The 144,179-nt window shown below is 40.8% G+C and overlaps 1 protein-coding gene across 1 annotated transcript; it reads right to left on the bottom strand.

The window, feature by feature from the left end:
* Positions 1 to 24,353: 24,353 nt before the first annotated feature.
* Positions 24,354 to 98,438, bottom strand: LOC125458321 (organic cation/carnitine transporter 2-like). The gene is made up of 10 exons (XM_048543514.2): positions 98,049 to 98,438; positions 84,935 to 85,038; positions 71,839 to 71,993; positions 67,386 to 67,557; positions 55,497 to 55,623; positions 45,432 to 45,532; positions 39,290 to 39,504; positions 31,343 to 31,525; positions 28,308 to 28,443; positions 24,354 to 24,575 (listed from the first exon to the last, which is right to left on the bottom strand). The coding sequence occupies exons 1-10, from the start codon at positions 98,436 to 98,438 to the stop codon at positions 24,476 to 24,478; spliced, it is 1,683 nt and encodes a 560-aa protein (XP_048399471.2). The 3' UTR covers positions 24,354 to 24,475.
* Positions 98,439 to 144,179: the final 45,741 nt, after the last annotated feature.

The raw sequence follows: 144,179 nt of genomic DNA, 5'->3' as shown, positions 1-144,179 counted from the left end.
TTAAAAGTATGCCTCCCAGTTTTGAACTTCCCCACCTTAGGGAAATGACTTGATATTCCACTTATCTATACCTCTCATGATTTTATAAACCTCTATAAGGCCACACCTCAAGCCCCTATGCTTCAGTGAAGAACGTTCTTAGCCCACCCAGCCCATTTTTATAACTCAAGCCCTTCAGTCCCAGCAACATCCTTTTAAATCTTGTCTGAACCCTCTCCAATTTAATAATACCCTTCTTAAAGATAGCTGACCAGAACTGCACATAATTTTTCAGAACTGCTTCACCAACATCCTGTACAACCTCAACATGAGATCCCAACTCTTATACTCAAAGGTCAGAGGGTAAGCATACTAAATGCCTACTTAACCACACTGTCAACCTGCGAATCATGAACCTGAACCCCTAGGCCTCTAAACTAAACTACTAAACCACCCAGGGCCCTACTGTATAAGTCCTGCCTGTTTTAGTTTTTACCAAAATGTAATACCTTGCATTTTTCCAAATTAGACTCCATCTGCCACTCCCTAGCCAATTGATCAAGATCTGTTTGTGATCTTAAATAACCATTTTCATTGCCCTCTGTACTGCCAATTTTGATGTCATCTGTGAACTTGCTAATCATACCTCTAATATTATCATTCAAATCATTTATATAAATGACAAACAAAAGTGGACTAGTACCGATCCCTTTGGAACACTGGCTTCCAGTCCGAAAACGGCCCACCACCATTATTCTCTGTCTCATACCATCAAGCCAATTGGCAAGCTCACCCTGAATCTCATGTGATCTAATTTTAATAATTAGACTACCACATGGAATCTTGTCAAAGGCTTTACTAAAATCTGAGTAAATAATGTCTAGAGCTCTGCCCTCATCAATCTTTTTGGTTACTTCCTAAAAAATTCAATCAAGTTTGTAAGACTTGATTTCTCACTCTCTAGTCCCTGGAAGAAAAACCAGTTGATTGTCTCTTTAAACAAATTTCTGCACTGCAGGATAATGTTAACTAGCTGAGCTTGGAATTATGATGCGATTGGCCAACAATTCCAGCAACGGCAGTAGCACCAGTGGAATGCCAGGTGGGGGGGATATCACTTGAAAGAGGTATCTGGATGTGTACTGTCACCCCTGAAGGTGATATTCCACCCCATTCTCTTCTTTTTGATCATTTAAATAATTGGGTGTTAGATCAATTTACAGTTTTTGCAAACTGATCTAATGTGCATATTATGTCCTGAAATGAGATTTCAGCTCAGAGTTTCTGGCATCTGAAGTCAGGGAAATGAGGAAGGCCAAATGAACCAAATATCTTTCATCAAACTCTTGGGTAAGAATGATCATTATACAAGTTTTGGAACATTGATAGTGAACAGCAAGCAAAAATTTAAAAGAGAACTTCGACATTGGAAGCAGTCTAACATCAATGGGATAAATTAAAACTGTAACTGAACAACAAGGAGATGTTTCAAATATAGGAACTAATCATAGCATTTTGAAGGATGAAGGAAAAGTTACTTTCCTTGGCTGTAACAGCTCACTACATCTCCAGATTTCCAACAAGAGCTGCATCTCACCAGGGGAGGAGATGGTAAAGTGGTGTTGTTCCTGGACTAGTAATCCAGTGACTCTGCAGTCAACAAATTGTGGCATCAAGGAGCCCTGGCAAAACTGGAATCATGTGTATCAGGGGGCAAACGGTCAAGTGGTTGGAGTCCTCTGTGACATATAGGAAGATGGTCGTGGTTTAGATTAGATTAGATTCCCTACAGTGTGGAAACAGGCCCTTCAGCCCAACAAGCCCACACTGCCACTTCAGGCATCCCACTCAGACCCATCCCCCTATAACCCACATGCCCCTGAACACTACGGGCAATTTAGCATGGCCAATCCACCTAACCTGCACATCTTTGGGCTGTGGGAGGAAACCGGAGCACCCGGAGGAAACCCACGCAGACACGGGGAGAATGTACAAACTCCACACAGACAGTCACCCGAGGCTGGAATTGAATCCGGGTCACTGGTGCTGTGAGGCTGCAGTGCTAACCACTGAGCCACCATGGTTGTTGGATGTCAGTCATCTCAACTCCAGGACATCACTGCGGGAGTTCCTCAGGGTAGTGTCAGGGTAGAACAACTTCAGCTGCTTCATCAATGACTCTCCCTCTGACATACAGTCAGAAGGCTAGATGTTTGCTGATGATTGCTCAATGTTCAGCACCATTTGTGACTTCTCAGATACTGAAGCAGTCTATGTTCAAATGCAGCAAGATCTGGATAATATGCAGGCTTGGGCTGGCAATGTGGCAAGAAACATTTCCGCCACACAAACCCCAGGCTATGGCCATCAACAGTAAGAGACAATCTAACCACTACTCCTTGACATTCAATGGAGATTCCATCACTGAATCTCCCACTATCAGCATCCCGGAAGTTATCATTGACCAGAAACGCAACCGGACTCACCACATAAACACAGTGGCTACAAGATCAGGTCAGAGGCTAGGAATACTGCTGCAAGTATTTCATGTCCTGATCCCCAAAAGCTTGTCCACCATTTGCAAGGCACAAGCCAGGAGTGTGATTGAATACCCCCCATTTGCCTGGATGTGTGCAGCTCCAACAATGCTCAAGAAGCCTGAAATGGTCCAGAACGAAGCAGCTCGTTTGATTGACACTATATCCACAAGAATCCATTCCCTCCACCACTGATGCTTACTAAGAGCAGTGTGTACTATCTACAAGATGCAATGTAGAAATCACCAAAGATCCTCAGATAGTGCCTTCTAAATGCATGACCACTTCCATCTACAAGGGCAGCTGATACAAGGGAATACAACCACTTTCAAGTTCCTCTCCAAGCCACTCACCATCCCTGACTTGGAAATATATCATCATTCCTTCACTGTTGCTGGCTTAAAATCCTGGAACTCTCTTTCTAATGACATTGTGGGTCAACACACAGCAGGTAGAATGCAGAGGTTCAAGAAGGCGGCTCACCACCAACTTCTTGAGGGCAACTAGGGACAGACAATGAATGCTGGCCAGTCCACATTCCACAAATGAATTTTACAATCCCATCAATTCAATATTTCTAATATTTATCATTTTTTGACTGTTTATTTCTCAGAGGATAGTAGGAATCTCGAATGCACTGCCTGGGGAGGGTAGTTGAGGTGGAAATCTTACAACTTTTAAAAAGTAATAGGATGAGTACTTCAAATGTCTCAATGTTCAAAAACTATGGGTCAAATGCTGGAAAGTGGGGCAGGAGTAGATTTAGAGCATTTTTCCAATATTGCATGATATAAATGAAAATTGTATCAACCAATTTCAGTCCTAGCTCCAGTGCTGTTTTAAATCTCTTCTCACATGAGCCTTATTCAGATACATGAATAAGGAGCAAGAGTAGGCCAGTTGATCCTGCAAGTATGCAGCACCATCCAATAATTCATCATTCACCATGCTTGATCTGACTGTGGCCCCCACTCCACATTCCTGCCTCCTCACACTAACCTTTGATTCTTTGGCTCCTGATCTAATTTCCCATTTAGTACCAATAGTGGACGCTTGGATTCAAGTTGAATGATTGAAGTGGGAGTAACAGTTAATAGGCAGTTATTGCGTACAGTTCTGGTCGCCGCATTATAAGAAGGATGTGGAAGCTTTGGAAAGGGTGCAGAGGAGATTTACTAGGATGTTGCCTGGTATGGATGGAAGGTCTTACGAGGAAAGTCTGAGGGACTTGAGGCTGTTTTTGTTGGAGAGAAGAAGGTTGAGAGGTGACTTAATTGAAACATATAAAATAATCAGAGGGTTAGATAGGGTGGATAGGGAGAGCCTTTTTCCTAGGATGGTGACGGTGAGCACGAGGGGGCATAGATTTAAATTGAGGGGTGAAAGATATAGGACAGATGTCAAAGGTAGTTTCTTTACTCAGAGAGTAGTAAGGGAATGGAACTCTTTGCCTGCAACGGTAGTAGATTCGCCAACTTTAGGTACATTTAAGTCGTCATTGGATAAGCATATGGACGTACATGGAATAGTGTAGGTTAGATGGGCTTGAGATCAGTATGACAGGTTGGCACAACATCGAGGGCCAAAGGGCCTGTACTGTGCTGTAATATTCTATGTAATAGGCATAGCTAACAGCATCAACTGATTAAGGAAGGGACCAATTTTTTGTTTGTTTCATTGTCTTTGATAAAGTTGCTCCCTTTGGGAGAGAGGCCATAGGCTGGATGTGACTTAGTGGAACCAATTTTCACTTCTATTGATTGGAAAAGACAGGGTACTGACGGATACAAAATTGGATTGATAGCCTTATTGCCTATTCGCATTATTCTGCGAGAGTGTGAGGTTATGATAGATATACTTTGACAGAAAGAACAGAGTATATTTTCTAAATGGAGGAAGACTACAGAAATCTGAAGCACATAGGGACTTGAGTCTCCGCATTCAGGATGCAGGTTCAGTTGGCGGTTAGGAGGGTAAATGCAATTTCAGCCTTCATTTCAAGAGGGTTGGAATACAAGACCACAGATATACTGTTGAAGCTGTAGAAGGCTCTAGCCAGAGCACATTTAGAATGTTGTAAACAGTCTTGGGATCAGTATCAAAGGAAGGTCAAGATGCTGTTGGAGAGGGACCAGAGGAGGTTTAGAAGAATGATCCTGGGGATGAAGGGTTTGTCATGTGAGGAGCGGTTGAGGACTCTGCGTCTGTACCCAGTGGAGCTTAGAAGGATAAGGGATGATCCGATTTGAAACTCACAAATACTGAGATTCCTGGATAGAGTGGGTGTGGAGAAAATGTTAATAGGGGAGGCTAGACACAAGCTCAGAATGAAGAGATGGTCCTTTAGAATTGAGGTGATGAGGAATTTCTTCAGCCAGAGGCTGAATAATCTGTGGAACTCATTGCTGCAGAGGGCTGTGGAGGTCAAGTCATTGAGTGCATTTAAGGCAGAGACAGATAGGTTCTTGATTGGTAGGGAAATCAAGGGTTATGGGGAGAAGGTAGGAGAATAGGGGTGAGAAATGTATCAGCCATAATTGCATTGGTCAGCAGATCTTGATGGACCAAATGCCTGAAAGATACAGTGATAAGTAAAAAAGAGGAAATTTAAATAAGACTTGCCCCCAATCAGCAGCAATGGAGGAATGGATGAGCAATTGTTTCTTTTCAATTCACATCTTAGGCTAATATTTTATCCTATGGAAATATGCTAAGAAATGCAGTCAAGGTACTGAAGGACCAGTCAAATACTCAGATCAACAATTGCTCCATCATTTTATATTTCTTACATTTTCTAACTTTCTCTTACCTGCTCTTATATGTTATGGTCTTAATGAAAAGGTCAATAATATTTTGAAAGGAGAATATCATGGGTGTCATAGCCCCTTGTTTGTCTTTGGTGGTACATCCCTCTCACTTGCACAGTTAGAGTCTTAGGATCATGATTGCTATAATTTTCGATGAGGGCTGCAAAATGGGAAGTGACAAACTGCATCTACAATAAGTTCACCATCAGTTTATTGAGTTCAGCAGAGTAAGTTTCATAAAAATAATCTGAGGATTAATGGTCCTGCAACACCACACCTCCCCAATCTGTGTTTGTCTCACAACTTCCAGCACCTTGCAGGAGGCAGACACATGGGAACTTAACTTGTGAGAGAATTAGAACTGCCAACAATGAGGCAGCTGGATAAAGGCAGTGACTGAAAGTTTCAACTGCTCCTTTGTTATGGCTATGGATGACAAGCTGACCAGTATAGGCCTGTTGTCCCAATATTAAAATTGATATCAAAGTGCACTTTTAGTTCAACCTGAAACACATCACATGCAAATATACTGTTGGTTCCAAAAGAAAGTTAGCAAATGTAAGGAATATGAAATGATGGAGTCATTGTTGATCTGAGTATTTGACTGGCCCTTGAACACCTTGATTGCATTTCTTAGCATATTTCGAGAGGATAAAATGTTAACCTGAGATATGAATTGAAAAGAAACAAATTCTCGTCCATTCCTCCATTGCTGCTGATTGGTGGCAAGGCTTATTTAAATTTCCTCTTTTTTAACTTACCTCTGTATTATTTTTTCCAGTTGTGCCACTTCTGTAAATGGTTGCAATTTCTGTGAATCTTCTTGCATTTGAGCCTACAGTCAAATCAGAAATGCAACACTGGATTGAATGAGTTGAAACTTTCCTATCACATTTCATTTGATACATTTAGTTGCTTAATTGATATCCAGATGGATTTTAATTCAATTGCTTCAAAAGGTCAGGCGATATGCTGATGGAATTTATAATAAAATAATACATACTGTTTCACTGATAATAAATAACAAAACATGCTGGAATGTTAGGCAAAATGGTTATAAAAATCATATAACAACCTGACAAATCAGCAGTTTTAAATCAAGCTCAAGTTGACCATAAAAATCAATTGCAATTCACCTGGTACCAGACAGAAGCATCAGTTACCTACATCCCTCAAATATTCCCCAAATTGTTAAGATGACAAATGTGGTGAGTGACAACAAATATGATCAGGTTAATGTAAATGACTAAAGTGGCGCATGACAGCAAACACTGCCATGCCTATGTGAGTCATGCCTAATTGTGTGAGAGATATAATAAGTGAATACTCTGTAAAGAAAACATCTGTTTATCATAGTAGGGACAGATAACTATAAGAATGCTGTATAAACAAATTCTGCATGCAAGTATCTGTTGTATCTATTGCAATACTGTATAAAAAGCCATGTCTACTCACTGTAAGCAGCTTCAGCTCAAAGATGTACTAAGAAATACTTTCAATAAAGACAGCCTTTAAGACTTCTACCTGCTCTCTGTCTTGCTCCTATTTGCCGCTCTCAGAAACAACCCAACACCATACTGACTCTGATTTCTCTAAATGATCTGTTATTTATTCCTCACTTGTAGATTCTCGTACTTTCCATTGACTGATGTTAGCCCAACTGCCCTATAGTTTCCTGCTTCTGTTTCCCTCCTTCTTGACCAAGGCATCACATTAGCAGTTTTCCAATTTGCTGGAACTCCCCTGGAATCCAGTGAGGTTTGGAATATTTAGACCCCTGCCTTCACTATCTCTGTAGCCACTTCCTTAAAAATCTGTGGATGCCATTGATAATTTCCTAGTGACATATTTACTTTTAGTTCCTTTAGTTTGTCTAGTACTTTGTCCTTCATGATAGAGGCTGTTCCAAGATCATTCTGCCCTTTAGCACCTTGCTTATCTGTTGCCTTGGGATGTTTATAATGTGAAGACTGATGCAAATATTAGTTTCAATTTTCTGCCATTTCCCCACTGAACATTCTTAATTCTCCAATTGCATCTTCCAAGCATCCCACACTTAACAAACTCCTTTTTTTATCTAACATAGAAACTCTTGTCTGTTTTTATATTTCTTGTCAATTCACATTCATGATCATGTCTTTCCTCTTTATTAGCTTTTTTAGTCATTTGTGGCTGGTTATCAGAAAAACTTCCAATCCTCTGGTCTACCATGAGTTTTCATCACTCTGTGAGCTTTAAGTTTTGACCAGATACCCTCCTTGACTGCCTTGGTTAACCACAGGTGGTTCATCCCTCTCTTTGAGTCTTTTTGAATAAATTTTTGCTGAACGTCATAGATTATCCACTTAAATTCTGCAGCTGCTCACCCACAGATCCTTAGTCTATTTTCCTAGCTCATGTTAGTCAACTCTTTCTTTACACCTCTTAATTACCCACAATATTTTTTCCCTTTTATCAAAAACATTTTACTTGATGGGACTTCTCTGGCCCTGTAGCAATGTGGAAGTGTCTCACTCTTCCACTTTACTAGCAGTCAGCACCCCCTGCTGGATATTTATTGCATTTGTGGTGCAGACCTATAAGACTCCTTGAACATATGACATAATTTCTGAAGAAGGGTCCTGAATGGAAACATCAACTTTCCTGCTGCTCAGATGCTGCCTGGCCTGCTGTGTTCCTCCAGCTCCATACTATGTTGTCTCTGACTCCAGCATCAGCAGTTCTTGCTGTCTATGACGTTATAATATCATTTTTTTATGTTCTTTTGGAATTTGATAGACCTTCAACATCATCTTGTGATCAACACTTCTGAAAAAAATTCAAAGAGAGTTTTGTGGTGTCACTGATGACTATTTAGTTCTAGATATTTTTAAATGATATTATGATACAAGGTATGACACATTCCTGGGTTTAGTGGGACTCAAAACCCGATCTTCTTGCTGGTAGGTAGTGACATTATTACTGTACCATAAAAGGAAATTATTAACTCAGCAACAGGATAACTAATGATCATTTGATTCTAGGCCATGACCAGGGTTAAATTTTTATCTCAATATATTCTAAATTTTGAAACCTAATGTTTCCTTTTTAAGATCCTCACAAAATCACACTATATATATGGAAAAATGATCTTCAGCATATTTTTCAAACTCTCAAAAATATTTCATCACTGAGCAACTGCATTATTTGATATTGTAATCCTTCAATATTTATTATTTGGAAAGGTTTCATACAAACTAGTGTTAAAGTTTAGATTTCCAAATAGTAGCATGTGAGAGTTGGTTGTTTTTGTGAAGTATTTTAAAAATAGATAGGTCAGTCAGTTCTTCTGCAATACTGATCAAATTCAGTATGTGGCAGAGACCAGGTTTTTCCAGGGTCTGAAAGGAAGATTGTTAATACAATGCTGGGTTTACGACTAAGAATACAAACTTTAGGGCCATTAGCTTTTTTTTTGGTTCAGAAAAAAGAAAAGTTCTAGCCTAGGAGCCTCAGAGACCAGAAGGTTTTGGAGGAGACCTGATTAGGATCATAGCATGATATAATTTCTCCTAGAAAGGAATACAAGACAGTTCATGGAACAGATTACCTTAATCAAAAGTCAGTTTGTGAAACTTCCAGAGAAAGGGTGTTTGGTTAGAAATCTGCAGGCAAAAACTGAGAAATTTATGGTATCCTTTCACTGAGTGTTCATTTAAGAAGACGTTGTAGCTCACAAGAAAGAACAGGAAAGAGCCAGTTGAGTTGAACTTAAAGATTACAGATAGTAACTAAAGAACCACTTTTGCATTTGAGAGAGACAACTGATGGTGGCCTAACTTGAGGGTCACCCTGCCTCAGGCAAGGGAAGAGGTTGAGGAGGAGCATGTTTCTTGATAACCGTAGCAAATCTAGGAACTGAACCCACATTTTTGTCATCACAATCCAGCCAGCCAAATGAGCTAAACAGATTTGTTTTATTTAATTGGTTTTCCTTTTGTATAATAAACTGCTGTTTTGCTGTGAAAGAAAAATCTGTAACCTTGTGTACTCATGTTTCAGTGAATGACTATCATGTTAAATAAGATAAAAGATCTATCAAGCTAGATTTCAATCTACAATCTCAATTATCCAGTATTAAATCAGCTAGAATTGCAGCAAAACCACAATGGAAGTAGTTGCATCCCAAAAAGATCTTGGAGTATGTCTATTGCATGAAAGCTAACATATTGCATCCATTTTTATGGTCTTTTGGCAGCCCAGACAAACTACACCAGGAAAATAATTTGCTCTAGTTTTCAGAATACAGAGAGTTCATATATATTTATTTGGCAAGTGTCTCATTGTTCATATTGACCACAAATGGTTAGAAATGCTCCATTGAAAACCAGTCAAATGCACTTCCACAACTCCAACAGTTACTTGTGAAGATCCAGGAGTACGATATAGAAATTCAATACAAACCAGGGTCCCAAATGACCATTTCTGATGCTTTGTGCCTGCTTCCAAATCATTCTAAAAATGAAGATATTCCTTTAGAACTACAAGTGAATATTATTTCATCTGAGTTAGCAGTAGCATTAATGTCATCCCAAGCATCTCAAGTTGTGAAACTTGAAAGAGTTTGGAAAGGATTTACAAGGATGCTGCAAGGGTTGGAGGGTTTGAGCTATAGGGAGAAGATGAATAGGCTGGGGCTATTTTTCTTGGAGTATTGGAGGCTGAGAGGTGACCTTATACAGTTTTACAAAATCATGATGGGCATGGATAGGGTAAATTTTCCTCAGGTTGGGGGAATCCAAAAGTAGAGGACTTAGTTTTAAGGTGAGAGGGAAAAGATTTAAAAGGAATCTAAGGAGCAACTTTTTCACACAGAGAGCCGCATGTATGGAATGAGCTACCAGAGGTACAATTACAACATTTGAAAACTATTTGGATGGATATATGAATAGTAAGTGTTCAGAGGCACGTGGGCCAAATGTTGGAAAATGGGACTAGATTAATTTAGGATATCTGGTCGGCATGGATTAGTTGGATTGAAGGGTCTACTTCTGTGCTGTACAAATCTATGTCTCTATGACTCTATGGGCACAAGTCAAGCACAGCAGATTCAACAAGCTATGTCAGAAGATGACCAGCTTCAGCGGCTATTATCTGTGGCCGACCTGAACGCATTCAACACCTCTCTGAGCTGCAATATTCTGGTTATTAAGAGATGAAATTGGATTCTCCCTGAATTTAACTTTCAATGGCAAACAGTAGTTCTATAGGCTAGACATTCTAGGCTGTGCATATACATATGTATGGGGTAGTTAATAGATACAGATTGGCGTATGAATTGATTTATTGGTCCGGTATAAATAAAGATGTAAATCCATTAATCAAATCATGTGAAACATGTCCATTCCACCAATTTCAATAATTGAGAGAGCATCTCATTCTACGCAAGATTTTTTCTAATGTGCAAGACTGTGACTGATATTTTCCATCTCTAAGGACAAGACTGCATTTGGCCATTGACCACTTCACTAAATTTCCTGTTGTGTGACAAACCAAAGATACAAACACTGAAACAGTTGTTGACACAATGACAACAATACTCAGTATATTAAGTATACCAAAGCAACTTGCGTTCATAGCACACTAGGGTACCCTTCCAAGACAGTTGTACAAAACAGGGTCTTTTCCCCTGATTACGCTCAGTCTAGCAGTCTCACAGAATGCACTGTTTACAAAGTAACATTTATGACTGTCAAACATAAAACAACTTGCCAAGATTTTCAGGTAAAGTAGTCATGTAACTACTTTCCTCACTAGAGAGATAGACACAACTGGTAGCAGCTTAACCAAAGGGCCATCATGTCTCAGGCAAGGGGAAAGTTTGAGAAGAAGAGTCTTTTGTGATAAACTCAGCCAGTACAGACATTGAATCCAGACTGTTGACATTACAAATCAGTTGTCCAGCTAACTGAGCTAACAGCCAACATGTACAACATCACTGTCTCCAGTAAAATGATGCTGTAATGAGCAATGATCAAATCCTGAGAAGAAGATGACATATCGAATTACATATATTCACCCATTGCACAGGATGAAGACTTGGATATTGAAGATAACATCTCAGACAACTGTAAAATATCTACAAAACAAAACACGCACATTCATCTGTGATAACAAACAGCACACAGGAGAGTGAAGCTACACAGACAAGTCATGATAGCTGTAAAGGACTAGACTGTTATATTTCCACCAAGGTACTAGCTAAATGTGTAGAGATAATGTATCTCTTTTCTTCCTCGTACATGTTGTCACAACAGCATTACCATTCTTTAAAGGGGAAAGGAAGTATATTGTGTTATGTTGTAGGATATCAAGTAATGATGAGTCAGAATGCAGAAAGGAGATGGACTAACATAGTGCAATGATAACAACCTCAGTGTTAATGTAGGCAAAACTAAAAAACTGATCAATGCCTTCAGAAAAAGGGAGGAGAACACACCCCCACCTACATCAACAGAGCGAGAGTTGAGATGATTGAGAATGTTATGTTCCTTGGAGTGACGATAACTGACAAACTGTTTGTCATCTACCTGGATTTCCCAGGTAGATGTGATAGTGAAGAAGACACAACAATGCCCCTTCTTCCTCAGGCAGCTCAGGAATTTCAGCATGCCCACCCTATGATCTACAAGACCTTGCTTACTATGATCTGCCTGTACTGCTTGCAAACAAACCTTTTCACTGTACTTAGGTGCAATCCCAACTGCAGTCTCCAACTTTCAAACCCCTGTTTTTTAAGCTGCAGCAAATTTGAGCTTGTAATATGCATGGGTGTGTTAAACTAGTTGGGAGAAAGTTATTCAAAATTTACTTGATGTAAATTAGATACTTTTATTCACAAAGGGAACCAGTTAAGTGATTTAACTCAAGCTGATGTTTTCAAGAATTAGAGTCATAGGGTCATACAGCACAGACACAGACCCTTTGGTCCAACCTGTCCCTACCAACCACATATCCTAGACTCATCTAGTCCCATTTGCCAGTATTGGGCACATAGCCCTCTAAAACATTCCTTTTCATGTACCTATCTAAATGCTTTTTAAATGTTGTATTTGTTCGCCACTCCATCACTTCCTCTGGCAGCTGGTTCCATGCATTCACCACCCTCTGTGTCATAAAGTTGTCCCCCAGGTTCCTTTAAATTTCTAACCTCTCATCTTAAACTATGCCCTCTAATTTTCGACCCCACTACCCTGGGGAAAAGACTTTGGCTATTCACCCTATCCACGCCCTTCATGTCTTAATAAACTTCTACAAAGTTGCCCTCAGCCTCTGATGCACCAGGGAAAACACCTCAAGCCTATTCAGCGTCTCCCTATTGCTCAAACCCTCCAGCCCTGGCAACATCCTTGTGGTTTAAAATGCATTTGTTCATGTTTTTTGTTAATTCTTTTGATCAGTTATCTTCACAAACTATCCCTGACTAACTGCTCACAGTGAGCCTAATGAGTCCTTCAGCCGCTTACCTCGCTGATGATGGTGGAGATGTACTGACCCTTACTGTACACCCATCCATCCAAACAGGGCTCCTGTTCCACCTCAGAAATATTGGCGGAATCTGGGTCAGGAAATATCTCCGAAAGATTCCTGATCACATCCAACCGGTACCGTCTACATTTGCTGTACTGGAAGTTTCCCCTTGGCTTGTTCCAGAGGGATAGTCCAGTTCATCCACGCTTCACTGAGGTTGAGATTCCTGGGAATGAAGCAGCGATGTTCAGGAATATTAGATGAGATTACTTACAGTGTGGAAAAAGGCCCTTCGGCCCAAAAGGCCCACACAGCCCCTTGAAGCAAGCCACCCAGACCCATCCCCCTATAACCCACACACCTCTGAACACTCTGGGCAATTTAGCATGGCCAATCTGCCTAGCCTGCACATCTTTGGACGATGAGAGGAAACCCACACAGACAAGGGGAGAATGTGCAAGCTCCACATAAACAATCGCCTGAGGCTGGAATCGAACCCGGTTCCCCGTCGCTGTGAGGTTGCAGTGCTAACCACTGAGCCACCGTGCCGCCCTGACAAAAACTATAGACAGTCCACAGAAACCATTGGGAAAGATGCTGCGGCTCAAGAGGAAGAAGATAATTTTCTGGAAGGGTCCCCATTCTGCGAGAAAAGCGGTGATTTCATCGTAATCCCACATGTTGGTGACAGCGGGAGAAATGGCAGCGAATCTCTCCCGTAAAGCTGCAGCAATTTGGCTGTTGGAGGGCAGTCCGGAAGTATAGCCTTGAGTAGTTTCAAACTCTGCTCAATGACTTGCATTGAGAAGAGTGGAATACTTTTTGTCCAGAACGTCACACTCCTACCAAACCGAGCAGCATTTGGAGATATCGTGCTGTCCAAATACAATGAATCTCACATACTCATTGTGAACAACATCACAAATTACCATGATGACAGAATGTCAATGACTTCTGATGTTTGTACAGCGGTGCCTATGTCACATTCCATATTTCACATTATCTTCCAGTTTACCACCCTACATTGTTTCCAGCTTTCCTTTCTTTGAGGTATTCAAACTTTTTTTCACAAAATAATGTAGAAGAAAATACTGCAGATGCTAGAAATATGAAATAAAAACGTATTCTTCTCAAAATACCCAGCAGCTACAGTGATTCAGAGAAACATGGTTAATGTTTCCGTTCAATCGTCTTTCTTTAGAACGAAAACAAAATGGAAATGTCAGGGTTTTTAAGCCAGCCCAATGAGGGAGGAACAGGACGACTGAAGGGAAAGTCGGTTTTTAGGTGGAAGGCAAGAAGACTGCATTTGTGATGTTTGCGGTAGTGAAGATGATGAATATAGTACAGGCAGCTGAATGGCTGAAGTCTGCATCCATGATGACTATCGCAGAGAAAACTGTATTAGTGAAAATTGAGTGATGGCTGTACTAGTTGAAGATTAAATCTGCAAGAACTGTATCAGTGAAGGCTGTAACAATAATGACTATTGTAGAGAAAGCTGAATCGGAGAAATTTGTATAGGTGAAATCTCTATGTACGAAGACTTTAGTAGTGAAGATTGAATCAGTGAAGACTGTATCAGTGAGGATTGAATCAGTGAAGACTGAATCAGTGAGGACTGTATTAGTGAAGATCGAATCAGTGAGGATTGAATCAGTGAGGACTGTATCAGTGAGAATTGAATCAGTGAAGACTGAATCAGTGAAGACTGAATCAGTGAAGACTGAATCAGTGAGGACTGTATCAGTGAGGATTGAATCAGTGATGACTGAATCAGTGAGGACTGTGTCAATGAAGATTGAATCAGTGAAGCCTGAATCAGTGAGGACTGTGTCAATGGAGACTGAATCAGTGAGGATTGAATCAGTGAGGATTGAATCAATTAAGGTTGAATCAGTGAAGACTGAATCAGTGAGGACTGTATCAGTGAGAATTGAATCAGTGAAGACTGAATCAGTGAGGATTGAATCAGTGAAGACTGAATCAGTGAGGACTGTATCAGTGAGGATTGAATCAGTGATGACTGAATCTGTGAGGACTGTGTCAATGGAGACTGAATCAGTGAGGATTGAATCAATTAAGGTTGAATCAGTGAAGACTGAATCAGTGAGGACTGTGTCAGTGAAGACTCTGTCTATGATGATGGTAGTTGTGAATGTTGAACAAATGAAGAGAATATGAATGATGACTGTGGCTGATGATGCCTTAGGGTGCCACCTTCGACTCTCAGATTCTGATTTACATTTTGCCCTCATTCTCAATTACTTCAGCTCTGCTTCTTTCCACCCTTTTATTGGCTTTGCGGTCTTCACTGCCAGATATAGATTATCAATTAATATTCACTACAAGCTGGCAGAACTCCAAGGCTGCCTTTACTACACTTGGTCCCACCCTGTTTTCTCTAAGGATTCCAAACCATTCTCCCAGTTTCCCTGCCTTTGCTACATTTGTACTCTTGATGCGCCTTTCCATACCAGTTCTTCTGTGGGGTCTTCCCTTTTCCTCAACTGACCTATGAAGGGGAGGGCAATACACTTTCAAAGGATACAGACCCTCTAATGGAATGCATAGGCATGTGCAAGATTGAATCATAGAAGATAATTTACATTCAATAGTACTTAAGGAAATTGCTCTAGAAATAATGGATGCATTGGTCATTGTCTTTCATTTGTATATGGATTCTAGAACAGTTCCTCTGCATTGGGTGGTAGCTAATGTATCCCTTTTTTTTAAAGAGGTAGAGAGAACACTTAACTACTGATCAGTTAGGCTGACATCAGTTGGAGGAAAAATGTTAGATTCCATTCAAAATATTTTATTGTGGAACACGTGGAAAACCGTTGCAGGAATGGCCAGACTCCATGTTGATTTATGAAAAGAAACTCATGCTTGGCAAATTGACTGGAATTTTTTGATTATGTAACTAGTAGAGCTGATAAAGGGGAACCAGTAGATGAGGTTTACTTGGATGCTCAGAATGCTCTTGATAAAGTCCCACTTAAGACTAGCAGGTAACTTTAAAGTATGTAGAACTGGGGATGGTCTACTGATGTAGATGGAAAATTATTGAGGTTGGTTGTCCCACCGAGCTGGTTTGTTGTTCCCCAGATGTTTCGTTACGGTGTGTGGTAATATCCTCAGTGCAGCCTCTGTTGAAGCATCAGTGTCTTTTCCCGCCTGGTTTTTAAACTCTGGGGTCCGCTGTGATGGACTGCCTCACATCTGGGTTTCCTCCGTTGTGGAATGTGTACGGCATCGAGTTCAATGTATTTATTAATAGCATGCTTCATGGTGTATAGTGAGGTAATCCATCCCAACGGACCCCAGAGTTTAAAAACCAGGTGGGAAAACACACTGACGCTTCATCAGAGGCTACACTGAGGATCTTACCAAGCATGGTGATGAAACGTCTGCAGAACAACAAACCAGCTCGGTGAGCCAACCAACCTTAACACCCACAACCTGAACTACAGATCTACTCCAAAACCTTAGAGAAGGAAAACTGGTTGATATACAGAAAACAAAGAGTAGAAATAAATGGGGTATTTTCTGAGAAGCAGTCAGTGATTAATGGGGCACTGCTGGGATCGGGGTTTGGATCCCAGCTATTCACAGTAAATGTTATTGGATGGAGTTAAGGAACCAAATATCTCCAATTTGCAGATGACACAAAGCTGGCTGGAAGGGTGAGCTATGAGGAGGATGCAAAAATGCTTTATTCTGATTTGGACAGGGTGAATGAATGGGCAAAGACATGGCAGATGAAGTATAATGTGGATAAATATGAGTCTATCTCCTTTGGTAGCAAGAAATTGACAGATATTGGCTGAATGGCAATGGATTGGGAAAGGGGAAGGTGCATGAGAGCTTTGTACCCTAGCACACCAGTTGTTGAAAGAAAGAATGCAGGTGCAGCAGTTGGTGAAGCCAAATAAATTTTAGCTTTCATATAGCAAGAGGTTTTCAGTACAGGAGTAGAGATTCCTTGCTACAATTGTACAGGGCCTCGGTGAGACCAACCTGCAGTATTGTGCAGTAGACCCTCTAAATATTCTGGCTTCTATTCATAACCCGGTGTACTCTGAGCAGAGATAGTGGGAACTGCAGATGCTGGAGAATCCAAGATAACAAAGTGTGGAGCTGGATGAACACAGCAGGCCAAGCAGCATCTCAGAAGCACAAAAGCTTTTGTGCTCCTGAGATGCTGCTTGGCCTGCTGTGTTCATCCAGCTCCACACTTTGTACTCTGAGCAGAAGTCATTTGCAGTGTTTTATTTCATGGGTTTGTTTGTTAGCTACTAAAATTTAAAATTAACATTTGTATTATTTTATATTACAAACATTTTACCTGCATACAGCAATTTTTTCACATTGACTTTGCAATCATCCATATAAAATCATTGGGTATCATCTGGTTTTGGCACCATTACTATGAGTAAGCTCCATTCGCTGCAACTCATTCCAATTATATTGTCTTTGAGCATGTGTTTAACCTCTGGTGAACATAGGTCAACTTCAGAGGGTTCAGCCCGTAGGGGTTTTGCTTTATGGAACAGCATTTTCTATAACTATTTCATGCATAGTCAGATGAATACTTCCCAACTTATTCCCACATACCTCCCTTTATGATTGTAATGAATCTCTTTCATGTCATTTCAATTTTCATCTGGAAGGTGACTCAATAATTCATCCCAATTTTTCAGAACTTCCTCATTGCCCAGTTTAATTTGAGGAATGTTCAATTCAGAATCACCTGAACTTGTTCTTCACTCTGTGTTGTAACCAGTAACACATTCTCCTTTCGCTTTCTTTCCTTGTTAAAATACGTTTTGAACATATTCGCATGACACACTCTGTGAGATTTCTTTCTACCCTGCATTCTTACCAATTTGCCTCACTCAATTTCCTTTTGCTTTTATAAAGCCCACTAAACCTTGCCTTTAAAGGTTCACCTACCACTGGGAGTAACATGGATACTTTACCTCCGCTAATGAAATCACAGCTTTTTGATTTTGTCTATTTCCTGCGTCATGCTGTGCTGTGATAATTGTAAAGGCTGCCTAACCAACTCACCTGCTCTATTGGCCTGCTGTGTTCATCCAGCCTCACATTTTATCACCTGCTCTATTGACTCTTTCCCTAAAATTTGACACATAGTCCAAATATGTGGCCTCAGTACTCTGACTTACCAATCTTTTCTTAATTAATTTCGGTGGTCCTCTTGCTGCATGCACAAAAACTAATTCAAATGTACTGATTTTAACTGATTCAGTAGAAGCATCTCCAATTACAAAAAGTACAAATGGAATTCCTTTATCCCAATCCTCTAGATAGTCTTGACTCTAAGCCCTCAACATGGTCTTTAAAGATTGATGGCACCATTCTCCCTGCAATTCTGTATGGTATACAGTGGATTTGAATTGTTTTATTTCTAAGCTATCCATAACTTTTTTGAATAACTTTTATGTAAAATTTATGGCTTGATCTGATTAAATTTCTGTGCGTTGTCCATATCTAGAAAAAAATATTGAGTAACTCCTCTACAATTATTTTAGCTGTGATACTGCCAACAGAATAGCCTCTGGAAATCTAGTAGACACATCCATTATCGTCAACAAATACCTATTCCCATTTTTTTGTTTTAGGTAGAAATTCTATGCATTCAATTATGACTCTTGGGCAAGGATTCCTCAAATGTGGGAATGGGTGTTAAGGGTACTGGCTTTATCATTGCCTGAGGGTGGGGTCTGTCACTTGTTCATCAGCGCAATTACATTTGGACTGAGAGCAGAGATATATTACAGGAATAGTGCCAGATGACTGGAAGATAGCAAATGTGGTTCCCCTGTTCAAGAAGGGGAGTAGAAACAACCCTGGTAATTATAGACCAGTGAGCCTTACCTCGGTTGTTGGTAAAGTGTTGGAAAAGGTTATAAGAGATAGGATTTATAATCTTCTAGAAAAGAATAAATTGATTAGGGATAGTCAGCACGGTTTTGTGAAGGGAAGGTCATGCCTCACAAACCTTATTGAGTTCTTTGAGAAGGTGACCAAACAGGTAGATGAGAGTAAACCGGTTGATGTGGTGTATATGGATTTCAGCAAGGCGTTCGATAAGGTTCCCCACAATAGGCTATTGTACAAAATGCGGAGGAATGGAATTGTGGGAGATAAAGCAGTTTGGATCGGAAATTGGCTTGCTGAAAGAAGACAGAGGGTGGTAGTTGATGGGAAATGTTCATCCTGGAGAGCAGTTACTAGTGGTGTACCGCAAGGGTCGGTGTTGGGTCCACTGCTGTTTGTCATTTTTATAAATGACCTGGATGAGGGCGTAGAAGGATGGGTTAGTAAATTTGCAGACGACACTAAGGTCAGTGGAGTTGTGGATAGTGACGAAGGATGCTCTAGGTTACAGAGAGACATAGACAAGCTGCAGAGCTGGGCTGAGAGGTGGCAAATGGAGTTTAATGCAGACAAGTGTGAGGTGATGCACTTTGGTAGGAGTAACCGGAAGGCAAAGTACTGGGCTAATTCTTAGCAGTGTAGATGAGCAGAGAGATCTCGGTGTCCATGTACACAGATCCTTGAAAGTTGCCACCCAGGTTGACAGGGCTGTTAAGAAGGCATACAGTGTTTTAGCTTTTATTAATAGAGGGATCGAGTTCCGGAACCAAGAGTTTATGGTGAAGCTGTACAAAACTCTGGTGTGGCCGCACTTGGAGTATTGTGTACAATTCTGGTCACCGCATTATAAAAAGGATGTGGAAGCTTTGGAAAGGGTGCAGAGGAGATTTACTAGGATGTTGCCTGGTATGGAGGGAAGGTCTTATGAGGAAAGGCTGAGGGACTTGAGGCTGTTTTCATTAGAGAGAAGGTTGAGAGGTGACTTAATTGAAACATAAAAAATAATCAGAGGGCAAGATAGGGTGGATAGCGAGAGCCTTTTTCCTAGGATGGTGACGGTGAGCATGAGGGGGCATAGTTTTAAATTGAGGGGTGAAAGATATAGGACAGATGTCAGAGGTAGTTTCTTTACTCAGAGAGTAGTAAGGGAATGGAACGCTTTGCCTGCAACGGTAGTAGATTTGCCAACTTTAGGCACACTTAAGTCGTCATTGGATAAGCATATGGACGTACATGGAATAGTGTAGGTTAGATGGGCTTGAGATTGGTATGACAGGTCGGCACAACATCGAGGGCCGAAGGGCCTGTACTGTGCTGTAATGTTCTATGTTCTATGTTCTATATATTTAATGGCTTGACCCACAGCCAGTAATATGTTCTTTGCAAAGCTAAAGCAGTTAGTGGTTACTATTCTGTTTTTATTGTGTGTAAAATCACTAACAAGGAAAAATCTGATTCAAATCAAATTGTGAAAGATAAAACTGTTCTTTTTTATCAAAATAGTTATGTTTTTTCTTTTGTGATACACAAAATTTGTCACTTGACTATTTTGATTTGAAGAAAGAGACCAGCTCCCTGATTTGAATCAGAATGTCTTTTTAATATCTCAAAAGGTAGGTGACCAAACAAATTTGAATAGTCATCTGTTACATTTAAAGAAAACCAATAAAAGAAAACATTTTTGAACAAATCCAAGAGGACTTTCCCAGACACTAGGCAAAAAGACGAACAATTTTGCCACAAATTATACTTTGTGACCAAAGTTGTTTTTTTTAGCTTCTTAAGTGCCATGAAAACTAAAGGTCTGTTTCTCAATATGTGCCTTCTCCCAACCCCTCCCACTGCTACTGACACAATCTGATTCCACATGAATGGTGAAACTAAATAAAATAGACTAATAGCATTAGAACTCAAGGTCTGTAAAGCTTCAGTCAAAACATTTAGAGACAGCAGCAATGTGCAATTAAAAAAAACCTCAGAGACAACTCCACACTGATGCAATAACCATATAAATTCTTCTATGCGGTGTTTAACTGCATTTCAGTACGAAAGGATTTCACATAATAGTAAACTTTATTTCTTCACGTACAAATCATTTTCGGTTTCTATTCACACAGAAAGTCTAATAATTCATGAACAGATAACTTGAACAGAACTATTATTTTCATGCCAACCAGCCAATTTTGCTTCAAATTCTTAAAATTTGGAACACTGGGAGATATTTAGTTTCTTCTTGTCCACTCTAACTATTCAGTAAAAACACTTCTGATCTATGTCCTAGTTCCATTTGACCAACGTTGCTCCACATATTTTAATACTTTCACCAAACAGAAATCTCATTTTTTCCTTCTCAATTATCCAAGCCTCAAAAGCATTTTACTTTCTTATGGTATTGGGTGGTGTGGGAAAATGTTCAGATTTAAGCGACTTTTATGCAAAGACATCAACTCTAAATGGCCGTACTTTACTTTTAAGATTTTACTTCCTTGTTTTGAATCACCTACCAAAAGAACTAGTTTTTCTATACATATCACATAATTCTTCTATCAGTTTAAACAAATCAGTTAGATCACTGCTCCATTGTCTCTGTCTAAAGTAATACAGGCACAAGTATGTAATTTAACAGTAGTTCTATTATCATGAATTTCTTCTATTATCTGTCAAAATAGTCCTTATCCATGGGAAGGAAAGCAGTCTTATAGACTGCAGCTTTATCCAATCATTGACTCCTTGGTAATGTTAGGCATAGAATTAAAAATTTGCATTCCTTCTTCTTAGTTTTTGTACCTGTCCATGACGTTTTCTAATAAAAGTGATTTCTGTTCTTAAAGTCTTAAAACACTTTCTTTCTCCTGAATTCTTATTAATTTATTGTGATTTAAAATATACTTTACTGGTGGCTTGATCTGATTAAATTAATGGTCTCACAATGACTTGTCACCTTTTTCCTAATCATTTAATACCTCATTGAAACTTTCTTTTATGTTCAATTCATTCACAGGATGTGACCGCCACGGCCAGGTCAGCATTTATTGCCATTATCCCTAATGGCCCAGAGGGGAGTTAAGAATCAAGTCTGGAGACTGTGAGTCTGTGAGTCTGGAGTCACATGTGGGCCAGACCAGGTAAGGACATTAACTTCCTTCCTTAAAGGACATGAGCGAACCAGATGAGTTTTTCCTGATAATTGATAAAGATTTCACAATCATTATTAGATTCTCAATTCCAGTCTATTATTAGATACAAATTCTATTATCTGCCATGCAGGATTTAAACCAGGGTCCCAGAACTTTACTTTTAATCGTCTCGTGATAATATCTCTCGGCTTTTGCATTTACAATCTAACTATGTGTCAGGCATATTATTTTTGATCCCATGCATCCTGCTCCATGATGTAAACATGCTTTTGGACCAAGCTGTGAACTGTGTGATTGCATTAATTAAAATCCCTAAGGTTTTCCATAAAAATTACCTCAACTGTTATGAATATATTATTGCGATTGAGTTAGTAAAGGTAATTCAGAACCACATAAGAGTAAGGGTTTCAATGAATCCCGTAAACACTCATGTCAAGATTATGTAATTTAAATTAACCCAAGTCCTCACTTATTATTCACACAAATCAATCCATAATCATAACTTAAATAATCAAGCTTCCTAACAAGGAAAACAATTGTAATACTGGGATCAACAAGCAAAAAGAGAGCATTCCAATAGGCAAAATTGCAGTGTAACTGAATTAAACATCACCAATGTGTGGGATTTTATGCAGTCTGTTGTGGTGAACATTATGGGAACGGACCAGTTTGATCACACAAGTGCCGGAGGGTGGAAGGGCTGATCAGGATTCCTGGCTGCAGGTGGGTATTAATGAGCCAATTGTCCCCCATTATATATGCCTGAGCCCATTGCAATCTAGCGATAGCTCAGGTATTAAGTGGGGACTGCATAAGTCTCTCGTGTTCTCAGTGCACATCAGACAAAACTTGAGAGTTTTGTCAGTGGCCTCCTTGGGCTGCCATTGCATTCTTTCTGATCAAGCATTCAGTGCCCAATTGCAAGATGTGGCATTGGGAGAAGAAGGGCCTGCTACCCACCTTGTCCTTGCCTCTGACACCTCTGCCTTCTTTTTGCAATCATGACCATGTGACTCCAGTTCTGCCATCAGTCACCACTGGCCTGGTGTACCATGGTGATCCTGTATTGCCATCAATTGCCATGTCTTTCATAGGCATCAATGGTGATTTGCCATTCTCTGATTAGCTGGCATTCTCAACAGTGGTATCTCAGCTGCCACAGTTCTCAATCAGATGGAACGCCTGACGATGACAAATTTAAGTGCTTGAAGGCCACTGGATTCAATTGTGTCTTACCTCCCCAAAATTAGCAGAGATATCCACTAGATCTCTGACTGGTGGATGGCCCAGAATCCCAGACTATGACTGCATTCAAAATTCCCTATCAGGCTATGACTGCAGACTTTTGTACAGATCTTGTTCTGGAGTATGACTGATACACGTATTTGAAAATGCAACATAAATATGACTTTATAATTTGCTTTATGTGTAAAAATTGTGAAACCTACATTAAAAAGTGGCAAAATTACGATACATAGAGTCCCTTGGAGGCATAGGCTTGTACAGCACGAAAGCAGACCCTTAGGTCCTACATATCATCAACCACAAATACAATGATTCCTATTTTTTATTATTTCAAACAGAATTTATTCAATACAGTGCAATATAAAGGATACCGAGTTGCAGCATGTTTCCATGCTGCACAGCTCTATGGCTCTATAACTGACTCCTAATTTTTGTCATTGCTGTTGCTGCTGATTTTAACTTGTCTTCTGTCTTTATCTCACCTGATGTTCTATTGCCCATTTTACACAAGCAGATAGAGCTTGGGCTCACATTGAAGCAACAGGTGACAGCAAAAAGCTAACAGTACCAGTTGAAAGGAACGACTTGATTGATCCTTTTGTTGCTGGGTTCTTGATCTTTACAAAGTTGCTCCTCCTTACATATTAATACTCCATTTAATATGTAAATCAAAAGTAATTTCACATCAGAACTGGTCAGTGCATGTGCTTTGCAGGCACAATTATTACTCCGGCAAGATGGGAACTGCTGAATTCTGATCAAGTTAAGCTAGCATATTTTTTGGATATAAAGGAGCAGTAATATTTTTCCAGACTTTGAAAAAAAAATAACCTGAGTTGTTTTTGCCCTGAAATCCTGCACTGTGTGATTGTGAACCAATTCCAGCACCGTGTTGGTGGTCAGGGCAGCTCTATAGTAAGCAAGTTCAACCCTGAATCACAGCATCAAAATACCTCAGTGCAGCAACCAAATGTTAATGAAATCAGCACCTCAAAATGACAACCACTTCTTCATGGTGATTGTTGGTGGCTGGTATACTAGTGTGCTCCTTTGTCCCAAGTGACACTAGTGTGTCCAAATGTAAAATCAACTTCAAAATATATTTTCACCCACAACAGTGACATCATGCTTTATGATAGAGGAGAACACATTGCTGGTTTTAAATGAAAGTAAGAAAATGTCAGAAATGTAAATTGTGTAGCATTCTACTTGATTTGAGTATTTGACAGTGGTTCCTACGGTAGCTTGATTGCATTGCATTCACTAGGAGATATTGTTACTCTGTGAGAAAAACTTGGAATAAACAACTTATTATCCAATCTTCCATTGTTTCTGATTTCTGGCCAGAGATAGGTTAAATTTTCTCAATTTTGCTGGTTACTGTAACGTTTTCCCCAATTGTTCCATTTTCATGACGTTGATTGAGATTTCTGTCATGCCTTCTAAACTTGAATCTGCAATCAAAACAAAAACAGCACCACCATAAAAACTGTACATTAACAGGATCTTTCCCATCATATTTTATTCTGTAGGTACAGTCACTTAATGCGTACCAAGTTTGTTTTATATCTGTAAACCAAAGATCTTTAGTGTCAAATAATATGATAACATGTTTGCCAATGAATCAACACAGTACTGTGACACAGACTGCTAACCTGAAGACACAGACTGCTAACATCTTCAGTGAAGAAGGAAACGTCAATTTTGTCCTTGTGGGTCTGGTGCCTTTTCATCAAGCTCAGTGACCGGAAAAGTCAATCTCAATTTAGTGGGCAGATAACAAACTATCGACATTCAATAATACATGTAGTAGAGTGGAAAACGTGCGAGTTGCAAATGGTGTGACTGAGGAAGAACTGAGGAAGGGTCATTTGACTCAAAACATTAACCCTAATTTCTCTCCATAGGTGCTGCCAGACCTGCTGAACTTTTCCAGCAATTTCTGTTTTTGTCAACCTCTTGTCAATGATAAGGGAACATCTTTATTTTTTCTGAAAGTTACAGACACCAGCTTAGCATACAATAGAGGTGAGTATAGTGTCAGGATCATTTGGTGATTCTCAGGGCTCAACCACAGTATCTCCACAAATTCAGCCAATGTAGGCTAAGTCAAAAGGACAGCATGGTGGCTCAGTGGATAGCACTGCTGCCTCACACTGCCAGGGACCTAGGTCTGACTCCATCCTCAGGCAACTGTCTATGTGGAGTTTTCACATTCTCACCTGTCTGCGTGGGTTTCCTTCAATTGCTCTAGCTTCCTCCCACAGTCGAAAGAGTTAGGTGGATTGGCCATGCTAAATTGCCTATAGTGTCCAGGGATGTACAGGCTAGCTGGGTTAGCCATGGGAAATACAGAGATAGGGTGGCGGGTTGGGTCTTAATGGGGATGCTCTTTGGCGGGTCAATGTGGACTTGATGGGTAGAATGGCCTGCTTCCACACTGCAGTAATTCTATGATTCAGAAAAGTTCCTCACCTATAGTTGGCATTTATCTTTTAACTAATGCTACTGGGAACCCTCATGTTGCTGAATCCCTGCTCAACTGAGTCGGCTACTCAGGTATTCATTAGAAACATGAAATTCCTGAGACAAGTATCATGTCAGCCAGTTAATTTCCACTGGACGGACAACATCTAATTTTCTATTTGGGGACCTTGCAACCTTCAAGACTCAATACCAAGTTCAAAAATTTTAGGGTCTGAGCACCTTCTTAAATGTCCTTTATCTAGCTCCACATCCCTGGCCTTGTCATGACATGAGCTGCTTTCAGCACAACCAACCCATTTTCAACCAGTTATGGACCCTATTAACAGCTTTACTCCTTCTGTGGCTTACTGTTCTCCATCCCTTTCTCTAACCAGCTGCTGTTCTCGCTCCTTGGGCTCCATGTCTACCTATGCTCTCAGTCCTTTTCACCACACCCCCACTCTCATTTCCACCATATAAGGCACCTTTACCAACTACTTGTTCTGATGAAAGGTCACTGGATACAAAATATTGACTCCACTTTCTCTCTCCAGATGCTGCCAGATATTTTTTTAAACGTACAGCACAGGAACAGGCCCTTCGCCCCTCCAAGCCTGCACCCATCAAGATCCTCTGTCTAATCTGTCATCTATTTTCTAACGGTCTGTGTTAATTTGCTCCCTGCCCATCCATGTACCTGTCCAAATATATCTTAAAAGACGCCGTGTCTGCGCCTGCCACCTCCGCTGGCAACGCGTTCCAGGTGCCCACCACCCTCTGTGTAAAGAACATTCCACGCATATCTCCCTTAAACTTTCCTCCTCTCATTTTGAGCTCATGACCCCTAGTAATTGAGTCCCCTACTCTGGGAAAAAGCTTCTTGCTATCCACCCTGTCTATACCCCTCATGATTTTATAGACCTCAATCAGGTCCCCCCTCAATCTCCGTCTTTTTGCTGAGTTTCTTCATCACTTTCTGTTGTTGTATCAGATCAGCCAGAATGGCTTTTTATGTCATTACAGCTCCATTTCTTATGCTCTGATAAATACATAGCTCCTCTGTTTAGTGACTTGGGCATTGGTCACACAAAAAGAAGTAAAAGTGTGGAAGATGCTATTTTCCATTTTATTTTTAGGTGTTCCTCAAATGTGAGTGTCACTGGTAAGGTCAGCATTTATTGACCACAATTAATTGCTCTTAAGATGGTGGTGGTGAACTCTCTGCTTGAACTGCTACAGTTCATGCAGTGTAGGTATATCCACAATGCCTTTAAGTAGGGAATTTCGTAAATTCAACCCCAAACACAATCAACGAATGGCAATACAATTCCATGTCTGGATGGTGAGCAACATGGAGGAGATCTTGCAGGTGGTCGTAAAACCATTTGTAACCTGTCTTTGTCCTTCTTGTATAATGGCTCTGGGATTGGAAGGAAGTATCAATGAACAAAACAAAATCTTATTTGTTTTCTTTTCTTTGAACACGACTTTATTGATATCAAAAGACTTACATTTAAACTGTGTCTGCCATGACCTTGTAACATCCTAAAGCATTTTGCACTCTTTATATTCAAAGTCCAGTCACTTTTTTTAAATGCATGAAACACGGCAATCATTTGCACTAACCAACAGATGTAATGATGAATAAATGATCTTTCAAGCCCCTGAGATGACATTCGAACCCAATATCATTTTGGCTCAAAAATGGGAGTGCTACCATTGAGTCAGAGCTTTGATTTTTCTTTCCTTTATTCTTTCCTGAAATGTGGACTTCACTTAAAAGACCAATAATTCTTGCCCATGCCTAGTTGTCCATGAACTAAGTGGCCTGCTAGGCCATTTCAAAGGGCAGTTAACAGTCAACCACACTGCACTAGATCCGGGGTCACATGTAAGCCAGATCAGGTAAAGGTGTATCAGAGATAATGGGAACTGCAGATGCTGGAGAATCCAAGATAATAAAGTGTGAAGCTGGATGAACACAGCAGGCCAAGCAGCATCTCAGGATCTGATTAAGGGGAATTGGTTTATTTGGGAACAACTGACACGATAAACTGTGCTCAATGTAGAGCTTGTTTGCATGTAAGTGGTTTATTCAGTGAACTAGATGTATTTTAATTTTCACAGCATTACTTGCTTTCCCCCATATTTCGCCAATATAGTTATGTTCTCTGTAATCTTATCTGTCTCCATAAATCTCAAAATAAAGTGCTATTTCAGTTGTTTTTTACATTGGGTTCCCTCATTCAGAATCTCTCATTTTCACTGAGCTCTTTATCACCTAATAAATCTGAATTTAAAATTCTCATTATTGCTACAAATATCTCCTTGGTTTCATTTCATTTCATCTCGACAGCCTTCTCCAATGTTATGTTCTTTCCACATTGTCTGGTTCTTTGAACCTGGTCTCATCTCCAGATACTACACTGGCCTCTCTACCTTCCATGGGAAAAACTTCAGTAACAACGACAATCCAATCTGTAATTCCTTCTCAAACTACACCCCACTCTCTGCCTCTACTTCTATTTAAATTACACATCTTCAACAAGATGTTTCGGTCCCTCTTCCAACTTTCTGATAAAGACAAATTTTTGTTCCTTTTCTCCTCTGCAAAGCACCTTTACCAATGTTCAACATTAAAAGCAGCATCTAAATGTTATTTACAGTTCAGAGCAGAACATGTTTTGAAAAATTTAATCATCAAGACTGTATACAGTTACCGCTTTATTTTCTGCATCTGGTCAATCGTGTCTGGGAGCGGAATATTGATGGTCTCAGGTAGAAACAAGACTGCAAATGCTGATGTCACTACGACACACCCCATCACAATATAAGGCAGAAATTCATGATAAGTACCTGTGAAAATAATAATGTGAAAAGGAATTGTCTGGAAGATGAAGAGCAGCACATCAAATAAAGCTACAGGTAATACAAGTAATACAACACATGAAACAAATGAATTATAAGCTATTCAGCTCTGCCAGCCTGCCCTGCTGTTCAGTGAGATTATGCTTAATGTGATTGTGGCTCATGATCCCAGCTGATGTTATGATGGACAAATAAGATTTTTTTCAAATAAGTGAACAAATGAGTGCATTTTTCATTCAAAATGGCATGATTTTGCATTAATAAAACCAATCTGGTATTACACATGCTGTCTTTTTATGACAATACCATGTGGAGATGGAGGAAGGCAGCAGGCCAGGCAGCATCAGTGGAGCAGGCATGTTGAAGTTTCAGGTTGGGACCCTTCTTCAAAATGTCAACTTTTCTGCTCCTCTGATGCTGCCTGATCTGCTGTATTCCTCCAGCTCCACACTACATTGTTTCTGACTCCAGCATCTGCAGTTCTTGCTCTCTTTGTCTGATTATTTTTTATGCTCTTCGTCAATTATACTTGTCAATATTCTTTCAGCATGACAATTTTTGTGACAAATTGCACATGTCCAATTAATTCAATTAAGTCTTCTAATCTTGGAACAGGATATGAGTCTGCTTTCATGACCACATTGAATTTGCAATATTCAATACAGAATTGTTTGGACCCATCCAGTTTCAGCACCATCACACTAGGTTAGCTCCATCAGTTCAATAATGTCATTCTCAATCATGAATTTAATCCTCATTTGAGCTAATCTCTCAGGATTCAGTCTATACAGAGCTCGTCATGCACCCCCCGAAACCATTTCTCCTGGCGTATTCCCATTAAGTGATTTATAATTCTGTATTAGCCTCTATAGGCTCATTTGATGGCCTTATGGAAAGCAAAATATGATGTTATTTAACCTTTTAAGCACTTCCTTGTTTTTCAATCTGATTTGCGGATGTCATTTGAATTTTCAATTTTGGATTCTATCTCCAATTGCTCAGATATTTTTTATTTCATTCTCTACTTTTTTCACTACTGTAAGTATACATTTCTCTGGACTATCAGCCCTATCATAATATCTTTTTAACGTATTAACAGGACGCACTCACTGATTCCTTCTGTCTGGAGTACTCAAAACCAGACTCATATCATTCACTTTTTGTTATTGGTCGATAAAGTCCACTGAGCCTGTGGTTAGTGGTTCCCCAATGGCAGATAACAAATAGTCTCCAGCAACAAAATTTCAAACTTTCGCCTTTCCAATCAGCTTAATAGTCACTGTTTGTTTATTACATTTCAACTGTTTTTTCGGCACCTTCCAAGCTTTGTTCAGTTTTTCTATGAAATTCAAAGCTATAGGATAGTCATCAAGCTTTATCAATTTTGCAGAAATTTGAGGACTCATTTGAAGAGCAAAAAGACTCAATGCTGAATTGCCTTCTGACAATAGAGCGCTGTCTCTAAATCTGCCCAATGTTAACTTATGAGACTCAGTATCAAATCTTGCTCTACAATCCTTCTGAGATAAAGGTTGGGATTTTTTTCATATTGACAGTGCAATATAAATCAAGTTTTTTTGTGACTGATAATACTTTAACAGTGGAATACTGTTACTAGGATCAGATTAAGTTCTAAATTAATAACAAACCTTTCCTTTTCTTTTCACATTAAAAGGGCAGCCGTCAACAGGAGAGTCCAAATAGCAGAAGCCTTCAGGTGCTCAGAAGAAGGAACACAGTGCTGATTCATGTGATACTCCGCTTGTTACAATTTGCCTGATCACAAAGACTCATTTATTCTCTAATCACTGCTTCTTGTTGGCTAACCAAATCCTGATTTGTGCTGATATGTAACCCCTTGCATCAGCTGCTTTTATCTTGTGCAGCAAACTTTAATGTGGCACCACATCAAATGCCTTTTAGAATTCTAACATCTGCCAGTGCTCTTTAATCCATTGTGAACGCTATTCTATCAAAAACCTCTCATTTATTTGTTTAATAACCTGAGATCCCATTGCCTTGGGAAGCAAAACTCAATCAGATCACCAACGAACATAGGTTGGCAGTTTAAAAATATTTTCACAGTGTCTGACAGAAAAAGGAAAACTGCTGTTTGAGGCACAGATACAAAGGAGCAGGTGAAAAGAGGTGAAAATTACATTTGAATTAAGGAGCAATCTAAATGCTGTGAAGGTTTGGTCTTGTTCAAAGGAAAGGAAACAGGAGAGGTGGAACATTAAAGTTGTTGAGGTGGGCTTTGCTGGTTGTAATGGTTTCTGGGAAAAATGGGACTGCGTGGAATAACTGTGGGAAGTCACTGCAGATTTTGAACTGGCATGGTGAGAAGTGAGGCTTGGAGTGAAATTTGAGCTTGGCATGACTTTGAGCCTGTTACTAACAATGGCTCGATGAGTGGTATTCTGTAAAAATGAAACAAAAACAGAAATTGCTGGAGAACTTCAGCAGGTCTGAAAGCACCTGTGAAGAGAAAGCAGAGTCAACATTTCGGGTCTAGTGACCTTTCTTCTGTTTCTGTTTTGTTTCACATTTCCAGCATCTGCAGTCCTTTATTTTATATTCTTCAAAAACATTTTGATTGTGATAGTTAATGAATGTAACATTCACCTTTTATGTCATGGTAGTGTATTAGTTATTCATTATGCTTGTTTGTTAAGAGTATAAGTTTTAAAATGTGAAGTTTATTTATCTACATTGGTCATTTGGAAAATTCATCTCATTTTAACAGTTACTGGTCATTACAGGGTCCATTACAACTATTGCAGCATTCTTCATCTATGCAACATGCACCTGAATGGTGTGGATTTTGGCTCTGTAGCTTTTGGAATAAATCAAGAATTATGTAAACAAGACTAAACTGATATCTTACCAAGATAGAATACATAAGGTGAAATAATGCTTCCAAATCTGGAAGCGGTAGATCCCATTCCAACACCTATGTTTCTTATTGCAGTTGGATACAGCTCAACAGAATATTGATAAACCATGCCGAAGGCAATAGTGATCCCAAATTTTCCAATCAATACCAGCACTGTGGAAAGTATTGCAAGATCTAAAAAAAACAGAAAACAAACAGTAAGCTTTGAGGGAGTTGCACTGTTTCAAAAGTGCCTGTCTGTATAATCCTGCTACACATCTGAAATGAGCTGATTTTCCTAATATTTGCTTCTAATAGGCATACTCATCAATTTGGAGAATGTCAGAAACTGATGGTGAAGCTCCCTATCCATTAAAACTAATGGTCAGGAAAGAATAATTTCCAATCAATTTCTGCTTATATATTCCCAAAGGATTTTGAATTGGATGCATACTTTGAAGACACAGACTTAAATGTTGGTGTTGTGCTGGGAAGGTAAGGTGTCTTAAAAAAAAACTGCAACTACAACTTGGACTTATATAATACCATGTAAAGAGAATGAAGAAGCCTCAAACTCTTTGGCAGAGACATATATAAAAAATAGCCACAGCTGAAGAAGTAGAGATTTGCAAGGTTGATTGGACAGTTGTTCAACAATGTGAATTTTAAGGAGGCTCTACACAGAAATCCAGAGACAAAATTTCAGACAGTGCAGGCTTGGTTACCTAATATCTGGCCATCGGTTATTAGACTGAAGAGATGGGTCCACATATGACGTTGTCATATGGTGCGTGTGTTTTCTTTTCAAGCTGGAGTCATTCATTCAGTGTTTGGAAGTTCAATCCATAAAGGAATTAATGTCAAGGAGGAAACTTTTAAGGCATTAGTGATTTGAATCAAGCCAGTGAACACAGCAATGAAGAACAAGTGAGCATTGGTCTAGAATAGGATAGCACCTAAAGTTGAGCTTAAGCTCTCAGAGGGAAGATAACTAGAGGTTAAACAGAATACCAGTTGAGTAATTATGTTTGAATGAGCCTATCAGTAACAAATAACTGATTTAGGGGCAGAAATAGACAAAATGTTAGAGGTAAAAGGAACCATACTTTTGCAATGGAGAAATTATATGAGTAAATTCAGCTCAAAGCCAGAAAAGAAGCAAGCCAAGACAGTGACTGAGGAGAAGGAAGAAGTTGATGATAATAGCACAGTTTGTTGGAGAGGCCAGAGATAATAGCACTGATATTGATAATGTTTAACATAAGCAAACTATGGCTCATTTAAGATTAATGGCTATTGGAAAAACAAATCTGATGATTCCAACTGGAAAACAGTGGTAGAGCTGTATGTCAATTTACACGTGAAAGTTAACCCCGTGCTTGTAGATGATATCAACAAGGACCAGCAAGCAGATGATGGGAAGGAAACCATGCAAGTATACAATGCAGGAGGCTATTTAGTCCAAAATGTCAATGATAACTCTGCAAAGGAACAATTCATCCAGATCCATTCCCATGCCCACTTGCCATAGCCCCGCACTTTCTTCTTTATTAGGGAATAATTTAGTTCCCTCTTGAACGTCAAGATTGAATCTGTCTCCAATACATTCTCAAGGACACATTCTGGGTCTTAACCATTCATTATGTGAAATGTGATTTTCCACAAGTCATAGTAACATGGAAACACAGAAGACAGGAGCAGAAGTAAGCCATTCAACCCCTCAAGCCTGCTTTGCTATTCATTCTGATCATGGCTGATCATCTTGCCCAATACCTTAAATCTCCCGTTCCCATATCCCTTTAGCCACAAAAGCTATTTCTACCATCTTTTTGAAAACACCATGTTTTAGCCTCAACCACTTTCTGTGGCAGTGAATTTCACAGGTTCATCACTCTCTGGGTGAAGAAATTTCTCCTCATCTCAGTTCCAAAAGATGTACCAATTATTCTTAAACTATGACCCCTGGTTCTGGACTCCAATGCTATCGAGAACATCCTTCCTACATCTAACTTATCTAGAATTTTATAAGTTCCTACGAGACCCCCTTTTATCCTTCTAAACTCTAAAGTCTGGCGAATACAATCTTAACTGACGCAATCTCCTCCTATTCACCACTTCTGCTATCCCAGGACTCAATTTGCTAAAGCTTCACTGCTCTGCTTCTACAGCAAGAACATCCTTCCTCAGATAAGGAGACCAAACCTGCACATGATGTTCCAGGTGTGGCCTCATCAATGCCCTCTAGAGTTGCAGAAAACCATACTTATTCTTGCATTCCAGTACTCTGGCTATGAAGGCCAATGTACAAATTACCTTCTTTTTTGCCTGCTACACTTGTGGCTGGTGCATAAGGAAATGCAGGTCTCGTGAACATTCCTTGCTTTCAATTTACAGCCATTCAAATAATAATCTGCACTCCTGTTTTTATTACCTCTGTTGATGACCTCACATTTACATTGTGGTTAATTTTGCACATCACTGTCATGGGTGGGACTTTGTCTTCATGTCACCTTTTCTTCTGGAGTCAATTACGTTAAATCTCTGCACTTTGTATCTTAATCCTTCCAACCATGGATCTGTTTCTCCTGATCTAATCAGTCTAGAGATCTCATGATTTTGAATACCTTTATCAGATCTCCTCTCAACATTCTCTTCTGTTGAGACAGCTATCTCAATTTCTCCTATCTATCTGCAAACTGAAGTTCCTCCTCCATGGTAGCATTCTCACTAACCTTATTTGTATTCTCGTTAGTGCTTTCCCATCTTCTTAAAATGTGACACTGAAAACTGGGTGCAACATTCCAGTTGAGGGTGAACTAACTTTTTAAAATTTGAACAGTTCTAACATAGCTTGTTTGCTTTTGTTCTCTATGCCCAATTGAAAAAGCCAAGGATGCTGTACGATTAATCACATTCTAATGATGTATGCACATAGATACCAAATCTATCTGCTCTCAGACCTCTTTTAGAATGGTAAGCTTTGATTTATATTATCTCTCCACATGCCTCTTACCAAATCATTCCACACATTTTTCCTATTTGGTCATGAGATGTGAGTATTGCTGGTTAGGCAAGTATATTGCTCGTGCCAAATTACCCTTGAATGCATGATGTGGTTCTTCCTATCCCCCCAGGACCAGCAGTGAAGACCAGAACACCTGACTACGGCCAGCCTGGTCCAAGATTGCAGCACAAATACAAACACTTCCTTATTAGCTCCCCAAAAGGAAGGTGAGGAATAACCTCTCAGTTTACATTGTCCACCTCGGGTACAGAGAACATTTGAACTGACAACAGAAACCCTAGCAAGGGGAAAGAACTTTGTCTCCAACACTACTTGGACAACAGACACATTTTGGCATCATTTTCATTAATTTCCTGTGTTGGACCCATTATGCGGCTATGCTAGTCTCAGTCGTCTCCCTTTGAGCTCATCACTATTGCCTGAGCTTCAGATACATTATGCAAATGAACATCTATGTTTCTGTTAAATTTAGAAATTGGTGAAGGAGTTTAGGAGTTCATCCATTCAAGTCTGCTCTGCCATTCGATAAGATCATAGCTGATCTGCCCCAAGCCTCAACTCCTCTTTTGTGCCAGCTCCTCATAGCCCTCAACTTCTCAATATTTCATAAACTTATCTACATTCCCTTTAAATACTTTCAGTAATCTAATCCTCACAACTCTATGCCTCAAGAGTTCCAGGTATTCACAACCTTGAGAAAATAATTTTTTTTTGCAATTCTGTTTTAAATGTTTATTTATTCTGTATCTGCTACCCTAGTTCAAGGTACTGTGCGATTGGAAACATCCTTTCAACATTTATTTTGAAAGGCCTCCTCAAAAATTGATATGTTTTAATTGGATCACTTCTTATTCCTCCAAATTCTAATGAACAAAGACTAAACCTATTCAACTGTTCTTGATAAGACATCCTCTTCATCACAGGAATTTGCTGAATGAAAGTCTTCTGAATTGCTTCCAAAGGCAGTCTATCTTTCTTAAATCCAGGGAGCAAAACTGAACACAGTTCTCCCGATATGACCTCACCATATATGTATAGCTGTAACAAAAACTACCTATTTTAAAATCCAACCCCCTAGCAAAAAGGTCATATTTCCATTTACTCTCTTAATTATTTGTTGCATCTACATTCCAACATTTTGTGTTTCGTGCACAAGAACAACCAGATCTTGGCACTGTATTTTTTTTGCAGTCTCTCTCTCTATTTAAATAATAATTAGCTTTTTTATTCTTCTTCCCAAAATGCATGACCTCATACTTCCCTATATTAAACCCAATCAACCAAGTCTTTGTCCATTCACTCAACCTGTTTACATCCTCTTTCAAATTCCTTATGTCCTCATAATAACCTGCCCTCTCACCTATTTTAATATCTTCATATATTATACTCTGTGCCATCCTTCAACTCATGATTATGGATGATAAATAATTGAGACCATAAAACTAATCCTTGTGGCACTCCACGAGTTATATATTTCCAATGGACAGAATAATCCTGGTTTGCAATCCTCTCTGTGTTAACCAATCCTGCCTCCCATCCATCAAGGTGTTGTGATGACATCCACATCTGATGTGAGGAAGCCCGACTGGTTTACCCTGGTGACTGTCAAGACTTTTATGAGCCCAGCATGCTAAGAGTCTCCTGCACTAATGCGGGTGCATCCATTTGGCGGCGTTGCTGAGGCAATGGCTTCACTGGCAGAGAGAGAAGGCAAGGGCAGAGCACCTCTGGAGAGACCTGAGATGAGATTTGACAGGCGCTTGGCTTTCTATTCCACTCCATGTGGTTGTTTGTTGACACCACCTATTGAGAAGAAGGGGCATCCAGAGTAAGGTCAATGTGTCTTATCCCCCTTTGGCTCTGCTAGAGATGGTTTGCAGGTCTGCGCATGTACTAGGAACCACTGAGGGCTCTGGGCTGCAGAGAGCCTCTCGCATCACTGCCAGGTGTTCGCCTGCCTGTCTCTGCATGTTGACCATTTCATTTACAATGGTTATGGAGACATGCCTTCTGCATGGGGCTCAGAAAGTGCCTAATTTCCAGTAGCCTTCTGAGTGTCAGTGACCTCAGGCCTTTCTTCCTCCAGCAGCTGCTCTATGCCCTTGATGTGTTCATTAGATTGTATCCCTGAGTCTGATCTAGCTAGAGTACCCAATTGAGATGATGATGAAGGGTGCTGTGCCTGTGTCTCCTCTGCAATTTCACAGCATCATCCTCAAAGATGGTGGTCCTGCTAGGAACAGGCCATTTTCTCCTGTGAATGGCATCCGTTGACCTGCTGTCCTGATGAAAAAAGAACTGCTTCGTTGGTTGAGATGCACAAATCATTTTGTAGATGAATGTGTGAAACGACCTGCATATCTGAGAAGAGCAGACTGCGAATTTCCTCACTGACTTTTCCTGCCAAACTGATCTCTCCATCAGCACTTTATCAGTTATGGCTCTTACCCATCAGCTCCATTGTATGCTGCTCTCAGTAGCTGAGGTTTCAGACATGACACCCCACCACCAGTCCTTTTTGTTGTTGACTAGTTTGTCCTGAAATGAGGGAACGAGAAGGTCAAGAGTAATAGAAATGGTTGTTTGAGTAATGTAAGAATGTGCATTGTCATGTTGAGGTAGTGAGTCCACCGTAGTGAGTAAATAGGAAGCACAGCCCCATTGGCAAAATGAATGGGCTGTTAGCCCTTCAGTGAACATCACACTGAGGCTTACAAGCATTTGATACATGTGAGGATGGACAAATTAGACTGCATGATATCCCGGGAAGCGTGAGCTAACAATGAAAAGATGGTGTCACTTAACTTTGGGAGCACAGGGTATTGTTTATCCACTTCCTTCATTATGTGTGTGTTCTTTGATGCTGCCAATGGGCATCGAAATTTCCTATGAGCTCAGCCCAAGGTGCTTAGAACTGGTGGTAAGAAGTCTTGGCACCATGGCAGGGGAATGGCCTCTCCTTATCTACCAGACAACCCAGAGCAGAATTTTTGGCACAGACTTAGAAAACTGTCTGGTAAATCTTTGGCTGTTCTGCAACACCTTGGCGTTTTGGGTGTGACCAACACATGCTCCTGACTTGCAACATGTGACAGGACATTTAGATGGGCTTTAAATGCAGCAGCTAACCCTTCATCCGAGAAGGTCTAGCTCTGGGTGAGAACATTGTGTCAGCTGCAAGTGGTTCATCGCTTAACTTATGCTCAAACTTGCTTGCCGATGAAATGAGCTGAGAGGTGTGTAATTGCATGAGAACATTTGTCTCAGGCTGTGACAGAAAAGACCCTAGATAGATGCCCAATGTCACACTTCAACTCCAAAATGCACAATTCTAGCCAAGGATGAGTCCAACTAATGGCAGGATACATAGTTTCAATAAAGCTTTAACTCATGATATCTTAAAAAGGCAGTCTGGAAATTCTGAACAAATGTTTTCAGTAACAAAGTAGCCTGCAGAAATCAGCGTGGCAATTTGGAAACATCCTTTCAAAATACTCAGGCTTGTGGGAATATCCTTTTTAACCAAGGTGAATGGTTCCAAAGATTCAATAGGTTTTAGAAAGGGAAATAATTTGTTGTGTCTAAACAACTTGGTGAAGGACATCAATGACAAACTGTACAGATAACTAATAAAGCTTGTGGAAAAATGGAGACATAAAAAAGGCAATTACACCAGAGTTGTCACACAGCAGCGAGAGGAAAAGGCATTCAGGAAATGCCCTACATTAAATTGAGAACTTTGACAAATTTTTCAGAGGTCACCATGCCCATTATCACTCCTGAATGTAATCCCTACAACGTACAATTTAATTTACCCATAGAACATAATATAACACACAAGATACAGTCTTGAGTGATAAGGATCCAATTGTAACAGTTACTATAAACACCTGGAAGCAAAACTCAGTGATCAGGTCTTACTAACTATGAGTGAGTTTATTATAGCTTTTCTTGATTTCACTCATGGAACGTTAGCATCATTGACTGGCCTGCATTTATTTCCTGTCCCAAGTTGCCCTTGAACAGGTGGTGATGAGCTGCCTTTTTGAACCACTGCAGCCCATGGGCTGTAGGTAAACTCACAAAACCACAAGGGAAGAGTTTTGATTTTGACTCAGTGACAATGTCGGAATGGCAGCATATTTCCAAGGCAGTATGGTCAGTGACCTGGAGGGGAACTTGCAGCTCTGGTGTTCCCATGTATCTGCTATGGTCGTCCCTCTTGACAGAGGTGGTCATGGGATTGGCTGATATGAGACAAGGATCTTTGACGAATTCTGCTTCCAACTCATAAAAGTACACTTAGTATATTTGATCTCTCATTGCAGTGCCTTTGCTGGCATGTTAAAGCTTACTGGAAAGCAGAGCAGATTGAAAGGCTCGATTGTCCCACAGAAATATACATCACATCTACTTATTTATATAGCAAGTAACATGGGTTACGGCTTGGCTATTATGCACCCAGAAGTGTAAAACCACAGATTTAAGAATAACATACAGTCTGTCATAAGAGTATATTTGTTCCAGTTGTGATGTTTAATTGTAATTTGATTAAAGCGAGTTTCAACTGTCCTATAATATGATTCTCGAATAACACATCAGTTTTGTACAATTAAGCATATCTCAGGATGAAAAGGAGGTTTAACATTTCAGCTCCTCTGCTAATGCTACTTTTGATGGAACTCAGAGATGTATGTGACTGACGAAAAAATGGAGACCCACCAACTTTCCCTTCCTTACTGTTCTCTCAGCGCCTGATCATTACAATACAACCAAACTGACGAGTTTTCATAGTCTGTGGAAAAATATTCCAGAATGCTAAAATCTCTTAAAGACAATGTTACAATCAGGTTTCAATTTACGATGGAATGCTATTTTAAAATGTTTAATGAAGGACAGATGATGATAATTTGAACTGAACTGTAAAACTTTACTTGAAGGAATGAGTTCAATGAAGAAAAGGACAACTCCACCAAGGAAAAGCGAGCCTGAATGGCTGAACCTTCGGGAAACCTTCTCGAGAAAAATCCAAGCTGCTACATAGGCTGGAACTTCGATGGCACCAGAGAAGAAACAGTTCAGATAGTCATCACCATGGAGATTGGGTGTGCCCAAAGACAGGCTGAAGTAGCCAGATGCAGAAACCATCCTGCAATGATATGGCAAAATATTCTTGTGAATCAAATTTTTAAACTTTTCTCCCAAGCCCTTCTCTTCCATGATAGACTTACCGGGATTTTCTTACTTTCTCATTTGTGCTCCTTGTCCCACCTATCATTTCCCAAGAAGGGGGTAAGCAGGAGATCTACTCTCCATAGTAATTACTGATGCCAAATATTAGAAGGTGAATAAGATTATTCTGCGCAGGCAATTAGCCTTCAAAATCTATCATCCAGCCCCCTCCAAAATGTTGTTCATTGAGAAACAACAGCATCTCTACTGGAATTTGCTTGACAAAACAAATGCTCTATACAATACCCAAATGCAGGATTTCATTCCAATATTATAGATAACAATCAAGTACCACAAAATGGATCCAAAGCATTGGATTGCTGCAGTTAACAGTGCAAGTATGTAGTCGTCTGTGGTATTATTGGTCACGTTGTGAGTGATGCATGGTATTATCAGGGGAAGTCTTATTGGTCAAGTTGTGATGGTTCTACATAGTTTATGTAACAGTAAGCTAGAATGCTAAACTCTCTTCAGGATTACACCACATGTATATTTGAATGTATCATATCAAACAATTAACTAAAATAGGTTATGATAATTTGAACTGCACTGTAAAAATATTAATAGAATATCAGAATTGCATAAAGTAAAGAACAAGGGAAGGTAAAATTAATTTGTTTTGTTCAGCGAATTATTCAATTTCTGCAATGTGTTCCTTTTTATTCATTGCCTGTAACTTTCACAAATTATAATTAATATGGTTCAAAAAAATCAGCTATTAGCATTCATTCAAAACAACATAGCAGTCAAGAAATACAGAAGGTGGCAGGTATGGCTCTCACCATATTACAGTATTAACCACCAGCGGGTTTGTAGTTGGGGTAGATCTCTGTTCCCAGGCTTCCATTTTAGATATTTTTAATTAACCTGTTCAGGTATGGTGTTATGATGTGTAGTAATTGTAATGCGGTCAGCCAGATGGACATCAAAGAACAAAAACAGAAGTTTCTGGAAAAGCTCAGCACGACTGACAACATCTGTGATGAAAAATCAGAGTTAACATTTTGGGTCCAGTGATCCTTCCTCAGAAAAGTTCTGCTGAAGACTGTGCCTAAAATGTGGAATTATTGTGTTATTCTTTACAGGCAAACGACACTGGGGCAGATGAAAACCAACTTGTAATTCTCCCAACAGCTTGCGGACCTCCAGCTTTATTGGTCATTGAAACCTAACATTCCCTGTGAAACCAGAAATTAAAACCTTTCAAAAGTTCACAGATTTAGTTAAAAAATATTACAACACCAAGATTACTCTCATTCTGAGATGTTATTGGTTTTATTTGGCAATTCGAGAACCAGGGGAATTTATATCCGGATTTTTGACTAGGTTAAGATTACTGGCAGGCATGTGACTTTGGTCTAACACTTAATGAGATACTGATAGACCGTTTGGTATGTGGGAATAATGATGTAATTATGCAAAAGCATTGACTAACTGGAAGCCCAACTCAACTTCAAAGAGGCATTACAATGACTTTATCATTGGAAAATGCAGCAATGGAGCACATGGGTTGCAGGGTATTCCGATGGTAGTGGACATCATAGCCAGTCCAACTCAACTTGGGGAACACCACTTGAGCGAAGGCAATTGCATAGCCTCATTTCGGGCATATCTCGAACAGAGGGATTCTAGGTCAGCTCACAACAAAACTGTAAAACCCTGATAGATGTTTACAAGATTGTGAATGGCAAGGTTAGAGCAGAAAGTATGAGGCTTTTTCCTACGGTGGAGGGGTCAATTACTAGGGTACACAGATTCAAGGTGTGGGGGATGGAGGCGAGTTTAAAAAAGATGGCCAAAGCATGTTTTTCACACAAAGGGTGGTGAGTTAGGGTGAGGGTTATGAGCTGCCGGAGGAGGTTGTGGAAGTCGACACAATACCTGCACTTAAGAAGCACCTGGATGAATACATGAATAGGAAGGGAATAGAGGGATACAGATTGTATAAGTTTTAGAATGGGAGGGCAACATGTCAGCACAAGCTTGGAGGGCTAAAGGGCTTGTTCCGGTGCTGTATTATTCATTTTTCTTTCTTTGTTTTAAAGTAAAGCCAAGCCTCAGCCAAAGCATTAAAAATTTGTCCAGGATCCAGGCCAGCAAGCCATTATAATTGCTGATGACATGCGAGCTTGACACATTAAAAAGAGTTCCATTAGACCTAAACGGAGCAACAGATCTCACAGGCTGGTATCCAGGAGAGTATACACCCTGGAAAGTCTACTTACATCTGATTTGGAACAGTTAAATTGCTTAGCAACATCCAAATCCGAACCAATCAAAATAAATGCCTAGTTAACTCGTCGCCTGGTTCTAATTGAGGTTGATACCAGAAAGGCCATTTCACTGATTGCAGAAGCGGTCTTCAACAAAATTCACTCTAGATGCCAACTGTTAAGTTTGCACAAAACCTCAGTTAAATGAGAACCTATAACAGGGAACCATTACAGATTAAGGGTACAACTTCTGTTCCAGTCTCTTATGAGAAGCAGCTGGTTCAGTTACCGCTGATTGAAGTAAAAGGCTCGAATGCAAGCTTGATGGGGCAAAATTGGTTGAGAAAAATTTACCCAGATTGGCTCAACATATTTTGATTAGAAAATGGCTGCCTGAGTGAGGTCCTAATTAAATACCCGCAAGATTTTCAGGAAGGTCTAGTTACCATGAAAGGAGGTAAGGCCACCTTGCTTGTCGACCAGGAAACATTTCCATGATCCTGCAAGGCCCACCCAGTGTCATTTTCCTCATGTGCAAAAGTAGAGGCAGAATTTGGGATAATAAAATATGAGGCTGGATGAACACAGCAGGCCCAGCAGCATCTCAGGAGCACAAAAGCTGATGTTTCGGGCCTAGACCCTTCATCAGAGAGCTATTTGGGAGACTGGAAAGCAATGAAATCATCCAATGAAGACAGTTTGTAGAATGGGCAGCAGCGGCCATAGCAATTGTGAAGCCCACTGGTTGGTTTGCCTTTGTGAAGATTTCAAACAAATGGTAAACTGCTTTTCAAAGCTGAATAAGTACCAAATCCCTTGCATACAGGATTCATATGCAAAGCTGGTGGGTGGCGGGGGTGGGGGGGGGGGGGTGCTATCCATCACGAAGCCAGACATGAATCATGCCCATAATTGCAATTGCATGACGATTTCCACAATCATGCTACAATTAGTATCCATAACGGTTCGTATCAATATATGAGACTGTCATTTAGGGCATGGTCAATCTATGCAAATTTTCAGCTGACAATGGAGAACATTTTACTATGTATAGCCCAGATCACTATTTATCTTGATGATGTCTTAGTAAAGGGAAGACCAATAAGGAGCAGTTAGAGTACTTGGACATTGTCCTTAGACATTTCTATCTGGTAGGCGTATGCCTTAGAAGGGAAAATTATGTGCTGTAGGCACCCAAAGTGACCCACTTGAGTTATAATGTTGATGAGACAGGTTTACACCTGTTGGAAGATAAAGTAAGGGTGATCAAAGGTGCCCAGCTCCCACATCTGTACTGGAGCTTAGGTCTTTACAGAAAGTTCAAATATCACCTGGCCTCCAATGTGGTAGCTCTGCATTAACTCTTGAAAAAGGCTCAGCCTTGGAAATAATCACGTATCCAAGCCATAGCTTTTACAGAAGTGAAGAAACAGCTGAGCTGTTGCCACACAGTGATCTCAAGTGAGATCTGGTATTGAGATGCGAAGCCTCTCTGTATGGCATCAGGGTAGTATTAGCTCATAGGCGACCCAGTGGAGAGAAATGCCCAATAATGTAAGCATCCATGACTTTGGCTAATGCAGAGCGTAATTATGCCCAGATAGAGGAGGAAGGTGTGGCAGTCATATTTGGAATCAGGACATTCCACCAAAACCTTTGTGGATGTGAATTTGTAATAATACTGGATCACAAACCTGTGCTAGGTCTACTTAGAGATGGAAAACAGTGCTGCCCATAGCTTCAGGCTGAATTCAGAGGTGGGCTCTAATGCCAAATATCCATAATTAGAAGTTGGAACATTATCTGTGAGGCCAAGTAGCAAATGTGGATGCATTGAGCTGCCTCCTGGTGGCAGATACACCACTGGTGCTAGCCTTGCTGGAAGAGTCCACAATGGTTTTAAATTTTCTGGACACACTTCTAGTCGCTGCTGACAATATCAGATTTTGACACAGAAAATCCAGTTCTGGAAAGCAGCTGGTGGTAATAGGGGACAGCAAAGGGCTACCACAACGGGAATTGAAACCTTTCTGGCCCTGGCAAGACCAGATCACTGTAAAGGATGACATGTTATTTTGGAGAGCAAAGGTCACCACCAAATACTGGCTGAACTCTACCAGGGTGATCCAGGGTTTACAAAATGAGGACACTGGTGACAAGTTATGTCTGGTGGCCAGGATTGGATGCACACATAGCTTTGTCAGTTGGGCAGTGCCCAGAGTGCCAACAAGGTTGAAGATTACAGCCAGCAGCTCTCCAACATTCATGGGAATGGCTGAGTAAACTCTAGGCTTGATTATGTGTCAACTATGCAGGTTCATTCATTGGCTCGATGTTCTTTATCAAAATAGCTGGATGTGCATAGAATTCATTCGGCAAACACAGGGACGACCATAAAACAAAACAGCATGCATCTTCTGCAATATATGGACTCCTGGAAGTTTTAGTCACAGATATTGGGCTATTATTTACCAGCAGGAAATTTGAGTATTTCCTAAAGTAGAATGAGATTTTTCATATAAAGACTGCTCCATACCATCCATCATCTAATGGTCTGGCAGTAAGAGCAGTCCAAACTTTGAGGGAAAGCTTAAAGAAACAGTCTCCAGTTTCATGAGGTACCAAACTGCCCAGGTCCCTATTTGATTGTACGTCCACTCCTCATGCAATTACAGGGATTGCTCCAGCAGAGTTGCTAACTGCACCAGGTTAAATCTGATCTGCTTGGAACTGAGAGGAGGATGAAGCAGCACAGGAGCGCTAGTGCTGTATACAAGACTCCGCTACATGAGAGAGACAGTTTACTTTAGGGGATGAAGTTTGGTATGGGAACCACAGGAATGACTCTGTATGGGTAAGAGCAATGGTTGACATGAAATCAGGTCCAGTGACATATAAAGATCGGGTAGGTGTGATGGTCCTGAACAAGCACAGGGACCATTTAAAGCTGCAAACCTTGCTTGATAGATTTTATTTTTGCTTTAAATGAGGTGGTCTTTCACTGAAACGCAAGCACACAATGCTGCAATTTGGTTTTGACAATACGACAGAAGTTTATTGTGCAAAAGAAATGAAGGCAAAATAGAATAGAGCAAACAATTTACATCTAACACACATTTAGTGATTTTGTAACATGCAGCAAATTACCACCTTATTAATCTCAAAACCCCTCTCTACAGAGTAATCACACCAGACCAAATTCTTTTCTCTGTTACAACTATGGGGCCTATTTTAACTGTGACCTCAGTTCCCCATTATGAGAATACAGTGGCCTATTTTGGGAGCTTTCCTACAACTGAGCTTGTACATTCTCAGCTTCAAAAATCCCCTTCAGAGTTGTTATCAAGTACTTCTGGTCTGGAACTTTCAAACTAAACAGCTTATACTGTTGTAACCATTTCTTAACCACTCTTCAGGAAAGACATGAAGTTATTGCAAAGATAACTGAACTGATTACTGGAATAATTCTGGGAATGAAACAATTAAAATTACATGGATAAGCTGGAGAAACACTTTTGTAGGAGCATGGGGAACAAATTAGATTATTCTTTGAAAGAGTTGGCACGGGGTAGATGGGCTGAATGATCTCCGTCTCTGCTATAATTATTATATAATTCAACACATTACTTACCAAATCAGCATGTTTATGATAGTGATCGCTCGAATATTACTGGTTTTAAATAAGTATAAAAATGAATGAGATTGTTTACTCTGAGCATTCAAATCTTCAAGCTGCAAGAAAAACAGAGAGGATTCAGTATTATCACTGATATTTGGAAAATAATAGATCTTATCAGTTTTTTTCAATGGTTCCCAGTTGGGGATGGGTGATCCATAAATCTTATTTGAAAACATTCATATTTTCAGTTTTTCTCTTCACCTTAACCACCTTTCTGAATGTTTTAAAATAATTTCAACAAATTTTCTGCCCAATCTTCTAATAGAATATCCTGCAAAACACCTTCAATGCAGGAAATTTCAGAGACATCAGAAAAGGGAATCTGCCTAGAAGCCACATCCCTTTTGTACAGCACTAGCTTCCATGTTCTGCTGACAGATGAAGTTTCCCAGAATTTTCAGCGTGTTAATACCAGTGAATGGATAACTGTGTAGACTTGTAAGTGTTAGGGTTGGAAAAATGAATGATCAAAGCAGGTAGGGCAGGTGTGAGAAGTGGGTAATAGGACACTGTGGCTGAGGGAAGTGGGTATGGAAGTAGGGTGTGTGTGGTGTGAGTAAGAAGGTAGTGTTGCATTTGGTGGGGATGATAGTTGGGAGGCTGACAGTTGGGTGCAAAGGCAACAGGTTGGAGTGAAAGGAGTAAGGTGGCATGGGCACTGAGTGGTAGATGGATGAGGTGCATACTTGAGTTGGACAATGAGAGGTTGTCATGCTGTGGTTTGTCAGACTGATTTGGAAGGCGAAAGCAGGCATTCAGTGGAGTCAGGTGTTGGGGATGAATCAGGGGTTCCAGAGTGAGTCAGGGTGTCAGATGTTATGTTATCCAGGAATTTTCCATCTAACATTTCATGGGCAGCTGTCAGGTAAGTAAGTCGGAACTGTTCAAAGTCACCATCGCAAATTAAGAATTTCTTTGGAATGTCTGAGAACAGAGGAATTGTCCATTAGAAGTTCAAATTTTCAGGTAATTCCCACAAAGTTAGCACAAGACTTCTACACTTATTGGTCCCACTTTCTGGCAATCTGGAATATCACAATATCACAATTTATGACAGTGTCTCAAAGCTCAAAGAGAAATATCGCTCACATCATATGACTCTCATTTTGTATGTGCGTAGGTAAAATGCTTTTGTCAGTTAACTTAATGGATTACACACAGTATATATTTTATATAGAAACTGTGATGAAGTTCTTCGTGTCTTTTCCTTTTACCTCCTTCAGAGCTGTCCATATGGCAAGTAGCAGAAAAGACTTCATGTTTTGTTTAAATTGAGCATGATAAACGCTTCTTCAATGTCATAAAAGAATATTCAGATATATATCTTTGTTTAATGTGCCACATTATCGTGAATGTTTTTTACATGGTTTCCTGGAACTTTTACAGACAAGAGTGCAATACCATGGCACAACATGAATACTATAACTTGTTACACCCCAATTTTCTAACTGATGTGGCAGCAACTTTTTAAGATCATCTTCATTGCATCACAGAACCTGAAAAATTCTAATGGGCCATTCTTAAAACCATGGTCTTTATGAACTGAAAAGTTTGAAATAAATACTGGATTACATTGGTTTGTCTTTTAGCTTTTCTTTCAACTTGTATAGAGCTATCACAATGAATAATTGCATTAATGAGACAAACAAAGGAGGAAAGTCCTATGGTTACAAATCAAGCAAAGTGACCTTCTAAAATGGGCTACTGGTAAGGTATTATTATATTACTGTGTCAAGTAACTCATCCCATTTATTGTTTTTAATGTTTTACCTATTGTCACGATATTGTGTATTGTTGAAAGCAATTTTTACTCCTGGTAATAGCTTAAAAGGTGACACTGAGTTACTTGCCCAAGATACGTGTGTTTTTACGTAACTATTTTTCCTGTCTGATCACTTCAATGGAAAGCAAAATGTTGAGCTTTGTTTCAGCATTAATAAATTAAGGATTTAAAAAAAAGCTTAAAAATGCCAGTGGATTTTGTACTATTTTTCAGAACAAATGGGATTTTTAAAGAGATTACATCAATCATCAAGGGAACTATTGCAATTTTCTTAGGTAAGACGAAATGCAGATCCCTGTGACAAGGGGATATATGGCAATGGGAGACAAGTTTACTTGGCAAATATGCTCAGACTGCTGAAGAAAGTGACAGATCACAATATAGAAAAAGAAGTGTCCACGGCAGTCCTGGTTCAGAACACCACTCATCACTTTAGAATCAATCTGCACTACACATTTCTCATTGCTTTCATACCAAAGAACAAAGAAAACTACAGTACAGGAACAGGCCTTTCAGCCCTCCAAGCCTGCACCGATCCAGATCCTCTGTCCAAACCTGTCATCTATTTTCTAAAAGTCTGTATTCCTTTGCTCCCTGCCCATCCATGTACCTGTCCAGATACTTCTGAAAAGACACTATCATGTCTGCGCCTATCACCTCTGCTGGCAACGCATTCCAGGCACCCACCACTCTCTGAGTAAAGAACTTTCCACAAGTATTTCCCTTAAACATTGCTCTTCTCACTTTGAACCCATGACCCCGAGTAATTGAGTCCCCCGCTCTGGGAAAAAGCTTTTGCTATTCACCTTGTCTATACCCCTCATAATTTTGTAGACCTCAATCAGGTCCCCCCTCAATCTCCATCTTTCTAATGAAAATAATCCTAATCTACTCAACCTTTCTTCATAGCTAGCGCCCTCCATACCAGGCAACATCCTGGTGAACCTCCTCTGCACCCTCTCCAAAGCATCCACATCCTTTTGGTAATGTGGTGACCAGAACTGTATGCAGTACTCTAAATGTAGCCAAACCAAAGTCTTATACAACTGTAACATGACCTGCCAACTTTTGTGCTCAATACCCCGTCCAATGAAGGAAAGCATGCCATATGCCTTCTTGACCACTCTACTGACCTACGTTGCCACCTTCAGGGAACAATGGACCTGAACACCCAGATCTCTCTGAGCATCATTTTTCCCCAGGACTTTTCCATTTTCTGTATAGTTTGCTCGTGAATTAGATCTTCCAAAATGCATCACATCGCTTTTTCCCCTTTTGAAAAAAATGCAAACAATATTTCATCTGGAGCCTATTCAGGATTTTCTACAACATTACACCTTTTATCATGTATTCTATGCAGCTGGCTATAAGATCAAGGCAAATATATGTTTTTCAAGGCCTTATCCCACCATGCTGCCACCTTTAATGCAACAGCTATTTGTGCAACAACATCTATCACAATTTGCAGTATTTCTTAAACAATTTGTCATTTCAGTTTGTTACTATCAGCAAACTTACTGTTCCCAAATTCATCAATGCACATCATTAATGTATATAAAAAGGTGTGGAGGATTTGCCAATCTTCTATCTGTGTTTCAATATATGTTACTCTTAAAAGGATTTTTTCTGTTTTTTGACCAAAGTTACAACAGTTCAATTAGAGAGCCCTCATTGGAAGAATGCGACCCCAACACAGAAACATATGGAATGCCACTCATGCACACGTGTCTTTCATCGTTCCCTTTTTTATTTCATTTTTTCATTCTCACATTCACATGCTCAAATTCTCTTTAATTCCTTGTGCCTTTTTTATTACCTTAATCTTAGCAGTACATGACACTTTAATTAGTCCATGTGAGTCACCTGTACAGCATTTCACTTGCTTTTAAAATAAAGGTCAAGCAAGCGCAATTGGTCTATAAGAAATTTATGCAAACTGATACGCTTTCAAGTGCTCAGAAATTTCACCCTGCATGAGTGACCCTAATAGTTCACCAACAACCAAACTGACTGGCCCAAGCATTCTGTTATACCAGCTGTACATCATAGACTCATAGAGTCATACTGCACAGAAACAGATCCTTTGGTCCAACTCATCCATGCCGATAATGTATCCTAAACTTATCTAGTCCCATTTGCCTGTGTTTGGCCTTTATCCCTCCAAATCTTTCCTTTGCATGTATCCATCCAAGTGTCTTTTAAAAATTGTAATTGTATTTGCCTCTAAAATTTCCGTTGGCAGCTCATTCCACGCGTGCACCATCCTCTGTGTGAAACATTTGTCCACCAGGTCCCTTTTAAATCTTGCCCCTCTCACCTTAAACCTACGGCCTCCAGTTTTGGACTCCTTGGAAAAAGGACTTGACTATTCACTTCATCCATCCCCCTCATGATTTTGTAAATCTCTATAAGGTTATCCCTCAGCCTCTGACATTCCAGGAGAAACATCTCAGCGAATTCAACTTCTCCTTATAACTCTAACCCTCCAGCCCCAGCAACATCCTTGTAAATTTTTCTGCACCCTTCCTAGTTTAACAACACTCTTCCCATAGCAGTGTGACCAGAATTGAATGCAGTATTCAAAAAGTGGCCTGACCACTGTCTTGTATTGCTGCAACATGATGTCCCAACACCTATACTCAATGGTCTCATCAATGAAGGCAAGATTGTCAAATACCTTCTGCACCACCCTGTTTACCTGCGATGGAACTTTCAAGGAGCTATGAACCTGCATCCCTAGGTCCCGCTGTTCAACAACACTCCCCAGAGCTCAAACATGTACTGTGTAAGTCCTGCCCTCGTTTTCCCTATCAAAATGCAACAGCTCGCATTTATCTAAACTAAACTCCATCAGCCATTTCTCAGCTCATTGCCTCTCTGATCAAGATCTCCCTGTACTCTGAGATAACCTTCTACACTGTCAACTATACCGTCAATTTTGGTGATATCCGCAAACTTGCTAACCACACTTCCAATATCCCTTCGCCAAAACATTGACATAAATGATGAACAAAAGTGGACTTAGAACTGATCCTTGCAGCACACCGCTGGTCACAGGCTTCCACTCCAAATAACAACTGTTCACCAACACTTTCTGTCTCCTACTGCCAAGACAACTTTGTATCCAAATAGTTATGTTTGAAAAGAGGTGGCAAATTGGCCAACCTATGGTTTTACTCTGAATTTCGTAAGAATACAATTGCTGACTTTGATGTTGTACACCCATAGAACTGAGAGGGCAGCAAGTTACATTCATAGTAAACTAGCCTGCCTTCATCATAACGTCTCATGTTTCTGAAACAGCACAGCGCCTCAAGCCAAAAATACAACAACAACCACATGCATTTACAGAGTGAACTTAACATAATGACACTTAGTAGGGGTAATGTCAAACAACATTTGGCACTGATGAGATAAAAAGAAAGAACGAATCAGTATCACAAAACTACAGTTTATTTCCATACTTTTCATTGTGTCTTTTTTGTTATTATGATTGTTTACTGAAGTAAAAGTTACAAATTTATGAAGCGACTTCAATCATCTATCACCCAAAACATTATGTACCTATTTACAAACAAATGATCTTATCTGTCATACTAAACACATTTAGCACTATTATGGAACAGCTCATGTAATATATGTGTGATATAACCTATATGTTTCATACAATCTTTTGCATTAAAGGTACCAAAAAACTAAATCTGTGTGTGGGACAGGATATTCAGACAATTTACCAAAGAACTGCTGAAAATCAGAAACAAAAACAGAAATTGCTGGAATATTTCAACAGGTCAGGCAGCTTCTTTGGGGAGAAATCAGAGTTAATAGTTTGGGTTCTGAAGTTTTGAAAAATTCTGGACCTGAAATGTTAACTCTGATTTCTTTTCACAGATGCTGCCTGACCTGTTGAGATTTTCCAGCCATTTCTGATTTTGATATTCAGAGATGTAATACGTGTCTCTAGAGTAGGGGGGACTTGAACCTGGTGGTCCTGGCTCAGAGGCAGAGGAACTACCACTGCACTACAGAATTGAATTGTGCAGTAGCCAGCATGATCACAGACAGCTGTGGAAAGATGCCAGTTTTCTGACGAGTGAGAGGAGTGCCCTTGAGGACAGATTCCCAGCTTTGGAGAGTAAAAGTCTAGAAATCACCAGAGAGTGCATTGCCACGTGAAGTTGCATTCAATTATGGTTGGAATATTCAGTGGATGGGACTTTGTTTAAAAGGATAGCAAAAAAATTTGCATGGGAGAACAGGGAGAAGAAATTCTGTTAGAGTTGGCAGGAATTTGGGACTCTGCATACAAGAGTATATTTCTGCTAAGAGTGCTTGTTTAATCTATAAATGTGACATCTGGTTTTGGGCTTTGTTATGGTGGTATTAAGTGTTAGCAGTTTAGTGAATCATTTGCTTCCTAAGTCATTTTTACTCAAAGTTGATCTTATATTTTTTGTTATAGTGCAAATCTCAAAATGTGAAATCCTGCATGCAATTCTTTATGTTGGTTACTTGGCAATTTTTATCTGTTTTTAATTGTTATTTGTCTCTATAGGGTTCATAAAAAAAGCAAATATGAAATTGATGAGGATTCTCATGCCTAAATGGTATGTTGTGAATCCTGTTGGGAAGTGCTTATTTGCTTTTGAGTGAAGATGGAATTGGATTTGGACAGAAGATTCTTAATGGATAGATAACCTTGTAGTGCTTACTATCTAGTACAAGTTTGTCCAATACATATGCCTAAGTCCACAGAAGGCCTGCCAAAGGTATCCATCTGTCTGCCAATTGGACTTAATCTAAACTGTCCATTAAAAGTGGCCCCTTTGGCAGCAACTTGCAGGGCCAACCAGCATCCAGAAGCTCTTCCAGCATCCCTCCTGCTAAGTGTCCATGTAACCAAGGAACACTGTGAAGCTGAGATCTGATGGTTTTTTCTCCCACCTGGCAGTGATGCATCAATTGTTCAGTAAAATGATCCATGCTAACAATGGTGGCCTGTCAATTGTCCTCATCTGTTCTACTGTCTGTCTGTGAACCTGGATTTGTTTCTTCCTTTCCTTTCCAGCCCCACCCCCAGCCATTCTCCTGCACGGCCTTTCTTCCCTGTTTAAGATCAGCAGGATGTTGGAGGGTGGCATGGATAATGATAAAGTTAAAAGTGACCTACTCAATGCTCCATAAGGTTAAAAAAAACATAGAATTACTCAAAGATTTGTTATAGTCATGGGCAATTAGCAAAATCTGACTGTTTTCTCTCTTTTTTTCTGTATGCAACTTCATTATTTCAGGAGCTTCTTCCTCTGTATTCTTGAACTCTCCTCATCATTGTTTGCTTTTATTGTGACTGCATTATTTCATTTAATCTCGTATAGACTGACAAACTGAGTTCTAAGAACCAAATGGAAATCCTATGCATTTTATTGCAAGCTTTCCACAGCATGCAAATCGAGACAGTTTTGAAAGATTAGCTGTTAACAGGTACAGCATTCAGTAGTGCTGGTGTCATCTGTTCCTTAAGGCACTGTTTTGATTCCTACTCTAGGATTTGGGGATGAGGGAAGAGGTAGGCTTGCACTTTCTTATTGAGCCAAGTAAGTGAAAGGTTAAGGCCTACAGTTTAAACACTTCTAAGTTTGCCAAGAATATGTAGTTGATGTTAAAACTAAATCATTGCATGCACAGTATCACAAAGTGTGGAGCTGGATGAGCACAGCAGACCAAGCAGCATCTCAGGAGCACAAAAACTGATGTTTTGGGCCTAGACCCTTCATCAGAGAGGGGGGATGGGGAGAGGGAACTGGAATAAATAGGGAGAGAGGGGGAGGCGGACCGAAGATGGAGAGAAAAGAAGATAGGTAGAGAGGAGATTATAGGTGAGGAGGTAGGGAGGGGATAGGTCAGTCCAGGGAAGACGGACAGGTCAAGGAGGCGGGATGAGGTGGTAGGTAGGAAATGCAGGTGCGGCTTGAGGTGGGAGGAAGGGATGGGTGAGAGGAAGAACAGGTTAGGGAAGCGGAGACAGGCTGGGCTGGTTTTGGGATGCAGTGGGGGGTGGGGGGAAGAATTGACACACGCATGCACAGTATCACTTGGTTCATAAGGCTGATTCCTGGGATAACAAGCTGTCTTATGAGCAAAGATTGAACTGTTTCAGACTTTACCCACTGGAGTTTTGTAAAGTTAAAGGTGATCTTACTGAAACGTATGAGATTTTACGGTGGCTTGACAGGATAGATGCTGTCAGCATATCTTCTGTGTGGGAGAATCTAGAACCAGGAGACATAAGGGTATCCTATTTAAGTTAGAGATGAGGGGAACTTCTTCTGTCAGTGGGACATTAGTCTTTGGCATTCTCCACCACAGAGAGCAGTGGGGGATGGGCTGCTGAATATATTCAATGTTTACAGAAACAGAAGTAACTGGAAAAGCTCAGCAGGCCTGGCAGCATGTGTGGTGAGAAATCAGAGTTCACGTTTCAGGTCCGCTCACCCTTCACCGGAATGTTTTCGGTCACTGCACTTGAAACTTTTCCAGCAACTTCCGTTTTTGTTCCTGATTTAAAGCATCCTCAGTTCTTTTGGTTTTTATATTCAATGTTTAGTTGGACCGAGTTTTGGTTCACAAGGGAATTAAAGATTACACGGGATAGACAGGAAAGTAGGTTTAAGGTCAGAATCATGATCTTAGTTAATGGTGGACCAGTTTTGATGGACTTAATGGCCTACTCCTGCTCCTATTTCTTATGTTTTTATCAGATGACATGCATTGTGTGGTGGTACTAGTGTTCTAACTCTGTTGGTGTATGAAATAACTGGCTGCACATCAGCAACAGCAATCCTTAAGATGATAAAATGTGAAGCTGGATGAACACAGAAGGCCCAGCAGCATCTCAGGAGCACAAAAGCTGACATTTCGGGCCTAGACCCTTCATCAGAGAGGGGGATGGGGTGAGGATTCTGGAATAAATAAGGAGAGAGGGGGAGGCGGACCGAAGATGGAGAGAAAAGAAGATAGGTGGAGAGGAGAGTATAGGTGGGGAGGTAAGGAGGGGATAGGTCAGTCCAGGGAAGACGGACAGGTCAAGGAGGTGGGATGAGGTTAGTAGGCAGGAGATGGAGGTGCGGCTTGGGGTGGGAGGAAGGGATGGGTGAGAGGAAGAACAGGTTAGGGAGGCAGAGACAGGTTGGACTGGTTTTGGGATGCAGTGGGTGAAGGGGAAGAGCTGGGCTGGTTGTGTGGTGCAGTGGGGGGAGGGGACGAACTGGGCTGGTTTTGGGATGCGGTGGGGGAACGGGAGATTTTGAAGCTGGTGAAGTCCACATTGATACCATTGGGCTGCAGTCGCAAACCATTTCCACTCCCCCTCCCATTCTTTAGATGACATGTCCATCATGGTCCTCCTGCAGTGCCACAATGATGCCACCCGAAGGTTTCAGGAACAGCAACTCATATTCCGCTTGGGAACCCTGCAGCCCAATGGTATCAATGTGGACTTCACCAGCTTCAAAATCTCCCCTTCTTCAGCTTTTGTGCTCCTGAGATGCTGCTGGGCCTGCTGTGTTCATCCAGCCTCACATTTTATTATCTTGGATTCTCCAGCATCTGCAGTTCCCATTATCACTGATACAATCCTTAGGATGATCCAGGATGAGCATCAAGATTGAGGCGATTTTGAAACTACGGTAATTTTTTATTAACCTGCATATAGAGATCAGATATGTGACATTTGATCCAATATTCTGGTTGATCAAGAGGCTCACATAGTCAATGTAAAGACAAACTAAGTAATAAAAATCTAACGCGGAGCGTACTCATCACTGTTATACTTTATTCACAACATAAATTGCTTATATAATATGCAACTTTGTCTAAAAGAAAACTGACCAGCAGAGAGCTTTCTCGCTCGCTCCCTCAACTGACTTCTAACATCGCAATACTACCGTACAATGCTATGTTTGAGGTATTTAACATTTTGCCGGTGTATCGAGAGTGCGAGATGAAACAAAATTTGCTGTAACTTGAAATGTGCATGTAAAGCAGGCTGACGCCAGACTCCCGGGTGGGGTAATTAATGTGGCCCCTCACATGATCAGGTTAAATGCCCCTGACAAAGACTCAAGTACCATGAAGAACAGTCTCTTGGATGAAGGAGGCGACTGCACCCATGGCACCAAAGCTTAGGAAATAGTCATTACTTTCAGAAGATGAATGGGAAAAGTGTATTCTAGTACCTCCTGCTCACTGAACAGTGTTGCTGGTGCAGTAACACCATTTTTCTTTGCAATGTTCTGGAGTATTTTTTCAGCCTCTTGTATCCTTCCCATTGGAATCAGCCAGCGTGGAGATTCAGGAATAAACCTGGAATTAAAAATACTCTATTTTAAGCAATGAGAAATAAAGTCTCACAAAGAAATTCAGCAGTTACTATTAAAATTCTTAAAGGCATTTCTTAACATATAAATGTATACACGGCAAGCAGGAAAACCAGAGATGGCATGAGGGGCATGAAAGATGAAGTTTAATATGGAATTTGAAAGGCTGATAGAAATGCCTGTGTCATGTGCACCATTCATAAAGTCTGCTAATTTTGTGCAGTGTCTTGCCCAAACATGGCATTCAGCGCATGGGGATTCAAAGAGAAAGGATAAACAGGGATAGGATTTTGCCTTCATTGTCACACTGCAATAAATGTTGTGCAGAATGGAAGATCAGGCAAGAAGGATTGCATACTTTCTATACAGCACCTTGGATTTTAATTCCTTTAAATGAACTGAAAGGAAAATCAAAGGGGTTCAGTCACCAACATGCAGTCCCCACCAACATATTTTCTACTCAGGCAGTATTTGGTATTTATGGAGGAATGATGAAAATGTAGCTGCTGGTTTTGAAATACGCTCCTAACAATCACGAATGCTAAATCTGATTGAGAGTGGAGTCACCTTTTGTCTTGCTAGCCTAACTAATATTTTTAGAGCTATTTTAAGGGCAAAAGAAGCTTTGTTTTATTTTTTCATAAAATCTGTGTGGCATGGACATGACCAACAATTTTTACCTGCTCCTAATTGTCTTGTTCAGCTGCTGCATTCCATTGGTTAAGTCCATCAACAGTGCTGTTAGGGACAGAGTTCCTGAATTTTAATCCAACTACAGTGAAGAAACAATGCTATTGTTCTATGTTAGGATGATGTGGAACTTGAACAGGAATCTGCAGGTTGTGATGTTCCTTAAACACAATATTTTCTTGACATCGGCACTAATGAAGCATTAATGATTGCAAACATTGTAGATGATATATTCCTGTCTCTATTCTATCATTTCAATGTGTAAACAGTTTAACATAATTTTGACTTCACCTATCATCCCTATCAAACATTGCCTAAAATATCTGGTAAATAAATGGAAAATTTGATTCATTAAGCCAAACAAATCTATGAAGTGACTTAACATTACTCAAAGTTAATAAGCCTACGCATGCCTACAAATGTGCTGACAATTTTTTTTATTCTCTCACTGGAAGTGAGTGTTACTGGCTGGCCAGCATTCATTACCTATCCCTACTTCCTCTTAAGAAGGTGGTGATGAGCTGTTTTCTAGATCTGCTGCAGTCCACAATTGTGGGTTGACCCACCATGCCATTTGAGAGGAAATCCCAGGATTTTGACCCAGCAACAGTGAAGGAACAGCGATATATTTTCAAGTCAGGAAGGTAAAAGGCTTGGAGAGGGACTCGCAGGTGTTGGTTTTCCCATATATCTACTTGTCCTTCCAGATGGAAGTGGTCATGGGTTTGGGAGGTGGATCTTTGGCACATTTCTGCAATGCATCTTGCAGGTAGTATACGTTGCTGCTAGTGAACAACAGTGGTGGAGTGAGCAGATGCTTCTGGATGTGGTGCTAATCAAGGAGGCTGCTTGGTCCTGGATTGTGCCAAGCTTCTTGAGTGTTGTTGGAGCCGCACCTATCCAGGCACCAGAAAAATTCAATACTATTGCTGATCTTGAGGGTGAAATGAAGGGCACCAGTAGATCAATCTAATGGGTTTAGACTGCACTTTTCAAACCCATGACCAATACCAAATAGAAGTACAAGAGCATCAGACACATGGGAATACCAACACATGTAAGTTCCCCTTCAAGTCACATACTGCCCAAACTTGGAAATACATCACTTTTTTTTAATCACTGGATCAAAATCCTGGATCTTCCTTCCTAAAAGCACTTTGGGTATAATAACTGCAGTGGTTCAAGAAGGCAAATCAACACCATCTTTTTAACGCAGCTTCAGTTAGACACTAAATGTTAGTCTAGCCAATTCATATATTCAGTCTTCTTAATTAATGATAGTGAATGGCTGCAAACAAAGAATTTATCTGAATTATCTGGAAATTTTATTCCTAAATTTTTCAAAAAATGTTCACGGGTAATGAGCAATGTACACAATTGTTTCAGATACATTACAGGTAGTTCGACAATAACATGTGTTCCATTAATGCGAATGGGCTGTAATGCGATTGATGCCTGGTGGATGCTGTTTGGATAATGCAAACTTTCTGCTGTATAGGTATGGCGATTATAGCAATTTCCCTTTAATGTGTTTTTTTAGAGTGCAATTTTCCATAGCATGAGGTCACACAAGAACTCACCTCTTGCATTACAGGAGAACTACCTGTACTAGCAACATAAATGTTGAAATGTTGCAACTCCAATATTCAACTTTCTTGAAAAATACCCAATAGGTCTTTGTATCCTCTCATCATCTTGTAAGAGGGCAACACCTACACCCACATCCCTCGTATCAATTGCCGCCTTAGCCATCATACTGTGGAATGGAATGGCCTCTGAAAATCTAGTAGATACATCCATTATGGTTAACAGATACTGATTCCCACTTTTTGGCTTAGGGAAGGGTCTGATGTAATCAATTAAAATCTCTTGTAAAAAGTTCCTCAAATGCTGGAATCAGTATTAAAGGTGTCAGAGATAATGGGAACTGCAGATGCTGGAGATTCCAAGATAATAAAATGTGAGGCTGGATGAACACAGCAGGCCAAGCAGCATCTCAGGAGCACAAAAGCTGACGTTTCGGGCCTAGACCCTTCATCAGAGAGGGGGATGGGGGGAGGGAACTGGAATAAATAGGGAGAGAGGGGGAGGCGGACCGAAGATGGAGAGTAAAGAAGATAGGTGGAGAAGGTGTGGGTGGGGAGGTAGGGAGGGGATAGGTCAGTCCAGGGAAGACAGACAGGTCAAGGAGGTGGGATGAGGTTAGTAGGTAGCTGGGGGTGCGGCTTGGGGTGGGAGGAAGGGATGGGTGAGAGGAAGAACCGGTTAGGGAGGCAGAGACAGGTTGGACTGGTTTTGGGATGCAGTGGGTGGGGGGGAAGAGCTGGGCTGGTTGTGTGGTGCAGTGGGGGGAGGGGATGAACTGGGCTGGTTTAGGGATGCAGTGGGGGAAGGGGAGATTTTGAAACTGGTGAAGTCCACATTGATACCATATGGCTGCAGGGTTCCCAGGCGGAATATGAGTTGCTGTTCCTGCAACCTTCGGGTGGCATCATTGTGGCAGTGCAGGAGGCCCATGATGGACATGTCATCAAGAGAATGGGAGGGGGAGTGGAAATGGTTTGCGACTGGGAGGTGCAGTTGTTTGTTGCGAACTGAGCGGAGGTGTTCTGCAAAGCGGAGGCTTGGGGACCGCTTTGCAGAACACCTCCGCTCAGTTCGCAACAAACAACTGCACCTCCCAGTCGCAAACCATTTCCACTCCCCCTCCCATTCTCTTGATGACATGTCCATCATGGGCCTCCTGCACTGCCACAATGATGCCACCCGAAGGTTGCAGGAACAGCAACTCATATTCCGCCTGGGAACCCTGCAGCCATATGGTATCAATGTGGACTTCACCAGTTTCAAAATCTCCCCTTCCCCCACTGCATCCCTAAACCAGCCCAGTTCATCCCCTCCCCCCACTGCACCACACAACCAGCCCAGCTCTTCCCCCCCACCCACTGCATCCCAAAACCAGTCCAACCTGTCTCTGCCTCCCTAACCGGTTCTTCCTCTCACCCATCCCTTCCTCCCACCCCAAGCCGCACCCCCAGCTACCTACTAACCTCATCCCACCTCCTTGACCTGTCCGTCTTCCCTGGACTGACCTATCCCCTCCCTACCTCCCCACCCACACCTTCTCCACCTATCTTCTTTACTCTCCATCTTCGGTCCGCCTCCCCCTCTCTCCCTATTTATTCCAGTTCCCTCCCCCCATCCCCCTCTCTGATGAAGGGTCTAGGCCCGAAACGTCAGCTTTTGTGCTCCTGAGATGCTGCTTGGCCTGCTGTGTTCATCCAGCCTCACATTTTATTATCTTATTATCAGTATTAAAGGTGTTGGTTTTATCACGGCCTGAGATTTTCCTATCACCTGCCATGTGTGATGTGCCCGGTAAAATTCAATCACATGTTCATGCAGTCTCGGCAAAAAAATATGTATTTTAGCCTGGGATAACACAGTGTGGAGCTGGCAGCATCAGAGGAGGAGGAGGAAAGTTGAAGAAGGCTCCCAACCTGAAACATCAACTTTGCTGCTCCTCTGATGCTGCCTTGCCTGCTGTGTACCTCCAGCTCCACACTATGTAATCTCTGAATCCAGTATCAGCAGTTTTTACTATCTCTGTATTTTGGTTTGAGTTTTTCTTACTCCCAAATAATCTTTTACTGGTAACTCATGTGTTACTTGTAACGTCTCCTATCTCTAACACATTGGTAGTACAACTTGATGAAGTTCTGCAAATATTTCATCTGCCCAAAGATGTGTTGGTCTCCATTTCTTCATCAAGTCTTCATTTTTAAGATAGTAACATTCTGAGATACATTCAGATTCTTCTATTTTGTACGCTTTTTTTATTTAGCTGCCTTATATTTTCATCTTTCTTTTGTAATTCAGCTAACTTCTCTGAACTAAAAATATCCACTTTAACCTCCACCTATTCTTGTTTTATTCCTCTTTGATTTCTCCTCCTATTCCCACCAGAGGCTTTGCGACCTTGACAGGAAATGTGACCTTGAACTTGACAGTCAGGAAAAGTCCCAGTATATACTTTTTGTTACGGCTCAGTTGTCTGATTTTCCAGTGGCATTTTAACCACAGTTGGCATCACTCCCACCGTGTCCCAGCTAGGTCTTTACTGAAAGATAAGCTGTATTTCCAGAACTAAGGATTTTTCATTACAGCTACCATCACTTTTCACCGGACTCTCCAACCTCATGTTATAATATGATCCACCGCTCTTCCCACCATGAATTCCTCATATTATACCACCTTTTCTGCTAATACTCCTTCAGAATTACATATCTCCTCATCTCTCTCCAACAAAGATTGACTTGCTCATATATCTCTTAAAAACTTAATTTCTTCACCTGCTCCTCCTGGTATACATGAGTAAACCTTATCCACGCAAATAAATTTTTAAAAGAGATCTGGTACTTTTTTCTCTCAACCAACCCCCAATGAGGTTGTATATTATTTTGCAGCTTTTTAGCTTCCCTTGAGCTTTCCTTTCCTACTTTAATGAAACCCACTGGCTTTTCCTGCTTTCACACCAACACTGTGATTTTGTGTGGCCTACTTTATTACAGTGAAAATACCTGAGTTTTTTACTTCTGTTTGTCCCTCATGGGTTTCCTCTTTATCCTGTGGTAAACTATCTATACTGTATTCAATGAGATCTCCTGCTCCTTTACTCATATGCAGATAAGCTGACTTTCTCATCTCATCATTCTTCCCAGATATCTCCTCTGATAGTGATGTGAACACCCATCACTAGGTCTACCTGCCAACTTTGTTTGGATCAATGGTACCCATATGACCAGTGACCAGTTCATTTGTTTAGCCGTTTTCTCAAATGAAATGAAAATGACTCTTACATCCTTCTCGTCGAACTTTGGTGATGCTTGTACATATTTAAAGAGATTCCCACTGGGCCTTTGGCTGTAATGGGTTTGCTCTTTATCACTATCCTCTTCACTACTTCTATGTTTCATCTTCACTATTTTAAGCAAACTTTCACTTTTCAGTTCCAACTTCTGAAGGGCAACATTTCCCTCTTTATCCCTTTCTTCTGCTAAGGCTATTCTGCCTTTTTCCTTTGACTTCTGCTTTCAATCACAGTTGAAACTCTTTCATTCCATAGTCAAGCTGTTTTATTTCCAATTATTCCAATTGCATTTCTGGCATTTATAAATGCTGAGCTACCACTACAATCACCTCCCTATTCCTCACGGGTCCAGCAGCCTCAACGCTAGCTTGTCTGCCAATTCCAGAAGCTTTGTGCTTACTCACCTTCTGAAAACCACCCCACATCTTCCACACCCAGGAAACTCTTGGCCACTGAAACAGCCATTACTACACAAAGCAAACCCTATTTCAACGAATGGAATACAACACCCAAAAAGAGAACACTAGCATTCGCCACTCAGCGTCTTTGAGTTCAATAGTCCTGAACCTAACCTGGAATTACAGATTTTGATCCCAGATGAGCCCCAGTTTGTTATGAAGCAGACCAAACCTCTGCAAGGAAGTAGTGTCCTAACTTTTATACATAGAACATAGAACACTGCAGCACAGTACAGGGCCTTCAGCCCAGGATATTGTACCGAACTTTTACCCTAAACCTAAGGTCTATCTAACCTCCACCCCTACCTTGTACTATCATCCATATGCCTATGTAATAGCTGCTTTAATGCCCCTAATGAGGCTGACTCCACTACCCTTTCCAGCAATGCATTCCACACCCCTACCACCCTCTGAGTAAAGAGCCTACCTCTGACATCTCCCCTATATCTACCTCTTATTTAAAGGAGAGTGTAAGATGCTATATTCCAGGTGTGATTTGATTGGTCACACTACTAGGCTTTAAGCAAAACAAATTTTATTCTTACACAATGGTTAAAACACAAACAAAGAGAACTGGCGCAACTTTAACACTATCAATATATTTAGCCAACTAATATTTTATTTAAATACTACTCATCAGCTGTTCCAATATAGCAGCATCCCATAAACATACCCTTGGCAAGGGCAAATTCAGCAAAACAGATTTCCCTTGTCTGCAATGTTCTCCAGTCCAGAAGAAAGGAAAAAACAAAAGCATGAATCAAGCAGCTTCAACATAAAAACCCTAATTTCAACAACGGAAAGCAAAACCTAAACCCAGGGTCTGTATGATCCGGATTCCAGCTACTCATGATTCAGAGAACTAATTTGAAAAAAAAAGCTACTTATTCTGTTTTCCATAGAGCAGACACCTTGCCACCAGGCTTACAACAGCCTCTTTGAGAGAACCATGATAGAACAAATCCCTCTTAACGGCATACAACATCATATTTAATGCAGCTAGATCACTGGGAGAACACAACCAAGCCCCTGACCAATTGAAAGAAACCATTTAAAGGTAATTGCATTAATAGATTAATCCTCCAGTAAATCACAACACACATATGATTTGAATGGATGGTGCTATAATGTGTTGTGGGGAAAACATATTTATGTTGAAAGATTATTTGGGAAATAATGGAAGATTTTCAATAACTGGAACATTTTCGGAATTGTAGGGTTGAAACTAATTCTTGGAAATGAAGTCAACAGTTTTGATGCATGCTCTAAAGCCACCTTCTGTTTTTATTAGAAGTCAAGTGACTTTTAACCAAACTTATGAACAGACATAGGCCATCGACCTGCTGAGTCTGCTCTACCATTCAATGAGATCATGGTTGATATGATAATCCTTAACTTTACTATGTTACCTTATTCCCATAACCTTTGATTCCTTCACTCATCGAAATCTATCCATCTTAGCCTTGAATATACTTAACGACCTAACTTTAAATGCATTCCACAGTAAGTAACTCCACAGATTCATAATGCTTAGAGAAAATAGTTGTTGTAATCTTTAATTTAAATGTGTAACTTCTTCCTCTGAGATAATGCTCTCTAGTTCTCGATTCTCTCACAGGGTGAAATAGCCTTTCTGAACTATGAGTATTTTATGTGTTTCAATAACGTTTCCTCTCATTCTTTTGAATTAAATGAGAACAAGCCCAACCCGCTCAACCTCTCTTCAGAAGAAAGTCACTCCATGCCTGGGATCAACTAAGTGAAACTCCTTTGGACTGTCCCCACTGGCACATATCTTTTCTTAGATGAGAGGACAAAAACTGCTCACAGTCTTGCAGGTGTGGTCTAAGTATTGTGTTGTATGACGTTAGCAAGAACTCCCTACTTTTATACTCCATTCCCTTTGAAACAGCAATCCATTCGTCTTCCCTGTTATCTGGTGAGCTTGGATTCAGAGGAAGAAGTTACACATTTAAATTAAAGATTACAACAACTATTTTCTCTAAGCATTATGAATCTGTGGAGTTACTTACTGTGGAATGCATTTAAAGTTAGGTCGTTAAGTATATTCAAGGCTAAGATGGATAGATTTCGATGAGTGAAGGAATCAAAGATTATGGGAATAAGGTAACATAGAAGCACATGTACTTCCAAATCCAATTTGCTGCAACTTTCTACAGTTGCTGCAATTAATTTAATACTCATATCTTCATGCCAAAATGAATAACGTTACATTTTTTCCACATTATATTCCATCTGCTAAGTTTTTGCCCACTCACATAATATGTCTATATTCCTCTGCATATTCTTAGTGTCATTCTCACAACCTACCCGCCAACTTGTGTCATTCACAAACTTGGTGATAGTACACACACATCTATCATCCAAGTTATTCACATACACAGCATTGCAAATAAATTGTGCCCTCAACACTGTTCCTTGTGGCATCCCACTAGATACAGGATGCCATCTTGAAAATTCCCCCTATAGCTCAACTTTATGTCTTCTATTAGTTAGCCAATCCTCTATCCATGGTGATATTTTACTTTCAACACCATGGGCTCTTATCTTACTAAGTAGCTTTATCTGTGGCAGGGTGAAGATTAAGCAAAGCTTTCAAAGATCTAAGACATTTATTTTTGCGTTAATCACTAGGAAAATCTAACCTTGAGACAACTAAGAGCCCCTATATTACTTGCAGCTCTCTCTGGACTTAGTACAGTGCTAGATAGAAGAAACCCCCCCCAGAAGCTCTAGTCTTTCTCCTGAAATCCTGTTTCTTAGAAGAAGTTGCTGGAAACATGATAGAATTTCCATTATTTATGTCTATTTGGTACAACTTGAAGAAGGGGACTGTGATTAATTGACAACAACTTGAATACAAGTTGATTAGAATCAGAACTGAAAGTTTATCATCAATCTACACCTGTCAGTAATTCAGGTTCATCAACAGAAATTCAGACGATGTGATAAGTCATCATATTTTATCATTTACTTCCATGCTGTTGGGGCACAGAAGATGTTTTTCATTTTCCTTTTTGTCAAAAAAAACTCGATTTTATTCTGTGTCTGTGGGATTAAGGGGATATCATTTTAATTCTTGCTTAGGTGTTTGCCACTTGCTTAAAGAATAAGTTTTATTCATAATAAATGAATTTTTAAAATTTCATCAAAGAAGTCAGGTGATTTTTGTTTTTGATAGTAGTCCTAAAGCCAAGCAATTTTGGTGCTCAAACAAACAAATTTGTGTTAATAGTCCAACTGGAGTAATGGGGCTTGATTATCACCACAGCCCTCTCATTGTAACAACAAGGCCAATCCAAATAATCTTACAAGTCCATGAGTCGCAGTTTATTTGAAGACATTTTCACTATCACTGGGTAGTGTGTTGATGGGTGTTAGGTTACTTCCTATATAGAACCCATGACTTCAATCTGGCAATATTAGCAGGTAATGGGCTGGGTATCATTTCCACTGATTTAATTGCTCAAGAAGTGAAGCTGAAAAGTATCACCACTGAACCATTAGCCCTTCATCATTAGCAGATTTCACAATGCCTCTTAAACAGCCTGTCAATGCTGATCCTCAATCTTACCATTACCTCCTTATCTGCTCTTTACTATGGATGTCAAATCCTTTAATACCGCTTCCTCCTGCCAAGACAAATGCAGCGCCCTCCAGTTTTTCCTTGAACAGAAGCCTGATCTGTCCTGATTCCTTGTTATCCTCCTCTGCCTGGCTGATCTTTTACTCTCATGGAGCAATTTTGCCTTCTTATTGTCTCATTTCCTCCAACTAAACATGTGTTATTGGGTATCCGCATTGGTCATAATTACACATAAGTATTTTTGTTAGGCCTGTGGAACATTCCTTGTTCCAGTCCTATTCACAGTTTCTCCTAGTGCTCTTTTCCCCAAGCATCAATCTCCACATTCGTGCTTTTCCCTGATTTAACCAGGAAATGGAAAAATTAATCAATTCTGCTTCTGACATGCAACCTTTTCTCACCTTCACCTGGTAGCTCTCTGACGCTTCCTTTCCTTGACTTTTCTGTCCTCACTTTTGGGATGGGCTATCCACTCTGACTCATTACAAACTCATCAATTCCCACAGCTACCTTGATTAGGCCTGCCCATAGTGGAGGAAGAAGAGTGCTGGAAGAGCCTAAAAAGGAGATTAGGAAAGTGAACAGACTGCATGAAAAACCACCTCCATGTAGATAAAAGAAAAATCCAAACTGCTTCGATAAATATTTGAAGAGCAAGGCAATAACCTGGGAAAGAGGAGGCCTAGTAATGACCATAGAGGCAATGTGCATCTGGACCTGGAAGACATGAACCAGTCCTCAGTGAATATATCAAGCTTCATAACAGAAAGGATGAAGTGGGTTTTGACATCAGGATGGAGAAATGTGAAATATTAGAAGAAATTAACATAGAGAGAGGAGATAGTAGCAGGTTTATCAGTCCTAAGAATGTAAAAATCTGCAAGCCCAATTAAATGTATACCAGCATGCTGAGGGAGACAATGCCAGGGATATCAGCAGTCCTGGCAGTCATTTTCAAATCCTCTCTGTCCACTGGTGCTAAAGAGTGGAGCACCATTAATATTACCCTACTTTTCAAAAAGAGAGGAAAGGATTGACCAAGAAATTACAGGCCCGTCAGTCTAACCTCCATGGTGGGGAAATTATTACAATGAATTCTGCAGAACAGAATATATCTGTACTTGGACAGACATAGATTCATCAGGGCTCGTCAGCATGGATTTGAAAACAGAAGGTCGTACTTGACAAATGTGATTTTTGTTTAAAGGAAGTAACTGGGAGTGTTAATGAGGGTAATGCATTTGATGTGGTCTACAGGTACTGTGACAAGTCTGTTGAGAAAGACCCCCATGACAGACAGATCAAGAAAATAAGAGCCCATGGAATCCGAGGCAAAAAAGTATGTTGGATCCAAAATCAGCCACGATGGAAGACGCAGATGGTAACATTATTTCTGCAGTTGTAAGTCGGTTTTCCAGCAGAGTTCTGCTGGCTTGGTTCTGGCCACCTTGCTGTTTTGTACATTAATGATTTGAACTTAATTGAAAGGGGTGGAGGTATGATCATGAAATTCAGAGATGACACATAAATTGGCAAGGTGGTAAATGACTGGTCAGGTAGGCCAAGCACTGGCAAATGGACTTCAACGTGAAAAAGTCAGAGTTAATGCACTTTGGGAGAGTTAAAAAGGCAATGATACTAAAGGTCATCGGGACTTTGGTGTGCATATCTACAAGTCCCTGAAGGTAGCAGGGCAGGGAGTTCAGATGGCTTATGATACATTTGCCTCTATTAGCCAAGGCATAGAATAAAAAGCAAGAAGGTTATGCTGGAACTGTGTAACTGAGACTCTCAAGCCAGGAAGCATTCTGACAAATCTCCTCTGCATCCTTTCTGATGCAATCACATCCTTCAACCTCATAAACTGCATACAGCAGTCTAACTGTGGTCCGGTCATCAATTTAAACAGACTCTAATAGGTACCGGTCTTTTTATTTCCAGAGATGCTCCCAGACCTGCTGAGCTTCTCCAGGACTTTCTGTTTTTATTTCAGATCTTTAGCATCTGCAGTATTTCAGTTTGTCCCATTTTTGTATCTTTATTGGAAAAGATGGGAGGCATTAACAGTAATAAAAGTTCTTACCTATTGCAAACATCAGATTAAGGTACTAATTTTGACTCACCACCACATAGGAATGTACAGAAAGCCAACGAAAGACATGGCCAAAAGCAACATCCGCCAACCTCGTATGAAGTATGCTACAAAGGGGAGGAACATATAGCCACATGCAAAGGAAATGCCAATTCCCAAAGCACAGAATTTATTCCGAATGGATTTTCCAAGAAGTTCTGATCCTGTAAGAAAGAATAACAAGGTTAAGGACCTCAAGAAATTATTCACCATCACCTGATCATATTTCACTGTCTATTATTGCCATATGAAAAAAATTACTTTCTGCACAGTTATGGAAGTTTTCTGCATCTATATTGAATATTCTCCAAACATGGTCCATAAAACAATTATTGTGAAGGATTATAGATACAGAACAGCTACATTCTGTCAACAAAAAAAGACCCTGATCTTCCTGTTGTCTGCCACATCAGCAAATCACCTTGTTCTCTGGCCAACATCTCTGTCTTAGGTTTATTGCAGTGCTCCTGTGAAACTCAATGTTAGCTGGAAAAACATTACCTTATTTTCCGCTTGAGAATTCTACAGGCTTGTGGACTTAAGATTGAGTTCAACAATTTTAGGGCTTGCGGCACCTTCTCCCGTATCCTTACCCAACCCCAACACCTTGTTATCACATGCAACCTATTGTTAGCCACTAACAGACCCCATTAGTAGCTATTCATTCTCCCAGGCTGACCGTTATCCACTTCTTTGTCTGTCCAACTATTCTTCTATCATTTTGGTCTCTAACTCCATCTATCATTTGCTCCTTACTCTCTGTCCCCACCCTATCTTATGCATAAGAAACAACCTTTTCTGAACCACCATCAGTTCTGAAGAAGTGCTTTGGGTCACTGGACCCAAAACATTAACTCTGATTTTTGTCCACATATGCTGCCAGATAGACAGAGCTTTTCCAGCAATTTCTGTTTTGATTTCTGATTTCCAGCATCGCAGTTCTTTCAGTTATTTATCTTATGTTAAATGAGTAAACAAATGCATTGTTGCATCAAGTAAAAATACCCTACTGGAGGCAAAACCCAGACCACATTGGCAGTTCACTGCAGTTGTCTGGAAATATACAAAAAACAATAACCATCTCAAAACTCAGACGTAGAGGATGCAATAGAATGTTCTGTGAAATTTGGGTAAACTGTAATGTTCTCATAAATGGCTGTGGAGATTAATTCGTATGACTGCTAGTGTGGTACGCATAAAATAATAACTTTCTAAACAACAGGATCATTTCAAGTAAAATGACAAGTGCTACAGGACAGATAGGCTCTATTTATATTAAATAAAGCAAAAAGACTTGAGGACATTAAGTACAGGAGTTCAAATGTCATGCTGCGGCTGTACAGGGCATCAGATTGTGGTGATAGTTGAAACCTATCCACTGCATTTTACTGTTTTTCACACTATAAAATACTCACGAAAATAAAATCAATTCATTCATGCACTTTTGGAAAACTGCGTTTAATTCTGGTCTCCTTGCCATCGGAAAGATATTGTTAAACTTGAAAGGGTTCGAAAAAGATTGAGGAGGACATTGTTGTGATTGGAACGATTGAGCTCTGAGGCTGAATAGGCTGGGGAAAGTTTCCTTGAAGCGTCAGAGGTTGAGGTGTGACTTCAAAGAGGTTGATAAATTCATGAGGGGCATAGATAAGGTAAGGTCTTTTCCTCAGGGAGGGGCGTGCAAAACTAGAGGGCATAGTTAAGGTGAGAGGGTAAAGATTGAAAAGGAGCCTAGGGGGCATTTTTTTCATGCAAAAGGCAGTGCACGTATGGAATGAGCTGCCAGAGAAGGTGGTGGGAGCTGGTATAACTACAACATTTAAAAGGCACCTGGATGGGTAAATGAATAGGAAGGGTTTAATTAGAATAATTTAGGGAACCTGGTTTGCATAGATGAGTTGGACTGAAGAATTTGTTTCGATGCTGTATGACTCTATGACACATTGTAGCTGTAATAGAAAATCATTGAAAGCCATCTCCCAGGAGGAAGTACTGGACAGGATATGGTTGACCGTTTCTAGCACTTTCTCTCTTTATTTTAGATTCTCCAGCATCCACTGTACTTTGCTCTTAGCCTTCAAATGCATGTCTGTTTGCTTTTTCACATTTTCTGTAAAACCTGGTTCCATTAAGATTTCAGTGTGTGAGAGCAGGGATATAATTTTAGTGGGAAATTTGAATAAACATTTTGTAAACTGGGAAAATTTAGGTGTTGTAAGCAGAGTTAGCAAATGCACTGAATGATTGTTTCTTGATCCAGTGCATCAGTGAAGTCACAAACCAAGGTCATTATTTTAATCTGCTATCCATTAATCACTCAAAACTGTACAAGACAGGGCTATCACGGTCCTTCCAGAATAATAAAATTTCACATTATCTGAGAGTTGAAAATACTGAATCCAAGATAAATGCAAGTGCCCATGCCCACTCAGATCAAGGTGGTTAAGAGACAAGGTCTCTTGTTTACGCACCACTTCTGAATGATATTGAAGTTACTTCCTATGTCTCCAGTGTTGCTTTCTCCTTAATGTTACTGACAAGGTCTGATGGCTGCCTTTTAAGGTGAAACTGGATAACATTGCTGCAAGGTGAATTCTTGCAAACTGCATCAAGGGAGAAGAAGGGGTTCAGACTAAGCACTGTAGGCATTGATGGAGCAGCTGAATATGAGGACAGACACCATGATTCCATGGTTCAAGTGACCTTCGAGAGATATCCAGAAGGGGCATGACAAGTTATTAGGAAGCTTCACTCCTAGATTCCAGGTTCAAGGATCTCCCTGCAATAGCTGGACAAAATCAATAATTGCATTTCAACGTAACATCACGTACCCACTGTTCCACCAGCAGCTCAATACGCTGGATACCCAGCAATCACCCAACAGTAATCCCAGGCACTTGGTAGCAAGTTGAACCTCAGATTCACCAAGTCTCCATCAAACATGTACCAGTGTTAATGCATCACACCTACCTCTCACTTCTTTTACATACCTCCAGTTATTCAGCTAAGGCTGGCACAACATCTGAACACAATTCTATACAATCACTGACATCCTTGTCTGAAAGACGAAGAACATGATGCCACTTAACAGAAGGCAGTGGAGTAAAGCAAGTCAGGGTGAAATAAGCCTACATTTCTTGCATTATACAGTGGAGGTGGCTCTAAACATTAATAGATCAGGTGGATCAGAGCCTTGAGAACCTAAAGACACTGAGAACATTGAGAATGGCAGTATATCCCTGATGATGCCCCTTCAACTCCCAATACATTCTCATTAACTTGGATGATGAGTGAGCCAGTAATGTTGGAATCATGGATGGTTTAGAATAGAATATCCTTTATTGTCATGTTTATTTTCCATCCTTAAGCCTCTTCCTTCACTACGATCTTACGTTCTGTGTTCCTGCTTTCAGACACCAGCTTCCTGCTGAGCAAAGAGTAGAGGGCAACACGGAACTCATGAAAGGCAACTAGCCCTCTCCTTGATCAGACATGGATTACGGCCCTGGAATAGAGGCTGACAGTGAGTTCGTCCTGAAGGTGGGCTCAGAGTTGCTATCTGAACCTGGTGAGTCATGAGGCTGAAGAATGGTTTTCTTCCCAGCTCAGCAGGTGGCAAGTGGGAAGATATGTCCTGTAGAAAGGGACTCAGATAAAGTCATCAATGTGGTAGCATACTGGGCAGTGACGAATGGGCATGCACACTAAAGTTCTGGCTGCATTTCCTTGGCAACTGGATAGCCTCCTAGATGGATACTGGAAAACAGATGCTTTAATGCAGTTCATCAAAGGCACAAGGACCTCGAAAGCATTTGCATCTAAGCCCAAGGATAAAAAGAATAAATCATTTCAGTGCCAAAAAAGCAAGGCAGCAGTCAGGTGGAACAGTGAAGGAAATAAAAATAAAACTTCAGTTGGAGGATGAGCAAAAGCAGCAAACATTTTGGATAATTCCAGGTATTCAGAAGACAGGAGAAAAATGTTTATAAATTCCTGTTCTTAGAAAGCACTTCTGAAAACCAAATTCCAACCAGGTCTGGGCACTTTCACTGAAACACAGTCAGAGAGACAGCAAGTGTGTTAAAAGGGCTGTGGATTTCCAGGCACCTGATTTGTAACAGTAAGATTCTTGCAGAGTCTTAACACACAAAGTTTTGAGAATCACAGCTTTCTTTTTCTGCAGCATTTCTGCCAATAAATAACCCTCTTATTCATATATCCACCAGGAACATTCTTGCTGCTGGACATATTTCAGAACTGTTTTTGGAACATCTCTTGTCAGAGAGAAAAAAAATCCAGGCCTCAAAATTCCACTGGTGTTTTTCTTCTTCAAACTTTGGTCTTCTAAGCCAAATGTGCTCACCAGAACATAGTGTCATATTGAGGGTGACAGAATTAACAAAAGTGGCAAGGAAATTGAAAGTATGAATGGTGTAGAAACTTACCAAGAACAAAGGCAGTCACATAGTTTGAATTCTGTCCACTGCCCACAAAGAAATTAAAAATGCAGAATAGCTCCCAGTTAGGAGAAAATACTTGAAGCAAGCTGAATCCTGTCCGTATGGCCACAGTTCCAAACAGAGCTATCTTCCTCCCAAATCTGCAAAACAGAAGCAAACAGACTCCATTTTTAAGAATTCATTCATGGCATGTGAATGCTACTGGCCAGGCCAGAATTTATTAGCCATCTCTACTTGACATGGAGAAGCTGGTGGTAAATCTCTGTATTTAACAATGCAGTCCTTAGGGAACAGGGGCATAGTGGCGCAGGTTCAAAATATACTCTTATGTTTTAGGTTTTAAAGTGGAGGAATGATGTATAGCTTTAAGTCTGATTTGTGTTTCCAAGTTATATGTGTTAAGAAAGGTAAGGTACGGTTTTTAATTTCATTTTAAATTTGTCCTGTTCGTGGTAATCCAATACCCGCACATTTCTTTTGTTTATAGGCATTTAAATGAGGTCTTTAAAATTCTTGAGGTGAATAGTTAGATGCATTAGTAAAAAGGCGGCTGAGGAAAAAAGACTGAGTTGATTCCTAGCCACAAGTCGCCAAATAACACAGGAAGACAGAAATAGGCTTATTTAGAAAGGGAGCAGCAGGTGCATTCAGAAAGAAGGTACTAAGATGTTGGCAGTTCAGCAGTCTCTAAAGCAGTTAGAATTCAAGGAGAATTCCTGTATCCATTAAAAGAAAAGACCAGAAGCAAAACACTGGGAAAACACGAGTTTAAGGAATTACATCAAATAATAAGTGAACTGCAGCATATTGTTTAAGAGATTCAGGGCCTATCATTAGCTAATGAAAACAGTACTGAATGAAAACAGAAATTTGCTAAAAAATGACCTGAAAAAGGAACTTAGGCTCTCCACAGGAGCCTGACTACAGGGTTGTTAGGTCTATAAGGTTGCAATGTCTGTAAGATTGCAAAGTCTATAAGGTGTAAGGTCTGTAAGGTTGTTCTGAGGATAAAAGAATTGAAACTTTCTTTTCAGTTTTTCAATAATAATCATTTTAAACTGCTCTTGTTTATTGCAGAATTGTGTTTTTCTTTTGTGTTTTATTATCTTTTGACAAATGCACATTGACAACCTTTTGTGAATAATTTCAGAGACTGACCATGGTGATAAACACAAGGAAAAAATGAAACATATGATCAATCAAGGTAGGTTTCACTGTGGGACAGTAGGAACTGCAGATGCTGGAGAATCTGAGATAACAAGGTGTAGAGCCGGATGAACACAGCAGGCCAAGCAGCATCTTAGGAGCAGGAAGGCTGACGTTTCGGGCCTAGAGCCTTCTTCAGAAATCTTCAAAAACCTTCTGAAAAAGGGTCTAGGTTCAAAACATCAGCTTTCCTGCTCCTCTGATGCTGCTTGGCCTGCTGTATTCATCCAGCTCTACACCTTGTTATCTCAGGTCTCAGTCTGGGATCTGACTTCTGAAGTATAAGCATCAGCTTGGGTCGTAACAAAACCCACAGCACTGTTAGGAAGGGTGCATTAGGATTTAGACCCAATGACAATGAAGAAATGGTAATATTGTTCTAATTCAGGACGGTGTGTTGCTTGGAGGGACAAGCTAAGGTTTTGGGGAGTTGATACATCTGCTACTCACAGAATCATACAGTACAGAAAAGTACTTTCAGCGCATCAAGCTTGTACTGACGGAAATGACTTTCTACTAGTCCCACTTTCCAGTAACTGGCCCATTGCCTTGTATGTTACGACATTTCAAGTGCTCATTAAAGCACTTTTTAATTATTTCTCTCGTTACTCTTGCTCCCTTAGATTCTGGAGATTGTGGGTTTGGAAGGGGCTGTTGAAGGAACCTCAGTGGCTTACTGCAGTGCATCTTATAAACCAAAATCACTACTGCTACTGTGCTCGTGGTTAAGGGAGTGAATGTTGGAAGTGGTGAATGGACTGTTCGATCTTGTATGCTTGTGAGCTGTTTGAATAATGTGCGGGTTTTATTCATTCAGGCAACTCGAGAAATTTCCACATTGCCCTTGCCTTACACCTTGAACAGCATCAACATCACTGACCACCCCATCATCAGACATTTACCCGGAATGTTCATATCAACACTCTGGCTATGAACAGATTATGTGCTTAGAATCTTGGAGTCATACAGCATGAAAGCAGACCCTTCAGTCCAGCCAGTCTGCACGGACCATGTTCCCAAACTAAACTAGTCCCACCTGCCTGCACTTGGTCTAATCCCTCCAAATCTTTCCTATCCATGAACTTGTCCAAATGTCTGAAATATTATTACTGGACCTGCATCCACCACTTTCACTGGGAGTGCATTCCACACACAAACCACTTTATCTGGAAAGATGTTGCTCCTCATGTCCTTTCTAAATCATTTTCCTCTCACCTTAAAAATATACCTCCTAGTTGCGAACTCTCCCACCTTAGGGAAAAGACCCTTCTCATTCACTTTATCTATGGCCCTCAAGATTTTACAGACCTCAATAAGATCACTGCTCAGCCTCCCCTGTTCCAGAGAAAAAAGTCCCAGCCTTTCGAATCTATTTTTATATCTCAAATCCTCCATTCCTGGCAACACTTTGGTAAAACTTTTTTGAACTCTCTCCAGTTTAACAATCTCCTTCTAATAACAGGGTGACCAGAACCATATACAGCACTCCAGAAGAGGCTTCACCAACGTCCTGTACAACCTCAATATGATGTCCCAACTCCAATACTCAAAGGTGTGAACTACCTGTGATGAAAATTTCAAAAGTGTCTCTGTTCTACAATACTACCCAGGGCCCTACCATTAGCGGTACAAGTTCTGTCCTTGTTTTTATTACCAAATTACAATACCTCACATTTATCCATATTAAATTCTATCTGCTATTCATCAGCCCATTGACCCAATTGATCAAAATCTCTTCGTAATCTTGGACAACCTTCTTCACTGTCCACCATACCCCAATTTTGATATCATCTGCAATCTTACTAACCATGCCTCCTATATTCTCATCCAAATGATTTACTTCAGTATTGACCCGCGTGGAACACTGCTGGTCACAGGCCTCCAGTCCAAATAACAACTCTCCACCACCACCCACTGTCTCCTATCATAAAGTCAATTTTGTATCTAATTGGCAAGCTTACCCTGAATCCCATGTGATCTAACTTTATTAATTAGTTTATCATGAACAACCTTGTCAAAGGCTTGTCTAAAGTCCAAGTAGCTAACATCTACCGCTCCGTCCTCATCAATCTTTCTGGTTACTTCATTAAAAAAACTTAATCAAGTTTGTGAGACACAATTTCCCTCACACAAAGCCATGAAGATAATCCCTAATCAATCCTTGCCTCTTCAAATGCATGTAAATCCTAACTTTCAGAATCATGTCCAACAACTTACCTACCACCAATGTCAGACTCACAGGCCTGTAGTTTCCAGGCTTCTCCTTACAGTCTTTCTTAAACAATGGCATAACATTAGCCATGAGTTGTTCACCTTCTGATGTGTCAAAATCTCTCATCAAGTCGCAAATCAGGAATAAGGTTAAACACTCCACTTACCTGGATGGGTGCAGCCTCAACAATACTGCAGAAACTCAACAATATTCAGAACATAAGAGGTTCTCTCATTTGATGTCAGTCGACTGGATCTGCAGTAAGTACAATCTCCATCATCAGAAGCATAGGATTCACCACAGTAAGTCAGGGAGGTTAGTTTAAAGGAAATAAAAATGACAAAAGTAACCAGTTCTCTTCACTCCAACACTGACCACAAAGATCAAAAGCAATTATTACCATCTTCTTTGGGGAATCAATGCTGCGTGGACATTGCTATCCACATCTCAAGTTCTTTTTTATACAGAAAGACCTATTCATGATTCTACACAACCGCATACACATTCAGATTGAACATACAAATCCAAACAAACATTCTGCGCATAATATATCCTTTTGCTGGCGCAATGTGGGGAATGGCAAGAAAGGTGGAAAAATACACAAAGAATGGAAAAATCAGAATCTGGAAATCAAAATAATTGTATTGAGCTTTTCCTCTCAAGTCTTAAATGGTGACTTTAGAATCTTATCATTGTGGAGGAACGATCTTATTGCCATGGAATTGTATCTAATTACAGCCCCAACCAGCCTTCTTTGCACACTACTTCCAATTCTCATTTCCTACTCTCAGACACCAGCGAGTGTAATCTTCCAACATGGAGACCAGAGTGGGTACTTGATGGCTGCAGCTCACCTGGCTATCATGTAAGTACTTCTTCATAACAATAAGCTCTGCAGTCTCCTTGGCTACTACCCTCCCTGATCGTTCATCCACAGAAGTAACATTGGCAAACCACCAGCCTCACCACATCATCATGTGTCCTCTTGTCCTAATTCTAACACCACCTCACCATTTTACTTTGGAGCTCAGGGAGATTTATGACATATATATGCTTGCAACAAGTTGCATGGTGGGTCTCCTGCATCTGCACAGGATAGATTTTATGACTCTTACTTAGCTTTCTCAGTGCTCACACACTTCCCACATACCTGGAGGTATATATGTCACAATGCTTTCTTAGTGCATATTCACTGACTTTGACACTGACTGACGAGCTTCCAGCATCTGAATGACTTACATTGCTTTCTCAACACACAGTCTCTGCAGTGTTTATTCAGAGACTGCCAGACTCTGAAGCTTGCATTGTTTTGTAGACCAGAGGGAGAAGCAAATAGCTTTACATTGTGGGGATCAATGAATAATCAAGGGGTGGACACGTCACTATATGACAGCATGTTACTTCAATGTCATACCTTCAGCATACCTACAACACAAACACCATATGTGGTTTGAGCAAATGGCCATGTCTGAATGCCAAAGGGAAGCAGTCCTTGGTAGAGTGAAGTGGGGAGAATTGGGGGTGGGGGGTGGCTACATTCAGCCAGGCATACCACCATAATCAGCCCAAGGGGCTTGTTCAATTCCAGGCTAGGGGTTTGTCCACAGTCAGTCAAGTGGTTGGTTCTCCCAGAATCTGGAGATCAATATCGTTGCAGCATGGCTATTGAGCCACCATCCTACAGGTCAAGTGCAACCTATTCAGGGATTACACGTCTGCCAGTCAGGGTGCTGTGAAGTCATCTGTCCAGTGGCTGAACCGTAATCAGCTGAGACTGTGCTGGCAAGTCAGTCTGGGGGCAGATCACAGTCAGTCCTGAGGGTTTGGTCAATAATAGTCAGGGAATCTACCTTTGATAGCCCATGGAATCATCTCAAACCAGGCAACTCCAGTGTTATGCTTCATTCAGTCACAATAATAGGGGTACATGGAATTGTTTAGGGTGGGATCTCATAGTCAATAGGAAGGGATTGGGAGTTTCAGAACGGAGGGTTCATATAGGTCATGGTTTACCTTGCTTATACTTGGTGAGGCTGCAGGAACAACGGCATGGAAATTTTCACGTCTATGGTTTCAGAGATAAGGTGGAAGTAGCTAAAGTGATCTAAAGTGGCCTAATCGAATTTGGAGAATGCTGAAAGATCGCTAGATCCACAAGGACAGCAACAAGAAAAGGGCACATGAAGGATAGGGGAGAAATTTGTGGAACACAGGTGGAGGCTGAAACTTACCCATTCTGAAATGAAACTGGAACATTACCATGTTGGTTCAAAGGTTAACTGAACAACACCTACATGATATAGTCAACTGTGCAAAGTGGGTGGAGTAGGTTTCTGGCTTTCCACAAGTACAAGGCGCTATTGGCTTGCTTTGAAAGTCAGAGTCATAAAGTCATACAGCATGGAAACAGACCCTTCAGTCTAATTCATCCATGCTGACCAAGTTTGCCAAACTAAACTATTCCCACTTGCTTGCATTTGGCCCATATCACTCTAAACCTTTTCTATTCATGCACCTATCCAAATGTCTCTTTATTGCTGTAACTGTACCGCATCTAGCATTTCCTTTGGCAGTTCAATCTAAATACAAACCACCCTCTGCATAAAAAAGTTGCCCCTTAGGTCCCTTTTGAATATTTCTCATCTCAACTTAAAAATATTTCCCCCTGTTTTGAACTCGCCCATCCTAGGGAAAGGACCTTTGCTATTCATTTTCTCTATGCACCTTGTGATTTTATAAACCTCTATAAGGTCACCCTTCAACTTCCTATGCTCCAATGAAAGAAGTCTCAGCCTATCCTTATAACTCAAGCCTTCCAGTCCTGGCAGCATCCTGGGAAATCTTTTCTGAACTTGCTCCAATTTAATAATATCCTTCCTAAAGCAGGCCAACCAGAACTGTGCAAAGTACAACAAAAATGGCCTCAATGTCTTTTATGTCTCAACTCCAATACTCCATGGTCTGCGCAATGATGGCAAGTGTGCCACATGCCTTCTTAACCACTCTGTCTACCTGTGACGCAACTTTCAAAGAGCCATGTATCTGAACTGTGATAATGGGAACTGCAGATGCTGGAGAATCCAAGATTACAAAGTGTGAAGCTGGATGAACTTACGCAGTTAATGGTAGGACCTTGGGTGTTTGTCGAACAGAGAGACTGAGGAGTTCAGATACATAGACAACAAAGTGTGAAGCTGGATGAACACAGCAGGCCAAGCAGCATCTCAGGAGCACAAAAGCTGACATTTCGGGCCTAGGCCCTTCATCAGAGAGGGTCTGATGAAGGGTCTAGGCCCGAAACGTCAGCTTTTGTGCTCCTGAGATGCTGCTTGGCCTGCTGTGTTCATCCAGCTTCACACTTTGTTGTCTATGTATCTGAACTCCTCAGTCTCTCTGTTCGACAAACACCCAAGGTCCTACCATTAACTGCGTAAGTCCTGCTTGTGTTTGTTTTACCGAAAAAAAGCTTTACATTAATTCAAACTAAACTCCATCTGCCATTCCTCAGCCCCTTGGTCTAATTGATCAAGATCCCTTTGTAATCTTAGATAACCTTCTTCACTGTCCATTATGGCACATGTCCACATTTTGTACATGTCTGCATTTGGTGTCATCCACAAACTTATTAACTGTGCTTCCTAAATTCTCATCCAAATCATTTATGTAAATGACAAACAAAAATGGACCCAACACCAAGCCCTGTGGAATACCACTAGTCACCATGTGGAAAAACAACCCTCCATCACTACCCTGTGTCTCCTACTGTGAACCCAATTTTGTATCCAGGTTGCAAGCTTTCCAAGAATCCCATGTGATCTGACTTTATTAATTAGTCTACAATGCAGAACCTTGTCAAAGAATTTACTAAAGTCCATGTAGACAATATTTACCATTCTGTCCTCAATCTTTTTAGTTCTGTCATCGAAAAACACAATCAAGTTTGTCAGACATGATTTCTCATGCACAAATTCATGCTGACTACTTCTAATCAGTCCTTGCCTCTCCAAATGCATGTTAATTCTATTGCTCAGAATCCCCTCCAACAACTTATCCATCAGTGATATCAGACCCACAGGTCTATAGTTGCCAGGCTTCTCCTTATAGCATTTCCTAAATACAGACAGAACATTAGCCACATGTCAGTCCTCTGGCACCTCATCTGGTACTGTAGATGATACATGGCTAGGAGCCTTTCAATTTCTGCACTAACTCTCCACAACGTCCTGTGATATATTTGATCAGGTCCAAGATATTTATCCACCTTTATGTTTTTTAAGACCTCCAGCACTTCCTGTCCTGTAATGTGGGAGGTTTTCAAGACATCAATATTTATTTCGCTGTGTTCTCTCGCCTCCATTTCTTTCTCCACACTGAAAACTGATGTGAAATATGTGTTAGTATCTCCTGTGGTTCCTCACATAGATGACCTTGTTGAAATTTAAGGGGCCTTATTCTCTTCCAAGTCACTCTTTTCTTCTTAACGTATTTGTAAAATATTTTTGCATTATCTTTAACTTTATCTGCCAAGGCTATCTCATATCCTCTTTTTGTCCTCCTGATTTCCCTCTTAAGAATACCCCTACACTCCTTGTACACTTCAAGAGATTCACTTGATCCCCGTTGTTTATACCCAATATATGAATCCTTCTTATTCTTGATCAGAGCCTGAATATCTTCATCCATCCATTGTTCCCCGCTCTTACCAGCCATAGCTTTCACTCTAACACAAACATAATGCCTCAGAATTCTTGTTATCACACTTTTGAAAGCTTACCTCTCATTTGCCAGTTGACCCTTTACTTGGGAACTCTAGTCAACTCTTGAAAGTTCCTGACTCTTACCGTCAAAATTTGCTTTAACCCAACAAAGAACTTTAACTGTTATACAAGGCCCCTCCTTTTCCATAACTATTTTAAAATTAATAATTATGAGCACTGGTCCCAAAGTGCTCCCCCACCAACACTTCAGTCACTTGCCCTGCTTATTTCCCAAGAGGAGGTCAAGTTTTGCTCTTTCTCCAGTACATACATTTACATACTGACAACGAAAATTTCCTTGAACACATCCAGCACGTTCCTCACCACCCAAGACGCTAACACCATGTCAGTCTATGGAAAGTTAAAATCTCCTACAATTACAACCCTATTACTCTTATATATACCTGAGATCTGTCTACATATTTGCTCCTCAATTTCCCTCTGATTACTAGGGGGCCCAAAATATAATCCCATCAAGGTGATCATCCCATCATCCCCTTCTTATTTCTGAGTTCCACACATAAAGCTTCACTGGATGATCCCTCAGAGCTATCCTAAGTACAGCAGTAATATTTTCCTTAATCAAAAATACCACGCCCCCTCCTCTGTTGTTTCCCTTTCTATCCTTCAATAGCATCTAAAAGTTGGAACATTGAGTTGTCAGTCCTGTCCCTCCCTTAGCTATGTTTCTGTAATTGCTGTGATGTCCCACTCCCAAGTTACCATCCATGTCTTGAGTTCATCTGCCTGACCTCTAAAACCCCTTGCATTGAAATAAATGCAGTTTAATTCATCAGAGCTACCTCGTTCTCAGGCTTGCAGTGCCTACTTTTTCTAAATAACTTGCTCTTTTTAAATTCAGAACCATCCCTAATCTGTCCTTCTATTCATTACTACTCAGGATTGCTATCCCAGCAATAAAGCTGCGCCGCGCCCCCCCCCCCCCCCCAATCACTAGTCTATAGGCTCCCAGATAGGCTAGTAAATCAAATTATAAACAAAGAAAATCAATTCTGTAAAAGATAGAGAAATGGAAAAGCTTGAAAATTGAGTTTCAAGGAGAAAAAGAATACTGAAAATAAGAAGAGAAAACTTTGAATTTCAGTAAGAAAAAGAATTGATGGAATTTATGAAATTCAATTTTGACAAAGCCACGATTATGCAAACAGGGTAACAAGAAAATTTGACAATGAGACAGGTTTAGCTCATGGTTTTAGCTCATGGTTTATTCATCTATTTCCTCAATTAAGTCAGAAATGAGTTTGAATGCGTTGGGTGTTGCTTCAAAAAATTAAGTTACAATGGCCAAGAAAATTCTGAGCAAGCATTGGAAATGTACTTGTTGCTTTCATAATCTAGTGATTCTGATACAGTGAAGAATGTTGTTTTCCAAGCAAGAGTTTTGCAATTTAAGGAAGAAGCAGAATTAGACCTTTGTAGAATTGGATAGAGAAAAGAAAATCATGTTTGAGAGGCAGTACAGCAACTTGGAAGAGCCAGGTGACTCAGTTGTCTGGTGTTGGTGTTGGCTAACATCAGTCAATAGTGATCTGTGAATTTTCATATGGGAACTGAAGTATGCTAGAGGTTCCTCAACAACTTTCTACTCCCTCTGTGTTTGTTCTCTTTACATCATATCAGCATGGGGTGTAGCCCAAGAACAATTAGGCTGTGGCTTTATGACTTAAAGCAACTGGGGGCACAGCAGGGCGAGGAGCAGAGGGACTGATGTTAAGGGCTTGGGGTCCAGAAATAGGGGGCAGGAGCTGGACGCCAAGAGCCAGGGTCCTGAGGTCATGACTGGGTGAGACTGAAGGCTGTGGCTAGCCACGGTTTTGCCAATACCAAGAAATGGAGTAGCGAACTTGGTCTGGCATTTTGAGGGCTGTGGAAGGAGGCTACACAAAAGATTGCAGAAATATATAGGCCACAAAGGGGAGAGACGATATCAGGGAGACATCAGGAGGAATACAGTGGGGGAATACAGGGACGCTATGAAGGCATGCAAAGGAAGACAAGGAGCTGGGGGAAGCTTGGGGAGCTAAGATGTATCTGGTGGAAGATAAAGAAGCTGCATCACATCTGGCGAAGACAAGTGGGCTGCAAGGTGGAGTTGGGGTTGAAAACAGGGAGGCCAAATAGAGGTGGGAGGAGACACAGGGGCTGTGATGGCTTGACAAATGCAAGAAGGTTTCAAGGCTTTAGAGAATACAAAGGAGGCTCCATGTGATGGGGAATGGGAAGGATAGGACAGAGAGGAAAGCTGCAATGGGGTGCGAGAAACAATTTGGCTACAAGGTCAGGAATCGGAGAGGGAAATTGAAAGGGAGAAGGGGCTATATGGAGAAAGAAATGGAGATAGAGATTGCAACCAGTTCGTTCGTTCTAGAAGTTAGGAAAAACATACAATTATTAAGGTAATGAATTATTTAAAAATAAAAGTGGTATTTCTAGCTTAAGGTTACATATTTTTTGGAACTCTTAGGGAAAAAATGTTATGGATGCAAGTGTAATGAACACTATTAACTGTTAATATTTAAGACTGGTGTTGAAATTTGAAAGACTGTAGCTGTGACCTGAATGGTATACATAAAGTATAATGAGGGCTCTGAGGAAGGGTCATTAGACCTGAAATGTTAACTTTGAATTCTGCACTGATGCTGCCAGGCCTGCTGTGCTTTTCCAGCAATTTCTGTTCCTGTTTCTGATTTACAGCATCTGCCATTCTTTTGTTTTTTATTTAGTATAATTAGGGTGATGGCTTGTTGTGTGAAGATATATGCGTCAGTTATTTTGAAGAACAGTTTTATTTTTAACTTCTGCCTGTTGTCCTGTGCTAAGTTAAATACTATGGCATCTAAGAAATTAAAGCTTTCCTTGTGCGTTGGGAATTTAAGTTTAACGAAGCTGCTAATTATTGAAGATACTGATGAATTCTTCTAATTCTGCTTCTGTGAATGGCGAAACATTGTATTTGTCAATGAATACAGTAGTCAATATTACTACTGACTGTATAGCCTAATAAAGAAGTTAACGGGAATTAAAATGTAGCTCCAGGATAAAAAAATAGTCCTGAGAGAGGGATGGTCAAAAGTAATATTTTTGTCACCTGCACAGGAGATAGTCACTTTTCACTGCTGCCTCTCAACTCATTTTATCCACCCTTTCTGTATGGGCACCATAAAAGTATAAAATCAATTGAAAAATGTTAAATCATTTTTCCACAATAAGTAACAGTAGAGATCAAAGTTTAAATTAGGACATTCATTGTGGATTGGTGGTTGGGTTTAGGAGGCAGCAGAGAAGAGGACATTTAGGTGGCTAACCAGACTGTTAGATCAGGGTCTGACTCATGGGGTATTTTAAACAGCCTTCTCTGTCCCCATATTCCAATTACTCTTGCATGAACCCAAGAGACAGATGTGATGGCCAGCTGGTAGAAACAAGGGCCAACATTCCCAGCAAATGGCAACCTCACGCAGATCACCACCCTGCCCCTTCCACTTACGAAAACAGAGAGCAAGGCATTTCTGAGAGGAGGTTCTGATCAGGGCTCTTTGAGAAATGTGCAGCTGGACTTCCAGCCTTACAGCGCTCTCATGGTGCAGAGCTGTGGAGGGAAGATAAACCGTGCACCCTTTTCCCAGCAGGCAGCTGCCATATGCTGACATTTAAAGGTCCTGACAGCCGCTTTGACAGCTGTTGTCACAGGATAAGTCCATGAGTTAACTGTGATGTTAGGTTGCTGGGAGGTAAAGTATCAGCTGGGGATGGTTAGGGCGCCAGAGTTTTGGATGCTAGATGTGTAAGGAATAAGTAGGTTCCTAAGTGGGAAGCACGCTAGTTAAGTAGGATGTGAGTTTGGTAAGGGTAGGGTATCAGAGGGTAAAGTGTCCAATTGGTAGGATGCCAAGTGAGATGGGGAGGGGGGTGGGTTAGGATGCAAGAGATAACAGGGCTTGGTTTGTGATGTAGTCTGTAGCATAGGTTTTGAGATTGATGGGAGAAATCAGTTCTGCGGGAGGCATGGAATATATGTGTGTGTCTGGGGGCAGAGGTGGGAGTATCAGGTGTGGTGCCTGGGAGGATGTTTGGGGGTTGTGTACAGTAGGAGGTGGGTCTGGTGCAGAGCAAGAAAAACGGGAGCAAGTCTACTGTCTGGGTACGGGAGTTGGGTCCAGCAGTGATCGGGACGGTCAGTTTAGTTCTGACTGTGGGATTCAGGGTGCAGGACCAGCAGGGAGGTGGAGACATGGGGCAGTCTTGGCGCAGTGATTCAGTGACGGCTCAGATCCATCGGGGGTCAAGGAATCAAATGTAGATTGGGGCAGATGAGGAGTGTATGGAACAGTGGTGGAGAGCAGGTCACGTCCGACAAGATTCAGGTCAAGACAGGTGGTGGGCAATATCAGGCGTGCAATGTGATTCGGGGTGTTAGGTGAGAAGCAAGTCAAGGGAATACAAGTGGTCCAAGGGAGGAGCAGATAGCAGAGGGAACAGTGGGGCTAACTGTATAGTTCCACTGAACTTAAACTATGTATTACGTAATCCAATGTTTCCTGGTTAACATTTTACTAAATTTATTCAGAATCCTCTGAATACTCTGATTTAAATGGAGAGTTTTGGAAGATTCTATGGGGAATTGCCCAACGGTATCTTAAATTTCCCAAGCAAGTCCTTCAAAGTTTACTGCAATGATTGTTCCTCAAAGTCCTCATGCACAATCCCCATTTGCCCTGGAATAATGACTGTCAGGCCAAAGGAAAATTCGGGTCAACATCTCAAGCCATGGTACGGAACCCAAGAGAATGCTCCTCAATATTAGGCAGGGAAAGGCAGGAGAAGGTCCAGGAATAGGGATTGAAGATATTTTTCTGGCAGAGTTTGATAAAAGCAAACAGCTCACCTGTCTGATAACTGTCCCCAAATAAGGGAACCAATCACCACTCCCATGAAGAATACTGACATAGAAAATGGCCCTTTCCAGTCATTGCCACACACCAAGTCCCACTGAAATGCAAAGAGAAATAGTAAAACTTGATATATATGGTATAGGAAAATTACAAGCAAGTTATTTTATTGTAGTGGATTCAAGTCTGAACAGAAACAATGCCTGAGAAAAATCTGTTTCAGTTAGCAAGCCTGCTAGAATTTTAGCCTAGGTTCAGTTCCAGTATTTATACCTTTAACCTTGAAGACTGTGCGCTCAAATCCTGTTTCAGAAATTTCAGCATTTAATCTAATCTGATGCTTGTCGTTCAAAACTGAATATTTCAGCGAGATGTTTTGGAAGAAGTCTCAAACTGCAATCTTGTCTAGATATAAAACATTCCACAGCACTATCTGACAAAGCAAAGAATAATTTTCCAGACAACTTTTTTTTCTCCTCAATCAACATTATTGTTATACAAGTTTAACAAAAGATGAAATGAACAAGGTGGCAGCGATGGCACGGCAGGTTGTGTTTTGGCTCCTGACCCTGTGCCTCCCCAGCACCAGGTCGGCCACATTTTTCTTTCTCCTTTTCTTTCTTTTTTACTCTTTCATCATCAATTTTATCTTCTTCTTTTTGGCAGCAATGGTAAAAGAAGATGGCATCGGCAGGATCAGGCAGCCTGGGGTGGATGGCGACAAGAGTGGGAGCCAGCATTGGCAGGATCAGGCAGCCTGGGGTAGCTGGCAGTGAGAGTGGGAGCTGGCATCAGCAGGATCAGGCAGCCTGGGGTGGCTGGCAACGAGAGTGGGAGCCAGCATTGGCAGGATCAGGCAGCCTGGGGTAGCTGGCAGTGAGAGTGGGAGCTGGCATCAGCAGGATCAGGCAGCCTGGCGTGGATGGCGATGAGAGTGGGAGCTGGCATCGGCAAGATCAGGCAGCCTGGGGTGGCTGACGGTGAGAGTGGGAGCTGGCAGTGGGTAGCAAGCGGAGGTAGGATCAAGCCCAAAGCAAAGGGAGGTTGAGCACCCATGAGGAGTTCAAGCCCAGTATGGCCAGATGCTCACAGACTGTGGTGATAAACTGTCAACTGTGTTTCTTTGTTGTTACACTTTTTGGTAAGAAGCAACTTGTAAACAATTCACTCTTATTCATATGAGTACATGTGACAAACAACCTAATTCACTTCAATTACTGAAGTAGATTATTCATCTGATCATCTTCTACCTGGTTGTGGAACGAAATAATTGCATTACAAAAGTAATTACTTCGCTGAGAAGTGCCTTGGGACATATCAAAGGACATCAAAGAATGTGTTATGGTGGGTTCTTACAGACAATATACATGCCAGAAGATTATGGAATCTCCTAAACATATTTAATCCATTGACAATTTTAGTTGGTTTCTATGACAGGATGGTGAGTTTTATTTTACACATTGCCTGAATGTAATCAAGGAATATTCTAGAATATCAACACTAACAAATTATTTGTTCCAATTAGAACTTACGTAGATCCAGAAAGTTTGGGTGGTTCATGATCAATAAGTCATCTATATTTGTTTTATCGTTCTCCAATTGTGTTTGAAACAGTTATAAGTTAAATCATAATTCCCGTTCTTTTGTAATCTATAAATCCCAAGATCCCACATATTTTTAACTGTTTTCTCAAATTGCTCTACCAATACATTCTGCATATATACACCTATACTTCTCTGATCCTACACACTCTACAAAATTGAACAGTTTAGCTTATATTAGCGGCCAGCTTTGAACAAAAATATCTTACTTATGACTTTTCCACGCTAAACTTAATCTGCTATTTGTTGATGAAATTTACTTGCCTGTTTCTACCTTTTTTCAAGTCATCATCAATTTCCTCTGTGCAAGTTTTCAATTTTGTGTCATCTGCAAATTTTTAAATTATCTCATACTGCACAGCATGAAAAGTGTGGTCCTGGAGAAACACACTGCATAACTTCCTCCAGGCTGGAAAATAACTGTTGACCATTTGTGCCCGCATCCAGCCGTTCAACCAATTTTATGTTCGCTCTGCCTCGATACTTTTTATCATATTGGCTTAAACTTTGCCACAAAAGCATACATGCATAGTTTTTTAAAAAAAACTATTTTTCCTTCTGCCTCCAAAATTTTATCCTGAGTAGGTGAGCTGTATTGACCAAGAACCATCCAAATTTGACCTCTGGTATCTGTTCAATTATTTTACATCCACAGAGCTATTAGTTGATCATTTAAATATATCTCAATTCTCTGAGGTTGGAGAATGAAAAATCAGTCCTCTTTACCAGTTTGGATCATAACCCATCATGGTAGTATAAATCAAGTTGCTTACGAAACCTGCCACTGGTGAATCTCTTGCTGTTTAGAAATGTATTCTTTCATATAATAAATTCTTTCATTGTTGACTTGGCCAACAGTTATTGTCCACTCCCAATTGCCTGGTAGAAGATGATACCAATCCACCTTTTATGAACATTGCAGTCCATGTGGTATAGGTATACACACTGCTGTTAAGAAGAAAGTTCCAGGATCTTACCCAGCAACAATGAAGAATTGGCATGCGTTTCAAGTAACTGCATAACACTGCACTGTGTTCAACGTGAGGACCTACTGAAGTGAAGCTTTAAGTGTCTGCCTACCAAGTTTAAGCCTCCTATAGAAGTCACATGAACTCAACAGAGTAGAACGACATTTTTACATATACTGTGGTCATGACAGTATGCCTGGACATTCACTTATATTGTCTATGATCAAGATGAGAACTGTTCCATGCAGGTCCCAAGTTGTCACTTGGCCTGGTTTCTACAGAGATCATTAAATGCATGTTTCCAGAGTCAAATCTGGCAACGGTTTAGCAGTCTAGCATAAATGAAATTTGGCTTTCTGTCTGTCACCTTGATTCACATATCCTACTACTTCTGACTTCAGGAACATTTTTTCCTATTTGAAGAATAGCTAGAATGCAGCATGACATGTATTGAATAAGTTCCATGCCTTCAGTAGCTGTGTGTCTCCACTTGAAAATTGCCTTGTGTAAATCGGTGCAGGATTTGCTTGATTGCTTTATGATTCCTTTGGTGATTTTCACTGCTGCCTCAGGCTTTCCATTTGACTGGAGATAACATGGAGCTGATGTATTATGTTGAATTTCCCAATCATTCACTCACTCGTGTATAATGTTGAGAATGCCAAAAAATGTGAAATGTGCTTTTAGGCACTCAATAATCTCAATGGTAGTTATTGAAATCAACTGGTCCAATTCTTAGTAGACGTAACAATAATCTACAGTGACAAGATAATGGATTTCTGTGAGAGTCTGCTGGCAGTTTCATCCGTGTCTATCTGGCAGATCATGTGATATCAGCAATTCTCTAGCTTATTCAATACATGCACTGCATTGGCTGATGTGATCCTTGATTTCATTACTCACGTTTGGCTATCCCATGCCTTCGTCAGCTTGTGGATAGTTTGCAAAGATGTACTTTAGCAACTCTCCAGCCAATTCCTTTGGGATAATTACTCAAATTTCCTTGTGCAACATGCCATTTTGGACTGTAAATCTGATACTTGGCTCAGTATGCTCTCACAGTAACAAGAGTGGCCTTGACAATCCCTGGTCATCTTTTTAACTGTTCTTGCAACAATAGAAGTTTTGCATCTTGTTGGATAGTTTGCTTGACTTGAGCAAGGTGCTTGATTGTTATACTCAATGTCTTTGTTAGGTTGATGACATCCAATGCATGGTGATCTGCTGTTTCACATTGTGAAATCGTCCAAATTCAGTCTGTTGTAGAGCTCACACTTGCTTTATCAGGAGGGCTACACTCAACAGCAAGTCTGCAATATTCATCTGCTTCCTTTGCTTGTACATCACATGTGACAATAGTATATTTTGAGGAATATGCTTTGAAATTACTTGTGGTCAGATTCAACTATCACTTAGTCCCTTCCAAGTAGATGCTGCTGGAAATATTCACATGCAAAGTCAGAGGTGAGGTACTCTTTCTCAGTATGCACGTAGCATACTTCTGTTTGAGTTAGTGCCCTGGATGTAAATGCAACCAGCTGGCTTTGCTGTACTGCAATTGTTCCAAGTCCTGCCTCAGAGGCCTTGCACTGCAAAATGACACAATTACTCTCACTGGAATTGCAGTCCCTAATTGCTTTATTTCAGTGAATGCTGCTTCTTGTTCTGTTCTTGTTCAATGCCACTGTACGTCCTTGGCTGTGAGATAGCATAACCATTCACAATTTGATGAAAAATTGAGCAAGAACTTTGGCAAATAACCGACAAACCCAAAAAATTGTTGCATCTATTGGTTACTGCATTTCTGCTACAGCTTTCATGTTTTCAATTCGGCTGCTGTCAGCACATGGCTTATATGCTTGATGTTGAGCTACATCTTTAATTAGAATATTTTCTTGTTCAACTTCAGATTTACTTGGCGAGCTCAGTCGAGCAGTTACACTAGGTTTTAATTTTGGTCAGCAACATCTTTTCCCATTGTGTCTCCATATCTATAAGCTGTTAGATCATCCACTTTAGCTTCTACTCAAGGAGAATCACTAACTATATCATGCTGTCTAACTCAATATTCCTCTGGAGCTGTGGAAGTGCTAAATTATCTGTATCACCCAAAGGCTATCGGAAATATAGTTAGAAAACTGCCACTTTCATCAGCTTGACTTGTCAGTAACCATCCTTTGAATCTGGATGGTGAAGATTTATGGTTTCGTAAATTGTGGCAAAATTTCCTCATGGTGGTTACAAGGTAGTGAGAGCTTTTCAGGGCTTTAAATAGATCCTTTGAGTCAATACATACTCTCAAATTTCCAGATCATTCACTGCTACAATACTGCCAATGAATTCTCTCGGATTTGTCACTTTCTTGATTACTTTTCTAGCTCTTCTATCTTGTCTTTCAAACTGGCTTTGATGGCAGATGGAAATTGTCTCAGCCAATGATTAATTGGTCTGGCATTCTCGTCTACTTTGAAAGGATACTCTCTTGAAAGACACTCAAACCTGTGAATACATCCCTGTAATCATCTAGAATGTATTCCAAAGTCAAAAGTTCAGTAAGCTACAAGACATTAGAAATCTCTTTGGCATGTTGAGGGTTATCTGTTCAAACTTTAGACTTGCTCCAGCTGAGATGAGTGGCATTTACTTGACATCTATAATCTGGAATTCCAGATGCATGTCATGTGATATTATAGAGATTTACAAAGTCGTGATGGGAATCGGGATAGGGTGGATAGCCAAGGTCTTTTCCCCAGGTTAGGACAGTCCAAAACTAGATGGCATAGGTTTAAGGTGAGAGGGAAAGATTTAAAGGAACCTATAGGCCAATGTTTTCATGCAGAGGGTGGTGCATGTATGGAATGAGTTGCCAGAGGAAGTGGTGGAGGCTGGTACAACTACAACATTTAAAAGGCAACTGAATGGGTACATGAATAGGAAGAATTTAGAATGATATGGGTCAAATTGCTGGAAAATGGGGCTAGATTAATTCAGGATATCTGGTCAGCATGGATGAGTTTGACCAAAGGGTCTGTTTCCGTGTTGTACGTCTCTATAACTCTATGTCCTCTCAATATGAGAATGGTGCCTTCATAGCTTTGGCATTACTTTCAAGTGCTTTATTTGCACTTTGTACATGTCTGTGAAGATCAATGATGTTGCACATTTTACATTGACCTGATGCTGCTCTTCTGCATTCCTGATTCCAACAGTCATGAACAACATATCACTGTTCAACTCAACTGAACCAGCCCATTATCTGGTGTACAATGTTTGGTCAGGATCTTCAACTGCTATCTCTCCAGTGACCACCTCTATCTACTGGCTGTGTTTTTTAGCCAAACACTTGTGTGCAAAATGATTCAGCTTTTTGCAGTGACAAAACTCCTTTTCCCGATTAACATGCGTTCTTATGTTTTGTCTTATGAATCTTTTGCATTATTTGCATTCTGTCTTTTTGTTTGAGAATGTTCTGCCTTATGTGCTTGAAGCATCTATCAGCATAATGCAAGACCTGGTCTAAATCTTTCTGTTGGTGCACAACCTTGGGACCTCTGCATGGGTCAATTGCTCTCCTGATCAGAAATTCATTATCCTTCAGCAGGCACGGTTTCACTTTTGTATCTCTGTCCAAAGATGCTGCCAAACCTGCTCAGCTTCTCCAGCAATTTCTGTTTCTGTTTCAGATTTCCAGCATCTGTAGTCCTTTGCTTTATTTAACTCAAAAACATGATTTGGCTCTTCAGGAATGCTTATCCTCTTAGGTCCAATGCAGATGGTAATAAATGTAGCCTGTCCACTATCACTCACTTCCCCAAGAATGGATTGTAATTTTAACAAACTTCATTGTCCTAAACATATGAATCAGTATGTAAACTGGCTACTGGCTACTATCCAGTGCATCTATGAAAAGAGTGCGTATTAACACAGACATGTGATTGGTTCAGTTAAATATGCAAAGAATAGTACATTTACGTACTGGCCCATCAAAGAGGTACACGTTGTATTTAAAACAAGTAATGCATTAGTGTATTTTGGTAGGAAACCCTTCAAGTCTACAAAGTGTCTATAATGGAAAGCTTCCACCATTCTGTTGCTGAAAAACGTAGCTTCTTGGCATCTCATATATCAATCTCAGCTTCCAGCTTGTCACTCTTTTCATAAGTTAAAACAAGCTTAGGTTTTGCAGAACTATTTCATAATTTGAGTTAGAAATATTGATAAAGCGGCGTCCAAATTATTTTTGTCTCCATTATACACGGTTTCATTGTATCACGGAGACTGAACTACAACTTGGCCAAAAGAATCATTTGATTTACTGATAACTAAGATTGAATAATATCAGCTTAGACAGCATGTGCAAGGTAAACACGTAAAGTATGTGAAATTTCTTTTATTAAAACAGAAAAAACTGATATCACAAATATAAAATGAATCTTTAAAGGGAAATGCCACTGCAATGTAACAATGTACTTATCACACTGTCAAAAACCCAGATTTGTTTCATTCACGAAAATATAATGTTTATTTTTGATAACATTAAATCTAATGTAATAAGAGGTGCGGTTTCATCAGGTCAGTGATTTCTACTTGATTCATGATACTTAAGAGTCAGACTAGGCCATCTGGCACTTGAAGTCTACACTACCCATTATATCTAGTTGTAGTCTCAAAACCACTTTCCTGTCTAGACCCTTCTTATTTTAAAGATAAATGTAAGGTCTTGCACTCCAGATGCAATTTGATCGATTGAACGATCGGATTTGAAGCAAATAGCACTTCATTTATCCATCATAGTAAAACTGCAACAAAAGAAGGAAGGAATGGGAATAACTCAAATCTATTGGAAAAATTAGCATAATAATAGGTACAGTAACTATCAGCAATTAACTGTTCTCATACAGCAATATCCCTTAAACACACCAGTGGAAAAAAAAACAAATTCAGAATACGGATTGTCTCATTTGCAACTCCAGTAGCACAAGAGGAGCAACATCAAAAGAACTCTGAGAGACTGTAGCAGGTGGGAAAGATTCCCTGCAGCTTCCAACCCTTCTGAGATCCCAACAACAACTGCTGAAAGCTAAAACTAAAAATCCTGGTTCTGTGGTAGGAGCTTGATAACACCCATTCAGGCTGCTTCTATTGTTCTAACTTAAAAGAAAAAAACATTCAAGGCATCATAATTTGTTTATCTTCTCATGGACTGCTCAACACCTCCACCTTAAACGTCTCTTCAAACACAAAACAAGATAAAATAACCACATCATCATCACAATAGCAACTCAATCCAATCCCCTCAAGAACTTACATGTTTCAATAAGGCCACCTCTCATTCTTCTAAACTCCAACAGATACACCCTAAACTGTTAAAATTTTCTTCTTAAGATAACTCTTTGGCGTCAGGAGTTAGTTGTGTTAGTCTTCTGAGTTCTTAATTCTAAAGCAATTACACTTTTTTTTCAAAATGGGAGACCAAAATGATACAGAGTAGTCGAGATGTTGTCTCACCAACTCCCTAAAAAACTGCAGTAAAAGATCCCTACTTTTCATTTCCCTTGTAATAAACAACTTTCAATTTGTTTTTTTAAGATAATAAGGTGTAGAGCTGGATCAACACAAGAGGCCAGGCAGCATCACAGGAACTGTTCCTTGTTTGTACACCCACATGCCTTCCTAGGTAGGTGTTATAACTGCAATCTAGCTTAATGTGATTTAGGCATGAGAACATCCAGATCCCTCTGACCCACCTCTGTAGCCTTTCTCCATTTAAATAGCATACTACGTTTTTATTCTTCTTGCTGAAGTTGACAAATTCACGCTTAACCACTTTATACTCCATCAGCCAAATTCTTGCTCATTGTTCTATGTGTATCCCTTTACAGACTTTCTACTTCCTCTTGATAACTTACTTTCCTACCTATCGAAGTCTAATCAGCAAATTTAGCAACCATATATTCAATCTGTTCTTTCAAATCATTGACACAGATTGCAAATTGCTCAACAGTAAGCCCCTAGTTCTGAACTCACCCAGAACAGGTAACAAACTTTCCATATCCGCCTTATCAAGACAGTTCAGGATCCAATACACTTTAACCAAGTCACCCTCAGTATTCTAAATTCCAGTCAGAACAAGCCCAGTCTAAACTTTCCTCATAAGACAACCAGCTCATTCCAAATATCAATCTCATAAACTTCCTCTGAACTGCCTCAATACATTTACAAGCTTCCTTAAATTAGAAATCAAATCTACACACAGTATTCACAATGAGGTCTCACCAATCCCGATGTAAGTGAAGCATAATATCTTTCATTTTATGTTCAATTCCTCTCATAATAATTGATAACATTCAATTAGCCCTTGTAACTTCTTGCTGTGCCTGTATACTAAAAATTGGTAACTTATGCACTGCAATTTAAAGGGGAGGTGATGGTCTGGTGGTATATTCTCTGGACTGTTAATCCCGAGACCCAGATAATGCTCTGGGTATGTAGATTTGAACCCCGTCATGGTAGATGGTGGAATTCAAATGTAATAAATATCTGGAACTAAGAGTCTAATGAAGGCCATGAATCCACTGTCGATTGTTAGGAAAATTGATCTAGTTCATTATTATCCTTTAGGGAAAGAAACTGCTATGCTTTACTGATCTGGCCTATTTGTGACTCCTGACCCACAACAATGTGGTTCACTCTTAACTGCCCTCCTGGCAATTAGGGATGGACAATAAATGCTGCCTAGCCAGCGATGCCCTCATCTTGTGAATGAATAAAGAAAAAGAAACCTAGACCCTCTCTACCATATAACTTTTTCAGTCATTATTTATGAAACACTCTGACTTTAAATTCTTCTTGCCAAGGTAAACAACTTCACATTTTTTTCACATTGGGCTCCTTCTGACAGATTTTCTTCCCACTTAAATCAGACAATATTTGTCTATAACCTCCTTCACAACGTAATTACCTGCCCATTTTTGTGTCATCTGCAAATTTAGTCAGCATGCTTTCGCTACCCACATGTAGATATTTTCTAATCAACCTTTTCAGCAATTTTATCACAGGTTTCTGGAGCAGGTGGGACTGAACTCTGGCTTTCTGATTCATAAATAGGAACACTCTCACCGTACCATAAATGTCTCTCACTCTCCTCATCTAAGTTATTGCATTAAATTATGAAAAACTGAGGCCTCAGCACAAACCTTTTTGGAACTCCACGTCCTGTTAATCAGAGAAAGATCCATTTATGTCTTTATAATTTAAATAAGGATCACTAGACCTGAAACATTAACTCTGCTTTCTCTCCACAGATGCTGCCAAAGCTGCTGAGTTTTTCCCATCAATATCTGTTTATGTTTTCCATTTACGTATACTTCATCTTCTGCTAATCTTCCATCTAATTTAAATGTCTGTAGAAACTCCCATTTTCACTTTCTACATTTCTATCTAGCTTCCAGTCATTCTCAAATTTCTTCTTCTGATTAACCTTTTAGTCATTCTCAGCCTTTTTTTTATTGTGTCCAATGATCCTACTTGCTACTCATCTTTTTATTTCCTTAAGTTTGAAACTATACTCATTTCTTTAGTTAACCATGGATTATGTGTTCTCCCCTTAGAATCTTTTTTGATATAAGGATTACACTTATCATGTGTATTCTGAAAATTAACCATATGTTTGCCTGCTTCTTGACTGATCTACCCTCCTGTTTTGTATATAGTTCACTTCAGCTACGTCAGTTTCCATGATCTTATGATCTCAGCTGATAGTGGTGTTGTACAAGTCAGAGTTAACTTTAACGTGATGGATCATAAGTATTATTTTGAAGCTTCATTGCCATGGATATCAGTCATTGAACATGTTCACGTGAGGCTGCCAATGTTATTTTCACAAAACAACAAAAGTTTATTGTACTAAAGAAAAAAAGAAATGAAGCTACATTTATATATGAAAATTTTTAAAGTTTTTGGCATAAGCAGCAAAATGAAAGATTCAGCCCTTACCCTTCAATATAGTTTACATTCACTCAAGTGCAGTGAATGATACTGATGTTAATTCTGACTTCTTACTGAAATTACTCTTTCCAACCTTCTCCTTAAATTGCTGAAGCAGTTTAAAGCTTTTACTCAACTCTGATGAGAAGACCGCTTCTTCCAGCTCTGACAGTCTGGTGGTTTCTGCCATTTTCCATGACCTGGTGACTTCTACAATTAAAACTCTCACAATATGGAGACTTCTACCAACTAAAACCCTGGCCTTCTGCAAAGAGATGAGAAGGAATTTCTTCATTCAGGAGATAGTGAAACTATAGAATTCTTTACAGCAGAAAACTTTCAAGGAATGGATGGTTAGATATATTCATGGCTATGGCACACATATCTTTGATCAGTAAGGGTATCACTGGTTATAGGGAAAAGACAGGAAAGTGGAGTTTATATCATTGATTGGCACAACTGACTTAATGGGCTGAATGGTCTACTCTGTTCCTACACCTTATAGTTTTATGGACAAGATGGACATGGAAAGAATGTTTCCCCTTGCTATTTACTCCTGAACTAGGGGAACTTCTTTTTTAAATTAGTACCTGCCTTCTTAGCATAGTGATAGGAAGTTATTTTTTCTCCTTCAGATGGTTATGCAACTCAATAACACTCTACTTCAGAAGGCAGTGGAGGTGGAATCATTAAATATTTTCAAGGAAGAGGTAAATATGTTCTTGTTAGGCAAGGATATTGAAGATCATCAGAGATAGCCTGAGTAAACTTTGAAAACCATTTTGACAATCTAATCAGTATACTTCATAACAACACTCCTGTTTCCAATATTGACACATACTTGCATTTTTTTAAAGATTCACAGATCCCTCCTCAATACAAGCAGTTCCTATACTGCCCAGAGCCACCTCTTTGTTATAATTCATAATACTGGAGACAAATTAGACCCCGGAGAGAGACCTGGCTTGATTGATTATGCATTTATGTTTTGCAGGTTGGTTATTACAAAAGTCAGTCACTAAATATGTTCACATGAAGCTGCCATTGATCTTTTCACGAAATAACACAAATTTACGGTACAAAAGAGAAAGTAAACAAAAGTATGTATAATAATTGAGAAAAGGTTAACATAAGCAGCAAAACAAAGATTCTACCCTTTGCCTTTACAGTCACTCATTCACAGTGAAATATCACTCCTATCTTTAATTTCTTACTCAGAATGACTCTTTCCAGACCTTCTTTTTGGGTTGCTGAAGCAGCTTAAGATCCTTTTTTCAGCTCCGATGAGCTGAAGACCTCATTTGAGCTCTGATGGTCAAGATATTTCTTTCCAATTTGAACAGTCTGAAGACTTCTGTTAATTCTCAGTTTGAATGTTTTATTTAAAACAAAACGAATGTCCCCAATTTGAGGATTTCTACAAAACTTATAAACTGCCCTTTTGCTAGATTACTTCACTTCTTTAAAACTCAATCTACTGGTGGTCGCTAAATATTCATTTCTGCATGTAAAAAAAACTTTGTAAACATTCAGAAGTTAACCTCCTTTGAAATTCTCTCCAAAGTACTCCATGACTCCATGGAGGGTAATGGGATCTGTAAATGTCATGCACTAATGCTTGCTTTTACCCTTATTATTCTTCATTACTGTCCAAGCCATTCCCTATCCTGATCTCCTGGACTAATATTACCCCTTCATTTGCAGTAATGCCATTCCTGTTTAGCAGTACTGTGCCCCCACCCTGGCCTATAGAACATAGAACATAGAACAATACCGCACAGTACAGGCCCTTCGGCCCTCGATGTTGTGCCAACCTGTCATACCGATCTCAAGCCCATCTAACCTACACTATTCCATGTACGTCCATATGCTTGTCCAATGATGACTTAAATGTACTTAAAGTTGGAAAATCTACTACCGTTGCAGGCAAAACGTTCCATTCCCTTACAACTCTCTGAGTAAAGAAACTACCTCTGACATCTGTCCTATATCTTTCACCCCTCAATTTAAAGCTATGTCTCCTCATGCTCACCGTCACCATCCTAGGAAAAAGGCTCTCCCTATCCACCCTATCTAACCCTCTGATTATTTTATATGTCTCAATTAAGTCACCTCTCAACCTTCTTCTCTCTAATGAAAACAGCCTCAAGTCCCTTAGCCTTTCCTGGTAAGACCTATCTTTGTTTTATTGTTTGAATGTCACACAGCTCTCAATATTCAGGACCCAATTCATTGATATCCCACAGCTGTAATACCTATCAGATCATATTTATTTACTTCAGTGTATCTGGTTATACCAGTCTTAGGTTTGGAGATGGAATCAATTAAACTAAAAAGTTAGTGATAAGAATTAAAACTCGCCTATGCTTAGAAACCCCCAAACATATAAGTATTAAAATATATCTGGTCCAATAAAATGAAAGGTACAAACTGCACTTTTACAGTCAAATGCATCAATATCTTTTTATTTTAAAATCGAATGACATTTATCTTCACAAACTATCCCCTGACTAACTGTGCTCGCTGTGAGCCCAATGCGTCCTTCAGCCGCTTACCTCGCTGACGATGGTGGACATGTACTGACCCTTACTGTACACCCATCCATCCAAACAGGGCTCCTGTTCCACCTCAGAAATATTGACGGAATCTGGGTCAGGAAATATCTCCGAAAGATTCCGGATCACATCCAACCGGTACCGTCTACATTTGCTGTACTGGAGTTTCCCCTTGGCTTGTTCCAGAGGGATAGTCCGGTTCATCCACGCTTCACTGAGGTTGAGATTCCCGGGAATGAAACAGCGATGTTCAGGAATATCCCCGACAAAAACTATAGTCATTCCAGTGAAACCGTTCGGAAATATATTGAGGGACAAAAGTAAGAACATTAACTTCTGGAAGGGTCCCCATTCTCCGAGAAAAGCGGTGATTTCATCGTAATCCCGCATGTTAGTGACAGCGGGAGAACTGGCAGCGACTTGGCAAAGCAGAGCGGTGGTTTGAGCAGTTTGCAAATCCGTGCGAGGGATTTCCAGGGGTTCCCCGGTCCAGGAATCAATCTAATATTCGCAACCCTACCACACACTTGATAACTCCGCCCAAATCCCACGTATTCTTACATCGAGATAACAAGGTGTAGAGCTGGATGAACACAGCAAGCCAAGCAGCAGCAGAGGAGCAGGAAAGCTGACTTTTTTGGGTCTAGACCCTTCTTCAGAAATGGGAGCGGGGAAGGGGGCTCAAATAAATAGGGAGCGAGGGGGAGGCAGATAGAAGATGGATAATGGAGAAGATAGGTGGAGAGGAGACAGACAAGTTAAAGAGGCGGGGATGGAGCCAGTAAAGGTGAGTGTAGGTGGGGAGGTAGGGAGGAGATAGGTCAGTCCAGGGAGGATGGTCAGGTCAAGGGGGCGGGATTAGGTTAGTAGGTAGGAGATGGGGGTGGGGCTTGCAGTGGAAGGAGGGGATAGGTGAGAGGAAGGACAGGTTAGGGAGGCAGGGACCAGCTGGAGTGGTTTTTGGATGAAGTAGGGGAAGGGTAGGCTTTGAAGCTTGTGAAGCCCACATTGATACCATTGGGCTGCAGGTTTCCCAAGCAAAATATGAGGTGCTGTTCCTCGCACCTTTAGCTACTATCTCTATTTTTACATGGATTTGTTTTTCTTACCTGGCTTATTTGATAGCAATGGAAAGTTCTTATTAGTAGAAGAACTTTTCTTCCAGTTGAAAAAAAATTACAACTTTCTATTTACCAGGTGAAATGATGCCGGTGTTGAATTGAGGTGGATAAGCTTAGATGTCAGGAAACCAGGTTATCGTCAAACAGGTTTACTTGAAAACACAAGCTTTAGGAGCCTCACTCCTTCTTTAGGTGTTCGTGAGAGAGATGGTATCAGATACAGAATGTATAAGCAAAATATCAAAGGGTGACACCACTGATGAGGATGTATTAAACAAACTGAAGAAGCTGTTAAATCTTTACTCGGTTAGGACGTTTTAGTTTATTAATGTGTATGTAAATGTCCAAATTTCTTTCGAGTCACTGCCCTGAGAGAACCAAAGGTATTATCAGTGTAAAGAAAAGATACATTTTAGGTCAGACAATGCATGTTAGCTGTGAGGCCTTGTTTAGAATCTGTTTGTGTTTTAGTTTGGACTCAGACTGGTTTTATTTCTAAATTAGGAATTTACAAAACATTGACTGATTTTTTATAAATTGTGTGCTTTTTGGACAAAATAGAATGTATCTGCTAATATAAGTTTACCCCTTAAAATCACATGTATGTGCGCATGTGTGTGAGAGGGAGAGAGAGTCAGTGAGCATTGTGTGTGTGTGTGTGAGAGAGAGAGTATGTGCGTATGTGTGTGTGGAGGGGGTGTTTGAGAGAGAAAGTGTAGGTGTGTGTGTGTGTGTGTGTGTGTGTGTGTGTGTGTGTGTGTGTGTGAGAGAGAGAGAGAGAGAGAAAGAGAGCAAAAGGGTATGTTCAGTACCTATGAGGACACCTTAACTGGGATCTTGAGTTCATGTTGCACTACTGGTGACCCAGCCACGCTATACACTCTCACACCCATGTGTACATACAAACATACTCACTCACATAAACACACTCACACATACGCTCACACAAACACACACAGACACACACTCACACTAATACACACATACTGCCTCTCTGTCTCTCACACACACACAAGCGCTCTGCCTCCTGCACACACAAGGGCATTCTTTCTCCCACACACGTGCACACTCTCTCTACCCACACACACAAACACACATACACACTCCCATACACACACACACACACACACGCGCACACACTTAGTCCCACACACACCGACTCTTTCTCTCTCTCCCTCCCCCACATACACACACATGCACACACACACTGTCTCCCGCACTCATGCAAGGACATGCACATACACACGCACACACACACACACGCACAGGCACACACATGTAAATCTATGGGGTGAATTTACATTTGCAGATACATTCCATTTTGTTCAAAAAGCACACAACTTATAGACAGTCAGTCAATGTGGTGTTTCATAAATCCTACTTGAGAAATAAAACCAGTCTGACTCCAAGCCAAAACACAAACAGCTTCCAAACAAGGCCTCACACTCAACATACATTGCCTGACCTAAAATGTCACTTCTTCTTTACTCTGATAAAACCTTTGGTTCTTTCAGGGCAGTGACTTGAAAGAAGTTCAGGATTTACATACACAAATTACAAAATTAAAACCATCTGACTGATTAAAGATTTAACATCTTCTGAGGTTTGTTTAGTCCATCCTAACCAGTGGTGTGAACCTTTGATCTTTTACTTGTAAGCTCAGCATCTGATACCACCTCTCTCACTAACACCCAAAGAAGGAACCAGGCTCCAAAAGCTTGTGTTTTCAAATAAACTTATTAGACTGTAACCTGGTGTTGTGTGATATCTGACAAAGTGAAATCGAAACATTATCTCCCAACGGAAGGATGAATAAAACTTGGAAATGAGTTAAACTAGTATGATTGTTTTTGTATGTCTGAGAATGGAATAGAATGAGAGAATTGTTATTGTGCAAATGGAGCCATTTGGCCCATCAAGTCTACACCAGCTCTCTGAAAATTCTGGTTTACTGCAATCTCTTGCCTTTTCCCTGGAACTTTGCAATTGTTTCTGTTCAAATGCCCTCTCAATGGCCTCAATTGAACCTGCCTCCACAGCATTTCCAGGCAGAGCTTTCTGGATTCTCTTGTGTAAAAAGCATTTTTCTCTCATTTCTCATTTGCTTTTCCTGCAAGACTACTGTGACCTTTGTTTTTAAATCTGTAAATAAATGGGAACACTTTAACCTCCTGTCCCCATCCCTCATGATTTTGAAAACTTCTATCAAATTTCCTCTTCGGCATTTTGTCTGCAAGGAAAACAATCCCAATACCGCCTATCTTTCCTCAGAACTGAATGCCCTATCCATTGTGCTAGGGATAGTAAGAACTGCTGATGCTGGAGTCAGAGATAACACAGCGTGGAGCTGGAGGAGCACAGCAGGCCAGACAGCATCAGAGGAGCAGGAAAGTTAACGTTTCGGTTGGGGCCCTTCTTCAGAAAACCATTCTGCTAAACCTCTTCAGCATTCTCTCCAAATCATAGAACATAGAACATGGAACAGTATAGCACAGTACAGGCCCTTCGGCCCACAATGTTGTGCCAAACTTTTACCAAATCATTCCCATTCATACTGTAATGTGGCACCCAGAAATGTACACAATAACCCAGCTGAGGTCTAAGCAGCGTCTTATACTTATTCAACATAACCTATTGTACTTCATTCCCGACCCACATTTTATTTGTTTTTACTGTTTTTCATCTGCAGTCTGTATGCGCCTAAGGTGACAGCCCAGTTATTCCAATATTACAGGTGCTATGCTCAATGTATTTTGTGCTTAAATTTAGATTTTAATAGAGGAAAAGGTTGTGATAAGTATTGATAGATATTCTGTTGCCCAAGGACATTGATCCCAGAGAAATGTGACAGCAAGGTCAAAAGTATGACTGAATGCACGCTTGGGGTCCTGTGGAAATTTTGGCACATGGAATTTGAAATTTGGCAGAAAAGTTTAAACTTCTAATCAGTAATTCCTCTGATATCCACCACCCTCCGTGACTGTCTCCTATTCTGAATTGGAGACAAAGAGAACTTCCAACATATCCATTGTGTTTACCTGGACATACCCAGCGACTGTTAGGCAATGAAAACCTGAGAAACCATTTGGGTAACTTGAAAAGTAAGCCCCTAATTACCCCATGCACTCCCACAGACTGTACCACAACCAACTGACTCCATCTCTGACCATTTGTCTATACCCCTGACCAGACCTGACTCAATTGATTCGCTGATCCCACCAAACTAACCTCTAAACTGATCTGATTTGACTAGCCTTAAACACAAATGACCCCCAACCACTTGACTAACTCTGTCTGGATTTAGAATCTTGACTTCCCCCTTCCTCTTATCACCCACCTATACCATAACCCCACCCACCCACTTAACCATCTCCCCACTTACTTGTCTGTATATCTCAGTTTCTTGCCCACCTTATCCACTAACCCACATTTTCATTTACTCATTCACCCATTCACCATCATTTATTAAAAGAAAACTGGTCCGATAAGTACTTAGCTGGTGTTGTAAAACAGGGCCATATCCTCTTTTCCTCTCAAATCTAATCCACTGCAATAGGGTTCCCAGGGTATGCTATGCTGCATATTTCTTTGTCCATCAGGAACACAAGATTCCAGAATAGTGGCATCAGCTCTGGAACATTTTGAACCACTCAGAACATTTAGGACAATGAGCCAAAAAATTTGGTCAGGCCTGTTAGCAGGTATGGGGAATGTGAGGCTTAATTATCCCAGAATGGATTTGGGTGAAGTGGGTAGCAAACAAATTTCCTGATTCCTGCTCATCAATATTGATTATGTGTAGAGCCAATTGTGAAATGTGCTGCTGTCTGATTAAATACTTAGCAGGTGATCCAGATGTCTGTATTGCTGTAGCTGACCTGCATTTCTTGAAGATAGTCTTCCCCCTTAAAGCATGGCTGTAACAACAGGTGGAATGTTTCTCAAAATCTTTGAGAGGTGAAAAATACAACAACAGGTCAAAGAGAGAGGAAGGGAGCTCCCAGGTTGTGTTACAGGAAGTGAGAGGTTTAGGAGATTGACAGGAGTGACATTATTATGTTTCTCCAGGGTGGCAGGAGATCCAAAGACATGTTCTATGAAGGGAAAGAAAGTCGGTGATGAAGGAGAAGAATTCTTGGAATTTGGCCCTGAGTAGCAATGCAAAAATCCAATACCTTCAGATGAGAAGGAAAATCTTGTAAATGTACTTTTTTTTGAGACATTCCCAATGCACATCTGATGTTTTGTACTATGCAATGCATTATATCTCTACCACACATCCAACAGGAAGTAGGATTCATGCCCAACATTCAGATAATTCATCTTACCCTCACATATGTTTCAATGCTGTCAGCCTCCAACCAATGTTCTACTGATCAACATATTTCCTACTATTCAGCTGTGGCAAGCACATCACCCAAACACATTGCAACACACTCACTGGTATTCTTCTCTCTGCTTCACAGTTGATATATGTTTACAAAGTTGATAGATGAAGGAAGGGCTGTAGATGTCATATACATGGACTTCAGTGAGGCGTTTGATAAGGTTCCCCATGGTAGGCTGATGGAGAAAGTGAAGTTGCATGGGGTCCAGGGTGTACCAGCTAGACAGATAGAGAACTGGCTGGGAAACAGGAGACAGTGGGCTGTAGTAGAAAGGAGTTTCTCAAAATGGAGAACTGTGACCAGTGGTGTTCCACAGGATCTATGTCGGGACCACTGTAGTTTGTGATATGCATAAATGATCTGGAGGAAGGTATAGATGGTCTGACTAGCAAATTTGCAGCTAACACTAAGATTGGTGGAGTAGTAGATAGTGAAGGGGACTGTTGGAGAATGCAGCAGAATATAGATAGATTGGAGAGTTGGGTGGAGAAGTGGCAGAAGGAGTTCAATCCAGGCAAATGCGAGATGATGCATTTTGAAAGCTCCAATTCAAGAGCGAAGAGTAAATGGAAAAGCCCTGGGGAAAACTGAAGCACAGAGAGATCTAGGTGTTTAGCTCCATTATACCCTGAAGGTGGGAACGCAGGTCGATAGAGTGGTCAAGAAGGCATATGGCATGCTTTCATTCATTGGACGGGATATTGAGTACAAGGGTTGGCAGGTCATGTTACAGTTGTTTAGGACTTTGGTTCGAACACATTTGGAATACTGCATACAGTTCTGGTCGTCACATTACCAAAAGGATGTGGATGATTTGGAGAGGGTGCAGAGGAAGTTCACCAGGATGTTGCCTGATATGGAGGGCGCTAGCTATGAAGAGAGGTTGAGTAGTTTAGGATTATTCACTTTAGAAAGACAGAAGTTGACGGAGACCTGTTTGAGGTCTACAAATTCATGAGAGGTATAAATGGGGTGGGTAGCAAGAAGCTTTTTCCCAGAGTCGGGCACTCAGTTACTAGGGGGTCACGATTTCAAGGTGAGAGGGGAAAAGTTTAAGGGAGATATGTGTGGAAAGTTCTTTACGCAGAGGGTGGTGGGTGCCTGGAACATGTTGCCAATGGAGTTGGTAGAGGTGGGCACGATAGCGTCACGTAAGATGTATCTAGACAGATACACGAATGGGCAGGGAACAGAGGGATACAGATCTTTGGAAAATAGGCGACAGGATTAGATAGCGGATCTGATTGGTGCAGGCTTGGAGGGCTGAAGGGCCTGTTCCTGTACTGTAATTTTCTTTGTTCTCACAGGAGGCAGAGAGACATAACACCAGAGGCAGTACAAGGGAGAGGCATGCCAACTCTACAGAAATTACTTACAGAGGACCATTAACTATATTAGACAGCCATTAATAATTGAGGTCATTGCACCTACTGTCATTAACAGCATTCAGGATGAACATAGGGTGTTCTTGATTTATTTGCCTTCTCATGTCCCAATGCACTATTATCCTGCTATCTGGAATGAAGTGAAATCTGTAGATGATGTCAGATTGAAAGCCCTATTGCTGAAGTGGCTAACTGCTTAAGCAGCTTGTGTGCAGTCTTCCATGACAGTGCTGCATCATTGTTAATATTTCTAAATAAAGCAGAAAAGTAGGCATCATAACTGCATTAGCATGATCAATTTCCCACCAGGTTCCTTGTCGAAATTCTAGACATACCTAAAAGTGTAGCCTCCAGGTTGGATGCAGTGAAAATATATCAAGTAATCTCTTCTGTTTGTTATATACCTAGGAGATCATTAGAAAGAGCCATGAGGTAAAAACTGATTGATTCTCGTGGTTTGCATTAACACAGCTGTCAGAATTAATCAGCAGCTGGGATAAGGAAGCACACAGGAAAAGGGACATTGCAGCAATGTCCATGAGAATATTGATATTTCCTAAGGTATCAATATTATTAAGGTCAACATGTTCACATGCCCACATGTTCATACCCTTAAATTTCCATACCCAAAGTCAAAAATGCATTCTTTCACAGAAAGAGAATATACAGCTAATTGAGCCCATGCTGCTTCCTGACAAGGGGATATTTCTTCTGCTATGACCTTCACAGACCATTAATACTCAAACTCAGGTCCCAATAAAACACTCCAGTAGAACTGAAACTGGCTTTTTAGCTTCTGGCCTTGTGTATTCGTCAAAGGGAAAGATGCAAAATGTCTGCTGTTTGGGACGTAATCCACAGATAGCAGCTTGCTGTTGATCAGGGGCTTGTCAGGCCCTTGTTGCCTTTGAAATTGCAAGACACCACAGTCCAATCTGTCTGAAGTTTCTTTGACATCTTTAGGGGTTGCAACCCACTGATCTCTCAGAGAAGTTTTGCTGGTAGCCACTGAATGTAAACCAGCTGTTATTTTGTTTCAGTAGTGGCCCTCTTTGGAGAATGCATGTTTTGGAAGGACTAAAAGTGGCCTATTGATGTGACATTGTTAACACTTAACAATTTCCACTCTCAAAACCCTTGGCAACTCTTCCCTCTTTAAGTAAGATTGGGAGATAATGCAAATTTCTCCACCATCTCCACTCCAACTTCCTTTAGAAACCAAACATGTGAGAGATATGGGCTATGTGACTCTGAACTAGGTAGATCTAGTATCTCTTGCCAATCACATTTCATCCTATTCATTGTCTGAACTACCTCCAGTTCTACTGATATTTTACAACTATCTCTTCCTCTGTGAAATCATTAAAGGTGGAAGAATGTTGAATCGTTACAATTAAGAAACATACAATATCTTCAAATGTTATTAATTAGGACTAATGTATAACTTGAGTAGTTTCCTGTGAAACACCAACTAGTCACTGGCTGTCATCCTGAAAAAGATCCGTTTAATCTTACACTCTGCATTCTCTCAGTCAGCCAATCCTTCATCCACACAGGTATCTTGCCCCTAACAAGGAGGTTTTGATGACCTTGGATAAGGCTTAGTTAGATCTCAGCTGGAGTACCATCTGAGTGCCACACTACAGGGAAGAATGTCTTGGACAAAACACAAAAGAAAATGGTTCCAGTGATGAATACCTCAGTTAACTTGGTGAAGGAGGGAATGTTTTCCCTGGAGAAAGTTGAGAGGAGGTTTAATAGAAGCTCCCAAGGTAAAGAGGGAGCACACAGAGAAGAAAGGGAGAAACTGTTCTCACTAATTAAAGTATCATGAACGAGATTGTCGAGATGTGAAGTGTTCTGCAAAAGAAACAAATGTAATGCACAAAAAGAACTTTTTCACACAGTTAGGACTTGGCATGCAGTGCCTGGAAATATGAAAGGCAGTTTCATTTGAGGGGTTCAAGAGGATGATGGATGATTATTTGAACAGAAGCAATATACATACTTAGGGGGTAAAGGCAGAAAAATGGCATTAAATCATAATACAAATTCAGAGAGCTGCTAAATAAGACAAGATGGTGTTAGGGGCAAGATACCTGCGTGGATAAAGGATTGGCTGATTGACAGAATGCGGAGAGTAAGGATAAAGGGATGTTTTTCAGAATGGCAACCAGTGACTAGTTGGTGTTCCGCAGGAAACTATTCAAGTTGAACATGAGTCATCTGGGTGAAGGAACAGAGAGCATTGTTGTTAAGTTTGCAGATGATGCAAAGACAGGTGGAGTGGCAGGAAGTGTTGAGCAAGCAGAGAGGCTGCGGAAAGACTTGGACAGGTTCTGAGAGTTGGCAAAGAAGTGGAAGATGGGATATAATGTGGGAAAGTGTGAGGGTGTGCGTTTTGGCAGGAAGAATAGAAGAACAGACTATTTTCTAAACAAGGAAAGGCTTTGGAAATTTGAAGCAGAAAGGGACTTGGGAGTCCTAGCTCAGGATTCTCTTAAGGCTAAATGCAGGTTCAGTTGGCAGTTAGGATGGCAAACACAATGCTAGCATTCATATCAAGAGGGCTAAAATACAAAAGCAGGGATGTACTGTTGAGGCTTTGTAATGCTCTGATTAGGCTGAATTTGTAATATTGCAAGCAGCTTTGGGCCCCATTCTAAGGAGAGATGTGCCGACATTGGAGGGGGTCCAGAGGTTTGCAAGAATCATCCTGGCAATGAAGGGCATATCATATGAGGAACAGTTGAGGACTTTTGGTCTGTACTCGGAGTTTAGATGGATAAGGAATGATTTGATTGAAACTTACAGAATACAGAGATAGATAGGTTCTTGAGTGTTAAGTGGATAAAGAGTTATGGGGGAAAACTGAACAATGGGATTGAGAAACATATCAGCCATGGTCAAATGGTAAAACAGGCTTGATGGACCAAATAGTCTGCATCTGCTTGCTTATCTTCGGGATTAATGGCCAGACTGTTAGTTATGAGTATGTAGTGTATCGTAACATCACCAAAAACATATTTCTTACATAACAGGTAAGGGGAGAGTGACAGCCCTTGTCATCAAGGCCAAGCATGGCATCAAGGAGCCCTAGCAAAGCTGAAATCAATGGGAATTGGAGAAAAATCTCTGCTGGCCGGAGGCATACCTGACACATAGGAAGGTGGTTGCATTTGCTAGAAGTCAGTCATCTCAGCTCCGGGCATCTCTGCTGAAGTTCATGAAGTAGTGTCCTGGGCCCAACCATTTTCAGCTGCTCCATTGAAGACACACCCTCCATCAGAAAGTCAGAATGGGAATGTTCGTTGATGATTGCATAATGTTCAACATCATTCATGACTCCTCAGACACTAAATCAGCCATATTTGAATGAAACAAGATCTGGACAATGTCCAGGCTTAGGCTGACAAGTGGCAAGTAACGTTTGTGCTACACAAATGCAAGGCAATGGCTAATCCCAACAACAGACAATCAAATGACCACCCCTTGACATTCAATGTTGTACCATCACTGAAAACCCACTATCAACATCCTGACATTACCACCGATCTGAAGCTCTGCTGGATTCACCATGTAAAAGTAACGGCTACAAGAATAGATCAGAGACTCGGAATACTGCAGTCAGTAACTCAGCTCTTGATTCCCCAAAGCCTGTCCACTATTTACAAGGCACAAGTCAGGAGTGTGATGGAATACTCACCACTTGTCTGGAAGAGTGCAGCTCCAATAACACTTAAGTAGATTGGCATCATCCAGGTCAAAGCAGCTCGCTTGGTGGGCATTACATCCACAAGCGTCCACTCTCTCCATCAACATCATATAGTAGCAGTAGTGTGTTCTGTCTATAAGATGCACTTCTGAAACTTGCCAAAGAGCCCGAGACAACACCTTTCAAATCCAAGACCATTCTCATCTAGAAGGAGAAGAGCTGCAAATGCTTGGGAATGCCACCACCTGAAAATCTCCAAGCAACTCACCATTCTGACTTGCAAATATATCACTGCACTTTCAAAGTTGCTGGCTGAAAGCCCTGGAATTCTTTTCCTAACAGCATTGTCAGTCGACCTACAGCACATGCACTACAACAGTTCAAGAAGGCAACTCACCATCATTTTCTCAAGGGCAACTAGGGATGGGAAATAAATGCTCACCAGCCAGCAAAGCCCACACCCCATTGATAAGTAAGGAATATAAGAGCCTTGAGTGAATGCAGAAATTTGATTAAAAAGCTCATCACCATTCATGGAACAAATCTAACATTAAACTGAAAACTTAATGTACACAACATAGAAATACAATTCAAATTTAATGCTAGATGATTCCTGCATTTAGAACTCAAGCTCTTAACAATAATACTGTGTGATGAACATTCATCAAAATAAACAAATAAAAGTAAATTTATTTAAGAGTGATTCAATAACCAATTATTTAAATAGTTAAAGTAAATAGTAAAGCTCATTACACTTAAAAAAAAAGCAGAGACCTCCAATAAGTTTCATTTCCATTTAAATCATTCTGGTGATGGCACGCTTAAGGAATATTCTTGCTTCCTGTATTGTCATTGGGTTGCGTCATTTTGCTTTCCTCATACTGTGCAGATTGCAATAAGGATGGCTTTGAACAAGGTTCACAGAATCGACCTAACATGGATGTCGGGTTGCAAAATCAACTGGCAGGGAAGTGTCCGTTCTTTTTGATTGCAGCATTTATAATCAGATCTAATTTATGGGACTCAACCTTGTTACTGTAGATGAAGATGGAGATCAATAAATTGCCTTCCCAGTCTTTCCTTCCCTGTGTGTGTGTGTGTGTGTGTGTGTGTGTGTGTGTGTGTGTGTGTGTGTGTGTGTGTGTGTGTGTGTGTGTGTGTGTGTGTGTGTGTGTGTGTGTGTCTGTCTGTCTGTCTGTCTGTCTTACTGTAGGGCAGGGTGTTTTAACTAGGAGAGTTATATGTCAATAACTGTTTATCTGTTGTTAGTATCCATTGATTTGTAGCAAACAGTGATCCTTGATAAGTATAGAAAACCAGTTTGTGCATTCTGTCCACCTGGGTTAAAACATAGGTAAATTGTGGAATTCTGCATAGATTTTAAAATCAGCAATGTTTCTGACAACTCCGGGAATAGTGCGGCTTGATTTTGAAGTGTGCTATCCCTGTTGAGTTAGTGGCGTTTTTTTTCTGCAGGAGGCTTTTTTATATTCATTTGTCTGTTATGAATATGTTCATTCATTAATCTTCATGCGAACCCAAAGAAAAACAAAACCGTTGAGTCTGTCAAACCAGTCTCACTCTGGGACCTGACCCTTATCATCGGCTGAGATCATAGAATTATTTAATAAGGTGATATGTTTACATTTTACGTGTAGGTTACTGAAAACTGCTCTTATTTTCTCATGCAGAGGGTAACAATGCAGGAGTTTGTGGTCAAAAAGGGATCTCAAAGCTTAAGTGGTAAATATGCAGACATGCTTCTTGTTGAGGTGGAATCAAAGTGGAATGGAATCCAGGAAAGTGCAAAGTTACATTGCTGACAAAAGGTGCTGAGCACTGCTGAGAAGGTGCCTGCTACAGTGAGTTCAAATAGTAATTATTTGGGGCAATGCCAGAAGAAGCCAGATGATCTGATCTGTGCTGCCTGGGTTCTCTATTCAGTCATGAGATATGGGCATTGCTGGCCAGGCTAGCATTTATTGTCCATCCCTTATTGCCTTTGAGAAGGTGGTGGTGAGTTGTGTTCTTGAACTGTTGCTGTCCTCTTATATATGTATATGTACATACATACATTGTGAAACTTTAAATCCAATGGTGGAGTTATAAAATTAGAAAGATCACAGGCTATTGTCTCTGCTTACTAATTTTATGAGATACTATAAAATGTAATTGCCGTGAAGGTGAATTTGTTTCAATCTAACCTATTGTCTTTGACTTGGAGATGCAAAAGGTCCATATTGTAATGAATTTTATTGAGTGTCATCAAATGGAGTTGCCCTGTAAATGGCTCTGGCTTATCTCTAAACAGAAAGTGCCCCATGAGCACTAGTATTCAGCAGTTCACAGAAATTGTAAATTTGGAAAGATTGACTTTTAACTTTTCATATTTTCCTTTACGCAAAGCTGCTCCACAACAACCGGGAATGCCAGTAGACCAGAGGAGACGGTGTCGAACATCAAAGACTGTCAGGACAAAAGGAGTTGACAAGGCAACTGACTTGGCCTTTTCAATTCCGCATTAACCATTGGAGTATCATATGTGGGGTTGAGCAAAGGTGATGTGAAAAGCTGAATGATGTGTACATGGTCAGGAGGAGAGCTAACTTGTGATAAAGAATAGTTGTACTTTTTTTTCCCCTGACATATGCCATAGGCTCATGAGATGCCAATATAGCTCACTTTGTTCCAATGTCTGAGGAATGTGAAAGTCGTGAGGATGGGATGGAGACAATTATATCATGATGCAGTAGGTTCCGTGGAAGAAGGGAGACAATGTCTTGAGGGTGACAAATGTATTTCTCAAGGTGGTGCTGATGGTGACTATTTATTGATAAATTTAAATTTAACAGTGCTTGAGCATGCGGAGACCAATGATGCTTCTGTGCGCAGGGGGATTTGAGCCTTCAGGAATTGAGGAACCTGTGGTTTGGCAGCAGCAGCTCCGATCCTTTTGACCACAATGGAACTATGAGGCAATGTTAATGGCATTGAAGTAAGTGTTTCTTGAGTGCATATATCAAACAGACACAAATTCTTGAGAGATTTCTTGCCAATTTTTGCAAGGTATCTCTGATGTTAGGACAGATGTTAGTGAGCAATATAAATTTCAAAGCCAATATCCGGGAATGTTCAACAGCTGAATGAAGCACTGAGATGCTTTGACAAGTGAAAACTGAACAGCCAGCACCTTCTGAATACTAGTCGCCCAGAACAGGACTATTTGCAGGGCATGGATCTGGCACACACGAGGTCATGAACAGGAATGGGGAAGTCACAAAAAGAGTTAGGAGTCCCCTATCTCTCTCCATCACTGCCATTTTATATCACAAAAGATATTTTCTGTCTCTTAATTGAATTGTGTATATTTGTTAACGGATATTAGGCTACATACCGTGTTATGTTACATTTAACCTTTTATTTATTTTGTAGTTTATGTTATTCATTGATGTATTTGTGCCATTGTTCACAGTGCTGCAACTCACATTTGTTGCTAAATATAAGTTAGGTGTTATTAATCTAAATTTCTCTTTCATGTGGCATTGTAAATAATCATCATTGTAGCACTGTAGCTGTTATTTTGAAAGAAGTGTAAAAGTACTCAGGGGATTAACTGAAGATAAATAGAAAAGCACCTAGGATAAATAACAGTCAGAGAATAAGAAATCGAGACTGAAGGTCAGGGGATTATCTTTTAGATTGAATAATTAGAAAAGATAGCCAGTCAGAAAAAGTAAGTTTTCATTTAAACCATGATGTGGACTGAGGCTCTGAAAGCTTGTGTTTTCAAATAAACCTGTTGGACTATAACCTGGTGTTGTATGATTTCTGATATTTAAACCATGGCAGGCGGAAGCAGCTGAATGGTATGTGTGACCTGTCATATGCAGAAGTCACAGATCCTAACAGCATCCTAAGTGACAACATGTTTAGGAAGTGCTCCCAATACAGAAACTTGAGCTCCTTGTTTTGGAGCTTAAACAGTGGTTGAAGAACATGTGGTACATCCACAAGGCTACGAATGATGTGGACAGCACACTGAGAGGGGTGGAAATTCTACAGATCAGGGGACTGAAGGAAAGATCACCACGATGTAGTTGAAGAGAAACAGGCACATTGGGCAGAAGTTACCTTGGGTCCTGCTCACCAACTGGAGTTCCATTTTGGAAGCTGATGATGATGTTGGCTCCTCTGGGGATTATAGTCATAACCAAGTTCTGGTGAAGATGCTTGTTCCTCACAGTCAGGCTCCTGGCACCACAAGCTGTTTGACAATACAGGAGGGGAGGAAGAAGCAGGCAAGAGCAATAGTAATAGGGAATTCTTTAATTAGGGAAGCAGACAGGCTTTTATGTGGTTGCAGACTAGATTCCAGAATGATGTGCTGCCTTACTGATGCCAGGGTCAAGGATATAACTGAGCGATTGCAGGGGAGAGTGATAAGACAGGTCATAATACATATTGGTATCAACAATATATGTAGAATGAGGGAGGAGGTCTTAGCTCAAGAATTCAAATGGTGGCTTTATCAAATGGAGGCATGATTAAAATAAGAAAGAACTAGATCCCAAAGCTTGTAATCTCCGGATGATTCCTAGTGCCACGAGTTAACAAGTACAGGGATCAGAGAATAGCACAGATAAATGCATGGCTCAGAGTTGGTGCAGGATGGAAAGTTTTAGGTTTCTAGATCATTGAGACTGTTTTTGTGAGAGTTGGGAACTGTACAAGTGGGATGGCCTGCTTATGAACTAGAATGTGACCAACATCCTTGCTGGAGGATTTGCTAGTGCTCTTGGGAACCGTTTCAATTAACTTGGCAGGGGGCACTGTATGTTACTTCAATAATGACACAGCATGCCTTAGAAAACGAACCTAGGCAAAGGCAGTTCAGTAAAATTCGGCTGCCTACACCTTAACTCACACTAAGACCCATTGTCCAATCATTCCTGTGCTCCCATCAGCTTCTGGTTAAGCATGGTTTTGATTTTAAAATTCTCATGCTTGTTTTCATGGCCTAACCCCTCTCTATATCTGTAATTTCTTCTCGAACCACAACCCTTTGAGATATCTGTACTCCTCTAATTCTGGTCACTGGTGCATCTCAATTTAAATTGCTCAACCATTGGTGACCATGCCTTCAGTTTCTGAGGCTCCAAACTCTGAGTGGCCTGTCTACATTTTTTCATCTCTCCAACTTACCTTCCACTAATCTTATGACACTTAATTTGCTTTTACTCACTTTACACTCACCTGGAGGTTGCTGGCCTCTGTATACTTCATATAGCTTTCTTAGCACACAGTCACTTGCCTCAACCATATTTTATGAGTTACCAGCCTCTGTAATGGTCATATTAACTTCTTAGTGCACTGTGCTTAGTTACAGACTGCCAGCTTCTGTGACTTGCATTTCTTTTCAGTATAGAGGAAGAGGCAGGCAATCTGTCATTGTGAGGAGCATTGAATTGCCAAGGGGGTGAACATATCACTTAGTGGAACCATGCTTCATCAATGTCAGACCTGCAGCATTTAACTGCAATTTATACAACACTCAGCATGTGCTTAAACAAATGGCCATATCTGAAGGTCAAAGGGGAATAGTCCTTAGTAGACTCAAGAGGAACATATGGTCAGCCAAGGGATATTTAAACTTATCAGGGGACTGTCCATGGAGCCCAAAGGAAAGAGGGCAGCTCAATTGTAAGTATGAGGTTCACTGTACTGGGTCAGTGAGGGAATGGGAGCAATTGGAGAGAGTAAGGTAGGACTTCATAGAGAATAGGAAGGGACTGGAGTGTCACAGTAACTCTAATTTCTACATGATGGGGGTGTAGGACCAAAAAGATCATGGGAGTTTCCAACGTCATGAGCTCTGGAGGGAATTTGGTGATGTTAAAAAGGAAAGGGATTCAGTGGGAAAAGGGAGAGGCTGAAAGCAGGGGGCACAATATGAGCAAAATAAAAGGGAATGTGAAAAATCACCTTTCAAGTCAATCCCACTGAACCAAAGTTGCAACCTTGCCATGACGGATCGGAAATCGACTGCACAAAATGACGGACATAGTATGGAAAGCAGGTGGAATAAGGTACCAATTCTTTCCACAGGTAAGAGTAAAACCTTTTGAGTTTGGGGCCTTGTTAGGGGCAATTACAGTAATCATGTCTCCATTGACTCAGTAATACCACTCATCTCTGCCTTTAATTTGTTCTTTGGCCTTGCCCGCCTGGAAGGGAAAAACAGAAAGACCAAAAATCTGTCTTGTATATGAGGACATGGAGGTCAAGTACAACTAGTGCATTCATTTCCAAGATTTTATGTTTTTTAAAACAAAAGTGTTCTTTTGCATTTGAGCGAGAATGCGTATTAACAGTAATGAACTCAAGCAAAAGGGACTATTATATTGTGCACAATAACTGACTCCTTATCAGGTCAGCTCAGAAAATATAATCAGAAACAGGCACTTAATCGTGGCACTTTTGCTTTCTGCTTTGCTTTGCCTTCCAGGTGGGCAAGGCCAAAGAACAAATTAAAGGCAGGGATGAGTGGTATTACTGAGCCAATGGAGGCATGATTACTATGCTGCACTGTTCTATGGTCTATGTGCTATTTCACAAACATATTCTAAGGCTAACACCAGATGTGGTGCAATGGTAGTGTCCCTGTGTCTGAGCCAGAAGGCCTTTTATCAAATCCCACCTTGTAATATCTCTGAACAAGTTGTTTACAAAATATCCATAATGCTTTGCAGCTATCAGGTTTTCATACAGAAGCCAGCGCATATAAGGACAGGATCAGTAACATTCAAGATGCCATTTCGATGGGTTGACAGTTTAAAACGGCAGAATTCTTCTCCTCAAGCGTAGTTGAAAAACTGTGGCTACAAACCTTATAGTTCCTTATGGGTGCATGGCATCATCCTGCTAGGGAAGCTTCCATACCACATTGTGAAAACTAAACATGAGGCTTCATTGTGATGAATGTGAAAATTAAGGAACAGTAAAATTTATAGACACTCTTCTAGCTTTCATCTTCATCACACAGGTTTGTTCTAAATATTTTGCTTTTTAAAATTGAAAAAAAATGAATAACAATCAGTATGATTTATTTCATGATTTCCTGTCTGCTTATTTCCATTTTTGAGCTGCTTGACAAAACTATCGTGACTGCATTTCTGCCTTGGTACTTGAAGTAAAGTAATAACACTTTATTACTTTATTACCTGTAATAATAAGAGGTAAATCTACATCCCAGAGATCAAAAATAGCGTATTTAATCTCAAACAAATGATGCTGGTTCTGAACTGAATCCTACAGCAATTTCATTGTTAATGAGAGAGGGACAGTCTGTACTTTTCGTGAATGGCTGCTTGACTGACATATCTGTCCAAACTGATAAGGCAAACAGGTGCTTTATCTGCTCCAATCCAATTCACATATCAAAGGTGTGAGGTGGAATACATGCAGGAATTTATCTTTGAATAATTTTTGCAATTGCTCATAAATGATATTTTCCCATTATGCTACACTGTCCAATGTGCCATTACATTATTTACATCATTGAGTGTCAAGGGCTGTCACTCTCACCTCACCTCTGAAATTCAGCCCTTCTGTCCATGTTTGAACCAAGGCTGTAATGAGTTCAGGAGCTGCGTGGCCCTGGCGGAACCCAAACTGGGCATCACTGAGCAGGTTATTGCTGAGCAGGTGCTGCTTGATAGCAGAGCTGCAGACACCTTCCATCACTTTACTGATGATCGAGAGTAGACTGATGAGGCACTAATTGGCTGGATTGGATTTGTTCTGCTTTTTGTGTACAGGAAATACCTGAGCAATTTTTCACATTGCTGAGTAGATACCAGTGTTGTAACTATACTGGAACAGCTTGGCTAGGGGAGTGGCAAGTTCTGGAGCACAAGTCTTACAATATCTATTCAAACAAACCGAACCCATGTTCGGGTTACAAGTCTTGGTGTGAGATTGATAAACTTGTGTTATTTAATAACAGAACAATAACAGGATGGCAAGCTTAAGGGCCACAGGAAGAGCTACAGACATGAGTTTGTGCAGTGCAAAGGCTGCACATGTTTATTGGAATAGCTAGATTGATGGTTCATGGGAACAGCATGTTGGTTTTGATTCAGGCTGTTGAAGTTGAAGGGTCATTGACACATTCTCCACTGCCTGATTGCTCCACTGGGACCTGATTGAGGTCTACAAAATCATGAGGGGTATAGACAGGGTGGATAGCAAGAAGCTTTTTCCCAGAGTGGGGGACTCAATTACTAGGGGTCATGAGTTCAAAGTGAGATGAGGAAAGTTTAAGGGAGATATGTGTGGAAAGTTCTTTCCATAGAGGGTGGTGGGTGCCTGGAATGCGTTGCCAGCGTAGGTGGTAGACACAGACAAGTTAGCATCTTTTAAGATATATTTGGACAGGTACATGGATGGGCAGGGAGCAAATGGACACAGACCCTTAGAAAATAGATGATAGGTTAGACAGAGGATCTCGATCGGCGCAGGCTTGGAGGACCGAAGGGCCTGTTCCGGTGCTGTAATTTTATTTGTTCTTTGTTCTTTGTTGTTTGCTATGCCAATGCAAGTGGAAAAAGCACACTGAGCAGTTTGCCAGTAAGCACTGTAATTTCTTGGAAGCTGCAATATCTGAGATGGATAATGGAGCCGGTTATGTAGAGTCATAGAGTGGAGAAAAATAAAAGGTTACAATGTTGGTATACCAGTTAAAAAGATGGCAGAAAATATGAAACAGCTGGAACCTGCATGCAAATGCACAATTACCAGTATTGACTGGAGATTGAGAATGCAACCTGGCTCTGTGGGAAGTGCTGTCTGTGGCGACCACCATGAAAGTATCTTGCCTTCCCAAAATCTTTGCATATCATTGGGCTCAATTATGTAGAAAATTTAATTCCGGAGATGTGCTGAAAGGCTATCATAAAACGCACCAATTCAAAAGCACCTGCAATATACTGGCAGCAACAACCAGCTGTGAAGCTGTGAAGCTGTGACAGATATCCGTAATCACATGTACAAGGTCAGTGTTTCAGCAGACGAGGGAGAAGGGTCACAGTCAATATGAAGACTCATCTTCAAAGGGAACAGTACAATTGTGACAAAATCAAACTGTTCAAAACATTTTCTACCATCAGCAATATGGCTCAGATCTTTCTAAGTAATCATTAAAAGGATAAATCCTGCATCACAGACTCTTGGCAGTGAAATACACCAAAAGTTTTATGAAAGGCCCGTAAAATTCATAAGAAAAAAAACCTATTTACTTTTTAAAATGATGATAAATTATGCCTTCTTAGACACTGAATTATCACTGAAATCATATTTACCTTTTAAAAGACACTGAATTATTACTGACACATCAGATTTAAAAAAGACTTCTCAACTCAGGATTGTATTAAAAATTTTCTTAAATTGTTTAATTTTTTTAAATGGACTAGGCAGCACTCTAGATCATAAAATGATCGTGAAAATCTTCAAAGGAATAAATATGCCAATTTCACTAAAAAGTTTAAGATAATTGATATTTCTATATTTTCTTACATTCAGTAGTTACAAACCATCTCAGCAGCACTTTAGTATTACAAAACAATTTATCTCCAGAAGCTCTCCAAACAATCTGCTGCTCCCTTCATTCTTTTTAGACTCACAATGAAAACATCTAAACTTTTATCTCTATTCACCATCATTTCAGAGCCCTTTAAATTTTCCCAGCCAATCACGGAGTGTCAAATCCCAGTTCAGAACTTTAAATCATGGGTGGCAGGATAGTTAGCACTGCTGCCTCACAGTGCCTCAGGTTGATTCCAGCCTTGGGTGACTGTCTATGTGGAGTTTGCATGTTGTTCCCTATGTCTGCATGGGTTTCCTCTGGGCACTCTCATTTTGTACCATTGTCCAATGATATGCAATTTAGGTGGATTGGTCATGCTAAACTACCCTATAATACACAAGGATTTGCAGGCTAGGTGGGTTAACTTGTTAAATACAGGGATAAGGTGGGGTCTGGCTGGGATGTTCTTTGAAGGGTTATGCAAACTCAATGGGCCAAATGGCTTCTGTCAGCACTGTAGAAATTCTAAATCCAATGTTTTTCTTCCTCTCCTCATTTTCATGAGTTCAGACATCCATTAGATTCTAGTTTATGTTTCCAACCTTCACTGCTCCAGTTTCCATGCTTATTTAGGAAGCTCCTATATCTTTTAAGATGCATCCCCTGCCACAATAATTGACATTTTGGATCATAGTGTGTGAGGACATCAATAGAAATAATCACCTATTGATCTTATGGAATACCTTTTCTTAGCTTATGCCCCAATGCCAACGTTGTCTGCTTTTAACTTTTGAACTCAATGATCATTGATAAATTTAGCAGGAATGTTCCTACTTCATTTACCATATCAACGTTTTCAGGCTGTGTCAGATCTTGAATTGTTATAAAAGGGTGAATTGTTAAAACTTGTTGCTGAATAATGTGCTTCAATATGTTGCAGTGTTTTTGCTAATTTCTCATTTCTCATTCAAAGTACCCTGGCATGTGTTGGCACCTTTAGAATGTAATGCACAATTGATTGTGTCCTTCCTTTAGTAGCACCATAGATGAGCACATTATCCTTGTGGCAAATCATTATTGTGCCTTTGCAGATAATGAACCTAGTGTATTTGAAATTATCTGAAGCTGAGGAAATACCACGTCAATGTCAATTAAAGAAATATTGACCAAAGGACGTGATGAATGAATTCAATGACTTTAATGCTTGATCAAGTCTGCCAGAAACAGTCCTAACATTGATATTTTTGAAACAAAAACACACTGATGATTTCAGCAGACGGTTAGCAATGGAAACAATTGGATAGGTCTTGTTTTGCAATGCACTGTCAAGCTTTGTTCAACGCAAAACCTGATCTCATCAATTGGATTAAGAACTGTCACTGGTCCTAAGCATCATTTTGTCAGTTCTTTAACAGTGGAATTACTCCTTGGTTTAATATATTATTAAGTTCTGTCCTGTCTGTTAAAGGATGTAGCACACTTCTAAGAGTTAAAAAGTTAGTACATTTGGTATTTGGGAACAACATGGTGTGAATATGCATTAATCAGCTTTCCTAGCCCTTTGCAAATTTTCAGGAATTTGTTCCTAAACACTACAACACAGTGGTCTTGTCTGACTTCATGGAGTTCCAATAGAAGACTGAATTTTGAACATCTTTCTCAGCTGAGCAAAGACATTTGTAGGTTCTGTAATGTGTGTAGTTCCAGCAACGGTGTTATCTTTATAGCAAATAATCATGGTAATCTGTGCTTTCAATTGGAGGTCTGTCATTCTTGGTCCTTGTAATTAATTTTGTTTGGCTATATTTCAACTCTGTTAAGCCATTTATAATCGTTTGATAAAACTCAGTGTTGCTCCTGAGTTCAACTTAAATTTTTGGTTGTAGACTTTTGTCCCTATTTCAGACCAAAACCTCTTGTCAAGATATTTAACTTTTGCTAGAAAGTCATTTGATTGATTTATTTCCTATTTCATGGACTTTTACATCGTTAAAAGCTCACACTTGCTTCTGCATTGGAAGTTTTTTTTTTAAATCATGTGTTGCTGGTATTGCTAGCTGGACACTACTATCACATGTGGAATCACCACCCACCATGTGCACGGCAGATACTCACACAACTTGGCCAGCGTCGTCTATCTGATAGGCTGCAGGCAAGGATGCCCTGTGGCAATGTACATTGGCAAAACCATTGCAGATACTGCAACAATGGATGAATGGGCACCGTGCAACAATCGCCAGGCAGGATGTTCCCTCCCAGTCAGGGAGAACTTCAGTGTTCAAGGGTATTCCGTCTCAGATATTTGGGTAGATGTCCTCCAAGGCGGACTTCAAGACTTCAAGGCTGAGGAGATGCTGCTAGCCAAGTTATCAGAGGCTGATAGCTTGGTCTCAACTGGGATCTTGGGTTCATGTCACACTACAGGTGCCCCCACCCCACCCCATCGCCCCGCTGACACATACACACACACACACACACACACACACACACACACACACACACACACACACACACACACACACAGAGTTTCTCACACAGATCTTTTCTCATACCCACCGTTTCTTAAACATAGACTCACACAAATACATGCACACAACACACTCTCTGTCTCTCTAACTCCCCCTCACACACACACACACACACACACACACACACACACACACACACACACACACACACACAGATCCTCTCTCATATGCACACTGTGACTCTCACACACAGACACAGACACACTTTCTCACACTGTCTTTTAAGCCCACACACACACACACACACACACACACACACACACACACACACACACACACAACCACATACTCACACAGACCCTCTCTCAGACACACACACTCAAATTCACATGTGCACACATACTTACACACACTCTGTCTCTCACAAACACACACATTCACACTGGACATACAAACGTAACCAAAGGCAGCTACTGCTGAAAAAAGAAGCATGTCCAATTTTCCACCCAGCCCTATAGTACTACAATGAAATTCTTTGTTTAAAGGTACAGTTCACATTGTCTTGGAAAACCAAGCTCGGAAAATGTGGCCAGAAATGCAGGGCAGCATCAGGTAAGGTAAAAATACTCCAATGAACATCAGGACGAAGATAATCTTATGTAGTTTTGTGTCATATTTTACAACATTTTTGTCAAGCATCTTTAAACATGATACTATGCTAAATTGACTACTTGAAGTTGTTTATGTTGTTGTAGCTTTTGTTTGAGGTTTCTCACTGTGAGAAAATTAAGCACAAATGACCAAATCATTCTTGGGAATGGTAACATGTAATAATATATTTCTTAAATGCAGTTTGTAATGTTGTCACATTTAAATAGAGAATTGTAAACCATGTGAGGTATTTTGCAGGTCAAAGCAGTGAAGAGTGCAAGTGAGGAGACATTGGTGGATATCAGATAGAGAAGCAATGGGTGCAATTTACCTTGTGTGCATAAAAATTCCAGCAATTAAAACAATGTAAGTCAATGATAATTTTAAACAACAGCCATTCCTTGTACAGTGCATTCTTGGAAACAAGCGTGACTGCTCCTAAGTCTCAAGCTATCAGAGGCTGATAGCTTGGTCTCAACTGGGATCTTGGGTTCATGTCACACTACAGGTGCACCACCCCCCGCCCCGCCAACAACCACCACACCCTCCCCCACCCCGATAGAATTTATGTTCCACTGAGCAGCTTTTAGTGCTGCAATGGGGCTTTTGTTTCACTTGGTGACAAGAAAGGTTTGCTTTTCTAGCTAGTATCTTACAGTCATAAAGTAAGCAATGCTTTATTTATGACAGATTTCAATATCAGAAAGGCTGTAAAATTTCATAGTCATAAGAAAATCTTATGATGTTCCCCTCTGATACAATCTTACTGAAAAAGAATATAGCAATCACTCTGGTATTATCATGCAAGAGCATCATAACATCAGAAACTGAAGTAAGGGTAGTAAAATAAAGTTTATACTCATGTAAGTGAACATTAACAGCCATTATTTAACATAACTATATACAAGGGTAAAGAAGACATCTCCAGAAACCTCACAAACTTATATCCTAGTTCTACGCGACTTTAGATATTCTTGGGTAAAAGTAGAGTTAACCCTTGATTTCACATTTCCCCAAAATTTACATTTTCCACTAAGTTTTAACTTAGAGTCATAAAGTCATACAGCGTGAAAACGACGCTACCTCGTCTCTCCAGAGTCCCTGCATGGCAAGGAAAATCTGTAGGGTAGTTTCACTAGTCATGCAGAGTTCCTTTTGATGTTATGTTGTGTCAGTGCACGCTAAACCCATCCCCCAAAGATCTTCAGCATTTGACTTTGTCAACAGTGGCTGTGTTTTCACATTTTCCTCCCAAGGATCAGGTTATTTGTTGGTGCTTTTTAATGAAATCAAGATGATCCTGTTCCTTTGAACACATGCTTCAATAACGATGACCTTGCTTTTTGAAACTTATAAACGCAGAGTCTTCATGTTGCTGCTCTCTGAGCTACATCTGGCTCCTTGTTGCAAAATGGACAGGTCATGAACCTTGTGCCTCTGGTTGAAGGCTCAAGCATGGTCTTGGGAAATAGAGGGAAGTTGGGCTCGAAGCATTTCACTCATTGTAAGCTAGCATGGGATGAAGCCATGCTGCACTTGCATGGAGCAGTATCTGAATATGCCTAAATGAAAGTCTTCATTTTTTCCCAGAAGTTTTTTTTTAAAGTATGCACCCATATCTAGTCTTCACTGTTATCCTGAGGGTACCTCAGTAAACTGAAATGTGGAAAAACCCACATGAAGAAGCAAAGCATGGGAAAAACTAATTAAAACATGGTAACCTATTGACAGAGAGATTGATGCCTGGGATTTAGCCTATGGTCTTCTAAAAGGTTATCACAGCCTCTGAGATAGATTGATTGAGCTTCTGCACATTAATTATTGCCCTAACCGAAAGAGGAGGGCAGAAAAAGCCTCTTTCGGCCCAGAGACCAAGACTTTGTGGAAATAAGAGATATCATATCACAGAATTCTGTGTTACAGGCTGACACTTAAAAATATCCAAAAGTCTCTGTTGGATCTCCTGGAGAATGTTCAGGCAGAGAGTTAATGAGAGCCCAAATCTCTCATTGAACAAAGCAGCATTGAAAATACCGATGTGACAACATTGTTCAAAGTACTGCTGCAAAATCGGCATGGAGGCTCAGTGGTTAGCTGTTTTGCCTCACAGTGCCAGGAACCCGGGTTTGATTCCACCCTAGGGCAACGGTCTCCAGCAAGAGGGAATCTAACCACCTTCCCTAAACATTTTGTGCAATTACCATTGCTGAATACGCCACTATCAATATGGACCAGCGACTGTACCAGACCAGCCAAATAAATACTACGGATACACGAGCATGTCAGAGGTTAGGAATTCTGCCACAACCTGCCTGCCGAGTGTCTGCTGACCATTGACAAGGCATTAGTCAGGAATGTGGTGAATACTATGCACTTCCCTGGATGGGTGCAGCTCCAGCAACACGCAGAAAGACAGACACTATCCAGGAAAAAGCAACCCACTTGATTGATACTTGACTCATCGCCTTCAGTGTTTACTTCATTCACTATTGGCCTTCAGCATTGGCAGTGTGTGCCAACTACAAAAAGTATGCAGTTATCAGCAAGGCTCCCACAGGAGCACCTTACAAACCCTCAACCTCTATCACCAAGAAGGGCAGGCACAGCAGATGCATAGGAACACCGTCTCTGTGGTTGGAGTGCTGTCTGGCATTGCATGTTATCCATAGCACTAACTACACTGGGCTTCACTTTAATCATTGCTCACTGCTTGCCTCGGCTTCTATGGATCCGATAACCAGTGAATGAAGAGTAAAAAGTTTTATTTAATGTAACTACAGCAAGAGATGGTAAGAGAGGTCATCTCTGGAGTCTTGACAGTTTTAAGTCTCAGTTCCATATGATCTGACATTACAAGAATGTAGCTCCTTGTGCATGTGCTGAGTTGCTTAGAGGTAAAGTGGTTAGCACTTTACTCCAAAGCATAAGCATTTTCTGCCAGTTTAATACAATTATGAGTGATTTTGATTTATCAATTCTATCTTTCCACTCAGTTCCCATATCTGTTAATTCCCTTTTTACCCACAAATCATTGATTTCTGTCTTTAATGCAGTAAATGAGCTCACTGAGTTATTGAATTTTAGTTAAGAATTTTCAAAATTCTCTTAACCCAGTTCTAACTGCATGTCTTTTTTTTCCCTGAAACTTCAGTTTTAGACTTTCAATCAAGTTAAATATTGGCCCATTATTTGTCATATCAGGTCACTTCAGAATTTGATATTATTCAATTATATAACCTTTAAATTCCAGAGGTTGGGCCCAATATACTTAATCTCTCACATAAAACAATCCCCTCATCCCTGACATTCGTATCATCCCCTTCACTCTCTGCATAAAAACTGAAAGAAGTGTGGATACTGTAAACCAGGAACAAAAACAGATTTACTGGAAAAGCTCAGCAGGTCTGATGGTATCTCTGAATAAAAAATCAGAGTTAACGTTTCAGGTCCAGTGACCTTTCCACTCTGAGGAAGGGTCACCGGACCCGAAACATTAACCCTGAATTTTTTTCTTCACAGATACTGCCAGACCTGCTGAGCTTTTCTAGGAGCTTCCATTTTTGTTCATTCTCTGCATGATGAGCATACCCTTCTTTAGTAAGAGACAAAGCCTGTATCCGTTACATCAGATGTGATCTCATCACGGACGTAATCGTGATGAGGCTTCTACTCTCCTTTATTTCAGTCTTTTTCAGTAATAACAACTAACATAACCATCTTTACCTTGGGGACTGAGCCAGGGCGTGCTTCTAGGGCACACTTTTGCATGGGCAGCCACAATTTTCTACATCGCTTATAAAAGTTTTTACACATTTACTGTTTGGTAGTCGGTCTCAAATTTTTATTTTACTGTTCCTTGATTATTGAAAGTCTCTAAGCAGGTGCTTCACTTTGGTGGTGCTATTATCTTTAAGGTATAAAGGTCTTGACTGAAGTCCTCCTCCGTGACTAGAATGCAAAAATCACACATAACTTGCCACAGGAGATGGCAGGGATAGCTGCACTATCAGACGATGAAATATGCAACTGATGTGCAGTCTGCTGCCTCAGGTGACTACAAGAGATCTATTTTAAAGACAGAGCACCTTATCCCAGGTGCCCTGGTTAATATTTATCCCTCAGATGATAAAATAAAAGCAGGTTATCCAGTCAGTATCACATTGTTCTTTGATGGATCGTGCTGTCTGCACATTGGTCGTCCTTCTACCTATATTACAGCTATGACAGTCCTTCAAAGGACTTTACTTTCCACAAAAAGTTGCGATGTGTATTGGTAGAAAAACGTGCTATATAAATGCAAGATAACAAAGTGTGAAGCTGGATGAACACAGCAGGCCAAGCAGCATCTTACGAGCACAAAAGCTGACGTTTCGGGCCTAACCCTTCGTCAGAGATCCTCTCTCTGACGAGGGGTCTAGGCCCGAAACGTTAGCTTTTGTGCTCCTAAGATGCTGCTTGGCCTGCTGCATTCATTCAGCTTCACACTTTGTTATCTTGGATTCTCCAGCATCTGCAGTTCCCATTATCTCTGATCTATATAAAGGTAAAAATACCTTTTTTCTCCTTTTTGCAGTATAATTGGTCAAGCTTTGTACAGCTAAGCAACTGGTACAGGCACATGCACCTACGGGTAGGATTTTACAAGAAGCTTTCTATCGCCTCCTAGTCCCACTTCCAGGGAGGTTGATCGTAAATTAACAGCCCTATAAGGAGTTATCCCCACGGTGATATTAGACTGGTCTGTAGGCCTAAGTGAGGTCAATGTGGAGCTTATGTCTCTCAACTTATGCCCTCAAGAGTAGCTGACCAATCTGTTTGGCCGAAAGCAGATTCCCTGATGTGCTGCTGGGACTGCAGGAAGCCCACTGGAAAGAAGTGTCACACACATCGGGTTTACTGCTTTTTGGCTGGAGAGAGAATGAGGACCCTTGAAGAGTTAGGAGCTGGGTGCAGAGATTGACTAGGGAAAGTTGTAGTGAAGGCATAAATTAGTATAGAGAGAGAGATAATGGGAACTGCAGATGCTGGAGAATCCAAGATAATAAAATGTGAGGCTGGATGAACACAGCAGGCCCAGCAGCATCTCAGGAGCACAAAAGCTGACGTTTCGGGCCTAGACCCTTCATCAGAGAGGGGGATGGGGTGAGGGTTCTGGAATAAATAGGGAGAGAGGGGGAGGCGGACCGAAGATGGAGAGAAAAGAAGATAGGTGGAGAGAGTATAGGTGGGGAGGTAAGGAGGGGATAGTTCAGTCCAGGGAAGACGGACAGGTCAAGGAGGTGGGATGAGGTTAGTAGGTAGATGGGGGTGCGGCTTGGGGTGGGAGGAAGGGATGGGTGAGAGGAAGAACAGGTTAGGGAGGCAGAGACAGGTTGGACTGGTTTTGGGATGCAGTGGGTGGAGGGGAAGAGCTGGGCTGGTTGTGTGGTGCTGTGGGGGGAGGGGACGAACTGGGCTGGTTTAGGGATGCGGTGGGGGAAGGGGAGATTTTGAAGCTGGTGAAGTCCACATTGATACCATTAGGCTGCAGGGTTCCCAGGCGGAATATGAGTTGCTGTTTCTGCAACCTTCGGGTGGCATCATTGTGGCACTGCTGTAGTATGTTGAGTAGGGTGTTCCTGATACACCCAGGACACCACCAGTGGGCATAATACTCTCCTTTCAGTAGAGCTGGTGGAAAACAGACCTGACCACCCTTTTTCACTTACCACCAGCCACCACGTAGTGGCATTAAAAACTGGTCCTGATTTGGCCAGTTAAAAGCTTATTAGGCTAAGGGGCAGCCAAGTGCTTTGCCCACACAGTATTTTATTGGGACATCTCAAGACGGGCAAAAAGGCAGTGTTCTCCCCTTCCATCATGTTCTATTTGCCTCTCCACTACAAATAGATAAGCTGGGGTCTGTAATATTCAACTCTTTGTTATCTAAAACATTCTATTATCCAATTGGTGGACTCCTTAACACCGAGAACTTAAAGCTGGCATGGATTCTTCATTTTATAAATTCCCCTTGACAGCAATTAATATATTCTTAGCTCTTTTTTCAGCATTATTTCAACTCTAGCTTTCCGGTGACATCCTTGCACTGAGTGACCCTGCTGTATCAGTTACTTAACAAATTTGTTTGTCTCATCCAATCCTTATCACTTCACTTGCATGAGAAATATATTATGGCTTGATAGCAAATAAAAGCTGAAAATTTGCATTATTACATAATTGCTAGTAACTGCTGCTGAAATTCATGAAGCAATTTTAAGTCAGTTGCAAAACTTTCACTGCTATTGTTTTGCCAAAACCTTTCCAGACTGGCCAGCCATTTGCATTTGATTTGAACTTGCTCTTTGAGAAAAGAAATTGCTCTTAAGTTCTCTATATTAAATTTAGATTAAATAACATATTATCTTGATTCCTTCATCATCACTAAAATTGGACACTGCGCGTGTAAAATATCCTAAAACATGGAATTTAATCCTATTCATCCATTGGGAGCACACTGAAAGATGAAGTTGGCCCACTTAATGATCACGAAAAACATGGAGGCTGTCATCTTACTGACTCTGACGCCATTCTCCCCTCCCTTTGCTGGCCTGGGACAGAAAAGGTTTTTGGCCTTTTCACCATGAGTCAATCGAGGCCTTCAACTCTAGTACGGGGATCCTCAAATGCTTTTTAAAAGTTATTCATTAATGGATGTGGGTTTTGCTGGCTAGACTGCATTTATTACCTACCCCATAGTAAACAAGATTCAGCCACACTGCTGTGGGTCTGGGATCACTAGACCAGTTAACACTAGATTTTCTTCACTAAAAGATATCATTGAACCAGATGGGCTTCAATTGATCATGGGTTACACGGTTGTCATTAGTCTAAACTATATTCCATGTTTCTTTTTAAGTAAATTTCGCCACCCACGTGGTGAATTCAGGCTCACGCCCCCAGAACAGTAACCTGGGGTAATGGTTTACTAGTCCAATGACTTTACCTCTAAAATGCTACCTCCCCAGGCTATCTTAAAGCCCACTGGTGAAATGCTGCCCTCATAGAAAGCCTGTCCCTATTCGAAAAAATTCTTCCCTCACACATCTGTTGACTCTAGTTTCCTTATCTCAGTTAAACTGCATCCTGGGGCTCCAAAGGCTGCTCCATCTCTGAACACTGCCTGTAATGCTATCAGTAGACACCATTCCATCTGATTGCCTGGCAGCTTTCACAGGTAATGCATTAATTATGAACCTGAATATTGATCAGCTAGGTAGGTGCCTAACTGACTGTAGCTTGTGCCTGTTTATTTGGGCCTGGCTATTTTAGAGGTGTTGTGAGCTCTCCAGCCAGTACAGAGATATTCACTGTGAGCTTAATCCCAGTGTCAGAATCAACCAGAAAATATTCAAGTCACTGTTCATATAATGTTGGATGGTATTCAGAAGTTCAAATCATAGAATCCCTATGGTGTGGAAACAGGCTATTCAGTCAATTGAGTACGCACCAGGCATCCCACCAAGGCTCACGCCCTACCCTATCCCTGTAACCCTGCATGTCCCATGGCTAATCCATCAAGACAACTCATCTCTGGGCACTTTAGCATGGCCAATCCAACTAACCTGCACATCTTTGGACTGTGGGAGGAAACCGGAGCACTCAGAGGAAAGATAATAAAATGTGAGGCTGGATGAACACAGCAGGCCAAGCAGCATCTCAGGAGCACAAAAGCTGACGTTTCGGGCCTAGACCCTTCATCAGAGAGGGGGATGGGGGGAGGGAACTGGAATAAATAGGGAGAGAGGGGGAGGCGGACCGAAGATGGAGAGTAAAGAAGATAGGTGGAGAGGGTGTAGGTGGGGAGGTAGGGAGGGGATAGGTCAGTCCAGGGAAGACGGACAGGTCAAGGAGGTGGGATGAGGTTAGTAGGTAGCGGGGGGTGCAGCTTGGGGTGGGAGGAAGGGATGGGTGAGAGGAAGAACCGGTTAGGGAGGCAGAGACAGGTTGGACTGGTTTTGGGATGCAGTGGGTGGGGGGGAAGAGCTGGGCTGGTTGTGTGGTGCAGTGGGGGGAGGGGACGAACTGGGCTGGTTGAGGGATGCAGTAGGGGAAGGGGAGATTTTGAAACTGGTGAAGTCCACCTTGATACCATATGGCTGCAGGGTTCCCAGGCGGAATATGAGTTGCTGTTCCTGCAACCTTCGGGTGGCATCATTGTGGCAGTGCAGGAGGCCCATGATGGACATGTCATCAAGAGAATGGGAGGGGGAGTGGAAATGGGTTGTGACTGGGAGGTGCAGTTGTTTTTTGCGAACTGAGCGGAGGTGTTCTGCAAAGCGGTCCCCAAGCCTCCGCTTGGTTTCCCCAATGTAGAGGAAGCCGCACCGGGTACAGTGGATGCAGTATACCACATTGGCAGATGTGCAGGTGAACCTCTGCTTGATGTGGAATGTCATCTTGGGGCCTGGGATGGGGGTGAGGGAGGAGGTGTGGGGACAAGTGTAGCATTTCCTGTGGTTGCAGGGGAAGGTGCCGGGTGTGGTGGGGTTGGAGGGCAGTGTGGAGCGAACAAGGGAGTCACGGAGAGAGTGGTCTCTCCGGAAAGCAGACAGGGGAGGGGATGGAAAAATGTCTTGGGTGGTGGGGTCGGATTGTAAATGGCGGAAGTGTCGGAGGATAATGCGTTGTATCCGGAGGTTGGTAGGGTGGTGTGTGAGAACGAGGGGGATCCTCTTTGGGCGGTTGTGGCGGGGGCGGGGTGTGAGGGATGTGTCGCGGGAAATGCGGGAGACGCGGTCAAGGGCGTTCTCGATCACCGTGTGGGGAAAGTTCCTCCCCACTCAGAGGAAACCCACACAGACACAGAGAGAATATTACACAAAGACATTGCCGAGGCTGGAATCAAATCCAACTCCCTGGAACTGTGAGGCAGCAGTGCTACCAACTGGCCCACTGTGCTGGCCCAAACAATGCAAACATTTTAAAGTAACTATTTCATGGGTGCTACAGCTTTTGCAATAATATGGCCATTGCAAGTGTCTGTTTCTTATCTGGTACGAATCACTCCCTGCAGGATAAGTGGTCACACATCTAATTAAGTGCAAAATACTTCTGACACAATAAAAGCGAAATGCAGGAGAAATTCACAGAAACATCTGCAAAGAAACAGAGCTAACATTTCAATCCAATTTTTCCATTTTATACATTTAATTCTTGTTTTTTGCAACCTTTATTTGAGTCTTTTCCTATTTGTTTTTAAATAATATTCTGTTCCCAACAGATTTGCTCTGCTTATCCAGTCATGGACATATATGTGTCACAGCGAGTGTTGTTTTACTTTCTGAATGCCTCACTTCTGTGTGAACTTGGTGTGTATTTCAGCAGAGATGTAAGTTCAACTCTTAATACTCCGCTTATAAATTGGTAATACATCACTTTCTTCCAAAATGTATTTGCAATACTTCAACCTCAGAGAATCATCTGATTTATTATGATCAATGTTGTCAAGATCCTCTGGTTGACCCTGAATCTGTGATTGTCATTGTGTTTAATGATGATTGCATCAGACTGAAGATCATCAATGTGATAATACAATGATTCTGCAGTTCAAAAGTAAAGCAATATGATACTTCCAGCATTCACTTGTGAAACTGTAAACCGCTGGTTCAGCTGAATCTGCTAAACTGATAGGTACAAAGTCAATGCTAAAACCTTTGAATATCAAGGGATGGTGGTTAGATTGTCTCTAACTGGGGACAAATTGCCTGGCACTTGCATGGTGCAAATGCTACTTGCAACTTCTCATCCCAAGTGAAATAAGATGCAAGGAAAGCAGAGTAATAGATCAAGGCTAGCACTGATGGAATAACCAACAGCCAGTGTAACAGCACCCATTCACTTCCACAATCGTTTCTATTTTACTTTTAATTTCAAAGTTCCTCTGTTTTCAGAGCTAAAACATTAGCTTTGTGGTTCAAATCTTTGGGGGCCCCTTCATTTTCACAGGAGTGGGAATGGATTTTGTCTGGATTTTCAGCATGCATCTTTTACAGAGGCAGCGAGCCATTGAAATTACCAGCTACGTCCACTGGCATGGAATTTTGCAGTCCCTACAGTGCGGAATCCAGATTATGAGCATTAGATCTGCTAAAAGTAGGATAGAACTTTGTGGATCTTAAAAACTTCACTCGTGGTACATGGGCATCACTGTCCGGGCCTACATTGATTGTCAGTCTCTAGCTGCCTTTGAGAAGGTAGTTGTGAGTTTCCTTCTTCAATCGCTCAAGCAAATATAGAACATAGAACATAGAACATTACAGCACAGTACAGGCCTTTCAGCCCTCGATGTTGTGCCGACCTGTCATACTGATCTGAAGCCCATCTAACCTACACTATTCCATGTACGTGATAACTTAAATGTACCTAAAGTTGGCGAATCTACTACCATTGCAGGCAAAGCATTCCATTCCCTTACTACTCTCTGAGTAAAGAAATTACCTCTGACATCTGTCCTATATCTTTCAACCCTCAATTTAAAGCTATGCTTCCTCGTGCTCGCCGTCACCATCCTAGGAAAAAGGCTCTCCCTATCCACCCTATCTATCCCTCTGAATATTTTATATGTTTCAATTAAGTCGCCTCTCAACCTTCTTCTCTCTAATGAAAACAGCCTCAAGTCCCTCAGCCTTTCCTCGTAAGGCCTTCCCTCCATACCAGGCAACATCCTAGTAAATCTGCTCTGCACCCTTTCCAAAGCTTCCACATCCTTCTTATAATGCGGTGACCAGAACTGTACACAATACTCCAAGTGCGGCCGCACCAGAGTTTTGTACAGCTGCAGCATAACCTCTTGGTTCCGGAACTCAATCCCTCTATTAATAAAAGCTAAAACACTGTATGCCTTCTTAACAGCCCTGTCAACCTGGGTGGCAACTTTCAAGGATGAATGCTATAGGTAGATTCCCAATATCATTAGGAAGGGAGTTCCAAGATTTTGACTCAGTGACAGTGAAGGAACAGTGATACATTTCCAAGTCAGGAAGGTGGTGGTGTTCCCATGTATCTGCTTCGCTTGTCCTTCCAGATGAAATTAGTCGTGTATTTGAAAGATGCTATCTAAGGATCTTCAGCAAAGTGCTTCAGTATATCTTGTAGATGGTACACACTGCAGCTACTGAGCATCGGTAGAGGGGTGGCTGGAAGTTTTGGTTGTGGTGCTAATCAAGCAGGCTCCTCTGGTGTCAAGTTTCTTCAGTGTGAATGGAGCTGCGCCCATCCTGGCAAGGAGTTGTGAATGAGGACTATTCTGTAACACTCCTGACTTGTGCCTAGTAGATGGTGGCCAGACTTCGGGAAATCAGGAGGGAGGTTACTTGCTGCAGTGCTCCTAACCTCTGCCCTGCTTTTGTTGTCATTGTATTTAAGCTAGTCCGGCTCAGTTTCTGATCATCAGTAACCTGGGGATGCTGATAGAGCGGGGTTCAGTTATGGTAAAAACATTGAATATCAAGAGGCAGTGGTTAGATGTCTCATATTGGGGATAAATTGCCTGGCATTTGCATGGCGTAAATGCATTACTTGCAACTTCTCAACACAAGCCAGTATGTTGTACAGATCTTGTTGCATTTAAAGATGGAATGCTTCAGTATCTCAGAAGTTGTGAATAGTTTTGAATATTGTGCAGTCATTGGTGAACATCCCTAATTCTGAACTTATGATGGAGAGAAGGCCATTGATAAAGCAGCTGAAGATGGTCTTGGGCATTACCCTGAGGAAGTCCAGAAGACAAGCCCTGGAGTGGAGATAACTGGTCTTCAACAATCACAACCATCTTCTTATGGGCCAGATCTGACTCTAACCATTAGAAAGTTTTCCCCAATCCCCGTTGACTGTAGTTTTGCTCGAACTTTTTGATGCCACACCAGGTCGAATATGGTTTTGATGTCAAGGGTTGTCATTGTCGTCTTACCTTTGGAATTCAGCTCATTTGTCCATGTTTGAATCAAGGCCGTAACAAGGTCAGTAGCTGAGTTGTCCTTCCAGAACCCAAACTGACTACGAGCGAACAGTTTGTTGCTGAATACTTGTTGTTTGATTGCACTTCTGATGATACTGTCCAACAGTTTACTGATGATCAAGTGTAATTGGCTGAGTTGGATTTGTCTCTATTTTGGTGTGTAGAACACACTTGTTAATTTTCCACATCGTTTGGTAGATGCCAGTGTTGAAGCTGTAATGGAGCAGCTTGGATAGGGATGTGCCTAGTTCTGGAGTGCATGTCTTCAATACTAATGTAGAATGTTGTCAATGCCCATAGCCTTTGCAGTATCCAGAGTCTCCAGTCATTTTTTGATATATCATAGAGTAAATTGAATTGTCTGAAGTCTAGCTTCTGTGATGCTGGGGACCTCTGGAAAAGGCCAAGATGGATTATCAATTTGATAGTTCTGGCTGAAGTATTCAGCAAATGCCTCAGCCTTATTCTTTTCACCAAAGTGAAACCAGGAAAAAATGTCCAGTCATGCACTTTGAGAGGATTAACAAGGCAAGAGAGAATTCATACACTAAAAATAGTGTAATAATTATGTAGCATTCTGGAAGGTCATGACTTTCACAGACACCTTGATGCGCATATCCATAAATCTCTGGAGATAGAGGGACAAGTAGATAAGGTGATTAGGAAGGATTCCTGGATACTTGCTCTTTTAGCTGAGACATGGAACACGTGAGCGAGGACATAATGCTGGAATTGTATAAAATGCTGATTAGGCCACAACTCTACTTCTGCATGCAGCTCTGGCCACCATGTTAATGGAAGGAATTGATTCTCCTATAATGGGTGCAGAAGAAATTTACCAGAGGGCTGCTTAGCCTGGAGGAGTCTAAACTATAAGAAAATAATTGGACAGACTGTGATCATTTTCCTTAGGGTAGTGAAGCTTGAGAGGAGTCAAGGTCAAGGACATAAAGAAACATAAATGTTTACAGCACTGACAAAGGCCCTGAAACACAAGTATTCACTTTGGACCTTCCTTCCTACACACCCTTTAGAAAGGGCAGTATGAACCAACAATCTTAAAATAATCTACTTCATGGTGATAATAGTTTGGAGGGGTCCTTAAAAAGGGAAGGGCTGCTGTCCAATTTGATTGGCCAACAGTTGAGACTTCAAAATGCCAGAAACAAGTCGAGCACCGGAACTAATTTCCTGCTATTTGAAACATTGGACTGACTTCAAGAGCTGGTATTTGTGGTAAAGCCTCCAGGGAGATAGTAGCAACTGCAGATGTTGGAGAATCTGAGATAACAAGGTGCAGAGCTGGATGAACACAGCAGGCTAAGCAGCATCCGAATCATCAGCCTTCCTGCTCCTCTGATGCTGCTTGGCCTCCAGGGAGATGCTGTCTTTATTATATCAAGCTGTAACTACATAGAACATAACATAAAACATTACAGCACAGTACAGGCCCTTCGGCCCTCGATGTTGTGCCGACCTGTCATTCCTATCTGAAGCCCACCTAATCTACACTATTCCATGTACGTCCACGTGCTCATCCAATGACGACTTAAATGTACCTAAAGTTGGCAAATCTACTACCGTTGCAGCCAAAGCATTCCATTCCCTTACTACTCTCTGAGTAAAGAAATTACCTCTGACATCTGTCCTATATCTTTCACCCCTCAATTTGAAGCTATGCCCCCTCATGCTCGCTGTCACCATCCTAGGAAAAAGGCTCTCCCTATCCATCCTATCTAACCATTTGATTATTATACTACTTCCTTTTTTTTCCAGAGATAAAAATGTTTGACTTAAACTCTGAAATGAAAATAAAGTGCGACTTGGTGTTTCGAAGCATACTGTGCAGTGAACAATCTTTTTCTTAAAAATTTTAACAAGTTTTGATGAAATATGTCATGTATGTTGGGCTAATGGGCAAGTGAATTATTTTTGTCAGAAAGGGAATGGGGACCCATGAAAGTGATGGTATATCACTGTGCTTTATGGCTATAGAACTGGGGGCCAAGAAACAAGGGGAGTATTGTGATTTTAAGTGGGGTCCGCTGATACATTTAAGGTACTACCAAAACAGGTAACCTGGTTCCTTTTCACCAGAGTTGCCTTTCCAGTCTCCTTCACTTTCCACCAGTCATTGTTATATGACCTCAGATGTGGAATTAGGCACCTAAAGCCATAGACTCTGTCTATAATTTATTACTGTTGACTTCAATCTGTCTGTTCCTTCCTCTTTTGTTCTTGAACTACATGACCTGACTACATAAAGTCAATTAACAGATTTGCTTGTTTCATACTATCCTTATCACTTCATTTGCGTGAGAAATATATTGTGGTTTGTCAACAACTAAGAGCTTAGAATTTGTAATATTACACAATAGCTAGTAACTATGGCTGAAAGTCAAGAAGCAATTTTAATTCAATGATAGAACTCCCCAATGCTAATTTACTTTGATTTTATTTTACTCCCTATGTGAAGACATATGTCTTAAATTATCTATGGTAATGAAATTTGTATTAATTATTAACTCTTCTTTCTTCCTTTGTTCAACAATTGTCGTTAAGCCTGAACACTAGTCATGTAGAGTGCACTGAAAATGTGGAAATTCATGCTCACCTCTCCCCTGGGAGCAGACTGAAAGATGAGTTATGGCCACTCATTGGGCTGGAGAAACATGGGAGCCTGTTACATTTCCTGAATCCATGACCCTCCTCTCTTTCCTCAGTTTGGGGCACCAAGGGCTAAGTCATCCTTTCCCCTCTAATCAAATGATACCTTGAATTGCACTGAATTATTTACCACCACTGCTAGAAACTTCTGGTAGACAATGCTCAGGTGATAGAGATCTCCAATTGCTCCAGTTGCATCCAGTTTACGCATTCCCTATAAAAACAGATGTTGCTTCCCCCACCCTACAAAGAGCCTTCCTACCCCATCTGAGGCTGGCCTTGGTGACCTAGTGCCCATGCCGCACTTGCCTGCATTCCATGTTTCCAAGGCTATGTCTCCTCTTGCATTCCAGAGGTGAGGTGAGAGTGACAGCACTTGACATCAAAGTTATACTTGATTGAGTGTGGCATCAAGGAACCCTCACAAAACTGGAATCAATGGGTGAAAGGGGGAAAACTCTCTGCTGGTTGGAGTCACACCTGCATGTAGGAAGATACTTGTGGTTGTTGGACATCAGTCATCTCAGCTCCAGGACATCACTGCAGGAATTTTTCAGGGTAGAGTTCTAAACCCAACCATCTTCATCTGCTTCATCAATAACCTTACCTTCGCCATAAAGTTAGAAGTGTGGATATTTGCCGATGATTACACAATGTTCCACAGTATTCAAGGCTCCTCAGACATTGAAACAATATATGTTCAAATGCAACAAGATATGGACAATATCCAGGTACGGGCAGAAAAGTGGTAAGTGACATTCATGCACAGAACTGCCAGGCAATGATCATCTCCAGCAAGAGACAATCTAACCACTGTCCCTTGACATTCAATTGAGTTACCACCACTGAATACCGACTGTCAACATCCTGGGATTACCATTAGCTAAAGCCTCAACTAGACTTGCCATAAAAAAATGGTTACAAGAGCTGGACAGAGGCTAGCGATAGTGTGTGATTAACTCACCTCCCGACTCCCCAAAGCCTGCCCACTGTCGACAAGGCGCAAGTCAGGAGTGTGATGGAATACTCCCCATTTGCCTGGGCGAGGGCAGCTCCAACAACACTTAAGATGCCTGACACCATCTGGGACAAAGCAGCCACATGATTGGCACCACATCCACCACAATCCACTCCCTCCACCATCGACACTCAGTAGTAGCAGTGTGCACTACCTGCAAGACGCACTGCAGAAATTCACCAAAGATCCTTAGACAGCACTTTCCAAATCCATAACTGCTTCCATCTAGAAGGACAAGGGCAGCAAAAACATGGGAACACCCGGATAGCAAGTTCTCCTCCGAGTCACTCGCCACCTTGAAAATATTTTGCCATTCCTTCAGTGTTACTGGATTAAAATCTTGGAATTTTAATTCTAGGGGCATTGTGAGTCTACTTACAACATGTGGACTGCACCATTCAAGAAGGCAGCTCACCGCCATCATCTCAAAGGCAACTAGAGCTTGGAAATTAATGCTGGCTAGCCAGTGATGCTCGTGAGGACTAAAAGCTGTAGTGGCCACTACTGCATTCAATTGTGTGGCAGCCTTTGCAGGCAGAGCAACCATTGTTTAGGGGCTGTGAATCAGAGCAGTAGGTAGGTGCCTGAGTGACAATGACTTGTGCCAGATCATCTGGAAAAGGACACAATACAGGTATCATGACCTTTCCAGCCAAAGGAAAGGTGTACTGCTGTGACTGCAATCCTCGCATCAGAATCTGCCAGTAAATCTTCAAAGTATTGTTCATGCAATGTCAAATGACTTTTGTTGCTTCAAGGACTGCAAACATTTTAGCATAGCCATCACAGTAGTTATTATTGCCTACCTCTGATATTGGCCCCTGTTCTTCCTGTAGAAAAATCTATCACACAGCAAGTGTTTTAAAATAAGACAGTGATATTATGGTGTGGGTGGCGTCAATGAGCCAACTGTGGATTAATATCCCTCAAGGAGGCTGGATAGACCAAGACTTTTTTACTGCAGCATTGGAGGTTGAGAGTTGGCTTTATAGAAGTTTATAAAATCATGAAGGGCATAGATAGGGTTGATGGGAGATGTTTTTCCCTTAGGATGGGGGATTTCAAGGCAAGGAGGCACAATTTTAAGATGAGAGGAGAAAGATTTTAAAAAAATGAGGGGTATATTCTTTTACACAGCTGGTGGTTTGCATGCGGAATGAACTTCCTGGCGAAGTGATGGATGTGGGCACATTTATAACATTTAAAAAACATTTAGATAAGTTCATGAATAGGAAAGATTTGGAAGGATATGGGCCAGGAGCAGGCAAATTTGGGATTATGTTCAGTATGAACTTGTTGGACTGAAGGGTCTGTTTCCATGCTATATGATTCTGTGACTCTATGAGAGGAAGTCCCACCCTCACGAACAGTGCACCAATCTTTTGGTTGACAGCAGGTTCTCAGAAGTGCCTAAAACACAGTGTGTAGTGCTGGGACTCCTTTCAGCCCATTAGGAAGAAGTAACAAGGATGGTGGGCTGACAGATAAATCAATATTTTAGACATGGACAGAATGGAGAATCTTGACAGAGGTGGAAACAAGAACAGAAGTCGCTGGAAAAGCTCAGCAGGTTTGGCACCGTCTGTGGAAAAAAGATTAGAGTTAACAGTTGGGGTCTGGAGACCCTTCCTTGGAACGTTCTGAGGAAGGGTCACCGGACCCAAGGCGTTAACTCTGATTTTTTGTTCACAGATGCTACCAGACCTGCTGAGCTTTTCCAGCAACTTCTGTTTTGGTTTCTGATTTACAGCATCCACAGTTCTTTTGGTCTTGATAGAGGTGGTATTGGGGTGTAACGTGTGACCTGTGGGTATTACTACCCTGAGTGGGGTGTCCAGATGTACACAGGGCAACACCAAAAGTGATAGTTGCTTCCTGCCTTGTGCTCAGAGCTAGCGAAAGGCCTATCCATCCTCCTCCACATTCACTAGCCAGTAGGTTACGTCATTGAAGATGGGATTTGGCACTTAACTGGCCCTCAGTTAAGGGCTTCAACAAGCCTGAGGGGCAGATGGATGGGCAGCTGTCTTCTCCATCCATCATGATGTCAACATAGTTTAGTGCGGACAATGAAGGCAATGTAATCCCACGCATCATACTTTATTTGGACCCAGATACAAACATACCCACTTATTCCATAGTATTCAACACCATCCTATCTCACACACACTAGTCAGTGTTCTATCAGTAAGAACTTGGTGATGACAGAAACTCTACCAATTATGAATTTCACTTGATAGCAAGTGTTTGTTGATAGCTCTCTTACCTTGTTTGAACTCTAGTTTTCTCGTGACATCCTTGCAATGAATAACCTGACTATTTCAAGACAATTAGCAGATTTGCTTGTCTCATACTATCCTTATCACCTCATGTACGTGAGTAATATATTATGGTTTGCTAACAAATAGGAGATGGGAATTCACATTATTACACAATTCCTAGTAACTGCTGCTGAAGCTCATGAAGCAATTTTAATTCAGTTACAGAACTTCCTGCTGCAATTGTTTGGATCCCCTGCTTCATGACTTTTTATGTGCTAAGTAACAGGTCACCTTCATCACTGCTAGGATATTCTGGCAGTATGTCCTTGGATGGTAGGGGATTTCTAACTGCTCTGGCATTCTGGCCCAAATTAGGGCTCCACTGACAACAAGAATATTCTCACAACAAGCTGGCTCCACACCCCTTAAAGTGGCTTGCACACCTCTACTCTCCCCCAACCTTTAACTCTGCTGCAGCCCTCCCACCCTCCGAATGGTCTGTCGAGCTGACACTACTTACCTTGTCTTGTTACCCATGCTGTGGGGGTTCAGGAACAAAAACAGAAGTTGCTGGAAAAGCTCAGCAGGTCTGGCAGCAGTTCTGAGGAAGGGACACCGGACCCAAAATATTAACTCTGATTACTTTCTTTGCAGATACTACCAGACCTGCTGAGCTTTTCCAACAACTTCTGTTTTTGTTCCTGATTTACACCATCCGCAGTTCTTTCAGTTCTCTGGAGCTTCATGGCTGTTTCTCCTTGATGGTCCTCCTGTAATGCACAGTGACCAATACTCCGTCTGAGTGTCTGGCAGATCTTATAAGCAGCACACCCATTGTTTAGGATCCATGAGACAGCACCAACAAGATGAGTGCCTGAGTGATAATTACTTACAATTCCACTGAAGAGTCACTGAACTCCAAACATCAATGTTATTTTGTTCTCTAGCAATGTGATCAGACCTGCTGAGTTTCTCCAGCAATTTCTGCTTTAATTTCAGATTCCAGCACTCAAAGTATTTAGTTTATTTAATTGTCACTTTTCATCAGGTCACCTGGGAATGACCATGGTAGAGGTACCACAAGCTTTCCAGCCACTGGAGAGATGCACCACTGTGATGATAATCCTAGCATCAGGATCAACAGCAAATCTTGGAAGCAATGCTCACATAAAATCACATGGTACTTGCATCTTCAAATACTACAAAACATTTTAAAATAGCCATTGTAGGGGTGCCAATAGACCACATATCACCATGATGATTGTAAGTGTACTCTTCCTCAACTGATTTGAACCAATCTGTACCACAATTACTTCAGTTTAACAAGTCATACATGTAATTCTTGTTATCTAAAGACTTTAGTTGAATCTGATATTGTTTGTTTTTAAAAAAATGATATTTCTGTTTAATCAGATTTTATTTTGCTTATATCCTGCCATTGAGATGCATTCAGCACGTTGACAATTATCTTATTTTCTGAATATGTCTCTTCTACAACTTGGAAAGACTTTAGCTGTTGTATTTACACTATTTGAATGTCTGAATATCACCTGATCGATCATAATATATACTGTGAAGACTATTTGGTTGTTCGTGAATCTTAGGTTGTCATTATGATGAATGACAATTGTATCAGACTGAAGATCAGTGAGGTGATAATAAAATGGCCCTGCAATTAAATGATAAAACAGAATGACATTTTTACCATTCACTCATGAAATTGTAAACTGTTCATTCAGCTGAAAATGCTAAACTGATATAGAGCCTTGGGTAGAGGTTATAAGCCTTGAGGAAAGCAGAATAATGGATCAAGACTATCTAATGGAATCTCCTGACAACGAACTGCCAGTGTGAGAATACCAATCCACTACCACACTCACCTTTTTATGTCACTGAGTTAATTCATAGCCATGCTGCTACTTTTTAAATAAAATTCAATTTTCTATAGCTCTACTTCTTAATCCCTATTTTCTTCACGACACTTTGTTGAATATCTTCATTAATCCATTTTTTTCCAACATCTGCAGTCCCTCCTCCTTGATGACAGTGCAGTTTTGGTCCTCCTGCCTAAGAAAGGGCTTATTTGTCATCGAGGAAGTGTAGTGAGTGTTCTCTCGGCTGATACCAGGGTTACCTCCAATGAAGCGAAATCGGTTTGACTGGGCCTGTGTTCAAAAGAGTTTATTAGGACGAGCAAGGATCTGATTAAAATGTATAAAATTGACAAACTAGAATTAGGGAAATTGTTTCAAATCAGGGTCACAGACTCAGGATTTGGGGAATGGTGGAGTGTTATACGTAATATAGAATTTTAAATAATAGAAATTTAATTTTGCTCCTACGTACTTGGGTACCAGTTAATGCTAGATGAGTTGGTGTAGTAGATGAACGGGGAAGTGGTGAAAATATGGTTGAGCTGGCACTAAATTTACATAGGTCAATAAGGAACATTCATGATATGCAGAGAGGCATAATGATATGAAAATTCATGGGGAATGGGTATAGCAATATAAAATGGCATGGAAACCTGAAGGGCCGTTGGGCATATTAGGATGACATTTCTTGGCATAGACAGTGAATGGGGAGTGTGCAAAGATGAGACGATGTGCGAGGTGAGAGTTGGTCTTTTACATTAAGTTTTGTAGGGAATGGAACCCCAGGGCAGGTTTTCTGCCCAGCCCACCTTTGCAACTGGTAGCTTTATTAGCTGGCTCAACCCAGCTCAACTTTCAATTTTACACATGTTGTATGAATAGGATCAGCCCCACTACCTGCCTGAAATTGGGGATTTTAAAAATTGGGAGTGGGGAGGAGGGAACCAGCTTCACTCCAGAATGAAAATCAAAGCTAATTTCTTCCTCTCAAGTCTGCTATGCATTTGCTACAGCTTCTGTTTTTATTTCCAATTTCCAACATCGGTAGTTTTGTTTTTGCTCTTGCTTAACCCTTTCCAGTCCAGACTTTGATGATAGAAGTACTTTTATGTCTTAATCAATGCATAAGCTATACACTTATTCTGGTTGAAATGTCCTCATAGCTTTTCTCAATGTTTGCATACTTTAGTGGATCTTGGACCATAGTGCTGGCAATCTGGTGTGTAATGTTCTTAGATAATAAAATGTGAGGCTGGATGAACACAGCAGGCCCAGCAGCATCTCAGCTTTTGTGCTCCTGAGATGCTGCTGGGCCTACTGTGTTCATCCAGCCTCACATTTTATTTTCTTGGATTCTCCAGCATCTGCAGTTCCCATTATCACTGATGTAATGTTCTTAACCTCTTTATAGAAAATGTAGTTTTTGCTTGTATTCCACACTGAAGGCTTAACTGCAAAGTTTGGATAGGTTTAAGTGGGGCTGAAGAAAAATATAGCATAAATATGGACATTTCAGTGTGATTAACATCTGAATGCAATTTGATGAGAGAGGGAGTTCATTCAGAAAAGGACGGAGTAGCTCTTTTGTTTTGTTCCTTCCACTTATTCATCCTTTAGGAATTTGATAAGAGACAAAATATAGCTGGTTGTTTGATATGTATCTGGTAGGTGGTTACAATCTTAATAAAATTTAAACAATGGGATACAAATAATCAAATAAATCAGGAAGTAGTTAGTTAAAGCATATTAAAGATGGCGGGATGGGTGTGTTATGGCTGAATATCTATGAAACACAGACTAGCTGGTCAGATGGGCCGAAATATAGACATTGCAACACATCATAGAGGAGGAAAGTTAAGAGGTTGTTCTGTGCCTGGAGGCAGCGTGCCATCTTCGGTCCGCCTCCCCCTCTCTCCCTATTTATTCCAGAACCCTCTCCTCATCCCCCTCTCTGATGAAGGGTCTCGGCCTGAAACGTCAGCTTTTGTGCTCCTGAGATGCTGCTTGGCCTGCTGTGTTCATCCAGCTCCACACTTTGTTATCTTGGATTCTCCAGCATCTGCAGTTCCCATTATCACTGATACAATTTTAACCTCACAGCGAAGCCTCTTCCAGGATGCCTAACCTGAAGAAGTTACCCTCTTCCCTCCGGACCAACCTCAGGGAATCTCTCTCCCACTGCAACTCTCTTGTCTCCACCTATCTTCTTTTCTCTCCATCTTCGGTCCGCCTCCCCCTCTCTCCCTATTTATTCCAGAACCCTCTCCCCATCCCCCTCTCTGATGAAGGGTCTAGGCCCGAAACGTCAGCTTTTGTGCTCCTGAGATGCTGCTTGGCCTGCTGTGTTCATCCAGCTTCACACTTTGTCATCTTGGATTCTCCAGCATCTGCAGTTCCCATTATCACTCACACCCTTTAGGCTAGATGTGACTGTGATTTGAGACATGGAAGGTGTAGCACTTCAATGCCAATAGAAATTGCTTTGACAAAGTTTTTTGAAAGATCCCAACTACACCTGATTTATAAACAAAACTGCTACAAATACAAATCATGTAAAGTAAAGCATAGGACTCACAACCTAGCTTCAGTATTACCCATCTCTGTGAATCTGGTTAAAGTGCTCCATAGGGTTCTCTAATGACTGGGGGTCCAGGTCACTTTGGTGATGATTGTTTTACGGAGTTGTCATGGTCAGCGCTTGCTTTGTTCCCTCCTTTATAGAGTGGTTGCTTACTTATTTTCCTTTGGTTACTCAGTAAACCTTGAAGCTTTGTTTGTTATCTCTCCTGTGTCCTTGATATCTTCACTCCTGACTGAATGACAAAGCTGGAGAGAATTTGGGGTGTACACAATGCCAGATAGGTGATAACCAGCCCTACCACATGGATGGATAAATACAAAAATAAGTGCTTCCCACTGGAATGCCTAAAACAAAAGCCAGGCTCCTGCAAGAGTGAAGAGGTATTCATGATTTGACACATGAGTTGCAACACTTGTCACCCCAC

This window comes from Stegostoma tigrinum, chromosome 13 (genome assembly GCF_030684315.1).
Source record: "Stegostoma tigrinum isolate sSteTig4 chromosome 13, sSteTig4.hap1, whole genome shotgun sequence".
NCBI lineage: Eukaryota > Metazoa > Chordata > Chondrichthyes > Orectolobiformes > Stegostomatidae > Stegostoma > Stegostoma tigrinum.
The sequence above is the reverse complement of the archived record's forward strand: the minus strand, read 5'-3'. Positions and strand labels throughout refer to the sequence as shown.

What these genes read in the sequence shown, in the direction of transcription:
- LOC125458321 (XM_048543514.2), bottom strand. Translation starts at nt 98,438, where the DNA reads ATGCGGGATTACGATGAAATCACCGCTTTTCTCGGAGAATGGGGACCC. An exon ending in TGTCCACCATCGTCAGCGAG is followed by an intron (nt 85,039 to 98,048) that starts GTAAGCGGCTGA and finishes TTTGCATTTCAG; the next exon opens with TGGGACTTGGTGTGTGGCAA. An exon ending in CACTGTTCAGTGAGCAGGAG is followed by an intron (nt 45,533 to 55,496) that starts GTACTAGAATAC and finishes TTTTTCTTGCAG; the next exon opens with CTTGAAGATTTGAATGCTCA.